Source organism: Schistocerca americana, chromosome 9 (assembly GCF_021461395.2).
Source record: "Schistocerca americana isolate TAMUIC-IGC-003095 chromosome 9, iqSchAmer2.1, whole genome shotgun sequence".
NCBI lineage: Eukaryota > Metazoa > Arthropoda > Insecta > Orthoptera > Acrididae > Schistocerca > Schistocerca americana.
The window spans coordinates 155,859,850-156,004,028 of NC_060127.1; the positions used below are offsets into that span (position 1 = coordinate 155,859,850).

Genomic DNA, 144,179 nt, shown 5'->3' on the forward strand with positions numbered 1-144,179 from the left:
AAGTAAAATGGTAAAGAGAGTGTTTGGTAAACAAAATACAGTATTCAAAAATAAACGTGTATTTAAGAGTGGAGGGATCTTGTATCTGATTTGGATTTCCTGTAAATCTGTAGTACTGATAATGAGTGTGAGATAATGAACCTGGCAAGCAGACACAGTTCCTCACAGATATATAGATGGCACAAGCTGAGATCACAATGGGCACACTCTGGCGGAGCCCTGCAATAAAATACATGTGACTGGTCAAACACTGCCACTTGCATTTTATTACTTCAGGCCACTTCTCTCTAAGTATACACAACTGACTGATCTTGTACACTTACAATAGCTTTGCTGTGTCTTTGGAATTTTTTCTAGCCAGTCATTCATTATACTTTAGTAGCTACTCAGAACTTTCGTTTGTGCTACTTGTCACTGCAACACTGTGTGCTAACTGAAACTGAACTTTATAAATGTGACAAAGTCATAGAAGAGGTGTGTGACCATTATAATCATAATGATGAAAATGGCTTTAAAACAGCTAGTTGGTCATGAAGTAATACTGACAGGATGTTTCTAGACCCATTTCTTATTTATTACATGTTTCATGCTCTGCTAATTTTCAGATGACCTTGTGACAAATTAGTAACAGAAATTTTTTTGTTCTACAATCTGGCAATTTTACACAAGTGTGTTAAAAGAGGGTTAGTAACTGGTGGTATATATATACAGCACTGTGCTTTCCTGACAGTCACTCAAATTATCTTTCAATTACTCTTGATATGACACTACCTTTTAGAAATTATGTGGATGATACTTATTGGAAAATTAACACATGAAACAACCTTATTTAGAAACTCCACAGTACTAACTGGAGAGCACCGGCAGATACACTTTGAACTTCTGTGCTTCCATGGCTGAAGCATGTGCTCTGGTGTAGCTGAATAACTCTTGCGTAAATAAGATAGACATTCAGCTCATTATAACTATGAGAATCATTTCTGGGTATTGTATAAGAACTACTCCACTGTAATAGCTTCCAACACTGCAGTACACAGTCCTTATCACAAAATAATGCATCAATTTCCCAGCCATGAAGATATACCCAGGTTGATAACAAATCAACTTTGATCCAGAAATGCACCTTCGAGATTGGCCCAACAGTGAGCTGATAGCAACTTCACAACTGATAGCAAACGGTGTGAACGGTGTGAAACCTGGGCTACGAATGTTTCATTTCAAGTGTGACATCTTATTGATGCTCTACAGAGACATCACCATCCATCCATCAACCTCTGGTTCAATAACGCAACTTGACATTAGCATATAACAATTGTTTGTTTGTTTAATGTGTTATTTGTATTCATGTCTTGTTTTTTCCATGTACTTCTTGTGTAGTGCTACACGAGTACGCTTTACAAATAAGCGAACAATTTTTCAAGTTACACAGTACAGAAATTTTATATGTATTTTCCAGCAAATTTAAAAGCCATTATATACACTATGTTATAATAATTATTACCTTTTCTGCCTTCATGTGTTCAATACCGCCTACTACCTGAAAATTTGTTCATCACAGTCATTTTCCTACATTGTTTGGAACTTCATATTTTGGCCATTTGATGTAAAACACCACCATAATAAATTCTGTATTAAGGTACATTGATAATTATTATTTAGGGTCTATCTACTCTCAACTTAATATTTTCAAAACAAAACTATTTAATGTCTTTAATACAAAATAATTAAAATGTTATTAATTTCACTTTAAAAAGTTGGCACAACTTCAGCTGAAGTTGAACCAGAACAATTGATTTATAACTGTATTTTTGTGATAATTACATAAATAAGACTACGTAAATCTGTAATTGTAATACATCAAGTTCTCAAACAAACTCATTGTTGTAAAAATATATGTAAAATTAGTAAATTGTAAGGTACTCCAAAGTCCAAGAATGCCATCTTTCTGAATAGCATGTGATTCAGTAAATAGATTCTACAATCTGAGGGGCAGATGTGTGACTTTTACTCATATATATATATATAGTCAACTTAGTGACACTGCTGAAGTTGGCATCAGTGTAACTTTTCATATACAAGTGGAGGAATATGATACGGATAATAAACCACAGGAAGTGTTAACAGTTCATTTACAAACAGTGTTGAGTATTTAAGACCCAGCTATTATGCAACGGGCAAGTAAAACTGTAAGTGCTTGTTTTCAGGTTTATCTGGAATTAAACAGTTCGAAGGGAGAAGAATGAGGCCTGTCAGAACCTCTACGATAATACGCAACATCAATTGGCAGGTGCTTTACGGTAGTGTGGAGTGGTTAAAAGTTTGTGTCGCCAATAGATCAGTTTCATCCAAGTGTGCGAGTTCTTCCTCAGCTATGAGCTGTGCCAATTTTAATTTAGTCATGACCTGCCTCCTAGGGGAGAACTTTTTCACTGTCGTGGCGTATGCCAGAAACAAACTGTCTATTTCATCAGTACCCGCTCTGCTTTCTAAATAAGTGATGACGGGAGCCTGCGGTTCTGTGGGAGCCGTCGCAGCCCTCATCTTGGCACCAGGTGGCACACAAACTTCTTCAGTCGATGCTGGCAGTTGCTCCTGGAAAGATAACCTGTCTGTTTCCAGTTTAGGTACAGTAGGTGCTTCAGTGCCGACGTCCAAATCGCATGTGATCAGTTCGTGTTGCGGGTGTGTCGGGGGGCACCCAGATCTTAGCGCCGACTCCTGTGCAGCCGCCTCTTCCTCCTCGTGTGCACTGTCTTCCGATTCTGCCCCCGTATCAGGTGACGGACTCCCAGGTTCGGGGCCAGTCACTTCTGCAGAACTTGACCCGAGAGGCACAAAGGGGCGAAAAATCTCCATTTTTTCAGACCATATCCACCGTTTAGTGCTAGAACCCTCTTCTGAGCTGATCCTCAAATATCTTGCGTAGGTATCGCGAAGATTTTTCCATTTTCGTTTCATCTGGTCACCTGAAAGTAAAAATGAGTGATGAATTAGGAAAAATTTTTGCCGAGTGTAAGTTACTAATTAGTGTTTTGTGCTAAATACCTTAATTTAAGGCACTGGTACAGTAAGCAGGTGAGTTACGTTTACATACTTTCTAGTAAAAAATGAAAAACAAATCAGAAATTGGAAAACTTTATTAATTGCTATTGTCTTATTTAGACTGACCAGATTAGGGCCTTAAGGTTCTTTTTTATATCTGATCGGGAGCACCACATATGGAAACATATCACAATACATTCACTATGGCATCAACAATAATGACTACAATAAAAACAACCATCACAGTCACTAATAATAATAATAATTAAAATATTAAGAGATACTACTACTGCTGCTGCTACTAATAGAAACAGTAGATCACATTACAAGCGGATGTACAATACTAGCAAATATAGAATACCCCAGAAGACATGACAATGTAGCAAAAATAACACATCAGCAACTTGCCATACAACATAAACTAATAAAACAACACGTTCCCACATGCAAGTATGCACCACAAAATGCACTCGAGAATGATGAATACAAATTATACTGGAACAGAACCATTATAACAGATAAAACAACACCACATTACAAACCTGACATCATACTCACCAATAAAAAGAAGAAATTAACACAACTAATCGAAATATCCATACCCAATACAACGAATATACAGAAGAAAACAGGAGAAAAAATTGAAAAATACATCCAACTGGCTGAGGAAATCAAGGACATGTGGCATCAGGATAAAGGTGACATTATACCAATTATACTATCAACTACACGAGTCATACCACACAATATCCACCAGTACACCAACGCAATACAGCTACACCCAAACGTATATATACAACCACAGAAATCTGTAGTTATTGATACATGTTCAATTACCCAAAAGTTCCTAAATGCAATGTAACATATACAGTACAGTTAAAAGGAAGTCCGTGTCACTTTCCATTTTTAACCAGACATAATGTCTGAGAAAGGAAAGAAATAATAATACTAATGGGTGTTAAAAATGATACACAATACATACAGTTTAGCATATTTGAGAACATATTTAGTATTACAGAAGTGGAAGGGATACAGAAAGAGGAGAAGATTGAAATGACCATGACAGTGGTTGATAGGAATGAACAGAAATTAAAGAAAGAACTTCGCCAATGTGGACGAGAGAAAAGTTATGGACGAGGGGGGGATTGATGATAGCGAGGTACAGTCTAGTATATGGAATAGATGGGTATTGTGGTAGAAGGTGGCCCATTAATTGTCTTTTGAAGTATGAAAGGAATTTAATTTCCCTGATATTTTGAGGAATATAGTCAAGGGAGGTTGTTAATGTATAATATGAATTTGTGTATCAGGAAGTCTTTTCTGGCAGTATTTGTCTGGAGAGTATCCCTTGTATAGCATTGAAATGTGGACAGCAAGCATTTCTGGCAAGAAGAGAATAGAAGCTTTTAAAAGGTGGTGTTACAGAAGAATATTACATATTAGATGGCCAGCTCAAATAACTAATGATAAATACTGAATTCAATTGGGAGTGAGTGGGGGAGGAGCGTTATGGCCCAACTCTGCTACTAGACGAGGATAGACTGAAGAACACATCTCCCAGTGGCAACTGGTGCTCATTTTCATTGATGGGGTTCTGGCAAAAGGTAATCAAACATTATACTGAAATTGCTCAAAACTGTGTGTTATATAACCTTCATCTTTGTCACTGTTATGGTTCAGTCCAAAGACTGGTTTGATGCAGCTCTCCATGCTACTCTATCCTGTGCAAGCTTCTTCATCTTTGTAACTACTGAAAATTATGTCCTCATGAATCTGTTTACTGCAGTCATCTTTTGGTTTTCCTCAATGATTCTTCCCTCCCCACATACACACACTTCCTTCAGTACTAGCTTTGAGATCTCTTGATGTCTCAGAATGTGTCCTACGAACCGAACTTTTTCTTCTAGTGAGGTTGTGCCACAAAATTTCTTTCCTCCCCAATTCTATTCAGTGCCTGCTCATTAGTTACATGATCTATCCCCTAATCTTCAGCATTCTCCTGTAGCATCAAGTTTCGAAAGCTTCTATTCTTTTCTTGCCTAAACTGTGTATTGTTCATGTTTCACTTCCATATATGGCTGCACTCCACACAAATACTTACAGAAATACTTACAGTAAAAATTTACTGACACTAAAATCTATATTCCATGTGAAATTTCTATTCTGAAACACTTTCCTTGCTGTTGCCAGTCTACATTTTATACCCTCTCTATTTTAGTCATTGTCACTTATTTTCCTTCCCAAATAGCAAAACTCTTGTGCTGTTTTATCTTGTTTCCTAGTCAAATTCACCCGGGACACCTGATTTAATTCAATTAACACCATTATCCTTTAAACTTCCTGGCAGATTAAAACTGTGTGCCAGACCGAGACTCGAACTCGGGACCTTTGCCTCTCGCGGGCAAGTGCTCTACCATCTGAGCTACCCAAGCATGACTTACTTCCCATCCTTACAGCTTTACTTCTGCCAGTACCTCATCTCCTACCTTCCAAACTTTACAGAGCTTCTGTAAAGTATGGAAGGTAGGAGGCAAGGCACTGGCAGAAGTAAAGCTGTGAGGACGGGGTGTGAGTCGTGCTTGGGTAGCTCAGATGTCAGAGCACTTGTCCGCGGAAGGCAAAGGTTGTGAGTTTGAGTCTTGGGCTGGCACACAGTTTTAATCTGCCAGGAAGTTTCATATCAGCGCACACTCTGCTGCAGAGTGAAAATCTCATTCTGGAACAATTATCCTCGCTTTGCTTTTGCCAACAGTCATCTTGTACCCTCCTTTCAATATTCTGTCTATTTCGTTCAACTGCTCTTCCCAGTTCTTTGCTGTCTCTGGCAGAATTACAATCTCATCATCACACCTCAAAGTTTTTATTTCTTCTCCCTGAACCAACATCGGGGACAGATAACATCTGTGTTCGCTCCCATATCATCTCAACCATTGCTTTCTTATCGTGCCCCTTGATCCTGATTCTTATAACTACCATCTGGCTTCTGTACAAGTTGTAACTAGCCTTTTTATCCCTGTATTTTACACCTGCTGCCTTTAGCATTTCAAAGAGTGTTCCAGTCAAAATGTCAAAAGCTTTCTCAATGTATACAAATGCTTTAAACACAGGTTTCCCTTTCCTTAAACTGTCTTCTAGAGAAGTTGTAAGGTGAGTGTTGCCTCATGTGTTCCTACATTTCTATAGAATCCAAACTGATCTTTCCCAGAGTCAGTTCCTACCAGTTTCTTTGTTCTTCTGTGAAAAACTCATGTTAGTATTTTGCAACCATGGCTTATTAAACTGATAATTCAGTAATTTTCACACCTGTCAGCTCCTGCTTTCTGTGGAATGATTTAGGTCTTTCATTGCTCTGTCAATGACTCACACAATAATTTAACGGGAGCAAATATTTTTTTAAAGTATACATTATGATAAAATCAACATATAGTAACTGCCACAAAAAGTAAGACACAGATTTTGTTTTACTTTCAATTCATTTACAAATGTTGTGCAATTCCTACTTTATTTACTGAAATGACATTTAATTTCCTGTGTGCAACATTTTTCATTTTCATACCTCTTTTAAGTAAATATTTCAATAACACCCCATTTTTATTAAACCTACCTCAGAAACTACAAAATTTCATATACCTATGTAGAAAAAAAAAATGGCAGGAAAGTACAAAACGATCTATGTAAATGTGAACTACTTTAATATGCCATAACATTTGAACCAATGATAATGACATCCTTTTGCAATTTTGGGAGATGATAATATGTGATTGGGAGATTGCGCACACACGCGCACACACACGCACACACACACACACACACACACACACACACACACACACACACACACACACACACACAACAAATTTTGGAAGTGCTCTCCGTCAGCAATTCTGCAATGTTCTGTGCAGTATATCTTTGCCAATGTTGCTTATTTCATATGTAGTGGCCTCATGGAGTTCTGCAGCTGTTCTTGGTCTATTCTTGCACACCTGGCTTTTAAGTTTCTCAAGAGAGAGAGAGAGAGAGAGAGAGAGAGAGAGAGAGAGAGAGAGAGAGACCTGGAAGGGGATATGTCAGGTGATTGGGGGTATTGGGGGAGGGGGTGGGCAGCACACAAATTCTTTGAGATTATTCGGTCACCAAAGGACACTGGCTACAAATTGCATGCAAGCATTAGACATGCGACACATTGCTCCGTCTTGTTGGAAATGACCTTCTGTAAGTTCTACATCATGCAGCTGTTCTACAAGCATGCTGAAGGTGCCCATATGAACTGTAGTATCTACAATCATACCAAATAAAATAAGGTCTACAGTCCCAGAAGTTGACATCGTGCACTACTCTCCAGCCTTTTCATCATGGAATGGTGTTTTGTGGATGATATGGGAGTTTACACTAACCCAGTATCTGCTGTAACCTGACAGATGGAATCATGTGTCAACCATAAACCAAGTTATGGAGAGGATGTGTGGACACTGAATAAGAAACCCCTGAAACCATCGATAGTAACACAGTCTTCTCTAATGATCTGTTTCTTGCTATGTGTGCTGTATATGTTCGCAATACCAAATTCTTCAAGGCTCTTCAACACATACCATACTAAATCCCTGTCTCCTGGCTGAATCAACCCTATGTTTTCTGTGGAGAGTTTTCCAAGCATCTCTGAACATTATCAATAACTTCTACACTCAGTGATGGTCTATGTTTACCACTGTCACCAGTTTGTATACCAGTTGCCTCAAGATTCATTCTAATTGAAATAATTGTTGCCTTTGTTGGAACATCATGCATATTGAATACTCTCTGGTGTGCCCATTGTGTTGTAGCCAACGGGTGTTTTCCAATATGTTTTTATAATAAAAATCCACTCTCGATAAGTGTTCTGCATGTCTCTGCCAGCTACAGATTGCCAACAAATCACTAATTTGCTTGTTATCATATCCAAACAACGACACACTTACAGACTTCACAAACTGCAACCAAAAACAGATGAAACCGTTTCACAAAGACAGTTCATATTAGGTTTTGTGATTTCTTCTGTACCCAGTTTTATCATGGAGATAATGCATGTTGTTGGCATGTTGGTTCTCTAAAGAAGAATGAAAAATGGTGTACTGCATTATAATTTGGTGCATTTTTAAAAAATTGTCACTGGTTATTCTCTTAATTTTAAAATAATTCCCTTTCAAATATCCTCAATATTTATGTGAGTTTCACAATTGCTCTAACGTTCTAGGTCTCATATTCGACAAAAGTGAATTTTTCAATACTTCGCTGGCCGGTGTGGCTGAGCGGTTCTAGGTGCTACAGTCTGGAACCGCGCGACCCCTCCGGTCGCAGGTTCGAATCCTGCCTCGGGCATGGATATGAGTGATGTCCTTAGGTTAGTTAGGTTTAAGTAGTTCTAAGTTCTAAGGGATGATGACCTCAGCAGTTAAGTTCATAGTGCTCAGAGCCATTTGAACCTTTTTTTTTTTTTTTTCAATATTTCAACACAACTCAGTTTCTTTAATGATGTCACATTCAAAGTCACTGAAAATTTCAACACAATAGTCGTTCCATGCTTCCTGCATCTTAAATTTAACCTTACACTTTACGCAAGTTTTTTACCACAGCACTGATTTATATTACACTGCAGAAATCAGCCGATCTGCATCAACCTCTGGTAAACTACTCATTTTAACAGAAAACTGAGACAACGGATTTCAAAAAATAGTATGAGAATTTTTAAAGAGATCCACTCACTGTCAGGTTCAAAGAGATGCTGAACTGAGCATGTGTGAATGCGTTGCTTGTTTTCTGTTCCCTAGACAGGAGTGTGTGACTTATAGGAACATGTTCATATCAAGGGACTATTCAGTGCTTTACTGTTTCTATACAAATACAAAATCAAATAGGGGTAATGCAGGAGTAGGTTTAATAATGAATAAAAAAATAGGAGTGCGGGTTAGCTACTACAAACAGCATAGTGAACGCATTATTGTGGCCAAGATAGACACAAAGCCCATGCCTACTACAGTAGTACAAGTTTATATGCCAACTAGCTCTGCAGATGATGAAGAAATAGATGAAATGTATGACGAGATAAAAGAAATCATTCAGGTAGTGAAGGGAGACGAAAATTTAATAGTCATGGGTGACTGGAATTCGTCAGTAGGAAAAGGGAGAGAAGGAAACATAGTAGGTGAATATGGATAGGGGGGAAGAAATGAAAGAGGAAGCCGCCTTGTAGAATTTTGCACAGAGCATGACTTAATCATAGCTAACACTTGGTTCAAGGATCATAAAAGAAGGTTGTATACCTGGAAGAACCCTGGAGATACTAAAAGGTATCAGATAGATTATATAATGGTAAGACAGAGATTTAGGAACCAGGTTTTAAATTGTAAGACATTTCCAGGGGCAGATGTGGATTCTGACCACAATCTATTGGTTATGAACTGCAGATTGAAACTGAAGAAACTGCAAAAAGGTGGGAATTTAAGGAGATGGGACCTGGATAAACTGAAAGAACCAGAGGTGGTAGAGAGTTTCAGGGAGAGCATAAGGGAACAATTGACAGGAATGGGGGAAAGAAATACAGTAGAAGAAGAATGGGTAGCTCTGAGGGATGAAGTAGTGAAAGCAGCAAAGGATCAAGTAGGTAAAAAGACGAGGGCTAATAGAAATCCTTGGGTAACAGAAGAAATATTGAATTTAATTGATGAAAGGAGAAAATATAAAAATGCAGTAAATGAAGCAGGCAAAAAGGAATACAAACGTCTCAAAAATGAGATCGACAGGAAGTGCAAAATGGCTAAGCAGGGATGGCTAGAGGACAAATTTAAGGATGTAGAGGCTTGTCTCATTAGGGGTAAGATAGATACTGCCTACAGGAAAATTAAAGAGACCTTTGGAGAGAAGAGAACCACTTGTATGAATATCAAGAACTCAGATGGCAACCCAGTTCTAAGGAAAGAAGGGAAGGCAGAAAGGTGGAAGGAGTATATAGAGGGTTTATACAAGGGCGATGTGCTTGAGGACAATATTATGGAAATGGAAGAGGATGTAGATGAAGATGAAATGGGAGATGAGATACTGTCTGAAGAGTTTGACAGAGCACTGAAAGACCTGAGTCGAAACAAGGCCCTGGGAGTAGACAACATTCCATTAGAACTACTGATGGCCTTGGGAGAGCCAGTCATGACAAAACTCTACCATCTGGTGAGCAAGATGTATGAGACAGGCGAAATACCCTCAGACTTCAAGAAGAATATACACTCCTGGAAATTGAAATAAGAACACCGTGAATTCATTGTCCCAGGAAGGGGAAACTTTATTGACACATTCCTGGGGTCAGATACATCACATGATCACACTGACAGAACCACAGGCACATAGACACAGGCAACAGAGCATGCACAATGTCGGCACTAGTACAGTGTATATCCACCTTTCGCAGCAATGCAGGCTGCTATTCTCCCATGGAGACGATCGTAGAGATGCTGGATGTAGTCCTGTGGAACGGCTTGCCATGCCATTTCCACCTGGCGCCTCAGTTGGACCAGCGTTCGTGCTGGACGTGCAGACCGCGTGAGACGACGCTTCATCCAGTCCCAAACATGCTCAATGGGGGACAGATCCGGAGATCTTGCTGGCCAGGGTAGTTGACTTACACCTTCTAGAGCACGTTGGGTGGCACGGGATACATGCGGACGTGCATTGTCCTGTTGGAACAGCATGTTCCCTTGCCGGTCTAGGAATGGTAGAACGATGGGTTCGATGATGGTTTGGATGTACCGTGCACTATTCAGTGTCCCCTCGACGATCACCAGTGGTGTACGGCCAGTGTAGGAGATCGCTCCCCACACCATGATGCCGGGTGTTGGCCCTGTGTGCCTCGGTCGTATGCAGTCCTGATTGTGGCGCTCACCTGCACGGCGCCAAACACGCATACGACCATCATTGGCACCAAGGCAGAAGCGACTCTCATCGCTGAAGACGACACGTCTCCATTCGTCCCTCCATTCACGCCTGTCGCGACACCACTGGAGGCGGGCTGCACGATGTTGGGGCGTGAGCGGAAGACGGCCTAACGGTGTGCGGGACCGTAGCCCAGCTTCATGGAGACGGTTGCGAATGGTCCTCGCCGATACCCCAGGAGCAACAGTGTCCCTAATTTGCTGGGAAGTGGCGGTGCGGTCCCCTACGGCACTGCGTAGGATCCTACAGTCTTGGCGTGCATCCGTGCGTCGCTGCGGTCCGGTCCCAGGTCGACGGGCACGTGCACCTTCCGCCGACCACTGGCGACAACATCGATGTACTGTGGAGACCTCACGCCCCACGTGTTGAGCAATTCGGCGGTACGTCCACCCGGCCTCCCGCATGCCCACTATACGCCCTCGCTCAAAGTCCGTCAACTGCACATACGGTTCACGTCCACGCTGTCGTGGCATGCTACCAGTGTTAAAGACTGCGATGGAGCTCCGTATGCCACGGCAAACTGGCTGACACTGACGGCGGCGGTGCACAAATGCTGCGCAGCTAGCGCCATTCGACGGCCTACACCGCGGTTCCTGGTGTGTCCGCTGTGCCGTGCGTGTGATCATTGCTTGTACAGCCCTCTCGCAGTGTCCGGAGCAAGTATGGTGGGTCTGACACACCGGTATCAATGTGTTCTTTTTTCCATTTCCAGGAGTGTAATAATCCCAATCCCAAAGAAAGCAGGTGTTGACAGATGTGAAATTTACCGAACTATCAGTTTAATAAGTCACTGCTGCAAAATACTAACGCGAATTATTTACAGATGAATGGAAAAACTGGTAGAAGCCGACCTCGGGGAAGATCAGTTTGGATTCCGTAGAAATGTTGGAACACGTGAGGCAATACTGACCTTACGACTTATCTTAGAAGAAAGATTAAGGAAAGGCAAACCTACGTTTCTAGCATTTGTAGACTTAGAGAAAGCTTTTGACAATGGTAACTGGAATACTCTCTTTCAAATTCTGAAGGTGGCAGGGGTAAAATACAGGGAGCGTAAGGCTATTTACAATTTGTACAGAAACCAGATGGCAGTTATAAGAGTCGAGGGGAATGAAAGGGAAGCAGTGGTTGGGAAGGGAGTGAGACAGGGTTGTAGACTCTCCCCAATGTTATTCAATCTGTATATTGAGCAAGCAGTGAAGGAAACAAAAGAAAAATTCGGAGTAGGTATTAAAATTCATGGAGAAGAAGTAAAAACTTTGAGGTTCGCCGATGACATTGTAATTCTGTCAGAGACAGCAAAGGACTTGGAAGAGCAGTTGAACGGAATGGATAGTGTCTTGAAAGTATATAAGATGAACATCAACAAAAGCAAAACGAGGACAATGGAATGTAGTCAAATTAAATCGGGTGATGCTGAGGGAATTAGATTAGGAAATGAGACACTTAAAGTAGTAAAGGAGTTTTGCTATTTAGGGAGTAAAATAACTGATGATGGTCGAAGTAGAGAGGATATAAAATGTAGACTGGCAATGGCAAGGAAATCGTTTATGAAGAAGAGAAATTTGCTAACGTCGAGTATAGATTTAAGTGTCAGGAAGTCGTTTCTGAAAGTATTTGTATGGAGTGTTGCCATGTATGGAAGTGAAACATGGACGATAACTAGTTTGGACAAGAAGAGAATAGAAGCTTTCGAAATGTGGTGCTACAGAAGAATGCTGAAGATAAGGTGGGTAGATCACGTAACTAATGAGGAGGTATTGAGTAGGATTGGGGAGACGAGAAGTTTGTGGCACAACTTGACTAGAAGAAGGGATCGGTTGGTAGGACATGTTTTGAGGCATCAAGGGATCACAAATTTAGCATTGGAGGGCAGCATGGAGGGTAAAAATCGTAGAGGGAGACCAAGAGATGAATACACTAAGCAGATTCAGAAGGATGTAGGTTGCAGTAGGTACTGGGAGATGAAGAAGCTTGCACAGGATAGAGTAGCATGGAGAGCTGCATCAAACCAGTCTCAGGACTGAAGACCACAACGACAACTGTTTCTATTTGATGCCGAATAGGAGCGACCAAAAGAGGACTGAAAACTAACAGAATCGAATGGAACCGGATACATATGAAATAGGTCTCAGACAGAGATGACAAAAGTCACAGGATAGCAATACGCACACATACAGATGGAGGTAGCATCTTGTACACGAAGTATAAATGGCAGCATATTGGCGGAGCTGTGATTTGTACTCTGGTGATTAGTGTGAAAAGGTTTCTGACACGAGTATGGCTGGATGATACGAATTAACAGACGTTGAATGCAGAATAGTAGTTGGGGCTAGGCACCTGGGAAATTCCATTTTGGAAACTATTGTGTCCAGACTAAGCGCCTGCAACTCTCGCTTCCCGCGAAGCAGACTGGTACAGTGGGCCCCGGAGCGAGTAGGGGTCTGCCTGGCCGGTCATACTGGAAAAACAGACGCTTCCCAGAGACCACAAGGAGGCGTCCACGGCACCGCAAGAGGTCGCTACAGCCGCGGACCTCTTTCCTTCCGCTTGACACGTGACTGCAAATAGAGCCAGCCATATCCGTGCGCCGAGCAGTATTTAGGCTGGCGCAGGAGAGGCAGTTCACGCCGAGCGAGCCCACTGGCGTCATCGTAGCCACCACGTCATCGTCCACTGCCACCAGCGTACCGGAGCCGTCCTCGCAGGGCCTCTACGCGCCGTCGGACTCAGGTGACGGCAACGTGGACTCCGCAGCGCTCTTCACGAGACGCCCAGGGCTTGGTTTGGTGAAGTTATATGGTTACTACAGACAGTTTATGGTTGGAAGAATCTCTGATTTAGTTATTGGTAGGTTTGGAGGATCAGTCGTACCTCACGAATATTGTTTTGTAAATTTTGCAGAAAGACTTAAGTTTAAATAAAAACGCTATAACTCACACTCTGAGATTTTCCTATCCGCGGACAGTGGATATATTAGAAACTGTTAGGGAATTCAATATCCCAAGGTCAACAGTGTGCTGGGTATACCAAACTTCAGGCATTACTCCTCGCCACCGACAATGCGCTGGCTGACAGCCTTCACTTAACCACCAAGAGCAGTGACGTTTGTTTACAGTTGTCAGTGCTAACAGACAAGCAACACTGTATGAAATAACCACAAAAATCAACGTGGGGCATACGTCGAACATATCTGTTCTGACACTGTGGCAAAAATCGGTGTTAATAGGCTATGGCTAACAACAGGACATCGACTGCAGTGCCTGGGCTTGCGAGCATATCCGTTGGATCCTAGGCGACTGGAAAACCGTGGCCTGGTCAGCCGAGTCACAATTTCAGTTAGTAAGAGCTGACAGCAGGGTTTGAGTGTGGCACAGACGCCATGGAGCCACGGACCAGAGTTGTCAACGAGGCACTGTGCGGTGGTAGCTCTGTAATGGTGTGGGCTGTGTTTGCATGGATTGGACTGCGTCTTTTGATCCAACTGAACAGATCATTGCCTGGAAATCGTTATGTTTGGATACTCATACCATTCGCAGCCAAACAATGATGAAATTTTTATGGATGACAATGCGCTTCATCACCGGGCCACAATTGTTCACGACTGGTTTGAAGAACATCCTGTGCAATTCGAGCAAATTATTTGGCCATTATAACGGATCTTTTACGTTGGGATAAATTTATTTTATGTTTTTGTTAGATGTTTTCGCTAAACAGCTGAATAAATTGTAATTAGGAATAATTTAATTGCTCAGAGTAGAAAAGATAATGTCAAAGAGATGTTCATTGGGCGAAAATTGTCATGTAACGTCATTGCGTTGTTCGGTTGTTAAAACAAGTTGTTTGTGCTCTGTTCTGCTGTTCGGTCGTGCTCGTATCTGAAAGGAATTAATTCGGGGACTACAATAAACTTTCACATAATAGTTACGATTCGATGTTCCGACAAAAGGGGTTACCGTCAGTGTTAATTTGAATTGTGGGCGACAGGAGTAGTTTTGACAGATACGTGAAAACGGACGTAACGAAAGTTGTTCGCATATCATCCTTGAACGTGACTTTTTATCTAATTCACGATTGCGGGCTCATTAAAAGCTATTATCTCATGATTAGGATCAATCCCTCTTTCCTCCTAGATAGTGATCATTCATTAACATTTACGTCATAAGAAAAAGGATTATTAATGAAAGTGATGTTAAATGACAATTACGTGTTATTCCGTTAGTGTGGGACCGACATAATATCTCTGAAATGACATTGATATACAATTTGTGTTAAATACTGAACTGAGATAGGAAGTAAATTGAAATTAGTGAACATTTGATACTGAGACTATAGAAGCAGAAGCGCTTAAGGTTTCTCTTCTCTAAAATGGCAAAATAGGTACGAACTTTAACTCAATAGTCGACATTATGTATTGCAAAGACATTAGCATTTCATACCTATTTTGACGACGCGCTGTTAAACAAAGGAACGTTGAGTCTCTGTACGAGTAATAAAATTAAATCTAAAAACATAATTAATAACGGCGAACTCCGCTTTAACAAACTGTATTGCGTGTCGTCATCGGGCAATAACTGCTCAGCCCCGGAGACTTGTGTGGTGAAATTAGAAGTCGGGCATATAAAACAAACTCAAAAATCCATTCAAGCTACAGTGGAGTCGGCACAACACGACGTGGGCAGTTATACCATCCAGATCACCCGACTTGAATCCCATTTAGGGACATATTAAAGAGGTCCGTTTGTGCACAAAATTCTGCACCGGCAACACTTTCATAATTATGGACGGCTATGTAGACAGCATGGCTCTATATTTCTGCAAGTAACTTCCAACTACTTGGTGAGTCTATGCTACATTCAGCTGCTGCACTACAATATGCAAAAAGAGGTCGCACACGATATTAGGAGGTACCCCATGGCTTGGTACATCAACGTATACTATATGCTGGAAGGCCATCATGCTCACCGAGCGAGGTGGCGCAGTAGCACACTGAACTCGCAATTACAAGAAAACAGCCCTCGGTCACTAATTTTTAATGAATTAACCGGGTTTCGACACTGCTAGGAGTGACAAAACAGTATATACAGTTCCACACAGTAAATGGAATGAGCCCATTAATTTTTTTTTTTTTAATTATGAATTTGGCCAGCTATGGACCGCATACAACTTAAGACTTATGGTGTTTCTTTTTCTTCCGTTCTTCCCAGTACTACTTCATTTTCTCGCCAACTGCTCGTCTCTGCTCATCTGTCCACACTCTCTTGGGTCGAGGTTTTGGCGCATCTTCTTCATAGTTTGCGTTTTCTATAAGTAGCCTAAAGTTATTCCTGTCACGTATTATTTCTTCTGTAACACCTATTTTGTTGGTGTCTTTCTTTACTGCTTCTATCCATCCTACAGTGTTTTTCAGCTTACTAACGTAATTAAAAATTTTCTTTGTAATCCGTGTTTCTTCCATTCTTTTTAAATGTCCATAAAATTTTAGCCGTCTCTTCCTCATTGTATCTGTGATCTTTTCTGTATTTTTATATAGATCTTCATTTCTCCTTTTAATCCACCTATTTTCCTTGTTTTTCTGAGGACCTAGAATTTTTCTTAATATTTTTCTCTCTCTTTTTTCTAGTTCTCTTAATTCGCCTTTTTTATTCAATGTTACGCACTCTGATCCATTTGTTGCTTGTGTCCTAATAACTGAATTATAATGATCAATCTTTGCTTGTATGGATATTGATTTCTTATTGTAGTAGTTTTGTGTTAATTTATATGCAAATTCCAACTTTTTTATTCTTTCTTTATTTGTTGTGTTATCCAGTCCATTGGCTTGGATCCACTCCCCCAGGTATTTGAATCTATCAACTCTTAATTTTTCCATACTTTGTTTTCATAAACTTTTCTGTATAGTGTTTGTGTTCTATATACTCGGTTTTTTCGTAGGATATTTTTAGCCCAGTCTTTTCAGCAATCTCGTGTAACATATCAAGCATAACTGTTGCGCCTGTTCGGTTTTCAGTTATCAATGCCATATCATCCGCAAAGGCTAAACATTTTACTTCAAATTTGTTCTTTCCTTGGTCCATGCTTATACCCTTTGTGCCTCTGTTTTTTAATGTGTTTTCCCATTAATAAATATAGACCTCAATCAGAAATCGGTAGCTGAGATAGATTATTCAACATTTCTAGGTGTATGAATTGATGAGGGGTTGAACTGGAAAAAACACACTGAGGATCTGCTGAAACGTTTGAGTTCAGCTACTTATGCTATTAGGGTCATTGCAAATTTTGGCGATATACATCTGAGTAAATTAGCTTACCACGCCTATTTTCATTCTCTGCTTTCGTATGGCATCACATTCTGGGGTAACTCATCATTGAGTAAAAGAGTGTTCATTGCACAAAAGCGTGTAATCAGAATAACTGCTCGAGCTCATCCAAGATCATCCTGCAGACACTTATTTAAAGAGCTATAAATCTTCACTGTAGCCTCACAATATATATATTCACCTATGAAATTTGTTATTAACAATCCGGACGAATTCAAAAGTAACAGCAGTGTACATGGCTACAACTCTAGGAGAAACGATGATCTTCACTACTCAAGGTTAAATCTAACTTTGGCTCAGAAGGGGGTAAATTATGCTGCCACAAAAGTCTTTGGTCACTTACCTAATAGCATCAAAAGTCTGACAGATAGCCATATAGCATTTAAAAGGAAATTAAAATAATTTATTAATGGCAACCCCCACATTAAAAAAAAATTGAGTGTCATGTAATATTTTGTCTAATGTAATATCTTGGATAGACACCTTTTATTAACCTGACACGTTCCACATCATTACCAAGTGTCGTATTCATGATCTATGGAACAAGTACTAATCTAATCTAGAATTGTATCATACGTTTTTACTCATAATCCTGTAACCATGTTATAGACCATTCTTTGGTTTAAATTTTGAGGAAGACACTGCTAGCAGTGTCGAAACCGGTTAATTCGTTAAAAATTAGTGACCGAGGGTTGTTTTCCTTTAATTGTAACTATTCACGGTCTCCGAACGTGCAGCAATGAAAAAAACATAAAAAAAATAATAATCACTGGACTCGCATTCAGAAGGACGACGGTTCAAACCAGCGTCCAGCCATCCTGATTTAGGTTTTCCATGATTTCCGTAAATCACTTCAGGCAAATGCTGGGATGGTTCCTTTGATTCCTTTGAAAGGGCACGGCCGATTTCCTTCCCCATCCCTCCCTAACCCGTGCTTGCGCTCCGTCTCTAATGACCTCGTTGTCGACGGGACGTTAAACATCAATACCCCCCCCCCTCCTCCTCCTCCTCCTCCTCCTCCTCCTCCTCCTCCATCATGCCCAGAAACAACAGTCAACTTGCCAACAATGTCCGGTACTTCTGATTATCCCAGAGCTACTGAGATCATTGAAACACAACTTTCCCATTTCCACGAACATTCGGAGGGAAGTTACGAACCACGGAAATAGTTCAGGCTTATATGGATCGCTCTGTAGTTTCCGGGAGGTGGGGAGGGTGACAGCTTTGGCAGTTCTGGCAAGGACGCAGCAATTCCTCCGTACCGAAATGGCTATACACTCTAAAATCAAGAGCGAGCAGCGCTTTTGGTCGGGGAAGTGCCCTCTTCCGGAAGAAACCTGCCACCGGCCTACAGGGGCACCCAAAATAAGTTGCCCGTTATCCGTCTTCCGCTGTAGACCAACGTGCAGTGATATACATGGTTTCTGTTCGGGGCGTCTTAGTTACCAGTGTCAGGCAGTTAACTCTGTATATTCACTGATATACTTCGGTATCCGGAAGTGATGGAAAAGCGCCCTGTATTGCAAGAAAATGTGCACAATACGAAGAAGAGGTGTTTGCGAAGTAACGAGCGTTCGATAGTCTCTATTGTTATTACAGCGTTTGTTAAGGAGGCCACACAAAAAGAACTGTCCCAATCAAAGGGCTGCAATTATGCAAACGCTAGCCTCCCACAATTGGACGCATAAGGAAGGAACGCGAAAATAAGGCGCATGGTTTACTGGAATCGCCACGTAGGAAAATTAATAATTTTTGGAGCAAACCCATCGTTATAGACAGTCTTACAATCACGTACAACCTTTGATGCTTATCGAATAGCAACATTTGAATGTATTCTGTCACTAAATCCTTATCTCGGTTACTACTCACCTGATTCTAAGACATATTGCGTAAAACATATACGCAATGGCTATTCTAAACACTCCTGAAATTTCCTTCGAAACATGTACACCGATTCTGGACTGCTAACAAGGGAACGTCCCCATCGCACCCCCCTCAGATTTAGTTATAAGTTGGCACAGTGGATAGGCCTTGAAAAACTGAACACAGATCAATCGAGAAAACAGGAAGAAGTTGTGTGGAACTATAAAAAAATAAGCAAAATATACAAACTGATTAGTCCGTGTGCAAGATATACTCCATCAAGGAGAGACACAATTGAGGAACACCGTGGTCACGTGGTTAGCGTGAGCAGCTACGGAACGAGAGGTCCTTGGTTCAAGTCTCCCCTCGATCGAAAAATTTTTCTTTGCAAAGTTGTGATCTGTCTGTTCGTTCATTGACGTCTCTGTTCACTGTAATAAGTTTGGTGTACGTGTTTTGCGACCGCATCGCAAAACCGTGCGATTAGTAGACGAAAGGACGCGCCTCTCCAATGGGAACCGAAAACATTTGATCGCAAGGTCATAGGTCAACCGATTCCTCCACAGGAAAACACGTCTGATATATTCTATACGACACTGGTGACGGCATGTGCATCACATGACAGGAATATGTTGTCGACCCACCTAACTTGTACACTTGGCGAATGGGTAAAAAGATTCATCTACGTTGCCCGATTTAGGGTTTCTTGTGGAGGTGATAATTACTCCCAAAAAGTGATGAAAACATCAGAGTTTGTCACATAAACTGCAAAAAATGAATCCAAAAGTCTCACAGTCGCACACTTTTCCCTGTGCTCTGTCAAAACATATCTTTTTAACTTTTTCAAATTTTTCCGTGTGTAGACCGCCAAATCCTGCATATGTCCAAGCAAATCTGAACATGCCCTGGAATTTTGGAGAGGGAAGTTGATTTATGTGTGAGTGCCTGAACTTTGATAATTGTCTGAAAATAAAAAATTAAAATTTTCGCTCGAAGGAAGCCTTGAACCAAGGACCTCCCGTTCCATAGCTGCTCACGCTAACCACGGGACCACGGCGCTCCTGAGTTCTGTTTCTCCTTGATGGAGCATATCTTACACATGGACTAATCAGTTTGTATATTTTGCTTATTTTTTCATAGTTCCACACAGCTTCTTCCTGTTTTCTCGATTGATCTGTGTTCAGTTTTTCAGGGTCTATCCACTGTGGCAACTTATAACTAAATCTGAGGGGGGGTGCGATGGGGAGGTTCCTTGTAAGTAAAAAAGCTTGACATACGAGGTGCGTTCACATATTAATTTTTATTTTTTTGTAAGAACTTTATTTGTTAATCTATAGCGATGTTATCCTCTTCAAAACATTCCCTATTACATACTATACACTTACGCCAGTGCTTTTTCCAATTCCCGAAACACTTTAGGAACTGCTTCCTAGGGATATCTGATCCATGCTTGTAAAACCACTGTCCTTTAAGGCATGCTTTGAAATGTTTATATCACTTGTATGCCCTTTGTTTACTCATAACAGACTCACTAAAAGCTATATTTAACATTTCTAAAAATTTCCTACACTTTATTCCATTTTTATAACAAAATTTAATACCGATTGTCTAATCTATTTTTATACAAAACAAATAATCGTCAATGCTACCAAAACACACGTAACATTTTTGACAGCTGACAACAGAGTAAATACCACTACGCATAACAACGTACACATGGTTTTCTGACATGTTTACGAAGACAGTGACAAAAAAGTAATGCAAATAGGACTAATACAACATGCACAATTATAAATTTCTGGTTACTTTTTAAACACTCTTCGTATTGCAAGAATTGTCAAGTTTCAATGCAGCCCTTCAAAGAAAACTACCGTTTACTAAAAACACAAGTAAGAACAGGCCTTAAATTCTACAGATTGACTGCATTATATGGGGTTCGTTTTACGAATAGCAATAGCGGAAAATACATTCACACGAACAGGCATTCGGTTCTATATTTGTACGCGTGGTAGAATCCTGACTTCCATTCTTATCTTAACATTATTTACTCTCTAATGTTGTGATTCGGAAGATGCTATCGTCTTTTGTATTCCTTATGGTCTTAACGCATTTGTCTAAATAATAAATGAAAAGCATCAGATTGCTTATGTTCTACAATAGCAAACTGGTGCTTTTCATTTATCATAACGTTTTTCTACCAAGAACCGACAGAAGACTCTGTTATCATTTGTCTAAAAATAAACGCAGTCGGGACGTATCTGTACATGGCGTTGCCACAGATTTAAAGCGCGCGCTGCGACACGGTCGGTTCTACGTTTGAAACAGCCTGTAGAAGCGTCTTCTGACGTAGCTGGATAGGCAGAGTGGGGACTCGCTCGCTCGCTTTTCAGTTTTGTCTCTGGTAGTTCACTAGTGCCATATCGCACCGTAAGGCCGGTATTACACTATCAAATTTCTTTGTCAAATATCTTTGCCCAATATCTTTGTCAAAGATATTTGATGGTATAATAGGGAACTTTGTCAAATGTCGTCCAATATTTGATCAAATCCAGGGCCTCGCACAAGGAATTCGCTTGTCTTCTGTTCACTGCAATGTGACATGTTGCCACATGGAGCGCTAGCATCGCTGCATTCTGTCGTCTGTAGTGTTTTTATAAACTTTGCCGGTAAATACAATTGGTGTGTGCCGACAACTACAAAATTAATAGAGATGTATGAAGCCGATGAGGCGCTTTACAACGTGAGGCACACTGAATACAAAAATAGATTACGAAGATTGGAGACCTGACCTGACCTGACCTAACCTAACCGTCTCCTGTAGCAAGGAATCGGAGTGTTACAGTGAGCCTGTCTTCTGCAGATGTAGCAGTTTTTAAGTGAATATTGTGCTCTGTGATACGAGGATACACTTCATTGAGCACATACAGAAATGTATGCACATCCATTCTTAAGTAATTGATGTACGACTTGACGTCCTCCACTATAAGCTCACGTAACAAGTTTTGTTGAATGCTTTTATCGTGTCGTCGTAAAACCCACGGCGTCAACCAGGTATGTTTCCTTCCCCTCCCCCCCCCCCCCCTTCTCTTCCGCATGTGCACACAGTGCAATTGTGGTACATGCAACTGCTGCGGTTAATAAGTTGTTGTTGTCAGCCATCTTGCACTTTGACGAAAAATATGATGACAGTGTAATACCCCTTATAGCGCTACGTCAAAGATCTTTGTCAAATATATTTGACGGAATATTTGATCGCATCTTTAATCAAATCTTTGACAAAGAAATTTGATAGTGCAATACCGACAGACTATACACGATTACATGTCCTAGCCGCCCGGCGAGCATGGTGAGCAGCGACGGGGCGGAAGAGGAGGGTTGAGGGCAAGAGGGAAAGAAAGAAAAAGTGTGTGTGTGTGTATGTGTGTGTGTGTGTGTGAGAGAGAGAGAGAGAGAGAGAGAGAGAGAGAGAGAGAGAGAGAGAGAAGAAAGAAAGAAAGAAAGAAAGAGAGAGAGAGAAAGAAAGAAAGAAAGAAAGAGAGAGAGAGAAAGAAAGAAAGAAAGAAAGAGAGAGAGAGAGAGAGAGAGAGAGAGAGAGAGAGAAAGAAAGAAAGAAAGAAAGACTGAATGAAAGAGACGGAGGGAAGGGATGTGGCCCGCTGTTCCTACGCTATGCTACGGCGAGGGGCGAGGCGGAGACAGCTTGGTCGCTTCACGGGCTGCTGGTTTCTGATCGGGGCTGTGGAGGCAGTACGGGCACAGAGTTGTCTGTGGTAGGAGCACAGACAAAGATATTTACTCTGTGGGTAGGAGCCACCTGACGCTTACCACTAGCGCTGGACGACGAATGGGGTGGAGAAAGGTAAACCGGTTCGGTACTGTGGAAGGACAAGCTAAGGGGTGATTCAAAGAGGGGTAGCGCCGTGGCGCAGCCCTTCTAACGACAGCTCACAACAGCATCGTGTCTCTGCAATGGTGCAGTGGAAACGGGGCGTGACTATCTCTGGTCTTCGTCGCTTTACTGCATCAAAGTTGTCATACCCTGATATAGTAGTGAAAAAAATATACCGAATAAAATTATATCCAACAATTTCTAGTTGGGACAGGCCTCTGTGGTCCTTAAGAACACTGCCCCTGAAGCATATAGGTATAGTCAATCTGGTTATGGAATGAACACTGGGGGATGAAAATTATAGAGGAAAACCAAAATTTTACTACATCAAGCAGGCTCAAGTGGATGTAGGTCGCAATAGTTATGTAGAGGTGATGAGTGTTGCACAGGACCGGAATGGTTGATAACGAAATAGTTGACCAATTAGCAAACACACTGACAGAGAAAAAATCAAAAGACGAAGCAGGAGTAGAGCGACATAAACGAAAAATTAAATTGGTAGGCGTGTTTCTACATATCAGGTTTGCTTCAAATAAACGCCAGTCATACACATTATTTACCTTTCAGATTGAACGTGGTGAGGAAATGTTCGTCAAGAACGCCTTTAAAGCGACAAAGACGCCATTATCATCACCTCACTTGAGTTTAAACGAGGTCGTGGAATTGGACTACGATAAACTGAATGTTCCTTCCAAGATATTGCAGAAAGGCAGGAATGTCCTGTAAAGAGGGAGAGAGAGAGAGAGAGAGGTACTGGTGTCCGTATAGCCGCGGCGCATCGTAACTGCAGTTGCTGCAGCAATTTGAGCAACAGTTGGTACCACAGGGACACAACGAACTGATACTGTAGAAGCAGGTTCTGCCTCGGTGCCAGTCATCGCCGTGTGTTGGTTAAAAAATCTGGGTCAATGAAGAAAAAAAAAAGGGACATAAATATTGTATTGACTAAATTTAATACACATACAAGTTTACCTTTACAATGTGCACTCAGATGATCTCAAATCACTTTTTACAATTATTCTGCCACACTATCACCGTACTTTTCACTTTTATGTACTTTATCAAGAAGTGCATTTTCGTTTGAAATTGTATCATAAAAGTCAGTACACGACACTCCATTGAAGTGTGTTTTGACAATGAGCAAGGCCCTCACTGTTTCAACTTTCATTCTGTTTTTTCATCTGAGCACACAGAGTTCACTAACGAAAACACACGTTCCACAGCAGCATTTGACCCAGGAAATGCCAGACAAAACACCAAATGAATCATGTTTTTCATGTTCATGTTTTTACTTTTGAAATAAGCAAATATTTTACACCACGTTGCAGTAACACTTTCTTTGTCTCCTTCACTTTTTATGAAGTTCTGCGCACATGAAAATTCATCGAACAGTTCGCCTTCATCAACAGGAAAATTTGGTACAATACTTTTACCAAAAACACAACAGTCTTGAATATCCTTCCACTGAAGCTGCTCCTTTTCAGTATTAACCCAGTAAAATACTTTAAAAGGTGTGAGAAATGGTAAACAGCATTTGTGTGTCCACATGTGAATTTAGGATTGAAAAGTTTTTTTAACAACTGCTGTAGTACAGTCCATTGACTTAAAGCTATGGTTATGCATTGTACTGTGGTATGCAAATGTACCTTCTTGTGTTGCCAATTGCCTATCCATTTTTAAGTTTACATAGTAGTCACCCACGCATTTATTTGCTCTTTTCGTTTGATCACTCATGCGATGTTTCTTCGTCTTAATGTGATTCACAATGTCAGACCGTCCACCATGACCAATAGCAAATTTTGATCTGCACAACGTACATTCTACAGTTTCTCGACTACCAGTGATAAAAGGAAACTCGCTTTTTACATATCTGTTAAAATTACACTTTCGTTTTGGCTTAATGAAACAGTGATTGCACAGTGCAAAACATTAACAGTGTGGTGACGAAAGCCAGAGAGGAAGTATCAGTGGTGTAGAGTATCTCTGGACCGAAAGGACGGATTCAGTGGACCGATTTAGAAGAATCTTTGTTGTTATTCGTAACGTATAGTGCGTTTAAACTTACTTGCGATTTTTGACAGTTCGGTACATGTTTTGGGTATGCTGAAAGTCATCACACGTTTCCTAGCATAAATAATTGCCAGTTAATAGCAAGTCAAACAAGCAGAAGCGTAAAATACTCTAGCCAAGCGGAATCATAAAAAAAGCGGGACATTTGTGCGTCCCCAAAAAAAATTTTCGGGACATTTTGGTAAAAAACAGGACTGTCCCGGTAAAAACGGGACGAATGGACACCCTATGCTACACACTAGAGATGGGTCGTTCGCGAACTAACGGGTCCAAGGGACCAGTTCACCAAGATGAACGGAACGAGCGAGGAACGAATTCTAAGGAACGGTCTTTCATAGTTCACTTCGGTGGCGGCTTTCTTCTTACAGCTTCCGGGGAAGGGAAACGGTCGGTCTCGTTCCAGCCTCGGTCCCGTTCCCTTCTGTTTCGGTCTCTGTCTCGCTCGGCCGGACTCCTCCTCCTTCGCGTGGCCGCTCATCGCAGTTCCACTGCCGACTGCTCATAGTTCAGTATAGAGTTTGTTCGTTTCGTTCGCTGCGCACGCCCATTCTAGATTTGTCTCAAACCTTTTTTGGAATCTGAACTTCTGGTTCTTTTCGTATTCCATTCAGCGTCCATGACCGGCAATTAAAATGTATTTTATACTTACGTAGCCGGCCAGTGTGACTGTGCGGTTCCAGGCGCTTCAGTCTGGAACCGCGTGACCGCTACAGTCGCAGGTTCGAATCCTGCCTCGGGCATGGATGTGTGTGATGTCCTTAGGTTAGTTAGGTTTAATTAGTTCTAAGTTCTAGATGACTGATGACCTCAGAAGTTAAGCCGCATAGTGCTCAGAGCCATTTGAACCATTTTTATACTTACGTAAATTACATAAAAATTACATGGTATGTAATACATACATCTTTTCAGCTTTCTTCACTATTTCGATAAACAGCACAAGAGAGGCAAGACACTTTTTTTTGTTATTAGACATGCAAAGGAAGTCGGTACGGCTCACACGAGTGGCCGTTTTCCGTCTTCCTGACATCCACTGTATAAGAACATGTTCATTGTTATGCAAGGAAGACAACTTAACAACCGAATGAAGTCGCGCTCCATAATCGAGTGTCTGGTGTCACATTTTGTAAAGATAACTTCCACAAAATTATTTCAATGGTACTGGGTGGCGCACGAAAAATCGGCCCCGAGTACTAAACTTCTCATTGTCGCCCACCAAACGTCATCTATTGTTCCGAAGCAGTTGTTTGCATTAGCTTATTTGTTATTTCTTCACTGCCCAATTATTAAACGTTTATCTATTCTGTTCGTAGAGGCCAACAAATCGTGGGTAATTCGCCATCCGCCAAATAACGCTACAGTTGGCTGAACGAGTTTTGCAGAATCACGAAAATTACAAGTGTGTGAGAGTTCGGTTATGAATCAAAACTCTGTACTCCAGGGGGAGGCAAGTGCCCCTCTTGACGCCTTCCATCTTCAGTCCCCACGCTGCTAATTTTCAAAATGGTTCAAATGGCTCTGAGCACTATGGGACTTAACATCTGAGATCATCAGTCCCCTAGAAGTTAGAATTACTTAAACCTAACTAACCTAAGGACAGCACACACATCCATGCCTGAGGCAGGATTCGAAGCTGCGACCGTAGCAGTCGCGAAGTTCCGGACTGAAGCGTCTAGAACCGCTCGGCCACAGGGGCCGGCTACTAATTTTCAAGTTTTCATAAGAACCATATACCAAGCACAAGTGAACGGTGAACGAGTAAAAATGAACGGTTCCCAGAAAAGGGCAATCACCAGTGAACCAGTTACCAAGGATGAACGCGTTTGGCCATCTCTACTCAACACACTCGATCTACACCTCCAGCTATGGTCTAGCGTGCCATTTCGAATACCAGCAGGAGCACTCCCGTGGTTATTCAACGCACCACGACTGCAGATTTGTACGTCAGTCTGGCTATTCGACCGGTTGTGCCGCCATTCATGAAAAGCATTCCACGAAGTGTTTTCCAGCAAGATAACGCTCGGTCATATACCGCTGTTGCTACCCAACATGCTCGGTCATCTAATGTGTCTACAGCACATACGGAACTTCATCTACATTTACATACATACTCCGCAATCCACAATGCGGTGCGTGGCGGAGGTTACCTTGTACCACAACTAGCATCCTCTCTCCCTGTTGCACTCTAAACAGAACGAGGGAAAAATGACTGCCTATATGCGTCTGTACGAGCCCTAATCTCTCTTGTCTTATCTTTGTGGACTTTCCGCGAAATGTAAGTTGGCTGCAGTAAAATTGTACTGCAGTCAGCCTCAATTGCTGGTTCTCTAAATTTCCTCAGTAGCGATTTACGAAAAGAACGCCTCCTTTCCTCCAGAGACTCCCACCCGAGTTCCTGAAGCATTTCCGTAGCACTCGCGTGATGATCAAACCTGCCAGTAACAAATCTAGCAGCCCGCCTCTGAATTCTTCTATGTCCTCCCTCAATCCGACCTAATAGGGATCCCAACGCTCGAGCAGTACTCAAGAATAGGTCGTATTAGTGTTTTATAAGCGGTCTCCTTTACCGATGAACCACATCTTCCCAAAATCCTACCAATGAACCGAAGACGACTATCCGCCTTCCCCACAACTGCCATTACATGCTTGTCCCACTTCATATCGCTCTGCAATGTTACGCCCAAATATTTAATCGACGTGACTGTGTCAAGCGCTACACTACTAATGGAGTGTTCAAACATTACGGGATTCTTTTTCCTATTCATCTGCATTAATTTACATTTATCGATATTTAGAGTAAGCTGCCATTCTTTACATCAATCACAAATCCTGTCCAAGTCATCTTGTATCCTTCTACAGTCACTCGACGACGACACTTTTTCGTACACCACAGCGTCATCAGGAAACAGCCGCACATTGCTATCCACCCTATCCAAAAGATCATTTATGTAGATAGAAAACAACAGCAGACCTACCACACTTCCCTGGGGCACTCCAGATGATACCCTCACCTTCGATGAACACTCACCATCGAGGACAACGTACTGGGTTCTATTACTTCAGAAGTCTTCGAGCCACTCACATGCTTGGGAACCAATCCCATATGCTCGTACCTTAGTTAGGAGTCTGCAGTGGGGCACCGAGTCAAACGTTTTCCGGAAGTCAAGGAATATGGCATCCGTCTGGTATCCTTCATCCATGGTTCGCAAGATATCACGAGAAAAAAGGGCGAGTTGCGTTTCGTAGGAGCGATGCTTTCTAAAGCCGTGCTGATGCATGTGGACAGCAACTTCTCTGTCTCAAGGAAATTCATTATATTCGAACTGAGAATATGTTCGAGAATCCTGCAACAAACCGATGTTAAGGGTATTGGTCTGTAATTTTGAGGATCCGTCCTTCTACCCTTCTTATATACCGGCGTCACCTACGCTTTTTTCCAGTTCGGACGAGAGCTCCAGAATCATCTACAAACAGTATTAACCGCTCCTGTACTGACCGATTAAGTGCAACAGGCATGCAACTCCTTTCCACAGACTGCCACCCGGCGGCTGTCCAGCACAAACCAACCACGTTTGCATGCTTGATTCAACATTCTAGCGGTTACACCGGTTATTAATGTACCATCATTTCCCACTTTCAATAGCTTATCTCACCCCTACATTAACCTATGATATTGCAATGCTAATCACTTAAATATGTTATCTAGAAAAATGCATTCCCAAAATTTCAGTTCTCTACGTTAATTATTTTTGATGTTGCAATTTCTTTCATCATTGTAGTAGTATTGAAGAAAGGATGCTTCTATTATACGAGGGCAGTTCAATAAGTAATCAAACACATTTTTTTTCTCGGCCAATTTTGGTTGAAAAAACCGGAAATTTCTTGTGGAATATTTTCAAACATTCCCGCTTCGTCTCGTATAGTTTCATTGACTTCCGACAGGTGGCAGCGCTGTACGGAGCTGTTAAAATGGCGTCTGTAACGGATGTGCGTTGCAAACAACGGGCAGTGATCGAGTTTCTTTTGGCGGAAAACCAGGGCATCTCAGATATTCATAGGCGCTTGGAGAATGTCTACGGTGATCTGGCAGTGGACAAAAGCACGGTGAGTCGTTGGGCAAAGCGTGTGTCATCATCGCCGCAAGGTCAAGCAAGACTGTCTGATCTCCCGCGTGCGGGCCGGCCGTGCACAGCTGTGACTCCTGCAATGGCGGAGCGTGCGAACACACTCGTTCGAGATGATCGACGGATCACCATCAAACAACTCAGTGCACATCTTGACATCTCTGTTGGTAGTCCTGTCACAATTGTTCACCAGTTGGGATATTCAAAGGTTTGTTCCCGCTGGGTCCCTCGTTGTCTAACCGAACACCATAAAGAGCAAAGGAGAACCATCTGTGCGGAATTGCTTGCTCGTTATGTGGCTGAGGGTGACAATTTCTTGTCAAAGATTGTTACAGGCGATGAAACATGGGTTCATCACTTCGAACCTGAAACAAAACGGCAATCAATGGAGTGGCGCCACACCCACTCCCCTACCAAGAAAAAGTTTAAAGCCATACCCTCAGCCGGTAAAGTCATGGTTACAGTCTTCTGGGACGCTGAAGGGGTTATTCTGTTCGATGTCCTTCCCCATGGTCAAATGATCAACTCTGAAGTGTATTGTGCTACTCTTCAGAAATTGAAGAAACGACTTCAGCGTGTTCGTAGGCACAAAAATCTGAACGAACTTCTCCTTCTTCATGACAACGCAAGACCTCACACAAGTCCTCGCACCCGAGAGCAGCTCACAAAACTTCATTGGACTGTTCTTCCTCATGCACCCTACAGCCCCGATCTCGTACCGTCGGATTTCCATATGTTTGGCCCAATGAAGGACGCAATCCGTGGGAGGCACTACGCGGATGATGAAGAAGTTATTGATGCAGTACGACGTTGGCTCCGACATCGACCAGTGGAATGGTACCGTGCAGGCATACAGGCCCTCATTTCAAGGTGTCGTAAGGCCGTAGCATTGAATGGAGATTACGTTGAAAAAAAGTGTTGTGTAGCTAAAAGATTGGGGAATAACCTGGTGTATTTCAATGCTGAATAAAACAACCCCTGTTTCAGAAAAAAAATGTGTTGCATTACTTATTGAGCTGCCCTCGTACATCTACCTCATACCGAATTCTTAACCACTGCAACGAAAGGGGCATTTGACGATAGGTCCCGACTCGTTACCCTAGGTCTTCCAATTCTGAATCGCCGAACTTGTGTAATCATCTATGCTTCGCTTGAAATCAATAATCTATGTAGCACGAAATTGCATGTGCTTAACGTAGATATCACAATCATGCACATCCCGTAAATTGTATCGTGCTTCCACGAAACGCACAAACACCAGTTTTTGTAACACGTGAGGCATGTCCTCCCTTGAATCCTCGTAATATCCGGTCATACTGCTGCGGACTTATCCGAAATTTATTTATTTATTTATTTTTTTTTTTACTGTGTTGCGGATGATCTTTCATGTTTAGTACCTGCTCCCTGGACAACAATTGTCCTTTAACCTGTTTCACTGAAGACGGGATTTGTGGCTCCATGTTCAACAAGGATGATGAGCTCATGTACATTGTCCGCACATTCGACCGTATACGACACCACAGATTCCACTGACTTATGTTGCAGAAACGCTAATGTTTCATCTACCACCTCTTTCTCACCCTGCGAAATTTCTTGAGTTCCTCTGACGAAAAGTCAATTTCAATTGGTTCAGTTGGCTCTGAGCACTATGGGACTTAACATCTTAGGTTATCAGTCCCCTAGACTTAAACACTACTTAAACCTAACCAACCTAAGGACATCACACACATCCATGCCCGAGGCAGGATTCGAACCTGTGACCGTAGCGGTGGCGCGGTTCCAGACTGAAGCGCCTAGAACCGCTCGGCCTCACCGTCCGGCTGATGAAAAGTCAACTTCGGCAACCGTTGTTATAGATAGAAAAGCAATATATGCTTTGTTTATCATTGCCATTGATCTGCTTTGTATGAACATCAGTAGCACTATAGCAGTTCAATTATGCTTCTAGGCTCATGCTGTGCTCACCATTGGATACCTCCAGACCTGCCCCTGTTGGTTAGCAGCCAATATTGTGATTTCGTGGTAGAGAATGTCTGAGACGTCTAATGCCGTAAACAGAATTCGTCTTCCGTGATCTCGCACTCAAGCTTTCGGGTTGGTTTCGGAAAGGGCTGTACTACTGGACAACATTATGTACAGAACAGCTCAACGAGAAGGTAACGAAGACCTTCATGTATTCTTGATAGATCTCAAGAAGGCATACGACTGTGTTCATTGGGAGACACTGGTGAATTGGCTTACAGAGTTTCGAATAACCTACAAACTCCTGCTCTTCTTCAAGCCTTGCAACGACAACTCGTCAGTTGCAAATTACGATTAGGCGTTTGGATGACTGGGCGCTGAAGAGTGGATTTGAGTTTTCCACCGAGAAGTCTGTATGTGTTCTTTTTAACCGTTCTCGTTCGATTTTCACCTTTCCTGAGTTGCGCTTGAGGGACACTATTCTTTCTTTTAAAGACACGGTGAGATTTCTGGGTCTCATTTTTGACTCGAGGCTCACGTGGTTACCTCATCTTAAAGACCTGAAACGGCGGTCGCTTCAGGCTTTAAGCATTTTAAAATGTCTTAGCCACAGTACATGGGGAGCTGACAGGACTTGTCTGCTCCAGTTTTACAGGGCGTTTGTGCGATCTCGGCTCGATTATGGGTGCACGGTGTATGGGTCTGCGAGGCCTTCGTACTTAAAGATTTTGGACGTTGTCCACCATGAAGGCTGCGGTTGGCCACTGGGGCATTCCGAACTAGCCCCATACCAAGCCTCTGTGCAGAGGCTGGTGAACCGCCACTTCATATGCGGCGACGGCTACTTACGGTACGCCAGGCGTATAAAACTTTGTCCACACCGTACACACCTGCATACCATACCGTTGCTCAGCCTCCTCTGGCACGGTTATTTCATAACCGGCAACGTGCGACGCAGCCCTATGGGATTCGCGCACAGGATTGCCTCGCTGCAATGTCTATGGCTGGTCTTCGTGTTTTACGTCGCGGTTGGAGCAGATCTCCACCTTGGCTCCTCCGGAGACCCAAACTTATTTTAGATTTGACTCGTTTTAAGAAGGATGGCACGCCAGATTTTACATTCCAGTCACTTTTTTTTAACATTTTAGATGTGCATCCCGGTTTCACTGTCGTTTACACTGATGGCTCCAAACAGGAGAATTTCCTTGGCTGTTCTGTGGTGTTCCCTGACCATGTTACCCGGATTCGCCTCCCTGCTGAATATACCGTTTTCGCAGCGGAGCTCCACGCGATCCTGACGGCACTGGAGCAGATGCATCGAGTTCGGGGCGATCGCTTTCTTCTCTGCTCCGATTCTCTAAGTGCCTTACAATCGCTGCAGAACCTGTACCCGACTGAAGAGATGGTCCAGCTGATACATAGCCAACTGTACTTGCTCCAACAGCGGGGTCAAGAGGTATCCTTCTGCTGGGTGCCTGGTCATGTCGGCATCTGGGGCAATGAACAGGCTGACCGGGCTGCCAAGGAGGCCTGCAGAGAGCAGGATGTGGTCCAGTGTCCTATCCCCTTGCAGTCAGTCATCGCTGCACTCCACAGGAAGTGCATGGAGTTGTGGGAGGACGAATGGCTGGCGGTGACGGCCAATAAACTGCGTTCGGTAAAGTCAACCACTCGGCCGTGGCGTTCCTCCTGCCGGTTGCTCAGGCGGGAAGAGGTGGCCCTCACACGTCTTCGGATCGGGCACTGTCCTCTGACGCATAGCTATTTATTACGGCGGGAGGATCCTCCGTTTTGTAATGCTTGTGGTGTGCACATCTCTGTCCGCCACATTTTAACAGACTGCATTTTATACCGTGATGCAAGGGCAGAAGCACAAGTTGATGGTGATCTGCCCTGTGTTTTAGCTAATGATGAGACGTGTGTGTCTAGGGTTTTTAAGTTTTGTGATGTGTCTGGACTCTGGCCTAAACTTTTAGGCTGGAGGTTTTAGTGTATTGCAGAGTGGCTGACACCTCCCTTTTTTTCCTTGCGGTCAGCCGGCCACTTCCATCTGCTACATTGTTTTAGCCCCCTCTCTCGTTTTCTTCCTGTGTTGTCCATGTTTTACTGCTGACGCCCTGCTTCATCCCACGCTTCGGTCTGGGTGAGCACATCTTTTCCGATGATTGTTTCCCGTGTTTTATGTAAATATTCTGAGTTTTTTTTTTCTTCTTGACACCCGTCTCACTATGATACTGAACGGGCGCTGAAGACCTTGTTGTCGTGCGCCCACAAAACCCCACTACTACTACTACTCTAAACTCGTCAGCCTAGTTACAAGCTCGTCTCACTGATTCTAAAGCGCCGGCCGCTGTGGTCGAGCGGTTCTAGGCGCTTCAGTCTGGAACCGCGCTGCTGCTCGGTCGCAGGTTCGAATCCTGCCTCGGGCATGGATGTGTGTGACGTCCTTAGGTTAGTTAGGTTATAGTAGTTCTAAGTTCTAGGGGACTGATGGCCTCAGATGTTAAGTCCCGTAGTGCTCAGAGTCATTTAAACCATTTGATTATAAAGCCAAAACTGGTGAATGAAGACTATCTTCAGGAGGACTCTTGCCTTTTACAAGTCGGAACCCGGTCCTACACATGGGTCTATAGTTTTAAATGACTGGGGGCGATTTTTTACAGAGGGGCCATAGTGTGATGCAGAAATAAAAGCGAGGACTCACGTATGGAATTCCGAAGTCCAGCTGTAAGAAACGATGATCGAGGCCGGAGAGCTATATGGTTGCGAAACTTTGTGTGATCGTAGAAAAAAATACTTCAATAATCTTCTCGTTTGTGAGCGAAAGACTTATGGGAGATCTCTGGTTCAGTACAAGATGAGATCACTGAGAAATGGAGGAGTCGGCACTAGAGATGGGTAGTTCGCGAACGAACGGGTGCAAAGGAACGGTTCACCGAGATGAACGAAAGAACCGAGGAACGAATTCCAAGGAACGATCGGTTCATAGTTCACTTCGGTCGCGGCGGTCTACTTATAGTTCCCAGGAACGAGGAACGATCGGTTCATAGTTCAATTCGGTCGCGGGAACGAGGAACGATCGGTTCATAGTCCACTAGTTCACTTCGGTCGCGCTGGTCACGTCGGCAGTTCTCGTTCCAGCCTCGGTCGCGTGCTCGTCTCGGTCTCGGTCTCCCTCGGCCGCACTCGTCGTTCTTCGCATGACCACCTGTCTCAGTTCCACTGCCGACTGCTCCTAGTTAGTTCAGTATCCAGTTGCTCGTTTCGTTCACTGCGCTCGCCCATTTTACATGTGTTCCTAGCTGTTCTTGCACTTGGGTCTGGCTATTCAACGTCCACGACCAGTATTCAAAAAGTATTTTATAGTTACGTAAATTATATAAAAATAACGTTGTATGTAATAGGTACGTCTTTTCAGGTAACAGAAGGGCATATCAGCTCACTTCATTATATCGATGAACAGCAAAAGACATACTTATAACAAGGCAAGTTTTTTTTGTTATTCGTATATTTTTTGGTTTCATCGACTTGATTTAGCAACTAACTTTCAACAATTTGCTTAATTTTTAGTGTAAGAAAATTCACATAAAACGATTTTCGTGTATCTTTCATATACAAAACATTACATTTAGGAAGGCTCTAATTATTATTAAGTTTGGTTATTTCCAATTTGCATTACCTGCTAGTTTAGTTTCTTTGAAAGAAAACAAAAGTGGGTTGTGGGTCATTTTGGCTCAGTAGCGGTGCCTCTCCATTTGAGAAGACATAGATTGCCATAAAATCGTATTTACTTATTACCTCAAAAACATTTGTTCAGAAGGAGCTTTCAAACCAGAAACTTTGTTACTGCGAACTTAATTATTATTATTTTCGCTGCATTAACTTTAATAATGCAACATAAAATCCTGATTTTTACTAAGCGTGTGACGCAAGTATGATGAGAAAACCACATTTTATTTTATGCTTCCATAAAGTCTCCTTCGCCTACGAACCCAGACAACGTAAAGTACATATAGGGTGTAAACGATTATTGTTTACAGCGTAGCATAGCTATGTAGTGGAAGACGAAATGAAGAATTTTATACAAGACACTTGTGGTTTATTAAGTTGGGAAAGAGCCACCAACGCGTCGCGTGAGATACTCATGTTCTCTTCTCCAGCTCTCTACATATCGTCATCGATTGTTTCGCCATTGTTGCTTGCATTAACTTGTTATTTCTTCACTGCGTAATTATTACACGTTTGTCTGTTGTATCTGCTCGTAAAGAGCAACACATCGTCCGTAACTGGCGAGCAGTCTGTACTCGGGGCCGGTTTTCCGTGCGCCACCCTATATTGTTTCCCTGCGATCAGCCACACAACGCTACAGTTGGCTAAACGAGAAGTTCTGACGCATCACAGAAATTACTCCTAAAAGTGTGTAAGAATTCTGTAATGAATACAAACTCTATACTCCAGGAGGGGAGGCAAGTGCCCCCTCTTGGTGCCCTCCATCCTTCAGTCACCTACACTACTAGTTTTCAGTTTTTCATAAGAACCATATACCAAGCACAAATGAACGGTGAACGAGTAAAAATGAACCGTTCCCAAAAAAGAACGATCACCAGTGAACTAGTTTCCAAGGATGAACGAGTTTGCCCATCTCTAGTCGGCACAAATGTGACGTGGATGAGATATACAACAGACCAAACGTTGTAAGCCTGACGATAAACGGCTTGCAGGGTAGGTGGGGGTAGAGCTTCGCGTGCGGTAAAAACACGCACCAAGTTTTTGAATTGACTGCTTTCGAGTCAAGAGTTGAGCAACAGGTTGCAGGTTTGTCTTATTGTAACTTATTGTTACATGAAAGTTCCAGAGTTGAGAAAATGAGGTCAAGGGGGCCCACCATGCATGGGGGCAAGAAGGAGGGGGGGGGGGGGGGGTGGCACTCCTCCCCCCCCCGTCCAGCATTCAGGGAAAGCAAAAAAAATAGTGTAGGAAAGGGTTTTTCTTTCAACGAAATTATTTAAAAATTTATATCAACTGGTATTTGGATCGGAACTATACTTTTTTTATAGCTATTTATATCCTGCCAAAATATTAAAAACTCACCATACCCCAGTCAAACCCCCCCCCCCCATTCCCTCCCACTGCCGACTATCGTACGGGCGCCCTTGAATGAGGTAATTGTTTTTTACTACTTACATATAAATTTTTTCCTATGTTTTACTGGAACAGTGTATACTGTAGGGTTTGAAAATTAAAATCAACGAAACACTCGTTGAAACTACCATATTTAAACTCAACTTTCGCGTGGAAATAATTCTTCTGGTTTGTCTCCAAAACTCAACAATGGCGCATTTGCCAGAAAATGGCAAAATGGGGCAAATCCCCGCAGCTCTAACAATTGTTGACAACTCTTCAATGATAGCCTCGCAAGATGATATTCAACACACACGGCGCGAGATTATCTCCACCTGAAGATGTAATTCCGCTGACTGAAATAAAGGTTTAGGCGAAAATTTCTGGGAAATCATTGAAATATGTGCTAACGTCGACACCCGTGGAATACGAATGCATGGGACAAGAAAAGCTTTCTACTGATAAGAAAGAGTGCCAAACAAAAGAACGCAGCATACGAACAAAACGACATGCGCTAGGTTTCATTGCACTAATGCCAAAAAAAGAAGTAAACAGATGAAACAGCCAGTTGATTATTCTCCAGAGTCAGATTCAGACTTCCCAAATAATGACAGTAGCTTAGCTATAGATATGGAAGTATCCACAGAAGAGCCTGGGAGTTCAAAGAAGTATCAGAGGACCTAACAAAGTACCGGTATACTATTTATAGATGCCTAGATAGATTATATTCAGTAATTAAACTATTCCAGCTATCTTTGTACAAGTATTTTTCACCACTATGCTGAAACTTACGATTACAAAAGCTTATTTCAAGTGTTTTCATTATGCAGTCTACCATCCTTATCCATATTTATCTCAAACGGGACGAATATCCGCACTGCGTGGGGCTTTACAAATTCTTCAACGCGTACTTTGCAGGTTTTCTTAGCAGGTACATCCGAAATCTACAACGACTGCAGAAAGGCATAAGCATTTCGTCAGCACTAACAGTACACCATGGAGGGTACATTGCTGGCAGCTCAAAATCAGTTCGTTAAGAATGTTGTACACTGCGGCAGTCAAATTTTCTTTTTCCTTCCTTCCCTGTCATCTGATTTCTCAAATCGTGGAGCTGTCGACAGGAAGAAAAGCCTTTTCTTATAGTACTATGAAAAATGTTACGTCCGCTTTAACTCACTGCGAAAAATTTATCTATGGATTCCTTGGCACACTTGAGGTTTGTTGTGAAGGTTATACAAGCTTTCAGCTCAAGAATATCAAATATCATGTCGAAAAATATGCGAGTACTTTTTAATTGTATCGTTTTTACTGTTTGACCACTGTAGAATCTCACTACGTAGAATGTTCTGACTAAGACATCTGGATTCTTGCCGGAGGCATTAGCCCTAAGTCTGCACACCACAGAACTGCTGAAGCGTCTTAACAAATCTCTGTTTGCAATGCGAATTTTGTCAGACATAGGGGATATAAAAATGAAAAAGCTGGCATACTATGCTTACTTTCATTCCATAATGTCATATGGGATTGTTTTTTGGGGTAATTCATCAAGCCAAGCTAAAGTTTTCCGGGCACAAAAACGTGCAGTAAGAGTTATATGTGGTGTGAACTCAAGAACATCCTGCAGAAGCTTGTTTAGGGAACTAACTACTGCTTCCCAATATATTTATTCCTTAATGAAATTTATCATTAAAAATATATCACTTTTTCAAACCAACAGTTCAATTCATGGAATCAAGACTAGAAATAAGAACAATCTTCACAAGGATTTAAAGTCACTTAGTCTTGTACAAAAAGGTATGCATTATTCAGGAACACACATTTTCAATAACTTGCCAGCAGCCATAAAAAACTTAACAACCAATGAAATTCAGTTTAAGAGAAGCCTAAAGAATTTATTGGTGGCCAATTCCTTCTACTCCATTGATGAATTTCTTAGTAAAACCAACTGATTTGTATATAAGTACAACATAACTTCTGCACAATTTCAGTGCAGTAATGTGTTCATTGAAAATTTGTGTGTGTGTGTGTGTGTGTGTGTGTGTGTGTTAGTATAATCTAACTTCTGCGCCATTTCAGGCAGTAATGTGTTCATTGTAAATAAGTATTACAGTAGTTGTATTACCTTACAAATAAATAAAAAACTTTTTTATTTTAAATTCAGTGCATTAATATTTGTAAAATGACTCTTAGTGTTCATTAAAAACTGACGATCATTCCACTTGGGACCAGTGGAATGGTACATTAGCTTATTTGTTTTAGTTGTAAATATTTGTCATGTATTGTTGTTTTTCTGACATGTTCCACATCCTGGAGGACTTCCTCACTACGGATCAATTGGAATGAAAGTAAATCTAATCTAATCTAATCTAATCTGCTACAGTGTTACGTTGTCCTGCTCTGACATTAGTTGGCGGTTGTGCTTCTCTCCATTTGAAACAGTTTCCCATACCACGAACGTGGGAATCACCACGATATGACCGTTTTCTACTTGGATCATCTTCATCTGACTGTATGTGCTAGGTTCCATCATATCATCATCATCATCATCATCATCATCATCATGTTGTTTGAATTCATCGCATTCAACCTCGTAATCTGGATCAGTATCAGTTAGCGTCGGCAGACGAAAATGTAAAGCGTGAACGTACCGGAGGATCATGCATTTGGGAAGACTGTACAATGTGTGCAATCTGATCGGATTATCAGCCGAATGGCATCGTCGTCACAGCCGAAATACGCCGAGAAAGCCTGTAATGACATACATCTACATCTACATGATTACTCTGCAATTCACATTTAAGTGCTTGGCAGAGGTTTCATCGAACCACAATCATACTATCTCCCTACCATTCCACTCCCGAACAGCGCGCAGGAAAAACGAACACCTAAACCTTTCTGTTCGAGCTCTGATTTCTCTTATTTTATTTTGATGATCATTCCTACCTACGTAGGTTGGGCTCAACAAAATATTTTCGCATTCGGAAGAGAAAGTTGGTGACAAACTTCGTAAATAGATTTGACTGCGACGAAAAACGTCTTTGCTTTAATGACTTCCATCCCAAATCGCGTATCATATCTGCCACACTCTCTCCCCTATTACGTTATAATACAAAACGAGCTGCCCTTTTTTGCACACTTTCGATGTCCTCCGTCAATCCCACCTGGTAAGGATCCCACACCGCGCAGCAATATTCTAACAGAGGACGAACGAGTGTGGTGTAAGCTGTCTCTTTAGTGGACTTGTTGCATCTTCTAAGTGTCCTGCCAACGAAACGCAACCTTTGGCTCTCTCCACAATATTATCTATGTGGTCTTTCCAACCGAAGTTGTTCGTAATTTTAACACCCAGGTACTTAGTTGAATTGACAGCCTTGAGAATTGTACTATTTATCAAGTAATCGAATTCCAACGGATTTCTTTTGGAACTCATGTGGATCACCTCACACTTTTCGTTATTTAGCGTCAACTGCCACCTGCCACACCATACAGCAATCTTTTGTAAATCGCTTTGCAACTGATACTGGTCTTCGGATGATCTTACTAGACGGTATATTACAGCATCATCTGCGAACAACCTAAAGAGAACTGCTCAGATTGTCACCCAGGTCATTTACATAGATCAGGAACAGCAGAGGTCCCAGGACGCTTCCCTGGGGATCACCTGATATCACTTCAGTTTTACTCGATGATTTGCCGTCTATTACTACGAACTGCGACCAACCTGATAGGAAATCACGAATCCAGTCGCACAACTGAGACTATACCCCATAGGCCCGCAGCTTGATTAGAAGTCGCTTGTGAGGAACGGTGTCAAAAGCTTTCCGGAAATCTAGAAATACGGAATCAACTTGAGATCCCCTGTCGATAGCGGCCATTACTTCGTGCGAATAAAGAGCTAGCTGCGTTGCACAAGAAGGATGTTTTCTGAAACCATGCTGATTGCGTATCAGTAGATCGTTCCCTTCGAGGTGATTCATACACACTGTGTAAGGGTTCGGATCCATTAGTATTGTAATGAATTACGGTTAGTTGGGATAAGTTCTTACTATTCGCAATTGGTTTAATATTTACAAGTCAAAATATACATAACTGTCGTTTTACACATGGCGCGCGGCCACGAGCGAACTAGAGCTGACCGGCCGCTAGTCCATTCCCACATTCTTCTCACCCTTGCCGTTCCGCGTGTACCGGTAGGTGTCCTTGGAGGGATGGGCTATTTGACCACTGTCGCTCAGGTAGGAATACCTCCAGAGAGGGCAACATTCTGGAGAGAGGCGGTCGAATGTAGCGACCGAATTGTATCACTATCGTCCAAAACTTCGTTCATAATTGCTTCCCAATACATTTCTAAGTTTTGTTTATTTACTCGCAGAACTCGCTGAGAGCAACCAGAATGTTCAGGCTTTTCTGAAGGTGAGGTTGGCCTGATAGGGGCTCCACACTATGCAATTTAATTGCAAGCTGCTACCAGTAATAATCATAATATACACTGTCGGAAAAAATTAGCACACCTGGAAAGACGACGTAGATTTTGATCCAATGACGGCATATGCCACCTGGGGAGGGGAGGGGGGGGGGAGGGTGAGAAGTAGACATACTGATAATCCATGTCACTCTGAACATGGCTGACGTTTGCAGCAACCGTATACACAAATTTGAAAAATATGTAAAAATCAGCCAACCGGTTGCATAAGTTTTCTATATACCTTGACCAGGTTTCGTCGCCTCTAAGGGTGACTTCACCACAAGGTAAGGTAATTACTTGAAGAACATATCGTCAAAGATGTACAGTGATTTAAGAGCTGAGTTGCTCAAGTCATACATTAAAATATAAAACAATGTTCTTCAAAAGGTCAAACATTAAAACATAAGTAACACCGGTGTGGTGTGAGGAGACTCAAGGTATATAGAAAGGTATATAAAAAACTTATGCAACGGTTGGCTGATTTTTACATATTTTTCAAAAAAAATTTCAGATAATCCATATGTTTTTGGATGGGGTCCGTCTTTAGCAAAACACAATTTTGTTTTTTATCCCAAACATGTTTCATTGCAGTTGCTTCATCATCAGTGGGCTTTTATTTTGTGGCTTTTTACCACATGGTGTGGTTTTCCTGGTGTGTTATGTTTTTACAGTGGCTGATTTCTTTCACAGTTTGCCATGTTTTCTGTTTCCCCTCATCTTCACTGTGACGTTTTATACAGGGTGAGTCACCTAACGTTACCGCTGGATATATTTCGTAAACCACATCAAATACTGACGAACCGATTCCACAGACCGAACGTGAGGAGAGGGGCTAGTGTAATTGATTAATACAAACCATACAAAAATGCACGGAAGTATGTTTTTTAACACAAACCTACGTTTTTTTAAATGGAACCCCGTTAGTTTTGTTAGCACATCTGAACATATAAACAAATACGTAATCAGTGCCGTTTGTTGCATTGTAAAATGTTAATTACATCCGGAGATATTGTAACCTAAAGTTGACGCTTGAAACCTCCGACGTTCAGTTGCGTGTTGTAACAAACGCGGGCCACGGTCGCCGAGCAGCATCTGCAGGGACATGTTTACGATGACGACCGTGTTTACGAGTGTGGCTGTAGTGCACTGTTATGGTTTGGTCTAGCTGTCGCAGTGTCCGCATGTAGCGCTTGTTGCTATTGTTATTCTGCATTCGCCTCCGCACGCAGACCAACTGTAGTACTGTGATAGTGTAGTGTTGTAGGAACTCTGACCATGGTGTATTCGAACTCTGAAAAGGCGGAGATGATACTCATCTATGGCGAGTGTCGACGAAATGCAGCTGAAGCCTGCAGGCTGTATGCAGAACGGTACCCGGACAGAGAGCATCCAACGTGCCGCACATTGCAAAACATCTACCGGCAACTGTATGCAACAGGTATGGTCGTAGCACGCAAACGGGTCCGTAACAGGCCCGTCACAGGAGAAGCGGGTGCAGTTGGTGTGTTAGCTGCTGTTGCCATGAACCCACACATGAGTACACGGGACATTGCGAGAGCCGGTGGACTGAGTCAAAGTAGTGTCATGCGCATACTGCATCGTCACTGCTTTCACCCGTTTCATGTGTCGCTACATCAGCAATTACATGGTGATGACTTTAATCATCGAGTGCAATGCTGTCAATGGGCATTAACAGAGAATGCGTTGCAGTTCTACCTGTTTACCGATGAAGCGGGTTTCACAAAACACGGGGCAGTGAATCTATGGAACATGCATTACTGGTCCGTGGACAATCCTCGCTGGCTCAGACAGGTAGAGCGACAGCGACCGTGGACTGTAAATGTATGGTGCGGAATCATTGGCGACCACCTCATTGGTCCTCACTTCATTGCAGGGGCCCAAACAGCTGCAACATACATCGCGTTTCTACAGAATGATCTGCCAACGTTGCTCGAAAATGTCCCACTGGAAACGCGTCGACGTATGTGGTATCAGCATGATGGTGCACCTGCACATTCCGGAATTAACACTAGGCTGACCCTTGACAGGATGTTCGACGGGCGTTTCATAGGACGTGGAGGACGCATAAATTGGCCAGCCCGTTCTCCTGATCTTACACCTCTGGACTTCTTTCTGTGGGGTACGTTAAAGGAGAATGTGTACCGTGATGTGCCTACAACCCCAGAGGATATGAAACAACGTATTGTGGCAGCCTGCGGCGACATTACATCAGATGTACTGCGGCGTGTACGACATTCATTACGCCAGAGATTGCAATTGTGTGCAGCAAATGATTGCCACCACATTGAACATCTATGGCCTGACATGTCTGGACACACTCTATTCCACTCCGTAATTGAAAACGGAAACCACGTGTGTACGTGTACCTCATCCCTCATGGTAATGTACATGTGCGTGAGTGAAAAAGACCAATAAAAAGGTGTTAGCATGTGGACGTAATGTGCTGTTCCAGTCTCTTCTGTACCTAAGGTCCATCACCGTTCCCTTTGGATCCCTACGTAATTCGGTGCTCTCCGATACACACGATCGAACAGCGGAGGAGTGGTGCTCAAGCGTCAACTTTAGGTTACAATATCTCCGGATGTAATAAACATTTTACAATGCAACAAACGGCACTGATTACGTATTTGTTTATATGTTCAGATGTGCTAACAAAACTAACGGGGTCCATTTAAAAAAACGTAGGTTTGTGTTAAAAAATTACTTCTGTTCATTTTTTTATGGTTTGTATTAACCAATTACACTAGCCCCTCTCCTCACGTTCGGTCTGTGGAATCGATTCGTCAGTATTTGATGTGGTTTACGAAATATATCCAGCGGTAATGTTAGGTGACTCACCATGTATAATGAGCTGCCGCTGTCACGGTTTCACTGTTTACCAGCTGTAAAACAAGATGGCTGGTAAACAGTTAAACAGTGGAAGCTCAATATACAAAACGCCACAGTGAAGAAGATAAGAAAAACAGAAAACATGACAAACTGTTGTGACGTCCCAGCGACGATCGTGTCGTAAAGACATTTAACACAAAAAAACTTGGAACGAGAAATAATATACGACGAAATAAATGTACACGAACCTTATGTGCTTCATCGACCGCATAGGCGGCAGAAAATATCCATGTTTTATTGTAAATATTAAATTTTAATCTTAGTAAAATTTGGTCTGGAGGTGAGGAAACGCAGATCAGGAAATCGCAAGTAATTACATTTTTACAAAAAATCGCGAAGTAAACAGTTTAATAATCTATAACTAACAAAACTGTATCGTTATAGATCCCACTGATGATGCCTTAAAACAGGAGAAGGCGAAACGCGTATGGGATAAATAAAATAACTAGCAGCAAAAAAGGCAGTTTGATTTGCAAAATAGGTATTTACATGCTTGCTGCGGAGGATGGCCACACAAACAAACTTGTTATTTTCATCAAGTGTTTGATGGAGGTGGACACAAAGCATGACATGGCTTTTCATCAGTTAATATTCGATGAAAGAAAGTGCTCCACACAACTCTTTTCATCTTTTCTATATTATCACACGTCTTCCCATAATATTTCTGTAATTCATCAATTACTTTGTCCGTTAGTCTTCCAGCACATTTTATTGTCTTGTCATCAGACAGTATCGGGAACAAAGCACTAATTTGTTTATTCGTAATGCCAACTTCTGGCACGTAGCAGTAGGCACAAAACAAAGCAATTCACAGCATTCTAGACTGTGTAGTTCCCAAGATATGACTGCTCAACTCTGGCGGTATATGCATACCGACGAAATTTGATAATCTCACGTCAACATTCATTCAAAATATTATTTGAAGGTCTCACAATTGTCTGATTTTAATGTATTATAAACCAAAATGTTCAGGAAAGTCCAAAGTATATTATGGAGTAGAAAACAGAAAAACTCAAACTAATTCCACATACAATGTCCCCTTAACAGTCTTATTTTTCGCGACAAATCCCTTAACTTGGCTCCAGAGCAATTCTGTTTGGTTCATATTGTAATGGTACAGTGACAAATGTAAAAATGCACAGCACTTGTATAGCCTCTGTATCAATGACAGTCCTCAGAAAACTTCAAAGCTGTAAATTTATGAAAAACATCAAGAACGACTTCCTCCTCGGCTCGCTTTAACCGCGTTCTACACACTTGTTTCATTACGGAGAACGAAGCAGCCTTGGCCATTTTCACACTACGTCGAATCAGAAATCAGAGCACAACAGTACAGAGACTTTGCCTGTCCGCAGATATTTGAAATAAAAACTATAAAGCTAAAGCGTGATTAAGAGAAACGTTGATGGCTGTTAACACATTAGAATATCTTAAAGTTTCATTTGACGTAACTTCGTAATGAGGTATCTAATACATAGGTAGGACCTACTCCCAAGAGCGTAACAACACCAGTGTACGTGTGCTACGACTTCTGACCAATCATCGGATTTGTGTTTGTTTACATCGCGTTTATTCTTATGATGAATACATAGAAAGAAGGATCCTTTATTGTATGATTATATGATAGCGGAACCAACACTGGTAGCAGTTACTTCTGTAAAATATCTGGGAGTATGCGCGCGGAACGATTTGAAGTGGAATGATCATATAAAATTAATTGTTGGTAAAGCGGGTACCAGGTTGAGATTCACTGGGAGAGTCCTTAGAAAATGAAGTCCATCAACAAAGGAGGTGGCTTACAAAACACTCGTTCGAGCTATGAGTATTGCTTATCAGTGTGGGATCCGTATCAGGTCGGGTTGACAGAGGAGATAGAGAAGATCCAAAGAAGAGCGGCGCGTTTCGCCACAGGGTTATTTGGTAAGCGTGATAGGGTTACGGAGATGTTTAGCAAACTCAAGTGGCAGACTCTGCAAGAGAGGCGCTCTGCATCGCGGTGTAGCTTGCTGTCCAGCTTTCGAGAGGGTGCGTTTCTGGATGAGGTATCAAATATATTTCTTCATCCTACTTACACCTCCGAGGAGATCACCAATGTAAAATTAGAGAGATTCGAGCGCGCACGGAGGCTTTCCGGCAGTCGTTCTTCCCGCGAACCATACGCGACTGGAACAGGAAAGGGAGGTAATGACAGTGGCACGTAAAGTGCCCTCCGCCACACACCGTTGGGTGGTTTGCGGAGTGTAAATGTAGATGTAGACGTAGAATCCTGCCTCGGGCATGGATGTGTGTGATGTCCTTAGGTTAGGTTAAAGTAGTTCTAGGGGACTGATGACCTCAGACGTTAAGTCCCATAGAGCTCAGAGCCATATCAACCATTTGGAAACAATACGTTCAAAAGACATTGTGGAGACTCTCCATTTACTTACGTAGCTTGCATTTATCGCCAATCTTTTGCCCAACGTAAAGTCCCGAGCGACTGGAAAAAAGCGCAGGTGACGCCTGTATATAAGAAGGGTAGAAGAACAGATCCACAAAATTACAGGCCAATATCAGTAACATCGGTTGGTTGCAGGATTCTCGAACATATTCTCAGTTCGAATATAATGAATTTCCTTGAGACAGAGAAGTTGCTGTCCATGCATCAACACGGCTTTAGAAAGCGTCGCTCCTGCGAAACACAACTCGCCCTTTTTTCACATGATATCTTGCGAGCCATGGATGAAGGGTATCAGACGGATGCCATATTCCTTGACTTCCGGAAAGCGTTTGACTCGGTGCCCCACTGCAGACTCCTAACGGGCATATGGGACTGGTTCCCAAGTATGTGAGTGGCACGAAGACTTCTTAAGTAATAGAACCCAGTACGTTGTCCTCGATGGTGAGTGTTCATCGGAGGTGAGGGTATCATCTGGAGTGCCCCAGGGAAGTGTGGTAGGTCCGCTGTTGTTTTCTATCTACATAAATGATCTTTTGGATACGGTGGATAGCAATGTGCGGCTGTTTGCTGATGATGCTGTGGTGTACGGGAAGGTGTCGTCGTTGAGTGACTGTAGGACGACACAAGATGACTTGGACAGGATTTGTGATTGGTGTAAAGAATGGCAGCTAACTCTAAATATAGATAAATGTAAATTAATGCAGATGAATAGGAAAAAGAATCCCGTAATGTTTGAATACTCCATTAGTAGAGTAGCGCTTGACACAGTCACGTCGATTAAATATTTGGGCGCAACATTGCAGAGCGATATGAAGTGGGACAAGCATGTAATGGCAGTTGTGGGGAAGGCGGATGTCGTCTTCGGTTCATTGGTAGAATTTTGGGAAGATGTGGTTCATCTGTAAAGGGGATCGCTTATAAAACACTAATACGACCTATTCTTGAGTACTGCTCGAGCGTTTGGGATCCCTATCAGGTCGGATTGAGGGAGGACATAGAAGCAATTCAGAGGCGGGCTGCTAGATTTGTTACTGGTAGGTTTGATTATCACGCGAGTGCTACGTAAATGCTTCAGGAGCTCGGGTGGGAGTCTCTGGAGGAAAGGAGGCGTTCTTTTCGTGAATCGCTACTGAGGAAATTTAGAGTACCAGCATTTGAAGCTGATGCAGTACAATTTTACTGCCGCCAACTTACATTTCGCGGAAAGACCACAAAGATAAGATAAGAGAGATTAGGGCTCGTACAGAGGCATATAGGCAGTCATTTTTCCCTCGTTGTGTTTGGGAGTGGAACAGGGAGAGAAGATGCTAGCTGTGGTACGAGGTACCCTCCGCCACGCACCGTATGGTGGATTGCCGAGTATGCATGTAGATGTAGATGTACATGTTTTCTACTCGTCTGTTGATAACTGAGTTTGGTTTTCGTAGCTTTCATTGTTCTACTTTGTGTGCTATGAGACACGACAGTCACATTGTGTAACCATTTTTGTCCTGTACGGTATGTAAATGTTAGAAACGCTGGCTAATTTGCTTACGTAGTAATAAAGGACAACAATTTACTCAAACTCAACGCAAAACCTGTTTGTTTACCTCATCTACACAACATACGTGAATGTGAAGCCCTTTTGTGCTCCCTATCCATAACAAACCAGACTGAAGCGCAGGTCGAATCTGTGAGACGCCTCGTAGCAACGGTGCTACAAACGTACACAGAAGCAAAGCAGGGTGGGTATGTTTTCAATTGAATATTGATTTCACGTGGGTCCTGCACGGAGCCGATCTTTCGCGAAGCGTGGCGTATAGGCCGTCCAGTGTGAAATTACAGGTTCGTTGCAGGGGCCGTATTTATCTCGTTAGCCCCGCTGCTCACCCACGCGCCATTTCACGTCCGGCGAGTGGGCGGCTACCTGTTTCACTCACCTCTGCAGTGGGCGTGAGAAGAAAACTGGGACATGGGTCATTACATCTACATCTACATCCATACTCCGCAAGCCACCTGACGGTATGTGGCGGAGGGTACCCTGAGTATCTCTATCGGTTCTCCCTTCTATTCCAGTCTAGTATTGTTCGTGGAAAGAAGGATTGTCGGTATGCCTCTGTGTGGGCTCTAATCTCTCTCATTTTATCCTCATAGTCTCTTCGCGAAATATACGTAAGAGGGAGCAATATACTGCTTGACTACTCGGTGAAGGTATGTTCTCGAAACTTCAACAAAAGCCCGTACCGAGCTACTGAGCGTCTCTCCTGCAGAGTCTTCCACTGGAGTTTATCTATCATCTCCGTAACGCTTTATATCTTCTATCAACCCTATCTGGTACGGATCCCACACTGCTGAGCTGTATTCAAGCAGTGGGCGAACAAGCGAACTGTAACCTACTTCCTTTGTTTTCGGATTGCATTTCCTTAAGATTCTTCCAATGAATCTCAGTCTGACATCTGCTTTACCGACGATCAACTTTATATGATCATTCCATTTTAAATCACTCCTAATGCGTACTCCCAGATAATTTATGGAATTAACTGCTTCCAGTTGCCGTCCTGCTATATTGTAGCTAAATGATAAGGGATCTTTATGTATTCGCAGCACATTACACTTGTCTACAATGAGATTCAATTGCCACTCCCTGCACCATGCGTCAATTCGTTGCAGATCCTCCTGCATTTCAGTACAATTTTCCATTGTTACAGCCTCTCGATATACCACAGCGTCATCCGCAAAAAGCCTCAGTGAACTTCCGGTGTCATCCACAAGGTCATTTTGTATATAGTGAATAGCAACGGTCCTATGACACTCCTCTGCGGCACACCTGAAATCACTCTTACTTCGGAAGACTTCTCTCCATTGAGAATGACATGCTGCGTTCTGTTATCTAGGAACTCTTCAATCCAATCACACAATTGGTCTGATAGTCCATATGCTCCTGCTTTGTTCATTAAACGACTGTGGGCAACTGTACCGAACGCCTTGCGGAAGTCAAGAAACACGGCATCTACCTGGGAACCCGTGTCTATGGCCCTCTGAGTCTCGTGGACGAATAGCGCGAGCTGGGTTTCACACGATCGTCTTTTTCGAAACCCGTGCTGATTCCTACAGAGCAGATTTCTAGTTTCCAGAAAAGTCGTTATACCTGAACATAATACGTGTTCCAAAATTCCGCAACTGATCGACGTTAGAGATATAGGTCTATAGTTCTGCACATCTGTTCGACGTCCCTTCGAAAACGGGGATGACCTGTGCCCTTTTCCAATCCTTTGGAACGCTACGCTCTTCTAGAGACCTACGGTACACCGCTGCAAAATGTGGGACAAGTTCCTTCGCGTACTCTGTGTAAAATCAAACTGGTATCCCATCAGGTCCAGCGGCCTTTCCTCTTTTGAGCGATTTTAATTGTTTCTCTATCCCTCTGTCGTCTATTTCGATATCTATCATTTTGTCATCTGTGCGACAATCTAGAGAAGGAACTACAGTGCAATCTTCCTCTGTGAAACAACTTTGGAAAAAGACATTTAGTATTTCGGCTTTCAGTCTGTCATCCTCTGTTTCAGTACCATTTTGGTCACAGAGTGTCTGGACATTTTGTTTTGATCCACCTACCGCTTTGACATAAGACCAAAATTTCTTAGGATTTTCTGCCAAGTCAGTACATTCATTGACGCCTCTTGCATAGCGGTCCTCACACTACATTTCGCTTCGCGTAATTTTTGTTTGTCTGCAATGCTTTGGCTATGTTTATGTTTGCTGTGAAGTTCCCTTTGCTTCCGCAGCAGTTTTCTAACTCGGTTGTTGTACCACGGTGGCTCTTTTCCATCTCTTACGATCTTGCTTGGCACATACTCATCTAACGCATATTGTACGATGGTTTTGAACTTTGTCCACTGATCCTCAACACTATCTGTACTTAAAACTTGTGTTGAGCCGTCAGGTACTCTGAAATCTGCTTTTTGTCACTTTTGCTAAAGAGAAAAATCTTCCTACCTTTTTTTAATATTTCTATTTACGGCTGAAATCATCTGTACATTCCTTAGTAAAGTAACATTCTCAAACAGTGTCGCCAACACCAATTTTGTGACATATAATGTAAATTATCCTTTTTTTCAAAAATGACATCAGTTTCTGTTTGTAGAGTCAAGTTTTCTTGTACACGTTACCCTCTGTATATAGAAATCGTTGGAGACACTGCACCTCGGTATTCTGATACGATTAATTTAATTATTCCGCGGGTGTGCCTGCTGAAAAACAATCGAATAATGTAGGTGAGCGCCTGCAAATTGACCATGCCGGGCAATGGGGTCCTGGGAACTATGAAATGCTGGCACAGTGCGGGAATGCTTCAAGTTCCTCTCTCTGGAAGGCCCACTCAGCCCGTGAGATCTAACCTGTTTGCTGTGCCGCTCTTCAGAGCTACAATAATTTTTTTATGGATTTTAGTTATCCTGGTGTATGATAAGTGGTCAGTTGTGTATTTGTTTTGAGAGAGTGGGGAAGTGATTTATGCAGTCACTAAACTCAGTCACTTTACCGTAAGCCAGATCATTATCAGCAAACATCCGCAGTTTGCGGTCCACCGTGTCCGCCAAATCGTTTATGTAAACAGATAACAACAGCGGTCCTGTTACACTTCCCTAGGGTCCTCCTGAGGATACCCTTGTCTCTGATCAACACTCGCCGTCGGGGACAACGCATTGGGTTCAATGATTTAAGAAATCTTCAAGCAACTCACGTATCTGTGAACTTATTCCATACTCTTGTTTTTTTTTGTAACAGACTACAATGAGGGAACCGTACCAAACGCGTTCCGGAAATCTAGAAATATGGCATCCACCTGTTGCGCTTCATCCATAATTTGCAGCATATTATGTGAGAAAAGGCCAAGCTGAGTTTCGCATCAGCGATGCTTTCTAAAACCATGCAGATCCGCGCACGTAAGGTTCTCAGTCTCAAGTAAGTCAGTTCTATTCGAACTGAGAATACAGGGTGCGTCAAAAGCACTTTGAAGCCTCATAGAAAATTTATTTGCCGTTCTACAATGTTAAATTTCTGGGAATGGAAAGCTTAAAGTACAACTGGAAAAATAAATGTACTTTGCAAATGTGATTAATGTTCAAACTGGTGGCCTTCAGCATCAATACATTTCTGAGTACGAGTCACCACTGATTCCGTACATCTTACCAAAGTGTCCAATGAGATTTCTGCACACACCGCCTGAATCTCGTTCCAAAGTTCGTCCTGGTTACGTGGTTTACGTTTGTACACCTCATCTTTTACTGTGCCCCATAAGAAGAAATCCAGCGGCGTGAGGTCTGGAGAGTGTGCAGGAAACTCGATTGGTCCCCTGCGTCCTATCCACTGGCCTGGCACATTGTGATCCAGGTATGCTCGTACGTCCCTATGATAGTGCGGTGGGGCGCCATCTTGTTGGAAATAAAACTCATTACCGTATAATGCACAAATGGCAGGGAATATGGAGTCAGCAAGCATTGTTAGGTACGTTTCTCCAGTAACAGTACCTTCAAAGTGGAAAGGCACAAAGAGTCCCCTTGCAGACAAACCACACCACACATTTACACCAGGCATATTCACAGCCTTTTCAACTGTAATGTGAGGATTATCTTCAGCCGAGTACACACAATTGTGCCTATTGACAGTTCCATTGAGTTTGAATTGGGCTTCATCCGACCAAATTCTGCTACCCATAAATCCCGGTTCACGTCTCACCATCTCCTGAACCCATTTACAAAATTCTACCCTTCGATCTGGATCCTGTCACTTAGCTGTTACTCCAGCCTTGGAATTTACACACGAAACTTGCCTTTCTTCAGAATGCGTAGCACACTACTAGCACTTGCATTACTCTCACGTGCCGCTTGCCTTGAATATTTTTGAGGCGAACGCTGAAACAGTTCCAAGACCACAGTTGTCGAATCATCACTTGTAGCTGTACGAGGTCGCCCTGATAGACCTTTATGCACATCACACACTGTTGCATGAATTTCGAATTTGTCTCGTAGACGTGTAATTGTTAACCTTGAAGGTGGTTCTGTATCATACTCACTCCTCCACTGTCTTCGAACCGCAGCTACATTCCCAAACTTCCAGCACCACTTAATTATCTGCTTCCGCACTTCAAAGCTCAAACGCGCCTCCGCCATGTTGCAGTTACTTCCTTGCCACTGCTGCCACCTGTTGAAGAAACGTCCGCAGCTCGTGGTTGTGCGGTAGCGTTCTCGCTTCCCACGCCCGGGTTCCCGGGTTCGATTCCCGGCGGGGTCAGGGATTTTCTCTGCCTCGTGATGACTGGGTGTTGTGTGATGTCCCTAGGTTAGTTAGGTTTCAGTAGTTCTAAGTTCTAGGGGCCGATGACCATAGATGTTACGTCCCATAGTGCTCAGAGCCATTTGAACCATTTTTGTTGAAGAAACGTAACATTACTTTCTCACAGAAATTAAATAACCTTGTAGAACGGGAAATAAATTGTCTATGACAGTTTAAAGTGTGTATACATTTTTTTGACGCAAGGATTGAGTCCGCTCTTTTACTGGAGTCAACTGCGCTTTTCCCAGGCGCTTGGGACTTTGTGCTGGGCGAGAGATTCACGATAAACGCAGGCTATGTAAGGGGCTCATGCCGTAAAACGGAATTGTGTTCCATCCGGACCTGGTGATTTATTTGCTTTCAGATCCTTCACTTCTCTATTCCATGGTTGCTTATTACTGTGTAGTCCATAAGGGTGTCTGTCCGATGGTCAAATGATGGTATGTTTGTACAATTCTCCCGCGTGAACGATTTCTTGAACATGAAATTTAAAACTTCGGTCTAATGCACAGGAGAACCTACAGATAAGAACAGGAATTTCGAAGAGGATATAAACAGTGATGGAATGACACCCGAAACGGAGTAAGTTTCTGGTCGAACCCATGGCCTTTCTTACGATATGTGTGTAAACGCAATGAGAGGATACAGGTCTGTTAACCACAGCAATATGACACCTGGTTAGGCACATTCGCCGGCCGGAGTGGCCGAGCGGTTCTAGGCGCTACAGTCTGGAACCGCGCGGCAGCTACGTTCGCAGGTTCGAATCCTGCCTCGTGCATGGATGTGTGTGATGTCCTTAGGTTTAAGTAGTTCTAGAAGTTCTAGGGGACTGATGACCTCAGAAGTGGTCCCATAATGCTCAGAGCCATTTGAACCATTTTTTTAGGCACATTCGTCCAAAAGGCTGTACCATAAATTTTCCTGTCACTGAGGGAGCTGATCATATTCAGCTCCTCGGCAACAACTTACCTGCAAATACAAAGCAACTGCAGCCCCTACTTCACGTCTTCTTTTAAGAGGAGGCAGAAGAGGCTTGATACCGAGAATCTGTACAGGCAGTTAGTGTTGACACACAGGCGAACTGTAGGTAACAGATTAGAATGGCCACAAAGCTGCGTATTCACTCGGTTCCCGTAGCATTCACATACAATCAGCTAGCACTCCAACGGCACGGAACATAGACAAATGATTAAAATTGGCCAAATAAACGTAATATGCAGCGTTATGCCGATGCAAGAACTCGGGGAAGTGTTAAAGGAGAAGAACCTACACTTACTATACAGGGTGGTCCATTGATAGTGACCGGGCCAAATATCTCACGAAATAAGCATCAAACGAAAAAAAACTACCAAGAACGAAACTCGTCTAGCTTGAAGGGGCAAACCAGATGGCGCTATGGTCGGCCCGCTAGATGGCGCTGCCATAGGTCAAACGGATATCAACTGCGTTTTTTTCAATTGGAACTTCCATTTTTTATTACATAGTCGTGTAGTACGTAAAGAAATATGAATGTTTTAGTTGGACCACTTTTTTCGCTTTGTGATAGATGGCGCTGTAATAGTCACAAATGTATAAGTACGTGGTATCACGTAACATTCCGCCAGTGCGACGGTATTTGCTTCGTGATACATTACCCGTGATAAAATGGACCGTTTACCAATTGCGGAAAAGGTCGATATCGTGTTGATGTATGGCTATTGTGATCAAAATGTCCAATGGGCGTGTGCTATGTATGCTCCTCGGTATCCTGGACGACATCATCCAAGTGACCGGGCCGTTCGCCGGATAGTTAATTTATTTAAGGAAATAGGAAGTGTTCAGCCATATGTGAAGTGTCACCCAGGACCTGCAACAAATGATGATGCCCAAGCAGGTGTTTTAGCTGCTGTCGCGGCTAATCCGCACATCAGTAGCAGACAAATTGCGCGAGACTCGGGAATCTCAAAAACGTCGGTGTTGAGAATGCTACATCAACATTGATTGCACCCTTACCATATTTATACGCACCAGGAATTGCATGGCGACGTCTTTGGACGTCGTGTACAGTTCTGCTACTGGGCACAAGAGAAATTAAGGCACGATGACAGATTTTTTGCACGCCTTCTATTTAGCGACGAAGCGTCATTCACCAACAGCGGTAACGTAAACCGGCATAATATGCACTATTGGGCAACGGATAATCCACGATGGCTGCGACGAGTGGAACATCAGCGACCTTGGCGGGTTAATGTATGGTGCGGCATTATGTGAGGAAGAATAATTGGCCCCCATTTTATCAATGGCAGTCTAAAAGGTGCAATGTATGCTGATTTCATACGTAATGTTCTACCGATGTTGCTACAAGATGCTTCACTGCATGACAGAATGGCGATGTACTTCCAACATGATGGATGTTTGGCACATAGCTCGCGTGCGGTTGAAGCGGTATTGAATAGCCTATTTCATGACAGGTGGATTGGCCGTCGAAGCTCCATACCGTGGCCCGCACGTTCACCGGATCTGACGACCCAGGATTTCTTTCTGTGGGGAAAGTTGAAGGATATTTGCTATCGTGATCCACCGACAACGCCTGACAACATGCGTCAGCGCATTGTCAATGCAAGTGCTAACATTACGGAAGGCGAACTACTCGCTGTCGAGAGGAATGTCGTTACACATATTACCAAATGCACTGAGGTTGACGGACATCATTTTGAGCATTTATTGTATTAATGTGGTATTTACAGGTAATCACGCTGTGACAGCATGCGTTGTCAGAAATGATAAGTTCACAAAGGTACATGTATCACATTGGAACAACCGAAATAAAATGTTCAAACGTACCTACGTTCTGTATTTTAATTTAAAAAACCTATCTTTTACCAACTGTTCGTCTAACATTGTGAGCCATATGTTTTAACTATTACAGCGCCATCTATCACAAAGCGAAAAAAGTGGTCCAACTAAAACATTCATATTTCTTTACGTACTACACGAATATGTAATAAAAAATGGGGGTTGCTATTGAAAAAAACTCAGTTGATATCCGTTTGACCTATGGCAGCGCCATCTAGCGGGCCAACCATAGGGCCATCTGGTTAGACCCTTCAAGCCAGACAAGTTTCGTTCTTTTTAGTTTGACTCTTATTTCGTGAGTTATTTGGCCCGGTCACGATCAATGGGGCACCCTGTATACACGGGAGACCTTTTTCAGAAACGGGCCAGCCACCCTGATTTAGGTTTTCCGTGATTTCCCTAAATCGCTTCGGGCAAATGCCGGGATGGTTCCTTTGAAAGGGCACGGCGGACTTACTTCCCCATCCTTCCCTAATCCAATGAGACCGATGACTTTCGCAGTTTGGTCTCCTCCCCCAAATCAATCAACCAACCAACCAAAACTGGGGCATTACTCTATGTTTCAGTACCGGCATAGATCATAAAATGAAGTCATCTTCCAATGGCCGCTATTGTGGTGCCAGATAAAAACAATAGGAAAGGTGCAACTGTGTGACAAACACGGGGTGATACTAGAAATAATGACTGCCTTACGGAAACTTTACATAACTGATCGGTATTTTCAATACAGTCAGGGAATACAACCACAAGTGGAAAACTTTAAAAACAGCAACAATACCGGATCGGCACGACAGACATTTTCGTTGTTGTTGTGGTCTTCAGTCCTGAGACTCGTTTGATGCAGCTCTCCATGCTACTCTATCCTGTGCAAGCTTCTTCATCTCCCAGTATCTACTGCAACCTACATCCCTCTGAATCTGCTTAGTGTATTCATCTCTTGGTCGCCCTCTACCTTTTTTACCCTCCACGCTGCCCTCCAATACTAAATTGGTGATCCCTTGATGCCTCAGAACATGTCCTGCCAACCGATCCCTTCTTCTAGTCAAGTTGAGCCACAAACTCCTCTTCTCCCGAAATCTGTTCAATACCTCCTCATAAGTTATGTGATCTACCCATCTAATCTTCAGCATTCTTCTGTAGCACCGCATTTCGAAGCCTTCTATTCTCTTCTTGTCCAAAGTATTTATCGTCCATGTTTCACTTCCATACATGGCCACACCCCATACAAGTACTTTCAAAAACGATTTCCTGACACTTAAATCTATATTCGATGTTAACAAATTTCTCTTCTTCAGAAACGCTTTCCTTGCCGTTGCCAGTCTACATTTTATATCCTCTCTACTTCGACCATCATCAGTTATTTTGCTCCCCAAATAGCAAAACTCCTTTACTACTTTTTTAAGTGTCTCATTTCCTAATCTAATTCCCTCAGCGTCACCCGACTTAATTCGACTACATTCCATTATCATCGTTTTTCTTTTGTTGATGTTCATCCAATATCCTCCTTTCAAGACACTATCCATTCCGTTCAGCTGCTCCTCCAGGTCCTTTGCTGTCTCTGACAGAATTACAATGTCATCAGCGAACCTCAAAGTTTTTATTTCTTCTCCACGGATTTTAATAGCTACTCCAAACTTTTCTTTTGTTTCCTTCGCTGATTGCTCAATATACAGATTGAATAACATCGGGGAGAGTCTACAACCCTGCCTCACTCCCTTCCCAACCACTGCTTCCGTTTCATGTCCCTCGAGTCTTATAACTGCCATCTCCTTTCTGTACAAATTGTAAATAGCCTTTCGCTCCCTGTATTTTACCCCTGCCACCTTCAGAATTTGAAAGAGTATTCCAGACAACATTGTCAAAAGCTTTCTCTAAGTCTACAAATGCTAGAAACGTAGGTTTGCCTTTCCTTAATCTAGCTTCTAAGATAAGTCGTAGGGTCAGTATTGCCTCACGTGTTCCAATCTTTCTACGGAATCCAAACTGATTTTCCCCGAGGTCGGCTTCTACTAGTTTTTCCATTTGTCTGTAATGAATTCGCGTTAGCATTTTGCAGCCGTGACTCATTAAACTGATAGTTCGGTAATTTTCACATCTGTCAAAACTTGCTTTCTTTGAGGCTTGTAAGTTTCTTGCAGCTCCCAGATCACCTGCTCACCATCTTGTTGCCCATCCACCTCTGGACCGCCTTTTTTCCCGCCGTCCCCGGGCTACGTTGCCGTTTGGGATCCGTGTGCAACGTGTACTAGACTCCCTCGGTGTGGAGTCTGTACAACCCCAAATCCAAGGTTTTAACCGCCTGCCACCCTGGTTGCTTAAGAGGCCCGGAGTGATTTTAGATTTATTGCAGTACAAGAGAGATTGCACTCCTGCCAGCGTTTTTAATGCAGCATTTTCTGCCATTTCATCTGAGCACCACGACTATGTAGCTGTTTTTACGGATGGGTCGAAACAAGGGGATTCTGTTGGTTGCTCAGTTGTTTTTCCATATCGTGTCTTCAAGGTCCGACAGCCTCAGACTTTTACTGTCTTTGATGCAGAATTGTTTGCGATCTTGCGGGCACTGGAGCACATGAGACATTCTTCCTCTCGTAAATTTCTTGTCTGTTCCGAGTCAGTGCCCTTCACTCATTGCAACGTTTGTATCCGGCAGACAAAATTGTCCAGACCATCCAGGATGCCCTCCTCCGACTACAGCGACTGGGGAAGGTTGTAGCTTTCTGCTGGGTTCCGGGGCATGTCGGCATTGCTGGGAATGAGAGGGCAGATCTCGCAGCCAAGGAGGCGTGTCTCGCCCCACAAGTATCTGTGTGCTATCCCCTTGCACGCACTCACCACGCTGTTGAGCTCACGGGTGATGCGTCGGTGGGAGGATGAGTGGCTGGAAGTGACTGACAATAAGCTCCGTATAGTCAAGCCCACAACGCGTGTGTGGTGTACTTCCTTTCAGCCCCATCGACGGGACGAGGTTCTCCTCACTCGGCTTCGAATAGGCCACAGCCCTATGACGCACGGCTTCCTGCTCCGGCGAGAGGACCCTCCAATTTGTGGTGCTTGCGGCGTCCAGGTCACTGTGAGCCACGTTTTATTGGATTGCGTTTTATTTTCTGACCAGCGGGTCGCGGATGACTTGCCAGCGGACCTGCCATCTCTTTTAGGCAACACTCGGACGAATGTGGCTAAAGTTTTAAAGTTCTGTGCCCTGTCAAATGTTTTTACAAAGATTTTAGGGAGAGGATTTTAATTTGCTCACTGTGTGACAAGCTCGCCCATATTTTATGTAAGTGGCCAGCCAAAAACAATTTCCTGTGACATTCTTGTTGCTATGTTTCCCCTTTCCTTAGGTTTTACTTTCTTAGGTAGCATTTTCATTCTTTTCCTGCTTTGTTTGAGTGTGTGCTTTAGTTTTCTTAGGCCTGTCCACATTCGTTCCTTTTAATGTGTGTCAGGGCGCTGATGACCTCGATGTTGAGCGCCCAAAAGCCCCAACACACCACCACCACCACCACATCTTTGGGATTGGAATTATTATATTCTTCTTGAAGTCTGAGGGTATTTCGCCTGTCTCATACATCTTGTTCACCAGATGGTAGAGTTTTGTCAGGACTGGCTCTCCCAAGGCTATCAGTAGTTCTAGATATGCGATGGACTTAAAACAAGTGACCACAATCTCATTTGTTTCACGGCTATAGAGTGAGATAGTGACCTACAAGTCAGACGCTTAGATCCGGCACTAACAGCTATACAATCTATGCGTCTCTAGCCCGAGCGACTTTTCAACTTATCCAAGGCGAATTGGGATCTTTTAAAGGCAGTGTTAGAGACACCACCACTAGAAGGAGGCGGATCTGAAGTTGATGCCAAAGCCGACGAATCGGTGTGAGCGTTTCAGACGCACAAGACAGTGCGATGGCAGAATCTGATAGCGAATCAAAAGGGATTGAAATTCCCTCTAGTCTCGCCCTACAGTCCCTAAGACGTAGAGCAAGGCAGGCGAGAAAACCGCGAAGTCCTTTGGAGAACAGAAAGACAAAGAATTTCTATCGAAGAGTGAAATAAGATTAAAAAGAACTATTACACCAAACAACAGTGGAAAAATGCGAGGCATTTGTGAAGGACCAAAGGGTAACACATTTGGGATTTTCCATATAAAGTTGCCACAAACAAGGCTCGATCACTCACCGTATTCTCAACCCCGGGGCCGCCCGATGCCACATGATATCTTGCGAACCATGGATGAAGGCTATCAGACGGATGCTATATTCCTTGACTTCCGGAAAGCGTTTGACTCGGTGCCCCATTGCAGACTCCTAACGCAGGTAGGAGCATATGGGATTGGTTCCCAAGTATGTGAGTGGCTCGAAGACTTCTGAAGTAATAGAATCCAGTACGTTGTCCTCGATGGTGAGTGTTCATCGGAGGTGAGGGTATCATCTGGAGTGCCCCAGGGAAGTGTGGTAGGTCCGCTGTTGTTTTCTATCTACATAAATGATATTTTCGGTAGGGTGGATAACAATGTGCGGCTGTTTACTGATGATGCTGTGGTGTACGGAAAGGTGTCGTCGTTGAGTGACTGTAGGAGGATACAAGATGACTTTGACAGGATTTGTGATTGGTGTAAAGAATGGCAGCTAACTCTAAATATAGATAAATGTAAATTAATGCAGATGAATAGGAAAAAGAATCCCGTAATGTTTGAATACTCCATTAGTAGTGTAGCGCTTGACACAGTCACGTCGATTAAATATTTGGGCGTAACATTGCAGAGCGATATGAAGTGGGACAAGCATGTAATGGGAGTTGTGGGGAAGGCAGATAGTCGTCTTCGGTTCATCGGTAGAATCTTCGGAAGATGTGGTTCATCTGTAAAGGAGACCGCTTATAAAACACTAATACGACCTATTCTTGAGTACTGCTCGAGCGTTTGGGATCCCTATCAGGTCGGATTGAGGGAGGACATAGAAGCAATTCAGAGGCGGGCTGCTAGATTTGTTACTGGTAGGTTTGATCATCACGCGAGTGTTACGGAAATGCTTCAGGAGGTCGGGTGGGTGTCTCTGGAGGAAAGGAGGCGTTCTTTTCGTGAATCGCTACTGAGGAAATTTAGAGAAGCAGAATTTGAGGCCGACTGCAGTACAATTTTACTGCCGCCAGCTTACACGCGCGGAAAGACCACCAAGATAAGATTAGGGCTCGTACAGAGGCTTATAGGCAGTCATTTTTCCCTCGTTCTGTTTGGGAGTGGAACAGGGAGACAAGATGCTAGTTGTGGTACGAGGTACCCTCCGCCACGCACCGTATGGTGGATTGTGGAGTATGTATGTAGATGTAGACTGCCAGATCTGAAAGCAGTACTACTCTGTTGCTGGAAGACTGAATACCATCAGCATCTTCGCTCTGAATTACTAGAGCAGAATGTAAATAATAATGTTGTGACTATTTGCCTAGTGCCTGACAGAACTGTGGCGGGACTGGTACCCAGAATTTGGAAAATCTCGAATATCATCATACTAAAAAGAAAGGGGTGGGAAGACTATAATCCAAGAGAATCGAAATCTTACAGGCTGCTTTGTTTGGGAAATACTCTAGCGAAAGGAAAGGAAAAGCTCCTGTGTTATTGCCTCACAGACAAGATACAACCATAAACAGAAAAATTTAAAAACAGAATCAATTCCGGGTAAACACCAAACAATGCCTATGTAGGTATAGGTTCCCTGCAGTACATAACAGGAAAGGGAAATCCACCCAGGATGCGATAAATCACGCACTTCATATTGCAAACACCTCAGACGACTAGTACGTCATAGGCTTAATGACATACAGCTGGCGTGTTTGATAATTTTTGGTAAAAGAAAACTGCTGTATGAAGAGGCGTGGTACTGCACTTTGGCACATTTAAGACCAAATATCATGTCTTACATTTCCTCGAACATATGTTTCATACAACGAACTCTTCATCAGAAATATGTGCGCTACAAAATGTACATATTTTTTAAAAATTGATTTTTTTTTTAATTTTTGACGCCCTATCTCAAACACTCGTGCGGGGGTGGGGGAGGGGCTGCTACAAAATTTTTCTCTCGCTTTGGAAATATCTAGATCCAGGACTGCGTCCCGCTAATATTCCACCCGTGTGTACCAAGCCTAGACTCTAGGTGTCAAGAGTCAGCTTCGATTTTCTAAACGCTACGGTGTTCGCGGAACGGTTTCTACCACATCAGTGTGGGAAACTACAGGCAGGAACCCGAGCGCAAAGCACTCAGCGCAGGTAGGCGGATTAGTCTGTTTACAATGGACGCGACGCCACGTCACAACATTCCACAACGGGTTCCAGACGGCAGCATCCACACCTACCGCCAACGGGGTACCTTACTGGATGAATGCCGGACATTTGCCACGCCGGACATTTGCCCCCTCGCCAGGTAGCTTGAGTAGCGATCCCTCAGGTAAGGGACGCTCTTCCTCGTACTACTTCTGTCCGCTTTCAAAACCGCCGTCTCCACATCTTACTCGATACAACCAGTACGTAAGGGACCTTCTTCTTCGACATCTTGGCCAAATACAGAGCTTCTTTTCCGAAATCGAAATATTTATAACTTTTCGGAAGCGAAAGCAATACCGATGATTATGCCAGTATACAATTAGCTCTGCCAAGTATAAGTATAGATCCCTCTGTCTGTACGGTAGCTTCCTTTCACGCTTACTGATTGCGATAGAAACAGTCCATCGCCATGGGAGCAACAAGAAAGGAACGATGTAAAGAGAATGCGAATGTACGCTAATCATTCCTTTTTGATCACTGCAATTGTGCCCACTTTAATTACTATAACTGCATGCGCAAAAGACAATAAGGAAAGAAGAAATGAGTACGTGAATGACTGAAAAGAAGAACGACATAGTCCATATTAATTTACTCTCTAAAATGCGATATCCCTTGCGGCGAAACATTAGTTAATTAAGTGTAGCGGGACAATGTTCAAAACATGACTGAAAATACGTTCACTAAATAGAGATAAGAACATCTATGATTGACAAGCCATCTAAAGTTGACGTACAATTTTAAAATGTTACAAATAAGGAAATGATGTAATACAGAATGCTATGCTTGTAACGTACATCGTTATTCTACATTGTTTAGCTCTGGTATTTACAGGGTCACAGAGAAGTCATCCTAGGTTTTGGAGGGAAAAGCGGTAATTGTAATGATCTCTACTACAACAGAAACAAGAAGCACAACGTAAGGAAAAATAATGTAATGTGTGTTCCAGCTCACAAGCGACATTGAAGCAGATAGTTGCTGTGTCTTAGTATGGGCAGAGGTTATATTCGACAACCGGAATAAATTAGTAACTGGCTCCTTTTACCGATCCCCGGTCTCAGATCAAACCGTTGCTGAACAGTTCAAAGAAAACTTGAGTCTCACAAATAGATACCCTACTCATACAATTATAGTTGGCAGTGTTTCAATCTACCTTCTGTATGTTGACAAAAATACATTTTCAGACCCTATTGTAGATAGAAAACAACTTCCGTAATTGTTCTAAATGCTTTTTTTAAATTATTTTTAACAATTAGTTCACGAGGCCATTCAAATTGTAAATAGTTACGAAAACACATTTGACCTCTTAGCCACAAATAATCCTGAGCATCACGATGGATACAGGGATTAGTGAACACACAGTCGTAGCGAGGCTCAATTCCGTAACAAAGAAATCCACCAGAACTAAACGCGAAATATATCTATTTATAAAAGCAACTAAAAATTCGGTTGACGTATTTCTAAGAGACAGTCTCCAATCCCTCCAAACTATGTAAGTGAAGACCATATGTGTCTTCAGTTCAAAGAAATAGTATCAACAGCACTCGAGAGATTCTTACCAAATAAATTAATAAGAAATGGAACTGACCCCCCCCCCCCCCCTCCCATGGTACACAAAACACGACAGAAAGCAGGTGCAGGAGCACCGAAAAAGGCAAGTATAATTTAGACGAACGCAAAATCTGCAAGATTGGCGAAGTTTTACTGAGGCTCGAAATTTGGTGCGCATTTCAATGAGAGATGGATTTAATAGTTTCCACAACGAAACTCTCTTGACCTGTGGTCGAAAATCCAAAGAGATTCTGGTTCTATGATAAGTAAACAAGCGGAAAGGCTCAGTAAGCGTTGAGGAGGAGGAGGGGGAGACAAGGGACCCAACCCTTCGGAGCAGGTAAACTCGTGGCAAATGTCCGCACACCACAGGATTCTCTTTTGAAAGTAAATTTTAACCTTTAATCGACGGCGACGTCCTCTGCTAACGCCTCAAATTAACGCTCGCATTGTCTACTCTTGTTACAATAGTAGTTCTTTTTGTATCACTGACCTTCATATTCTTTGCTTCCTTTTAGTGACATATTGGAAGGCGAATTCTTTAGGTTTTATGACACGGACAAAGGAAAAACCTACACTTCGCTAAATAAGACATATGAAACGTTCTCCAAACGGTTTTGTTAATGAAATTTGTTTCAGCATCGAAATAATGAACTCTTACACGGTAGCGTCCAATGCGAATGTTTTACAGTTCCGACGACCAGTGTTCTAACAACGGTACGAGGAAAAGTTCTTGAGCGCCACGCGAAAACGGTCGTGAGGGGAATGATGTTTACGTATCGCCCAGAAAAGGCTGCCAACTTTTAGCCTTGCCTGCGCCGTGCGTACAGTTGATCAGCGGCTATGGCATACATTACGATGAAGAAGACACGAGATTTAGTGAAAACGTATTATATAGACCCTAATTTTCAAACACTCCTTACATTATTTATTTCTCATTGGCACAAATAACGCGAGAGGTCGCCATGGTACCAGACCGCCGAGGTTGTTGGCAGTCGTAAACAAAAGACAATCGGCACGAACGTTACCAATATGTGACGATCGCAGCTTCGCATTACTCTGGTGTCAACCATTGTCACGTTCTCAATGGCGCCGGAATAGCGGCAAATTATAGTTTAGTTTAAATATCTGGTCAGAGTGAAAAATAAAAGAAAATTATCTGGAAGGTGCCGGAACGGCGTTTCCACGAAATCAAGCACTGGTTAAAGGAAAAGAAAGACTCATTTTCCTAACGAAATGCTACTAGCTCTCCTAAACGAAGTAGAACTTCAAATACGTAATATGTGTGAAGTACCAGAACGGTGGGTGCCCAGCGCACTACCCGCTTGTGGCACGAAAACGCTCACCCACCTCTTTCCAAGTCGCTCTAGATAGCACGCGGAGGCGTTATCAGCAGGCCTGCACGTCCGCCTGGTTTGACGCCACTTTTTTTTTTTAATCTATGGTTAATCCAAGGACGAGTTCTGACGACCGTGGAGGAGCTAAAACATCGCCTTGTTGGAATGTTAAACGAATTAAGAAAGATCTGTGAGGGTCTAATTGACGCATGGTGCAGGGAATGGCATCTGAATCTCAATGTAGACAAGTGCAATTTGCTACGAATACACAGAAAGCAAGATATTTTATCATTTAGCTACGATATAGCAGGTCAGCAACTGGAAGCAGTTAATTCCATAAATTATCTAGGAGTAGGCATTAGGGGAGATTTAAAATGGAATGACCATATAAAATTAATCGTCGGTAAAGCAGATGCCAGACAGATTCACAGGAAGAATACTAACGAAATGCAGTCCGAAAACAAAGGAAGTAGGTTACAGTACACTTGTTTGCCCACTGCCTGAATACTGCTCACCAGTGTGGGATCCGTACCAGATAGGGTTGATAGAAGACATAGAGAACACCCAATGGAGAGCAGCGCGCTTCGTTACAGGATAATTTACTAATCGCGAAAGCGTTACGGAGATGATGGATAAACTCCAGTGGAAGACTCTGCAAGAGAGACGCTCAGTAGCTCGATACGGGCTTTTGTTGAAGTTTCGATAACATACCTTCACCGAGGAGTGAAGCAGTATATTGCTCCCTCCTACGTATATCTCGCGAAGAGACTATGAGGATAAAATCAGAGAGATTAGAGCCCACACAGAGGCATACCGACAATCTTTCTTTCCACGAACAATACGAGAATGGAATAGGAGGGAGAACCGATAGAGGTACTCAAGGTACCCTCCGCCACACACCGTCAGGTGGCTTGCGGAGTATGGATGGACCGGGTGATCAAGAAGTCAGTATAAATTTGAAAACTGAATAAATATGTAATAATGTAGATAGAGAGGTACAAATTGACACACATGCTTGAAATGCCATTAGAACCAAAAAAATACAAAAGGTCAAAAAACGTCCGACAGTTGGCGCTTCATCTGATCAGAATAGCAATAATTAGCATAACAAAGTAAGACAAAGCAAAGATGACGTTCTTTACAGGATGTGCTCAATAGGTCCACCATCATTCCTCAACAATAGCTGTAGTCGAGGAATAATGTTGTGAACAGCACTGTAAAGCATGTCCGGAGTTATGGTGAGGCATTGGCGTCGGATGTTGTCTTTCCGCATCCCCAGAGATGTAGGTCGATCACGATACACTTGCGACTTCAGGTGACCCCAAAGCCAACAATCGCACAGACTGACGTCTGGGGACCTGGGAGACCAAGCATGACCAATGTGGCGGCTGAGCACACGATCATCACCAAACGACGCGCGCAAGAGATCTTTCACGCGTCTAGCAATATGGGGTGGAGCGCCATCCTGCATAAACATCGTACGTTCCAGCAGGTGTTTATCAGCCAGCCTGGGGATGATGCAATTCTGTAACATATCGGCGTACCTCTCACCCGTCACGGTAGCAATTACAAAACCAGAATCTCGCATTTCCTCGATAAGAAAAGGCCCGATAACGGTAGATGTGGTAAATCCAACCCATACCGTAACTTTCTCGTCGTGCAATGGAGTTTCCACGACAGTTCTAGGATTTTCAGTAGCCCAAATTCTGCAGTTGTGGGCGTTGACAGGCCCTCGGAGCGTGAATGGGGCTTCGTCTGTCCTCAACACGTTAATCAATCAATCGTCAATTTCCGACATCTTTTGAAACGCCCACACCGCAAATGCCCTCCGCTTCACTAAATCGCCAGCAAACAGTTCATGATGCCGATGGATTTTGTACGGATAGCATCGGAGGGTACGCCTAAGCGCCAACCAAACAGTAGTGTATGGAATGCCGGTGCGACGTGCGACTGCACGAGCGCTGACTTCCCCGTGCATAGACGAACCCGCTACAGTCTCCATTTCTTCCTGAACTGTCTCAGCAGCATTACGCCTTGTGCTCGGTCGGCCACCACGGGGTCTATCGTCTAAACATCCCGTGACTTCGAACTTCGAAATCATTCTCGCCACAGTTGCATTTGTCAACGGACCTTTACCCGTTCGAATCCCCTTCGATAGGATCGTAACGCAGAGCTAGCACATTCCCCATTCTGATAATACAGCTTCACTAAAAGCGCCTTTTCAGGTAATGTCAATATGCTGCGACTGCGGGCGCATCTGATTCTCTCCCTCAGTACAGCTCCTTTTATACAAGATTGTCATGCGCAGTCACTGACGTTTTTCTGTCCAGCGCCATCTGTCGGACATTTTGTGAACTTTGTTTTTTTTGGTTCTAATAAAACCCCATGTCATTCCAAGCATGTGTGTCAATTTGTACCTCTCTATCTACATTATTCCGTGGTTTATTAAGTTTTCAAATTTATACTGACTTTTTGATCACCCGGTAGATGTAGATGTAGATCGTGGACTTCCCGTCCTCCCAGCTTCTTAGAGAGTGAAATTTTCTTTTTGGAATTCTCTGTACCACCTGAATAGTTTTACGATGTGGACGCACATCACCAAGTGCAAGAGTCATTTCTTCAAAGGACTGGTCAATGTTTAGACCATGCGCGAAGTTGTACAGCAAAAACTGCCCGAATCTCACTTCGTGACCTCGATCCCTCAGCAAGCCCTGCTATGGAACGACAGCCCCACAGACGTGGTACAGCGGCTACTGCACCGCATGTATGAAGTAACAGTCAGCCTCCTGCGACTTATAGTTGTGGCGTATTGCAAATTTTTCCTAGTACCCTTTATTACTTATGTAACAATCATTAATTACACAGGCCAACGAAAAATTTTTTTTAAAAAACTTTTTTTCATAATTCATTTGGACGAAAACACAATTACGGTACTTCCTGGCAGATTAAAACTGTGTGCCGGACCGAGACTCGAACTCGGGACCTATGCCTTTCGCGGGCAAGTGCTCTACCAACTTAGCTACCCAAGCACGACTCACAGCTTTACTTCTGCCAGTATCTCGTCTCCTACCTTCCAAACTTAACAGAAGCTCTCCTGCGAACCTTGCAGAACTAGCACTCCTGAAAGAAAGGATATGCGGAGACATGGCTTAGCCACAGCCTGGGGGATGTTTCCAGAATGAGATTCTCACTCTGCACCGGAATGTGTGCTGATATGAAACTTCCTGGCAGATTAAAACTGTGTGCCGGACCGAGAGGTCTCGAGTTCTCGGTCCGGCACACAGTTTTAATCTGCCAGGAAGTTTCATATCAGCGCACACTCCGCTTGCAGAGTGAAAATCTCATTCTAAAATTACGATATCTTAAATGATCCAGGGACCGTAGAAATTTGCAAAAGGACTGGGAGTTCAAGAAGAAAACATAAAAACTTCGAGGTTCGCCGATGACATTGTAATTCTGTCAGGTAAGGCTAATGATTCGAAGAGCAGTTAAACAAACGGACAGCATCTTGAAATGAGGTTATGGGGTAAATATCAATAAAAGAAAACCAAGGGTAATGGAATGTAGTCGAATTAAATCATGCTAGGATGAGGGAATTCAGGTTAGGAATTAGAACGCTTAAAGAAGTAGATTAGTTTTGCTATTTGGACAGCAAAGTGACTGATGAAGGTCGAGGTAGGGAAGAGAGAAAATGCCGTCAGGCAATAGCAAGAAAAGCACTTCTGGAAATGATATTTTTTAACATACAATATAAATTTAAATGTTTAGGAAGTCTTCACTGAAGGTATTTTTCTGGAGTGTAGCCTTGTATGGAAGTTTCACGGACGATAGTCAATTCAGACAAGAAGAGAATAGAGGGTTTTGAAATGTCGTGCTATAGTAGAATGCGGAAGGTAAGATCGTTTGCTCGAATAGCAAATAAGGTACTGAATCGAACGGGGGAGAAAATAAATTTATGAAACAACTTGGCTATAAGAAGGGTTCAGTTGATAAGACACAGTGTGAAGTATCGAGGAATTGCCAGTTCGGTTATGGAAGGGAGGAAGTACATCTTGTAGATGGTTCAAATGGCTCTGAGCACTATGGGACTTAACTACTGTGGTCATCAGTTCCCTAGAACTTAGAACTACTTAAACCTAACTAACCTAAGGACATCACACACATCCATGCCCGAGGTAGGATTCGAACCTGCTACCGTAGCAGTCGCGCGGTTCCGGACTGCGCGCCTAGAACCGCTAGACCACCGCGGCCGGCCATCTTGTAGAGGCAGACCTTGAGATGAATACAGTAAACACGGTCAAGTGGATGTAGATTACGTTTGTTACGCAGAGATGAAGAGGTTTGCACGGGATAGTCTGGCATGGAGAGCTGAGTCAAACCTGTCTTCGGTCTGAAGACAACAACGAATGGTTCAAGATAGGTGGACGGCTTATCTGAGTAACTGAATCGCCCTGTAGGACTGTACAAGAACTGTTACGGTTCGTTTGCAGCTATATATTTACAGCTGAGGAAAATAACATTTCTTTCTCAAAATTACCCGTACATATGCCCGAGAAGTCCTCGTGCCTGCAAAACAGTTCTGTATATTGAAGTATTAACGTTTACAAACTCTACAACCGGCGTATATTTACATACAGCGTGGTTCTCACGTTTGAAAACCCTCGAAGCGACTTATGACAAGTGATTTAATATAAAACACAGCGGGTCTCAAACGTCATGAAATACCCCAAAAATGGGTGAGAAATGGTGAACATGTGACGTCACCAGATGATGCACCTCCCCGCACGTGCAGTCATTGGGCGTGAAGAGATGATTGATCGGCGCAGTACTTGCATTCGAGCAAACGGATCAAAATTCGAACCTTTTTGAAATTTGATCTATTCTAAAAGTAGAATTATATATGTCGGCAGTATCTGTTCCCGAAAGAACAGTTCCCGTTAATGACCATGCAGCTTTGCTGGAATGAAATGATAATTAAATGGACACCTTTGCTGCAACCAGGCGTTTATATAATTCATTGGGGACATGTTGAAAATGTGTGCCCCGGCCGGGATTCGAACCCGGGATCTCCTGCTTACATGGCACGTCCGCCCCGAGCAGATGCAACGAGCTGGCACGAACAAAATGAGATAAAAAAAAGATGGTTAGAGGGTTAGCAGGGACTCTGTAATAAAAAACAACAGAGTTAATCGAGCAACAACGAACTTAAACGGGTGTCTTAGACATCAGCCCCAAGCAGATGCAACGAGCGAAAGCGAACAAACATGAGATATTTTTTTTAAAAAAGAAAAAAGGATGGGTGGAGCGTCTGCCATGTAAGCAGGAGATCCCGGGTTCGAGTCCCGGTCGGGGCACACATTTCCATCTGTCCCCGTCGATTTGTATCAACGCCCGTAAGCAGCTGAAAATATCAGTATAATTCTAATAAAGTAAAAGTTGCTCTTATTTTGTGTTTTTCCCCCTTTCCCCCCTTTTTTGTTTACAGATACAATTTTGTAAAGAAAACGTAGGTCATTTACTGCTAACGACGCAATTCGGAAGCTTACACTTTTAATTGTGACGTAGTAGGTAGATTTTTGTTGTACTGTACTTTGCAGTAAACCAGCAGAGACCAGGAGACTGGTAAATCAAATAGTAAGTCTTACCTAAATGTAAACACACAACTGCTAAACGCAATGAATGAAATACTGCCTGACTGCCGGACTCAACACACTAACCGTGAGCCCTATGCGCTAAGATTGTGCATCTGGACCCAGAACTACACCGATAGGAATATTTGACTTGGGTCGGAGCGACAGACAGATCCAACCGCTGCACATACGGCGAGGTAAGCCATGTGGTGACGTCATATGTTCAACATTTGTCATTGTCTTGTGTACATAGTTCCGCGTAGTCAGCGCGTGCACAACTTTCCCACTAGAGCGCGCCTCGCTAAGCACAAGAGCACAGGCACAGCGCTCGTGCGTCTCCGCACTACGAGATAGCGCTGCCTTAGAGACGGACCAAACTCTGCTTCCGCCGATCCGCGTATTAATATGTAACGCAGCCAATGAGATTGCTGCTAACGTAGAACCTTTTCTCCTCGCGGATCACACTCGCGGAGTGATACCTGAACGCGCGAGGTATTATAATGAGTGTACAGACCTCCGATTAGTCAGTCTGCATTAGTCTGTACCAGTCTGCGCCTAATAAGATTACCATATTCCTGTACATAGCCATGAAGACAAATGTATAGACACTTTGTCAAGTATCAGAGATATGTGAGAATAAGATTAACACACCAATACCAAAGGAAGTTCAGACTGTCAATTGTAAACAGCATCCAGAATCGAGTTGCGTAATGTCTATGTCTTTTATTATTTTAATAAATGTGTGTGAAAATTAATCAAGTTCTGTTCAAAGTTGGTCACCGTCAATCTGCTACTCTAAGCGTGCAAGTGGCATTTCTATCGTCTGACCTAACGGCAGAAAGATAAACACGCCACGATAAAGACCACGAGACATGTTGCTGACACTCGCCTAATTCGTTAGAGCGACAAGTCAAATAACCTGATGGTGTGTGTACCGAAGGTCTTACAGTACGCACACCACACACTGACTTGCGGTGTTTCTCAACATTTGCGACCCCCATATGTCTTATACAGGGTGCAGCACATAAAACCGCCAAAACATGAACACACAATGACATGTATGTAACTGACGCTCCTCCTCTGACAAGTTTGAATGAAACTCGACCACGCCCGCATCTCGTGGTCGTGCGGTAGCGTTCTCGCTTCCCACGCCCGGGTTCCCGGGTTCGATTCCCGGCGGGGTCAGGGATTTTCTCTGCCTCGTAATGGCTGGGTGTTGTGTGCTGTCCTTAGGTTAGTTAGGTTTCAGTAGTTCTAAGTTCTAGGGGACTGATGACCATAGATGCTAAGTCCCATAGTGCTCAGAGCCATTTGAACCAAACTCGACCACGATTCCCAAATACAAGTCACTGTTCACTGTCGTCTCAAAGAATATGGCTCCCACAACGCGTGTGGCGGAAATGGCACACCAATCTTCTCGTCATGCAAGGGTACCTGGTGGATCGTATGTGAATTTTCTGTCGACCAGTACGTTTGTTTTGGGAATGTATGTACCCAGACAGGTAGAACGACGCTTCGTCACTAATGATGAGCGTTAGTGGACCCAAGACACTACTGGCGACATTCCTCAACAGTCATTAACAGGTCAGGCTGCAGTTCTTGCACAAAGCTTATACGGTACAGTCTTCAGTCCCCTTAAAACACGTCTGCAACTTTTCTCACTCGCATGAACCTGTTGACCCAATCTTTTAGTTGACCTACGAGGACTTCCTGTCATTATCTCCTGCAACCTGCCTCTTTAATTCAGGTGAGCAGACAGATGAGGGCATTTTGAACTGATCCTGTACGCCGCCATTTTGCGATCAATTCCTGTATGGCACTTCTTGCTAACACAGAACATCCGAGAAGTGTCTCCTGAAACAAATTCTTTGTTTTCACAAAAGATCCAGTGCGAATGAACGCTTCAACAATGGCAACACCCTCGGGTAACGAATATGACATTCTCTCTCTCTCTCTCTCTCTCTCTCTCTCACACACACACACACAGACACACACAATTTCACACAATGAGGCTTTTTTCTCAACTGGTTTCGACAAGTTTTACTATTCGGATGGCGTTTCTCGTTTTCCATCATTACTGACGCGAGCGCACCACTGAAACATTGTTGCATAAGATTGGTCGGTTTACGTGACGCACTCTGTATTAACCCATTAGCGCCGTGTGTTGCCATATGGCAACGTTTGTAACACTTTTTTTTAAAATCGTTGATTCCACGACATCAACGAAGCGAGAGTGTTGGCAGCATTGGATTCCGTTCCGCAAGACTGTAAAGATCACTACAATACAACAGTTTTAACAATACATTTAAATTCTGCGGCGTAAGCAGTGTTCGAAATCATTGTTTGCTGAATGACGAAGAAAAAATGGAGTACAAGTTCAATTAAGCATGTTTTACACAGTAACTTACGATATATAATTTGGTTTTTTAGTATGGTTGTGCTTTTAAATACTCAACTATATATTCTTCGGAGGTTACTGCTTGCTGTGAAATAAATTACGTTCATTTAGGCCGTTTGAACGTCCGTGTTGCCATATGGAAACGCTAGGCGCTTGTACTCAGTAAAAGGACGAATTTTCTCTTTTTTGCTTTAGAAGAGGTTTCTCGCTTGCTGAGGCGCTGGAGATTCTTTATAACGACGATATTGAAGGTGATGTGTTTGTTGAGCCCCCAGATCCAAACAGAGAACACTGATGGATTATTGTATGTGCGGTGGCTGGACAACTCAGTTGTCACAATGATCTGTTCTTCATGTGGTGCACAAGAAGTTGGCCAAGTCAAGAGATTCTCGCAACAAAAAAAGCGAAATATAATGATTCCCAGACCAAAACTGGTAGCCAAATATAATACATATATGGGAGGTACTGATCAGATGGATCAGAATCTAGCATGCTATCGCACTGCAATAAGAAGCAAGAAATGGTACTGGTGTCTCTTTACATGGATGTTAGATGTCTCCATACAAAACAGTTGGATTCTGTATAATAAGGCAAGAAACCAAACTATTTCTCAGCTTGATTTCAAGAGAGAAGTAGCAACAGTGTACTTGCAAAGACACCAAGCTTTACTTAAAGGAGCCGGGAGACCATCTGCATCAAGGGCATGTTCAGACAGCCGCATATCAGATTCAATTAGGTTTGATAAGACTGACCACCTCGTCCAGCACACAGAAGGAAAGAAGAAGAAGAAGTGGGCACACAAGGACTGTAAATCTATTGTGAGACCAATGTGTTCAAAGTGTATGTGGGATTGTGTATTGACTGTTTTATTCCGTTTCATATAAAATAATGCCGAGTTCAAGGTTTGATTTTCGATTATTAATTGTACTGTGTTATAAAGTATCAATTGTATGATGAAGACTGAATAATAAATTTGCACAAAACTTGTATATGTAATAAGAAATTTCGATAACCTACTTATTTTAGTTGAAGTTGTAATCCATATAAATTTAGGTGGTGAAAGCGCCTAGCGTTGCCATATGGCAACATCAAATATCTCGCTAATGGCGGTAATGACTTTCGTCGAAACAACTCTGTTGAGTAATTTATGCCTTTTACAGACATAATAACGCAATTTTTTTTAAAAATCATGAAAAATTAATTCCGGCGCTATCTATATCGGAATCCCGCTCCAGCTACTGCCGGGTCTGGGTGCTGACGAGTCCTCTCCATTTGGCTCGGTCCTCCCACCACTTTTCTTCCTCCACTTGCTGCCGGGCCACACCTCTCCTTTCTCACTCCAATTTTCCACCGTGTTCTTGGGCGCCCTCTAGGCCTTTTCCCATCCATCTTTAGTTCTTCCATAATTTTGGGGAGTCTCTGCCCATGCATCCTCTTAACATGCCCATACCATCTTAATCTCTTTCTTTCAACTTCTTCTCTCATACTTTCTTGTTTAATTCCGGCGCTAATGGGTTAAATTGTCACAGCGTCATCTGCTTAGCTTCGGCGGTTTTTAAACGTTAATGAGAATCAACCAGCACAAGAACTATGAATCCAGCATATCAATTTGTGCCTTACAGAGAAAAGTACGAGGGTCATTCTATATTTATGAGATGAATTGGTCTGGAGAGAAAAAAGCGTTTATTTTTACAAATCAATGCTATTACTACTTTTCGACATAATCCCCTTAAACATCTATACACTCGTTCCATCAAGCTACACGCTTTTTCATTCCGGCTGCAAAGAACTGTTTATCTTTATGTTTGATCGAATTTCCCACAAACTTTTTCACCTCCCCGTTGTCCTGGAACCTCTTCCCATGTAATGCCTCCTTCAGTGCACCACACAAATGGAAATCACTAGGTGCTAAATCAGGACTGTAAGGGGGGATGAGGCAGTGTCTCCCAGTCCATTTTGTCGATGGTTTCACGGGTTAGTTGAGCAATATGAGGACATGCGTTGCCCTGCTGGAGGATTACACCTCTCCTCTGAGATCCATGTCGTCTCTTTCTCATGGCTGGCTTCACCATGTTTAAAAGCAAATCCGAGTAGACATAATCACAAAACACTGGACCCTCAGCATTCCAAAACACCGTCACCATGACTTTTCCTGCTGATGCTTGGGTTTTGAATTTTTGCTTGACAGGTGAGTTGGTGTGTTTGTCTTTTTGGTTCTGGCTCATAATAGTGAACCCAAGTTTCATCACCAGTTAAAATTCTGTTGAGGAAGTGCTCACCTTCTCTTTCATAACGTTCCGTTAGGTCTGTGCACACTCTCAAGCTTGTTTCCTTCTGCAGCCGCGTCAACCCCTTTGGTAACCATCTTCCACATGTTTTGCGGTTCTTTAGCTTGTTACAGATAATGTTCTAACTTGAACCTTATCAACCATCATTTCCACAGACACGCCGCGGTCGGCACGAATAATGTCATCAATTCGACTTTCAAGTGAGGGAGTTGAAACTGCAACTGGTCGGCCAGAACGGTGTTCGTGTCACTGAGTCACTACCATTTTTGAACTGCTCTACCCAGTTGTAGAAATTTGCACGATTCATACAGTCTTCACCATAAACTTTACACATTCTAAGGTATATATCCACTGGTTTCTCGCCTTTAACAATTAAAAAACGAATAATAGAGCGTTGTTCAACTAATGTGGACGTTTCAAGCGGACTCGCCATCTTGAAACGTATTTAATTATTGAATGATTCTCGTACATTCCTGCTGTGCCGAACTACGATACATCGTACATTCATCAGAAAACACCACTCTTGAAAGGGAAAAGGCATTTGGAAATTCCCCATCAAAGCACAGTAGGCTCCTTGCCCCTTCTCGTCAGATAATTCCTTTACAAACATAGGTCCAAATACATTTTCAAATCTTTTTTTAATGTGGTCATCTCACACACACTAAGGTGCTTGAGAGTGAGCTGCTCTCGCAAAGTAACGGATTTCTTGGAGACTCCTCATTTCATATGAAATAGAGACAGCGGCAAATATTTCCTCTCGCTTCCCCCCTCCCCTCCCCCATCCCCGCAACACGTCCTGCCTTCGACATTGCCTGAAACGAAAGTTCTTTTTTTCCCCATCAAATAGATATACTTCATGAGCTGCAGTCGGATCAAAGTGGTATCTAAATGCACTCATTTCTACGAAGGGGGGATACTGGAAGTTCTCGGACATCCTTCACACAAATATATTATGCAGCAGGGTACATCGCACCAATATTATAGGTTTTTTGTTCTTATTCCATTCGCGTACTGAGCGAGGGAAGGATATCTACACTCCTGGAAATGGAAAAAAAAACACATTGACACCGGTGTGTCAGACCCACCATACTTGCTCCGGACACTGCGAGAGGGCTGTACAAGCAATGATCACACGCACGGCACAGCGGACACACCAGGAACCGCGGTGTTGGCCGTCGAATGGCGCTAGCTGCGCAGCATTTGTGCACCGCCGCCGTCAGTGTCAGCTAGTTTGCCGTGGCATACGGAGCTCCATCGCAGTCTTTAACACTGGTAGCATGCCGCGACGGCGTGGACGTGAACCGTATGTGCAGTTGACGGACTTTGAGCGAGGGCGTATAGTGGGCATGCGGGAGGCCGGGTGGGCGTACCGCCGAATTGCTCAACACGTGGGGCGTGAGGTCTCCACAGTACATCGATGTTGTCGCCAGTGGTCGGCGGAAGGTGCACGTGCCCGTCGACCTGGGACCGGACCGCAGCGACGCACGGATGCACGCCAAGACCGTAGGATCCTACGCAGTGCCGTAGGGGACCGCACCGCCACTTCCCAGCAAATTAGGGACACTGTTGCTCCTGGGGTATCGGCGAGGACCATTCGCAACCGTCTCCATGAAGCTGGGCTACGGTCCCGCACACCGTTAGGCCGTCTTCCGCTCACGCCCCAACTTCGTGCAGCCCGCCTCCAGTGGTGTCGCGACAAGCGTGAATGGAGGGACGAATGGAGACGTGTCGTCTTCAGCGATGAGAGTCGCTTCTGCCTTGGTGCCAATGATGGTCGTATGCGTGTTTGGCGCCGTGCAGGTGAGCGCCACAATCAGGACTGCATACTACCGAGGCACACAGGGCCAACACCCGGCATCATGGTGTGGGGAGCGATCTCCTACACTGGCCGTACACCACTGGTGATCGTCGAGGGGACACTGAATAGTGCACGGTACATCCAAACCGTCATCGAACCCATCGTTCTACCATTCCTAGACCGGCAAGGGAACTTGCTGTTTCAACAGGACAATGCACGTCCGCATGTATCCCGTGCCACCCAACGTGCTCTAGAAGGTGTAAGTCAACTACCCTGGCCAGCAAGATCTCCGGATCTGTCCCCCATTGAGCATGTTTGGGACTGGATGAAGCGTCGTCTCACGCGGTCTGCACGTCCAGCACGAACGCTGGTCCAACTGAGGCGCCAGGTGGAAATGGCATGGCAAGCCGTTCCACAGGACTACATCCAGCATCTCTACGATCGTCTCCATGGGAGAATAGCAGCCTGCATTGCTGCGAAAGGTGGATATACACTGTACTAGTGCCGACATTGTGCATGCTCTGTTGCCTGTGTCTATGTGCCTGTGGTTCTGTCAGTGTGATCATGTGATGTATCTGACCCCAGGAATGTGTCAATAAAGTTTCCCCTTCCTGGGACAATGAATTCATGGTGTTCTTATTTCAATTTCCAGGAGTGTATATGTGTCTGGGCGTGTCCAACTCCCACTCATCCTCATGATCTCTACGCGAGATATAAGTTGGTGAAAGCATAACGACCGCACAGTTTCTATATTTGCCTAACTGCATTTTCCGATAACTACTCTTCCAAGGATTCTCGACTAGTCGTATTACACTTGCATGTGCGGTTATATTTGTAAGAAGTAGACTCTGGCGTGAGCCGTGTCTTTCTAAAATGTGATACTGTCTTTCTAAAATGAAGCACCTAGACGACATGGTAGGATAAAATGTAGTTCCGCTCATGTACACGCTATCAGCGGATAAGTAAATGGCCCGGGTTGCCATTCGCTATGACACACGGCAACCACGTAGAATTAGTGCTGTTCGTGTATAATGTTTCCTGGCCTATTACAGTTCAATTCATTTATCTTGGCGGCTCGCGCATGCCCGCCCAGACGCGGGAGATTGCTGCGTTGCCAGTTGCACGCGCCAAGAGAAGCAGCGCCATAGTATAGTAGTTCGCAAACTTACGTTTAGGGGGGAGCGCGCAGTTTATGAAGTAAAGCCACCACGGCCGCATTAACCCTTTCGCTGCTTCAGACACGTCCTCCCAGCATCCCGCGCTGTGCGCGATTTTGTCATCACTGCACTGCACGCCTGTGCAGACACACGTGGTGTTCCGACTGCTTTGACACACTTATCATTCGATTTCACAAAAACTATTTGGCCCAAAAATTTGATTTTTACGTATCTTCTTGACTGATACCTTCCCCCCCATAAATGACTTAATTTTGTTTCGACGTTCAACGCAATTATTGTGCAGCATTAAATGTAGTAAACCTCTACGAAATTTTGAAGAGTTTGCAGAGGTAAAAGTCCACAGCGTATACTTTCCGTATGGTCGTTTTTAGTTGCCACTAGAAATTCCAAAAAAATATAGTCAAACGAATAAAATTCATGAAGTAAGAGACTTCGATATTGTTTTTAAATAAAGAAAATATCAAGGATCGAACAAGATTGGAACTCGGAATCTTTTGCTTAGCAGCTAAAAACCTTAACCGTTTCGCTAACGCAGCTCGTCGTTCAATAGAATTCCTGGAGTACTTTAAAGAATCAGGCAAAATACCGACACTGTTGGTATGATTATGAATTGCTACGTTTCGTCGAAGTACAATAGGAAATTGCGAAAAAGCGGTTAGTGAGAATGAATTTCCTTGCTATCGCCTGAATTAGGAGGCTTAATGCTTTTTTCGTTTAATTAATTAATAGAATATGAAACAGTTGGTATAAAGAATGCTTTTTCCAAACTTTCATTTATAGAAAGTCTGCTATCAAGACATTGCTTTTGTTCAGTTACTATATTTATGACTGAACGTTTCTAAAACTGAAGACACACGTCCGTGCTCTGCACTGCAGTCAGCTCTGGCAACGTCGTTCTCTGTTCATTGGCTGACTGTGTTTTGTGACGTCAAATGCGCAGAACGAACTTAAACTCGGCCGCCGTCATAAATGACGCGCACTTTAGGATAGATAAGAGGGGCGAACAGCGTCAGAAATTGAGTGATCGCTGTGAAGAATACGGAGATGCCGCGTACTCGCATGAGATAGCGTTTATCAGTACCTCAGAGTTTGAACAAGGCCTCATTGTGGATTTAGTCGACTGCTCACACCTGTGTACGAGAAGGGTGACAGACGTGCAGAACTAGCGCCCAATATCTTTGACATCTACACTGTGTGATCTAAAGTATCTGACAACTGGCTGAATATGACTTACAAGTTCGTGGCGCCCTCCATCGGTAATACTGGAATTCAGTATGGTGTTGGCCCACCCTTAGCTTCCACTCTCACAGGCATACGTTCAATCAGGCGCTGGAAAGTTTCCTGGGGAAAGGCAGCCCATTCTCCACAGAGCACTACACTGAAGATAGGTATCGATGTTGGTCGGTGAGGCCTGGCACGAGGTGTTCCAAAGCGTACCAAAGGTGTTCTATAGGATTCAGGTCAGGACTCTGTGCAGGCCAGTCCATTACAGAGATGTTATGGTCGTGTAACCACTCCGCCACAGGCCCTGAATTACGAACAAGTGCTCGACTGTGATGAAAGATGCAATCGTCACTCCCGAATTGCTCTTCAACAGTGTGAAGCAAGCGGGCGCGCTTAAAACATCAATGAAGGCCTGCGCTGTGATAGTGCTACGCAAAACAACAAGCGGTGCAAGCCGCCTCCATGAAAAACACGACCACACCATAACACCACCGCCTCCGAATTTTACTGTTGGCACTACACACGATGGCAGATGACGTTCACCGGGAATTCGCGATACCAACACACTGCCGCCGGATCGCCACATTGTGTACCGTGATTCGTCACTCAAAGTTTTTCCACTCTTCAGTCGTCCAATGTTTACGCTCTTTACACCAAGCGAGGCGCCCTGTGGCATTTACCGGCGTGATATGCGGCTTATGAGCAGCCGCTTGACCTTGAAATTCGGGTTTTCTCACTTCTTGCCTAAATGTCGTAGTACTTGCAGTGGATCCTGATGCAGTTTAGAATTCCTGTGTGATGGTCTGGATAGATATGTGCCTGTTACACATTACGATGCACGAGAGATATTGTTTAAACTTGGCACGCTTTTCTCGTTGTTTCTGCAACAATATTCTGACCCGTTTTGTGTATCAAGGAGGATCAGCTCCGTAGTCTTTTTTTTTTGTATAAATATCTCAATTTCTGTCGATACCGACTCTTTAAATCTAACCCACATCTTGTCAACACTTGCAATTAGGAACTAACGCCTTCTTATCACGTCTGCCTTGCGAGATGGAGTCCTCGCAACATTGTCATCCTACTGTCCCATGCGTAGGTGCCGTCAACACCACAACACAAACGGCTGCGTTTGGAGTGGTGCAATGACCCGGTGGCCTGGACTGTCGATGAGTGACATCGCGTTGTCTTCAGCAACGAATCGCGGCTCTGCAGTAACCTGGATGACCAATGCTGCAGAGCATGGAGGCGACATAGGGAGAGGATGCATCCTTCCAATAATTTGGAGACGACGTTGAGGCAACTAGCACGCCATAATGGCACATCGCGGACATCCTGAGCCCTCATGTGTTTCCGCCTGAGCGACAGTGCCGTTGTGCCATTTTTCAACAGGATAATTTTCGTCCACTCTGAAACGTGTGCATGACGTAGGGGTAACTCCCGTGACCAGCCAGATCCCCGGGAGTCCCCCCAACTGAACACATGTGAGACAACTCAGACATGAAATCCTTCCCCAGTGCCATTGTTCACGATGTGAAGGACCAGTTATAAAAGTTGCGGGCCAGCTTGCCTCTAGCAGTGTCGTGCTGATAAGTGGGCTCCTGCTGTTAAATTCTTTATCCATTTGCCTCGATCCTACACTGAAGAGCCAAAGAAACTGGTACATCTGCCTAACATCGTGTAGCGCCGCCGCGAGTACGAAGTGCCGCAACACGACGTGGCACGGACTCGACTAATGTCTGGAGCAGAGCTGGAGGAAACTGACACCACGAACCCCGCAGGGCTGTCCGGAAATCCGTAAGAGGGGGTGGAGATCTCTTCTGAACAGCATATTGCAAGGCAGCCTACATATGCTCAATAATGAAACTTCCTGGCAGATTAAAACTGTGTGCCGGACCGAGACTCGAACTCGCAGGAGAGCTTCTGTAACGTTAGGAAGGTAGGAGACGAGCTACTGGCGCATTTAAAGCTGTGAGGACGGGGCGTGAGTCGTGCTTGGGTAGCTCAGTTGGTAGAGCACTTGCCCGCGAATGGCAAAGGTCCCGAGTTCGAGTCTCGGTCCGGTACACAGTTTTAATCTGCCAGGAAGTTTCATATCAGCGCACACTCCGCTGCAGAGTGAATATCTCATTCTGCCATGCTCAATAATGTTCATGTATCGGGAGTTTCGTGCCCAGAGGAAGTGTATGGACTCAGAAGAGTGTTCCTGCAGCCACTCTAGCAATTATGGGCGTGTGGGGTGTCGCATTGTCCTGCTGGAATTGCCCAAGTCCGTCTGAACGCACAATGGACATGAATGGGTGAAGGTGATCAGACAGGATTCTTACGTACGTGTCGCCTGTCAAGAGTCGTATCTAAACGTATCATGGGTCCCATATCACTCCAACTGCAGACGCCCCACACCGTTACAGAGCTTCCACCAGCTGGAACAGCTCCCAGCTGACATGCAGGGTCAATGGATTCATGAAGTTTTCTCCATTCCCGTACTCGTCCATCCGCTCTATACAATTTGCAACGAAACTTGTCCGACCAAACAACACGTTTCTAGTCATCAACAGTCCAGTGTAGGTGCTGACGGCCCCAGGCAAAGCATGAAGCTTTGTGTCGTGTAGTTTGACTCGGTACCCCACTGCAGACTCCTAACTAAGGTACGAGCATATGCGATTGGTTCCCAAGCATGTGAGTGGCTCGAAGATTTCTTAAGTAATAGAACCCAATACGTTGTCCTCGATGGTGAGTGTTCATCGGAGGTGAGGGTATCATCTGGAGTGCCCCAGGGAAATGTGGTAGGTCCGCTGTTGTTTTCAATCTACATAAATGATCTTTTGGATAGGGTGGATAGCAATGTGCGGCTTTTTGCTGATGATGCTGTGGTGTACGGGAAGGTGTCGTCGTTGAGTGACTGTAGAAGGATACATGTTGACTTCGACAGGATTTGTGATTGGTGTAAAGAATGGCAGCTAACTCTAAATATAGATAAATGTAAATTAATGCAGATGAATACGAAAAAGAATCCCGTAATGTTTGAATACTCCATTAGTAGAGTAGCGCTTGACACAGTCACGTCGATTAAATATTTGGGCGCAACATTGCAGAGCGATATGAAGTGGGATAAGCATGTAATGGCAGTTGTGGGGAAGGCGGATGTCGTCTTCGGTTCATTGGTAGAATTTTGGGAAGATGTGGTTCATCTGTAAAGGGGATCGCTTATAAAACACTAATACGACCTATTCTTGAGTACTGCTCGAGCGTTTGGGATCCCTATCAGGTCGGATTGAGGGAGGACATAGAAGCAATTCAGAGGCGGGCTGCTAGATTTGTTACTGGTAGGTTTGATCATCACGCGAGTGTTACGGAAATGCTTCAGGAACTCGGGTGGGAGTCTCTAGAGGAAACGAGGCGTTCTTTTCGTGAATCGCTACTGAGGAAATTTAGAGAATCAGCATTTGAGGCTGACTGCAGTACAATTTTACTGCCGCCAACTTACATTTCGCGGAAAGACCACAAAGACAAGAGAGATTAGGGCTCGTACAGACGCATATAGGCAGTCATTTTTCTCTCGTTCTGTTTGGGAGTGGAACAGGGAGAGAAGATGCTAGTTGTGGCACGAGTTACCCTCCGCCACGCACCGTATGGTGGATTGCGGAGTATCTATGTAGATGTAGTCATCAAGGGTACACGGGCGGGTCTTCGGCTCCGAAATACCATATCGATGATGTTTCGTTGAATGGTTCGCACGATGACCCATGTTGGTCACCCAGCATTGAAATCTGCAGCAATTTGCGGAAAGGTTGCACTTTTGTCATGTTGAACGAGTCTCTTTAATTGTCTTTGGTCCTGTTCTTGCAGGATTCTTTTTTTTTCTTCTTCGGGCGCAGCGATGTCAGATTTCTGATATTCACGATACACTTGTGAAATGGTCGTACGGGAAAATCCCCACTTCATCGCTACGTCGGAGACGCTGTGTCCCATCTCTCGTGCGCCTGCTGTAACACCACGTTGAAACTCAAATCTTGATAACCTGTCATTGTAGCCTATCTAACAGCTGCGCCAATTGTTTTATACAGGATGTTACAAAAAGGTACGGCCAAACTTTCAGGAAACATTCCTCACACACAGATAAAGAACAGATGTTATGTGGACATGTGTCCGGAAACGCTCAATTTCCGTGTTAGAGCTCATTTTAGTTTCGTCAGTATGTACTGTACTTCCTCGATTCACCGCCAGTTGGCCCAATTGAAGGAAGGTAATGTTGACTTCGGTGCTTGTGTTGACATGCGACCCGTTGCTCTACAGTATTAGTATCAAGCACATCAGTACGTGGCATCAACAGGTTAGTGTTCATCACGAACGTGGTTTTGCAGTCAGTGCAATGTTTACAAATGCGGAGTTGGCAGATGCCCATTTGACGTATGGATTAGCACGGGGCAATAGCCGTGGTGCGGTACGTTTGTATCGAGACAGATTTCCAGAACGAAGGTGTCCTTACAGGAAGACGTTCGAAGCAATTGGTCGGCGTCTTAGGGAGCACGGAACATTCCAGCCTATGACTCGCGACTGGAGAAGACCTAGAACGACGAGGACACCTGCAATGGACGAGGCAATTCTTCGTGCAGTTGACGATAACCCTAATGTCAGCGTCAGAGAAGTTGCTGCTGTACAAGGTAATGTTGACCACGTCTCTGTATGGAGAGCGCTACGGGAGAACCAGTTGTTTCCGTACCATGTACAGCGTGTGCAGGCACTATCAGCAGCTGATTGGCCTCCACGGGTACACTTCTGCGAATGGTTCATGCAACAATGTGTCAATCCTCATTTCAGTGGAAATGTTCTCTTTACGGATGAGGCTTCATTCCGACGTGATCAAATTGTAAATTTTCACAATCAACATGTGTGGGCTGACGAGACCCCGCACGCAATTGTGCAATCACTTCATCAACACAGATTTTCTGTGAACGTTTGGGCAGGCATTGTGGGTGATGTCTTGATTGGGCCCTATGTTCTTCCACCTACGCTCAATGGAGCACGTTACCATGATTTCATACGGGATACTCTATCTGTGCTGCTAGAACATGTGCCTTTACAAGTACGACACAACATGTGGTTCATGCACGATGGATCTCCTGCACATTTCAGTCGAAATGTTCGTACGCTTCTCAACAACAGATTCGGTGACCGATGGATTGGTAGAGGCGGACAAATTCCATGGCCTCCATGCTCTCCTGACCTCAACCCTCTTGAATTTCATTTATGGGGGCATTTAAAAGCTCTTGTCTACGCAACTCCGGTACCAAATGCAGAGACTCTTCGTGCTCGTATTGTGGACGGCTGTGATACAATACGCCATTCTCCAGGGCTGCATCAGCGCATCAGGGATTCCATGCGACGGAGGGTGGATGCATGTATCCTCGCTAACGGAGTACATTTTGAACATTTCCTGTAACAAAGTGTTTGAAGTCACGCTGGTACGTTCTGTTGCTGTGTGTTTCCATTCCATGATTAATGTGATTTGAAGAGAAGTAATAAAATGAGCTCTAACTTGGAAAGTAAGCGTTTCCGGACACATATCCACTAAACATTTTCTTTCTTTGTTTGTGAGGAATGTTTCCTGAAAGTTTGGTCGTACCTTTTTGTAACACCCTCTATATGCGTTTCCTACCGCAGCGCCGTATTCTGCCTATTTACGTATCTCTGTATTTGAATACGCATGTCTGTTTCTTTGGCGCTTTAGTGTATAAACTCTAAAATAACATCACTTGTGAAGTCTGCCCAAAAAAATTCCGGAACGTTCGTCATTTCGCGCGAATGGTGGGTTGGAGCGAAATGCGGTTGTCATTCCAGCTCACGCCTGTGTTTGGTGTGTTAACTGTCGGAAGTTTCATTGTTGTCTGTTAGTTATTGTTCAGTGCTGTATTGAGTAGAACGTTGTGTCGCCGAGTTCGCGATTTTCGAGATGGCATAGAGTTAGAGGAGCAACGCGTCTGCATTACATTTTAGTGAAACTCGAGAAAACCTTTACAACAACACACACCAAATGATGCAGGAAGCCTACGGTGAAGAGTGGTTAAGCAGTGCTCGGTGGTACGAATGGTTTACACGGCTTAAAAATGGTTGGACGGAAGTTATAGATGACCTTCATTCACGACGCCCTTCGAAGTATACCGACGACGCTCTCATCTACATGTACATCTACATCTACCTACATACTCCGCAATCCACCATACGGTGCGTGGCGGAAGGTACCTTGTACCACAACTAGCATCTTCCCTCCCTCTTCCACTCCCAAAGAGAACGAGGGAAAAATGACTGCCTATATGCCTCTGTACGAGCCCTAATCTCTCTTATCTTTGTGGTCTTTCCTCGAAATGTAAGTTGGCGGCAGTAAAATTGTACTGCAGTCAGCCTCAAATGCTGGTTCTCTAAATTTCCTCAGTAGCGATTCACGAAAAGAACGTCTCCTTTCCTCTAGAGACTCCCACCCGAGTTCCTGAAGCTTTTCCGTAACACTCGCGTGATGATCAAACCTACCAGTAACAAATGTAGCAGCCCGCCTCTGAATTGCTTCTATGTCCTCCCTCAATCCGACCTGATAGGAATCCCAAACGCTCGATCAGTCGTCAAGAATAGGTCGTATTAGTGGTTTATAAGCGGTCTCCTTCACAGATGAACCACATCTTCCCAAAATTCTACCAATGAACCGAAGACGACTATCCGCCTTCCCCACAACTGCCATTATATGCTTGTCCCACTTCATATCGGTCTGCACTGTTACGCCCAAATATTTAATCGACGTGACTGTATCAAGCGCTACACTACTAATGGAGTATTGTAACATTACGGGATTCTTTTTCCTATTCATCTGCATTAATTTACATTTATCTATATTTAGAGTTAGCTGCAATTCTTTACACCAATCACAAGTCATCTTGTGTCCTCCTACATCTACATCTACATCTACATCTACATCCATACTCCGCAAGCCACCTAACGGTGTGTGGCGGAGGGTACCTTGAGTACCTCTATCGGTTCTCCCTTCTATTCCAGTCTCGTATTGTTCGTGGAAAGAAGGATTGTCGGTATGCCTCTGTGTGGGCTCTAATCTCTCTGATTTATCCTCATGGTCTCTTCGCGAGATATACGTAGGAGGGAGCAATATACTGCTTGACTCTTCGGTGAAGGTATGTTCTCGAAACTTTGACAAAAGCCCGTACCGACCTACTGAGCGTCTCTCCTGCAGAGTCTTCCACTGGAGTCTATCTATCATCTCCGTAACGCTTTCGCGATTACTAAATGATCCTGTAACGAAGCGCGCTGGTCTCCGTTGGATCTTCTCTATATCTTCTATCAACCCTATCTGGTACGGATCCCACACTGCTGAGCAGTATTCAAGCAGTGGGCGAACAAGCGTACAGTCACTCAACGACGACACCTTCCCGTACACCACAGCATCATCAGCAAAAAGCCGCACATTGCTATCCACCCTACCCAAAAGATCATTTATGTAGATAGAAAACAACAGCGGACCTACCACACTTCCCTGGGGCACTCCAGATGATACCCTCACCTCCGATGAACACTCATCATCGAGGACAACATACTGGGTTCTGTTACTTAAGAAAGTCAACGAAATGTTCCACAGGGACCAACTGTTAATCGATGGTACTATCGGGAGGCGTTGCGACGCCTGCGAGAAATTTGAGAAGGAAACGGCCTCAAATGTGACGAGACAATCATGGATCCTGCATTACGATAACGCACCCGCACATTCATCCCAGTTGACGCGTGACTATTCCACTTAACACGAAATCACGCCGCTGCCTCATCCTCTGTACTCTCCAGACCTGCCTCCTGCGGTCTTTTTTTATTTCCAAAGTTGAAAACCCCCGTTGAAAGGACGAAGATTTGCAATGATAAACGAGATAAGACAAGATTCGCAGACGGCGCTTTCGTGCTATACAGCAAGAGTAGTACCAAAACTGCTTCCGGAAGTGGAAACGGCAGTGGGAACGGTGTGTCAATTGTAGAGGAGAGTATTTCGGAGGTCAGGCACAATAAGTAGAAGATAGGCGCTGAAAATTTTTGTGGACGAGGTTACGGAAGTTTTTGAACAAACCTCGTACCGTATCACTATGGTGTCTCCCTTTGTTTCCCCTCCCTTTTGGGCGCTTTACTTTTTTAGTTACGCAGTATATACACTACTGGCCGTTAAAATTGCTACACCACGAAGATGACGTGCTACAGACGCAAAATTTAAACGACAGGAAGAAGATGCTGTGATATGCAAATGATTAGCTTTTCAGAGCATTCACACAAGGTTGGCGCCGGTGGCGACACCTACAACGTGCTGACATGAGGAAAATTCCCAACTGATTTCTCATACACAAACAGCAGTTCACCGGCGTTGCCTGTTGAAACGTTGTTGTGATGCCTCATGTAAGGAGCCGAAATGCGTACCATCACGTTTCTGCCTTTGATAAAGCTCGGATTGTAGCCTATCGCGATTGCGGTTTATCGCATCCCGACATTGCTGCTCGCGTTGGTCGAGATCCAATGACTGTTAGCAGAATATGGAATCTGTGGATTCAGGAGAGTAATAGGGAAAGCGGTGCTGGATCCCAACGGCCTCGTATCACTAGCAGTCGAGATGACAGGCATCTTATACGCATGACTGTTAACGGATCGTGCAGCCACGTCTCGATCCCTGAGTCAACAGATGGGGACGTTTGCAAGACAACAACCATCTGCACGAACAGTTCCACGACGTTTGCAGCAGCATGGACTATCAGCTCGGAGACCATGGCTGCCGTTACCCTTGACGCTGCACCACAGACAGGAGCGCCTGCGATGGTGTACTAGACGACGAACCTGGGTGCACGAATGGCAAAACGTCATTTTTTCGGATGAATCCAGGTTCTGTTTACAGCATCATGAAGGTCGCATCCGTGTTTGGCGACATCGTGGTGAATGCACATTGGAGTATCACCCGGCGTGATGGTATGGGGTGCCATTGGTTACACGTCTCGGTCACCTCTTGTTCGCATTGACGGCACTTTGAACATTGGACGTTACATTTCAGATGTGTTACGACCCGTGGCTCTACCCTTCATTTGACCGCTGCGAAACCTTACATTTCAGCAGGATAATGCACGACCGCATGTTGCAGGTCCTGTACGAGCCTTTCCGGATACAGAAAGTGTTCGACTGCTGCCCTGGCCAGCACATTCTCCAGATCTCTCACCAACTGAAAACGTCTGGTCAATGGTGGCCGAGCAACTGGCTCGTCACAATACGCCAGTCACTACTCTTGATGAACTGTGGTATCGTGTTGAAGCTGCATGGGCAGCTGTACCTGTACATGCCATCCAAGCTCTGTGACTCAATGCCCAGGAGTATCAAGGCCGTTATTACGGCCAGAGGTGGTTGTTCTGGGTACTGATTTCTCAGGATCTATGCACCTGTAATTACATGTCAGTTCTAGTATACTATATTAGTCGAATGAATACCCGTTTATCATCTGCATTTCTTCTTGGTGTAGTAATTTTAATGGCCAGTAGTGTATATACAGGGTGGGCAGAAGTCCGCTATCCCTGTTTGACATCTAATGTTATGTAGCTTGTTAGCTATGGTACTTCTTATCCGTTGCTGGAACTAACGTTTGCATATTTTCGCAACTGAGTTTTAATTTGTAGTCGTGGCAATAGTGAGCGTTCATACATACGCTATTGAGGAACACTCAGTGACCTGTGTCTGGATGCACGAACGACGGCAAACGGAGCAGACAATGAGAGAGTGTGGGAGAATTACAGGTAAGGTATCGAAGTGCTCTACAGCGAAAAGCAGCATTCTGGATTGGTATAGGCGTGCGTCTGCTTTTGGCAGTGTTAAAGAAGACCGCAGAGTGGATACAAGAAGACAGGAGCAGAAACATGTGCCGGAATCTCTGCTTCTATTGAACGATCTCCTACGAAGTCGACACGTGGACGAGCTTCGAAACTCGGTATACCGAGGACACCAATGAAAAAAAAAGAATGATCACATGAAAAAAAAAGGCCTTACGGTCGGACCTCTTTGACGTTTGTGAGTGAGTTATCGAGTAAAGACCGAAATGAGCGCGTTTTAGCATACCGAGATTAGTTTACAAAAACAGACAATGTCTGATGGGATACCGCAATCACTAGTTATATAATGTCACTTATAACCCGTCCTGATTGCAAGAATGTTTATTCACATGACCGGTTTCGCTTCCTCTAGAACCACCTTCAGATCTGAAACGACAATGATACTAATTTACTATTTCACAAATGCAAAGCTTTTTCATCCTCTCCGATCAACATCAAATGTACCAGAACGTACATGCAATTTCGGTTACGTGAGTAACCCGTCCACACACAGCAACCTTCACATGCTGTGTCACATAAAATTGGTTGGCAGAATGCACGTCATTTATATTAATTATAAAAGTATTCCCGACAGGTGGCGTCTGGTACATTTGTTACATTACATATGCACAAACTGTATTACGTAGATGTTTACTTTTATCTCTAAAAATACTTAGTTAAAATCTGTTGTTGTCAAGGTTAAAATCTCTACTTGTCAAAATTAAAATACACAAAATTATCATTTTTGTACGATCGAAAACAAAGGGCGATTTCTGTATCCATGGCGCTGGTGTAGACTTGTTTTCCTCCATGATCTGCTTGCGTGGTTCCCGCCGTTTCGGTGTTGTGTCGCGAGCCGTTCAGTCGTCCGATGTCCATCGCCGAAGGTACGAGGGCCGTCAAGGCATTTTTCAATCTTATCTCTGTGCATCTGTAATGTAACAAATGTACCAGAGGCCACCTGTAGGGAATAGTTTTATGTTTTTGTTGTTGTGGTCTTCAGTCCGAAGACTGGTCTGATGCAGCTCTCCATGCTACTCTATCCTGTGCAAGCTTCTTCATCTCCCAGTACCTACTGCATCCTTTTGAATCTGATTAGTGTATTCATTTCTTGGTCTCCCTCTACGATTTTTATCCTCCACGCTGCCCTCTAATACTAAATTGGTGATCCCTCGATGTCTCAGAACATGTCCTACCAACCGATCCCTTCTTCTAGTCAAGCTGTGCCACAAGCTCCTCTTCTCCCCAATTCTATTCAATACCTCCTCATTAGTTATGTGATCTACCCATCTAATCTTCAGCATTCTTCTGTAGCACCACAATCCGAAAGCTTCTATTCTCTTCTTGTCCAAACTATTTATCGTCCACGTTTCACTTCCATACATGGCTACACTCCATACAAATACTTTCAGAAGCGACTTCTTGACATTTAAATCTATACTCTATGTTAACAAATTTTTCTTCTTCAGAAACTCTTTCCTTGCCATTGCCAGTCTACATTTTATATCCTCTATACTTCGACCATCATCAGGTATTTTGCTACCCAAATAGTAAAACTCCTTTACTACTTTAAGTGTCTCATTTCCTAATCTAATTCCCTCAGCATCACCCGACTTAATTCGACTACATTCCATTATCCTCGTTTTGCTTTTGTTGATGTTCATCTTATACCCTCCTTTCAAGACACAGGCCATTCCGTTCAACTGCTCTTGCAAGTCCTTTGCTGTCTCTGACAGAATTGCAATGTCATCAGCGAACCTCAAAAGTTTTTATTTCTTCTTCATGGATTTTAATATCTACTCCGAACTTTTCTTTTGTTTCCTTTACTGCTTGCTCAATATACAGATTGAATAACATCGGGGAGAGACTACAACCCTAATTAGTATAAATGACGTGCGTTCTGGCAACCAATTCAATGTGACGCAGCATGTGAAGGCTGCTGTGTGTGGACGGTTTACTCTTGTAATCGAAATTGCAGGTACGTTCTGGTATATTTGATGTCGATCAGATAGGAGGAAAAAGGTTTGCATCTGTGAAATAGTAAATTAGTATTATTGTCGTTTCAGATCTGGTTCAAATGGCTCTGAGCACTATGGGACTCAACTGCTGAGGTCATTAGTCCCCTAGAACTTAGAACTAGTTAAACCTAACTAACCTAAGGACATCACACACATCCATGCCCGAGGCAGGATTCGAACCTGCGACCGTAGCGGTCTTGCGGTTCCAGACTGCAGCGCCTTTAACCGCACGGCCACTTCGGCCGGCTTTCAGATCTGAAGATGGTTCTAGAGGAAGCGAAACCGGTCATGTGAATAAACATTTTTGCAATCAAGACGGATTATAAGTAACATTGAGATTTGTTTAGTCCATTACTGAATGCAGTGAACCGTGCCAAAGGTATGTTTTCAGATGAATGTGCCGTTTATCGCAACATGCGTACTTGAAATACTGTCGTTTGGGGCAACAGAGAATCATCACACATCCGAGTTAGAAATGAACTTGTCTCACGTAATAAAATGGGCAGGGGTGACGTCACAACCGCTGCTTGGACTCCACTTTTTTTGAACGAACGGAATGGCGCAAATTATTACACTTGTCACAAACATGGTTAATACATAAACTTGACGAAAGGGGCTTCCCTTAACGCATATGGTTGTAGCAGGACGGAGCGCTTCCAACAATACTCTTGCTATAAGCAAGTTTCTAAGTGAACTCTTTCCCCGACGGTGGATGAGTCGTGGTTCGTAAGTTTATTCCTCAGATGGCCACCAAGAACTCTTAAGCTCGCCACACCTGTAAATTCTTCTTGGGAAGTCATAAGGGCGCACCCATTTGTACATCGTCGTGCAACAAATGAAGAACTGCACAATGCTGGTGAGGATGAATTTCGCACTATGACACAAGCCCGAAAATATGTTAAGAAAAACATCTACATTTACATCCATATTCCTCAAGCCACCTGACGTTGTGTGGCGGAGGGTACCTTGAGTGCCTCTATCGGTTCTCCCTTCTATTCCAGTCTCGTATTGTTCGTGGAAAGAAGGATTGTCGGTATGCCTCTGTGTGGGCTCTAATCTCTCTGGTTTTTTCCTCATGGCCTCTTCGCGAGATATACGTAGGAGTGAGCAGTATACTGCTTGACTCCTCGGTGAAGGCATGTTCTCGAAACTAACAAAAGCCCGTACCGAGCTACTGAGCGTCTCTCCTGCAGAGTCTTCCACTGGAGTTTATCTATCATCTCCGTAACGCTTTCGCGATTACTAAATGATCCTGTAACGAAGCGCGCTGCTCTCCGTTGGATCTTCTCTATCTCTTCTATCAACCTTATCTGGTACGGATCCCATACTGGTGAGCAGTATTCAAGCAGTGGGCGAACAAGCGTACTGTAACCTACTTCCTTTGTTTTCGGATTGCATTTCCTTAGGATTCTTCCAATGAACGATGATCAACTTTATATGCTCATTCCATTTTAAATCACTCCTAATGCGTACTCCCAGATAATTTATGGAATGAACTGCTTCCAGTTGCTGACCTGCTATATTGTTGCTAAATGATTAAAGATCTTTCTTTCTGTGTATTCGCAGCACATTACACTCGTCTCCATTGAGATTCAATTGCCATTCCCTGCACCATGCGCTGCAGATCCTCCTGCATTTCAGTACAATTTTCCACTGTTAAAACCTCTCGATATACCACAGTATCATCTGCAGAAAGCCTCAGTGAACTTCCGATGTCATCCACAAGGTCATTTATGTATATTGTCAATAGCAACGGTCCTACGACACTCCCCTGCGGCACACCTGAAATCACTCTTACTTCGGAAGACTTCTCTCCATTGAGAATGGCATGCTGCGTTCTGTTATCTAGGAACTCTTCAATCCAACCACACAATTGGTCTGATAGTCCATCGTCTGATAGTTCATTAAACGACTGTGGGGAACTGTATCGTTCACATTGCGGAAGTCAAGAAACATGGCGTCTACCTTGGAACCCGTGTTTATGGCCCTCTTGAGTCTGGGTTTCACACGATCGTCTTTTTCGAAACCCATGCTGGTTCCTACAGAGTAGATTTCTAGTTTCCAGAAAAGTCATTATACTCTAACATAATACATGGAGGCGTGTACAAATGCATTTAGTAGGTTTTTCTCTAGCACATAAATGTATGTTTTAAAATGCTTGTACAACACATACCGTCTTGTTTCAGTCCCCAGCAGTGAACATTTAGCATACTACCGCTGAAGGAAACGTCTCTTACTTGGTTCAAATGGCTCTGAGCACTATGGGACTTAACATCTATGGTCATCAGTCCCCTAGAACTTAGAACTACTTAAACCTAACTAACCTAAGCACAGCACACAACACCCAGTCATCTGGAGGCAGAGAAAATCCCTGACCCCGCCGGGAATCGAACCCGGGAACCCGGGCGCCGGAAGCGAGAACGCTACCGCACGACCACGAGCTGCGGACGCGTCTGTTACTATTATCACGAAAGTCACCTGTTACACTGGTGCTTCCTTAGTGCTCTTACTATACGGCGTCTTTCTGTAAGCTTGGCGAACCTCTCACAGCCTGCCTTTCATCTTTCTGTGCTGGACTATGCGAAGTGGCGTGAAGCTGACGATGTGTCCCATTAACGGTAAGGGAATTAATGTTCTTCGTACATGGAGGACTGGCCTTCATGTGACAATGACTTACTCCGCAAACATACAAGCAGAGAACGGTTTAGTGAACACTTCCCAACAGTCTAGGTCCAGCCTCTACAGCAAATCAGAGTGAGCGGTTTGTGTTTCAAGAACTGCCATGATGCGCCGTGAGTGGAAGCTATATTGCTCGCACATAGCAGCAAACAGCGACATACCCTCAGACTTCAAGAAGAATATAATAATTCCAATCCCAAAGAAAGCAGGTGTTGACAGATGTGAAAATTACCGAACTATCAGTTTAATAAGTCACAGCTGCAAAATACTAACGCGAATTCTGTACAGACGAATGGAAAAACTGGTAGAAGCGGACCACGGGGAACATAAGTTTGGATTCCGTAGAAATATTGGAACACGTGAGGCAATACTGACCTTACGACTTACCTTAGAAGAAAGATTAAGGAAAGGCAAACCTACGTTTATAGCATTTGTAGACTTACAGAAAGCTTTTGAAAATGTTGACTGGGTCCGCAGCTCGTGGTCGTGCGGTAGCGTTCTCGCTTCCCACGCCCGGGTTCCCGGGTTCGATTCCCGGCGGGGTCAGTGATTTTCTCTGCCTCGTGATGACTGGGTGTTGTGTGCTGTCCTTAGGTTAGTTAGGTTTAAGTAGTTCTACGTTCTAGGGGACTGATGACCCTAGATGTTAAGTCCCATAGTGCTCAGAGCCATTTGAAACATTTTTTGAATGTTGACTGGAATACTCTCTTTCAAATTCTGAAGATGGCAGGGGTAAAATACAGGGAGCGAAGGGCTATTTACAATTTGTACAGAAAGCAGATGGCAGTTATACTAGTCGAGGGACTAGGGGCGTATTACGCTCTTTAGTTGTAGGAAACTGCTGTCCACCAGTGTAGTAGTGCATTGTCTCTGTTTACTAATGGAGCGATACAGCTGGAGTGAGTACACTGATATGGTTGGTGCGTACTACATAGCGCACCACAACGGACGAGCTGCACAGCGGGTTTATCAACAACAATATCCTAATCGCCGTATCCCGCATCATACGACCTTTGATGCGATGTATCGTCTGCGTCAGACCAGGTCATTTAGCAGATACTTGGACAGGGATGCCTTCACACGGTAAGAACGCTGCAATTTGAGGAAGCTGTCTTGTAGCATGTGGAGCGGGATCCTTCAATCAGCACTCGTGCAATTGCACGTCACATGGGGACGAATCAGACGAACGTAAAAACAGTCCTTCGAGAGCAATTTCACTTACAGCTTGTCCACAACCTGGAACCAGTTGATTATCCACCCAGAGCACAGTTTTCGCAGTGGTACCTGGAACAGTGTGAAATGCATCCTACATTTCCATCCTCTGTGTAGTTTACCGATAAAGCAACGTTCGGGCGTGATGGAGTCTTCAACATGCACAATTCGCATGTTTGGAGTGAGGATAACCCACATGCCACAGTTACTAGCGCTCATCAAGTGCGGTTCTTCGTTAATGTGTGGGTCGGTGTTGTTGGAGACTTTAATTGGGACGTATCTACCTACCTAGTTGTTGTCTCTTGGTCATAAAAAAATGGAAAATTGTTTGTTGGTTTAATTAATTTGCCGCCAGAGAAATCTTCCTCTACCGGGTGAAATACTCCTCATACGAAAAAGTGACATTAGGGGAAAATATTTGTTTTGATGTCCCCTACAACCTCCCAGAGTTTGTCGATTTAAATACTTTTAACCCTGTATATGTAGCTTAAGGGGAGGTTTACTATCTTTTGGTACAAAAAATCGATTTTTTAAAATTGCATTTTGGGTCCAGAAGTGTTAGAACCCATCCCTGAAACTGTTTTTCCGAACACGGAACGGAAATGTTTGTTATGCGCAATTGAACAAAAAAAAAAAGGTTCAAATGGCTATAAGCACTATGGGACTTGATATCTGAGGTCATGGATCACCTAGACTTAGAACTACTTAAACCTTACTAACCTAAGGACATCACACACATCCATGCTCGAGGCAAGATTCGAATCTGCAACCGTAGCAGCAGCACGGTTCCGGACTGGTTGAACAAAAAAATGCACCTGCCTGAAATCGGCCTTTTTCACGCGCCAGTTTCTTTCTTTCGGAGACCGAGTTATTGTACCGGTGCTTGGGAGGAAACACACAAAATTCAAATGAAAGTTTGAACGCGTGTGTTTGGAAGTTATCCCCCAAGTATTTGCATTCTGGCGCGGATACTGGGGAGATTGCGACTTTCCTGGCAGTGAGCAGTTTCAACGAATGGTATTCTGCAATTCTGAACGATGGAAGTCACCCTCGGACTCAATTCGACGGAGTTCGCCAAGCATTCGGACGGCCACCGGATTGAAGCGGCCAAAAACCGCTAGTCACCGGCCGTACGAGCGGCTCTGGAGCAGCGCAGAATGGCGCAGATCGAGCAGAACGCCCTCTATGAGGAAGAGGAAGGACTAGTTCATGGATCCGGAATTGTAGATTGAACGTAAGTTGCATAATATTGCATTTATATGTAGTCAAAACTTTAAACGCTTTTTTTCTCGAAATGACGTTTTTTTATCGCGCGGTATGGTAACTTCAAATCTACTGAACGGATTGGCATGGTTCTTTGTTTCCGACGAAACTAACTAAATTGTCTAGGAGTTGTACCACTTTTATTCCGATCCATCAACTATAAATATTTTTACTTGGCCGACGAAGTCGAATAATCGTTGACAAAAACACTATTTTTTAAAATGGCCGCCTTTTTGTTTCCATTGGCCTAAATAACTTCAGCGAGGTACAACTCCTAAAGAATCTTATATACTTCGCTAACGTCAACTCAATTTTGATTTCAGACGAGCTGGCTGACCTGTGACATACCGCGCTTGAAGGTCTACACCGAAATTTTTTTTCGTTCCGACGGCACTCCCGCCTTTGCTCTTCGACATTTCCGGTCGAAAAAATTCCAGTTTGTAGAGGAAATATCAATAAACATTCCCACCCAATTTGATATCTATAACACATCCGGAACCAGCCTCTTGTAAGGCTCTTGGATGCCATTTCGGCATTTGCGTGTGAATTTCGCCGTGTCGTCTTCTCTTACAAATTATTAGACCCTACAAGGCCAACAACAATCATTTCCACCCCAAAAATGTGAACCCAAAACCCTCTGATCAAGATAAGCAGTGCTAACCACTAACCGCGGATTAACCTGCGGATTAAAACTTATTTACACACTCACATGGTTCGTTCCTTAGAACAATAATTTGAAGATCCTTAAGGATGAGATATGTGAAAAATCCCTTTTATGCTTACGTTCCTTGCTCTGACCCTAAATGTAGTAGCTATCTGAGATTATCCTCCAAAGTGTGAAAATAATTTTTTTCATTTATAAGTTAATTCAAAAATCATACTACAACATTTGTATACTTACGTTTAAAAAATAATTTATGCACAGTTGTAACTGAGGACAACACACTGTCTCGGAATCTGGCAGAAAACCCAAAGAGATTCTGGTCATACATACAGCACACCAGTGGCAAGACAATATCAATACACTAACTGCGCGATAACTACGGTGAAGTCACTGATGGCAGTGCCACTTAAGCAGAGTTATTACACACGGTTTTCCTGAACTCCACAAAAGAGGACGAAGTACATATTCCTGAATTCCAATCAAGAACTGCCAAGATGAGAAGTAGGTATCCTCAGTGTAGCAAAGCAGCTTAAATCACTTCGTAAAGCTATGGCCTCCGGACTAGACTGTATACCAGTCAGGTTCCTTTCTGAGTATGCTGATACAATAGCTCCGTATTTAGCAGTTATATACAACCGCTTACTCACGGAAAGTTCCGTACCTAAAGACTGCAAAATTGCTCCAGGAATACCCAAATAGGGAAATGGGAGTAATCCGCTGAATTACAGGCCATATTACTAGCGTCTATTTGCAATAGGGTTTCGAAACATAAACTGTGTTCGAACGTTATGAATTACCTCGAAGAAAACGATTTATTGACACACAGTACGGATTCAGAAAACATCGTTCTTGTGAAACGCAACTAGGTGTTTATACTCATGAAGTAATGAGTGCTATCGACTGGGGATATCAAGTTGATTCCATATTTTTAAATTTCTAGTAGTCTTTCGACACTGTTCCTCACAAGCGTCTGGTAACCAAACTGCGCTCCTATAGAATAACGCCGGAGTTGTGCGGCTGGATTCGTGATTTCCTGTCAAAGGTCGCAGTTCGTAGTAATAGACGGAAAGTCATCGAGTAAAATACAAGTAATATCCGGCGTTCCCCGAGGATTAGGCCCTCTATTGTTCCTTATCTATATTAACGACATAGGAGACAAATCTGAGTAGCCCTCTTAGATTATTTGCAGATGATGCTGTCATTTACCGTCTTTTAAAGATGACCAAAACGAGTTGCAAAATGATTTAGGTAAGATATCTATAGTGCGAAAAGTGGCACCTGACCCTGAATAGAGAAAAAAATGTGAAGTTATTCACACGAGTACTAAAATAAATCCGCTAGTTTGGATAACGCGATAGGTCACACAAATCTGAAGGCTGTAAATTCAACTAAATACTTAGGGACTGCAATTACAAATAACCTAAATCGAAACGATCACGTAGATAATGTTGTGGGTAGAGCAAACAAAACACTGCGATTCATTGTCACAACACTTAGAAGATGCAACAGGCCTACTAAAGAGACTGCTTACATCAAGCTTGTCCGCCCTATTCTGGAGTATTGCTGTGCTGTGTGGGATCCGCATCAGGCGGGACTGACGGTTGACATCGAAAAAGTTCAAAGGAGGGCGGCTCCGTTTTGCATTATCGCGAAGTAGGGGAGATAGTGCGACAGACAAGAAACGTGAATTGGAGTGGCAATCATTAAAACAAAGGCGTTTTTCGTTGTGACAGAATCTTCTCATGAAATTTTAATCACCAGTTTTCTCCTCCGATTGCGAAAACAATCTGTTGGCACCCACCTACATAGGGAGAAATGATCATCAGAGAAATCAGAGCTCGCACAGAAGAATTTTAAGTGCAATTTTTTGCTGTGCGCCGTTCGAGAGTGGAACAGTAAAGAGACAGCTTGAAGGTGATTCACTGAACCCTCTGCCAGGCACTTTATTGTGAATAGCGGAGTAATCACGTAGACTACTGTCAAGAGCTCCATTATTTTTAAACTAAAATCAGGATATTTTCAAAATAAATCGCGAAAAAAAGCGGATAGATAGATAACTCGTGATATTGTCTAGTTCCAATCACTTTTGATCTAAAACTCTGCCTGGGCATCGCTGCGTGATTTATGTAAAAATCTAGTGTCCTTTCTATTCTCGTTCAGTGAAGTTTGCTTGGCTAAGGTGGGGAGGTAGAGGGGCGGGCAGTTGCTCCCTCCCCTCCCCCTACACCTTTGTCTACGCTCATGGTGTTCTGTTCTGACGGGCAACGAATGTTGAGTGAAAAGAGGTTTCAAGCTTTTCCGCGCTAATGTTTTAGTTATATGTTCACCTGAAGATGTGGCTTCTAGTGCCACGAAATCTGTAGTGATCCAACAGTAAAGGACTAAATACAGCTGAAGCGGTTTATTAATACCCAAGACCACCAGAATGTTTATTTGAAGTGTAGCACATTTGGTAAACGTCACACTACGTAACTGTACAATCCAGATTCCCACCCCGCCAGTTACTCAACAGGAAATACTACGAAAATGTTTCCCAATGACTGCCACCCATCAACAGGCCTATGTTCGACAACCCCAGCTCCATGCATTGGACAGTGGTATAGATGTAAATGCTAATACTCTAAAGGAACAGTAAACTATCTCTCATTCGATAACGATACGCAAACAGTCCACTTGGTACACGCCAACTGAACACATAATGAACCGCCAACGAATTTTCAGGAGGAAAACAAAAATCTAGGGCTGGAAAGGTTTAATTTCTCGAGAAACATCATGTAATGCCACGCACCGCAACACCCTTATGTCAAGGGTCAAAGCAGACGGGTGTAATCGGACGCTTCCTTGATCCGCAAGATATATGGGTACTGTCCAGAGATTATCTATTTTGAAGTCATATATCTTGTACTCACTATTCCGACTTCCCAGCTGACGGGCGACTGTCTTCCAAAGTTGTTGCTTCTTCTGCAGTTTCCTAAAATCTCTGTGATTCTTGTCGTATAGTTCAGGATGTCTGTACACCAGTTCGATCAGCTTCTCTGTAGACATCGTGGACAGACTGCACAGTGTGCTACCCCGACGCGACATCTGTAACAAAGCGCTTTGAGATGCGGGCTACCCCGCAGTCGGCAGCGAACTGGCATCAGCGCCCCCCACTTGGACGTTGCACGATCGAAGCGAAAGCGAAATCTTCCGCCTGCGAGCAGCGAATCGCCGCCTATTCGCCCTGGCTAGCGCGGAAAGATTCGCTCGGCGGATGTTCGCTTTTAACAACCTGTGGCACGCTGTAGCCTGCGAAGATTGCTCCTGCTGTTCGTTACGTTAAAAAAAAAAAAAAAAAACACGTTTACTCGTTGTGAAACCTAGTAAAGCAGTTTTACATTGGCATATACAAGAAATGCTCCTGACATCAATATGCGAAAAATAGCACATTATTTGTATTTTGAATGCAGCTTTTTTCGGATGGTAGCGTCCCCTAAGCTTTAGGTACTTCTCGAAAATCATATTGCAACACCATCTGATCAGCTGCGTAGCTGCTTTGAAAAACCAACAATACTTTTACCAGCTTCCATTATCGCAAACCTTCATTAGGCACTGGAAATTTTGGAATTACAGAATTTGTGTGTGTAGATATGTGGGCTCAATCACACTCCACATAACGCCAAGTGCTACTTGACTGCTTGAAAAAAAAATAAATAAAAAAGAGACTGAACATCCGAACCTAATATTGTTGACAATATCCACAGCGGGGACATATAAAAATGAGAGCAGTAATCGAAAAGTATTTTTTTTTTAATTTCATTTTTACTGTTTACTGCTGGAAACGAGACAACCATCAAGACTTAATATGGGACAATTAAATCTTACGTACCACTATACAACGATTTTTTACATATATTAATTTACAAATGTTAGTGTTTGGTATGTCAGAGATTCATATGGGCTTCTTACAGGTAAAGTGCTTTTAAACTAATTTCGAGATTGTGACTCATTAGTGTTTTGATATTTGAAGAGGCAAATACTTTGTTGTAAGGCTTTCCCCCAATGTATTTTGGTGTGAAGCATACCGTATATAGAAGATCCCAAAACGATGTGGTTAAGATCTCCGTCGACTTCTAGAAGTTCGCTACAAAAAGCAGTTAGTAATAGCAAAGCCTATTCATGTGTTTTGGCAAATATCTTCGCAAAATTCGGCATAACTGCTCTACTTTTACCTCGTTCGCATTCTCTTTTCCGGAGAACAAATGCAAATTAGCGCAAAATAAAAAAAATATTGCGATCTAATAGAATTCGCTTATTTAACTTCGCACAAAACATCGTTAAAACATAAGGAGTAATTCCCCTTATCCAGTGTCGTCAGTGCGGTAATTAAAAAAGTTGACGCATCCGACTTATGAGTATTGTGTATCCGAACGTTGTTCAGATTGTATGTATCAAATTATGATGCTCTGATTTCGATTTTGGTGTATACAGCGATGGAAAAGCCTGACGATCTGTGATCCAAAACTGTTAGAAATAGTAAAGTTTTTTTTTCATTCATAACAGCTCATGGTGGTACAGTATGATTTCTGTATTTTGAATCTGTCACTGATTTTTGGTTGATTTTATATTGTGCCCCATTTCTTGCAATATATATAGTGTGTGTTCCATTGATAACATCCACACAGTTCATATTGTTTACAGATATATAAATAGAAAAAAGAAATACTGTAAATACAAATAATATGAGCAGTTAGGAATGAGAGATATTTTGAAATATCAGTTTTTGAAGTGACAGATATTGGACTTTTACAAAAAAGAACAATCATTCCATGTTTGTACTGATCACCTAGTGGTAAAATAATAGACACCTTTTTAATAACGTAACTGATGTTCTAGACGAAGTTTCAATGTCCAAGAAGAAGACAATCGTATGTGGAGGCATAAATGTTGACGCAAATAGGGATGAAACTGGGTAGCAGTCTCATAAACACTCTTCAAAGTTTTGGCATGTCATAGTTGATCAAAGGTGCAACAAGGGTAACCTGTAACAAAGAAGCAGTAATCAAGAATGGTAGTTCAAATATAGAGAGTGAATATTGTAATTTACCTATAATGGTAATATCTTTACTTGCTTTGACCTTGTCATTTAGCATTTGGACAAGACAAACATCTCCTCTTGTTTGCAAATATTTGCCACAATTCGTCTGTACCTGTTCATAAAAGCTCTCTCTCTATCACCACCTTCCCCACATGAACGTTGAACCACATATAGCTATTTTTGCTCCTACTTCTCCACTGTTTGCTTCATCTGGCCCCTCTCAGTCCAACAAGCCACCTTCCTCAAAGTTGACCTCCACCTCAAAGATCACATCAGTACCACGAACCATATGAAACCCAGCAACCACCAGTAATACTTCCCCTTCAAAAGCTACCAGCCATTCCATACCAAAGAGTCCATTCCATACAGTTCAGCCACTCACGGCTATCACTCCTGTATCGACGAACGGTCCCTTCTCAGATACACCGAGCATCTCACTGAGGCCTTCACAGACCAAAATTGCCCTCCCTACCTCTCTCCAGTCACTTACCATTTCCCATATTTGAACATCTGGCTACAAAGGAGGTCTCCCCTTTTGACTCAGTACCATCCAGGACCAGAACAAGTGAATTACATTCTCTGCCAGGGTCCAAATACCCCTTATCATTCACTTAAATTAAGAATATCCTACCCGCTATCATTCCTACCCTCCCATGTTGGTATTCCACCACCCACTGAACCTGTGCAATATCCTTGTCAATACCTACACAACTTTTCTTCAAACCACGTGCCTGATGCCTCATACCACTGCAGTCCTCGATGGTGAGTGTTCATCGGAGGTGAGGGTATCATCTGGAGTGCCCCAGGGAAGTGTGGTAGGTCCGCTGTTGTTTTTTATCTACATAAATGATCTTTTGGATAGGGTGGATAGCAATGCGCAGCTGTTTGCTGATGATGCTGTGGTGTACGGAAAGGTGTTGTCTTTGAGTGACTGTAGGAGGATACAAGATGACTTGGACAGGATTTGTGATTGGTGTAAAGAATGGCAGCTAACTCTAAATATAGATAAATGTAAATTAATGCAGATGAATAGGAAAAAGAATCCCATAATGTTTGAATACTCCATTAGTAGAGTATCGCTTGACACGTGCACGTCGATTAAATATTTGGGCGTAACATTGCAGAGCGATATGAAGTGGGACAAGCATGTAATGGCAGTTGTGGGGAAGGCAGATAGTCGTCTTCGGTTCATTGGTAGAATTTTGGGAAGATGTGGTTCATCTGTAAAGGAGACCGCTTATAAAACACTAATACAAGCTATTCTTGAGTGCTGCTCGAGCATTTGGGATCCCTATCAGGTCGGATTGAGGGAGGACATAGAAGCAATTCAGAGGTGCGCTGCTAGATTTGTTACTGGTAGGTTTGATCATCACGCAAGTGTTACGGAAATGCTTCAGGAACTCGGGTGGGAGTCTCTAGAGGAAAGGAGGCGTTCTTTTCGTGAATCTCTACTGAGGAAATTTAGAGAACCAGAATTTGAGGCTGACTGCAGTACAATTTTACTGCCGCCAACTTACATTTCGCGGAAAGACCACGAAGATAAGATAAGAGAGATTAGGGCTCTTACAGAGGCATATAGGCAGTCATTTTTCCCTCGTTCTGTTTGGGAGTGGAACAGGGAGAGAAGATGCTAGTTGTGGTACCCTCCGCCACACTCCGTATGGTGGATTGCGGAGTATGTATGTAGATGTAGATACAGCCATAGCTGGATGCGAGACCTGCCCCTACACCCACCCACCATCACCCACCCTAGTCCGGTCACAGGCATCAACAAACCTCTCAAATGCAGGGCTACCTGTGAAACCAGTCATGTGATTTACAAACTAAGCTGCAAGCACCGTGCTGCTTTCTATATCGGCATGACAACCAATGAGCTGTTTGTCCACATGAATGGCCACTGATAAACTGTGGCCAAGAGACAGCTGGGCCACCCAGTGGCCAAACCTGCTGCCCGACACAACATGCTGCCCATACTCCAGTAAGTGTTCGCAGCTTGTGCCATCTGGATCCTTCCTACCGACATCAACTTTTCTCACTAGCACAGGTGGGAACTCTCCCAGCAATATATCCTACATTCCCATAACCCCCCTCGCCTCAGCCTTCGCTAATCCCTGTCCTTCAGTGAGCTATCCACTTCCCTGCTCCTACTCCGGCCCAACGTAGCCTTACATTCCACAAATGTTTCCATTAGTCATTTCCCCTCCTCTAATTCCCTCCTTTTCTGCCCCCCCCCCCCCCCGCCCCAATCAAATCCATTCACTACACCTATCGGTGCCTACCTGGTTCTCATCACATCCCTGCATGCTCCCACAAGCAGTGTTATAACTTCCTCCACCTCTACCCAGCTAACCCTCCCCCTCCCCTTCTCAGCACCCTCCTCATTCCCACCATCCACACATTCTCCCATCGGCCACAGTTGCTTTACACAGTCCGGCCTCAGGGGCCGTAGACATTGGTCGTGTGTGTGTGTTTTCTTTCGGTCGAAAGCTCAAATGTACAGCAGTCTTCTTGTTGTGCCTATTTGCGACTCAGTGTCATCACCTCTATACGGTGAATAGCAATCTGCCCTTTTCATAATATTGTAATTATTCCATCCTGGATTTTCTATTGGTTGATTTAGACTAATCGCCTACCTTCTCAGTGAAGCTCAGTTCAGTTTCTGTACTAGAAGTACACAGTCAAACATAGCAGAGTTTACAAAAGCAGCACTTGATGCACAGTTTACAAAAGCAGCACTTGATGCACCAGACAAGGATGAATGTGTCAACAGGTATGTTTTTAGATATATAAAATGCCTTTGGTACTGCTGCCCATAAAATTCTGCTAAAAAAAAAAGAAAAAAGTCTTGGGTATTAGGAGTAAGGGGGCGTGCTAATGACTAGTTTCAATTATATTTGAAAAACAGGATACAAAGGGTAGATGTCACACAGGCTTCAAAGCAAAAAAAATTAGTGAAACAATGATCAGACCCCAGATATATTAGCATATGAGTCCCTTAGTGCAGTATCTTGGGACCAATATTGCTTCTGATATACAGGGTGATCAAAACATCAGTATAAAATTGAAAACTTAATAATCCACAGAATAATGTAGATAGAGAGGTAAAAGTTGACACGCCTGCTTGGAATGACATAGGGTTTTATTAGAACCAAAACAAAACAAACAAAGTTCACAAGATGTCAGACAGATGGCGCTGGACAGCAAAACTGCTACCATGACAGGTGAGAGGAACACTGATATGTTACAGAGTCGCATCATCCCCAGGCTGGCTGATAAACACCTGCTGGAACGTACGATGTTTGTGCAGGATGGCGCTCCACCCCATATTGCTAGACGCGTGAAAGATCTCTTGCGCGCGTCGTTTGGTGATGATCGTGTGCTCAGCCGCCACATTGGTCATGCTTGGCCTCCCAGGTCCCCAGAACTCAGTCCGTGCGATTATTGGCTTTGGGGTTACTGAAAGTCGCAAGTGTATCGTGAACGACCGACATCTCTAGGGATGCTGAAAGACAACATCCGACGCCAATGCCTCACCATAACTCCGGACATGCTTTACAGTGCTGTGCACAACATTATTCCTCGACTACAGCTATTGTTGAGGAATGATGGTGGACATATTGAGCATTTCCTGTAAAGAGGATCATCTGTGCTTTGTCTTACTTTGTTATGCTAATTATTGCTATTCTGATCAGATGAAGCGCCATCTGTCGGACATTTTTTGAACGTTTGTATTTTTTGGTTCTAATAAAACCCTATGTCATTCCAAGCATGTGTGTCAATTTTTACCTCTCTATCTACATTATTCTGTGGATTATTAAGTTTTCAAATTTATACTGACTTTTTGATCACCCGGTACATCAATGAATTTCCAGACAGTGTTTGATATGGGCAAAAATTCTTTTTCCTGATGACAGCAACATTGTAAACACGGAGCTCTTACAAAGCATTGACATGTTCCACATCCACGAGGATCTTCTCAGCACGGATCTATGGAACAAAAAACTAATCTAATCTAATCAAAAGAGAGGACGCCTACTTGTCGACACAGAATTTGTTCAAATTTATGGTACGTGTTGTGCGTGGTGAGACAAGAAAGTGCCCCAAGTGGAAACTCCAAATGGCCAAGCATTTAGGAAATAAATGGAATTTTGATATGGATCTATCACCATGTGCACCTTATCAATTGCCCCTGTGACAGTGTCTTTAGGAAGTGGTGTTTGGATCAACAATAAGAGATCGGATTCGCATTGAAAAGGTCGCAGGTGTGACGCCGCCTGGTGGCAAATATTTTTATGCTCCATGGCAATGCGTACTCAACTGACATCACAATTAACATCATCATATACAGACATATGATGAAATGCGGGACAGCGAACATTTACAAAGGGATTGTAGTTTACGTGTACACAGGAACATCAATTTACATACATGATGTTCCCGTGTATGTGTTAACTACAAACCCTTTTTAAATGTTTGCAGTCCCACATTTTGTCCTATACCTATACTTCTTTGTGCTTATATAAATAAATAAAATAACCTATATGATGATGTTAACTGTGATGTCAGTAGTGTATGCATTGTTGAGGAGCACAAAAATATATGCCCCCTGGCAGAGTTGAACCTGCAACCTTTTCATTGCAAATCCGATCTGATCGTGCTGAGCCAAACACTGCTTCCTAAACACGGTGTCATAGGGAGAATTGATAAGGTGTGCACGCTGATAGGTCCATATCAAAATTCCTTTTATTTCCTAAATGCTTGACCATCTGGAGTTTCCACTTGGAACACTTTCTTGCCTCACTACACCCTATATGTAACGTGAATTTGGACGAATTCGGCGATGATGAGTAGGCATCCTCTCCTTTTTAGTAAAGAAAGCCAGTGAAACCCCAAAGGTTGTATATGGTTTGTCATCATGCAACACATTTACAATGAACATAAACAAAGCAGACATGCTTAAAGAGTGAAAACAATTCTGTAAAATTAGACAAGAGAGAAAATTTCATAGCTTGTATAACAAACAGAAATTTTTATGAATTGATATTGACTGTCACCTGAAGAGGAATAAACATACAAACACACTAACAAGCAAAGAATACATCATCAGCATGCTGTTATGCCCTTAGAGTTCTGCCATCCGTATGTAACAGATAATTGGTGTATAGTAATATACTATTGCTACATACACTCGATCGTTAGCTGTGGATTTATTTTTTGGTGATCCCGTACACAAAGACATGGGCACAGTACTCAAACTACAGAAAAGGCTGTTAGAATAATTACTAAAAATAGTAACTGAGCTCCCTCTAAAGAACTGTTTAAAAAGCTGGGGATTCTAACTTCATGATCTGATTATATCTACCAAACTGTCGTGCACATCAAGAGTAAAATAGCAAGTACCTTACTAACACCAGTGGGCTATACATCATCATCCAACAGGAGCCAGACTAAACTTACATTTACGAAGAGTAACCAATCGAAGATCACCAAACAGTGATTCTTCTACAAGGGAATAAAATTACAGAAGAAATTGCCCAAGGAGCTTAAAGAGACAAGTTGGTGAAACCATATCTCTAAAATAATTCATACTGTAAAGTAAAGCATCTCTCTTTTTTTTTTTTGGCTGGGGAGGGGGGTTTACAAAGGTTAGGGGATGCTTATAAATTAAAATATTTAATAGTAAACTGTCGCATTTGATGAACGTTACTGTTCTTTTAAAATGTATACTTTAGCTTTGTGTGATACCTCACAATAGTTATATTTCTTAATATGTAAATTGTACATTACTCATGACAACATCGATTGCATGTAAATGCTTAAAGATGGATAAATAAATAAAAATATATAAATATTAAAAAATACTATGTAGAGAATTTTGCACCTGAATTTTCTTGTACACATTTCACCCCAGCTTTAACAATGTCATTAAGAAGCCTTGAATTTTAGGTATTGAAAGAGGTCTTCATAGATGTGTCGTCTGATGCACATGTCAAACACAGCTATTTCACAGTAAATATTACAGATGTACATGCGCACCAGATATTTTCTATTTGTTATCTTATCGTCTAATGTATTTACCAAATATTTTATAGATATAACTTCTAATACTCTTGTTTGATCTGTAAACATATCTGTCTGGTATTCCTTTTCTTTATTAGTGAATGCCATGAACATTTTCTTTATTAGATTCATGATGAAGTGATTCTTGGTGTTCATATGTGATCTACTAAACCACTTAACAAGGGCAGAAGCAATGCTTTTTGCAGATGGTACAAGCTTACCAAATGTTCAAGTGAAGTTGATTAAAAAAAAAAAAAAAATTACAGATGGTCACTGTACCAGTAGGTGAGGTAGGGAAATGGTTAAGGGACATACGTTTAGTTGTCAGTGAGAAGAAGTCCGTCCCTGGTAGCTGAGTGGTCAGTGTGACAGAATGTCACTCCTAAGGGCCCGGATTCGATTCCCAGCTGGGTCGGAGATTTTCTCCGCTCAGGGAACGGGTGTTGTGTTATCCTAATCATCATCATTTCATCCCCATCGACGTGCAAGTCGCCAAAGTGGCGTCAAATTGAAAGACTTGCACCTGGTGAACGGTCTACCCGACGGGAGGCCCTACTCACACGACATTTTTAGTGAGAAGAAAACCACGTGGATGACATCCAAGCTCATAAAAGTGCAGTAAAGTTAGGAATTTAATTCATGAACAAATGTCTTGTGCAAAATTTTTAGATCTGTGGTTAAGATGGGAGAAGCATGTAGAGTTGGTAAATTAAGAACTTTGTAAATAATGTTTTATATTAAGAAAGCTCAGAGACCACAGCAGTACTGAAACAGTGCTACGTGCCTGTTACTCATATATATGTAGCCTGCTAAGGTATGGAATAATATTCTGGGGTAATACAAGTGTCCCAAAAAATTCTTTCAGGCTGCAAAAGGGAGTCATATGGATAATCAAAAGTGTTGTACATAGGGAGCTGCATAGGGAAATATTTAAGAAATTAAAAATCATGACTCTTTCTGCTTCATAAATGTATTATGAATCTGTATCCTTTCTAAAATTGCATCAAAATTCTCTACACTAAACACAGAACTTCGTAGCTATGAAGCCAGGATTAGGTATGATTTTCATAGAGATACTCATACAAAAAAAAAAAAAATTTACCGTAGCTTCCAAAAATTCCGTTCAGTGCTCTGCCTAAAACAATCAAAGAAGTAGAAAAATGCATACTTTTGCCTAAAGAGGAATTAAGGAAGATGATGTTAACACAAAGTTTCTGTAGCAATGCTGAATATTTTAAGTGCCAACATAGGTATAGTTTGTTTAATAGGATTATTCCGATAAGCTATTTCTCCTGTTGCTCAAACTGAAACTCAGTCTGTAATTTAATAAATGAAATATTTGTATTCTTTTAAATATTTGAAGCTACAAATTGTAAACTCTCTCTCTCTCTCTCCCCTCCCTCTCGCTCGCTCCCTCCCTCCCTTGAAATTCAGCGTTATTTGTTGAGATAAATGGACTTCTTTTATGTGTTTCCTGGATTTTTCTACATTTACTTACATTATTCCAGCAGCATATAGCATTCATTTGCACTGACTTCAATATTGTTTATAAAGATCTGTACCAGAAGTAGATGAAGTACAGGTCCCTCTGATATATCATGCTTAAAGACCCTGATTTCAGATCTGAACCCAGACTCGGTAGTCACGCACTAGCTTCTGTTGCAAAGCATATGATTTTATCCATAGCACTGCATGTCCATGTATGGCTTTCATGTTTTTCATTTAGAGTTGTGTGGATGATCGTATCAAAAGAATTTTGGCCAACCCAGAAACATAGCAAATACTGAGTTTGATTTGTCTAATGCTTCTGTAACAGACACTGTTGGGGTGGAGGTAGCAGTTTCTGTATATTTATGTTTTTGGAAGCCGTATTGCACTGGAATCAATGTGCTGTGTTTCTCTAGGAAGTTGACCAATTTACTATGCATAAGCATCTCTAGTATTTTTGGAAAATTAAATATTAAAGTGACTGGCCTGTAGTTATGTGGGCCAACTTCATCATTTTTCTTGTGTATCGGCACTACTTTGCTTGTTTTTAATTTTTCTGGAGTTACTTCTTCTCTGAATGAGCAGACTACTATATCCCAAAGAGGTTCAGTTCTATATCTGCATCCATACTCTGCAAACCACCATGAAATACATGGCATAGGATACTTCTCGTTCTACCAGTTAATTGACATATTTTCTCTTTCATTCACATATGGAATTGCAGGAAGAATGATTGCTTAAAGGTCTCTGTGCCTGCTTTAATTAGACTGATCTTGACTTTGTGATACTTATAGAAGCTATACATATTGGGTTATAGTATATTCCTAGATACATCACTTTAAGTTAATTATTGAAACTTTCTAAGTAAGATTTCATGGCATAGTTTACATCTGTCTTCAAGCATTTACCAGTTCAGTTCTTTCTCTGTGACACTCTCCCATTGGTCAAACAAACCTGTTACCATTCATAAGGAAGGAAGGAGGGAAGATTAGAGTTTAATGCCCTGTCAACAGTGAGGTTGTTAGAGACAAGATGGGGGCCATTCGTACTGCCCTTCTCTCTTACTCACATCCTTTATTAGATAATTTGATATTTCATCATCTCCTGCAGGCTCTTTGGATTTTCAAGAAAGTGTAAAGAATTCTTGGTTAATTTTCTGTGTCAAATTTAGATAAAAATCCCAATCTTTTACCGACTGCCTCTCTCATCGTTGTCAGGGGTAAGTCTGACTGTCATGAAACTGGCAAGGCCCAGAGGATGACATCTGATTGGCTAGATTATGTCACAGAGATTGCGACTGCTGAGGTGGTGCACCCTACCTCCATATGGTTCATTTCTGCTCACTGTTCACCATCGCTTGTAGTGCCACCCTTTGTTACAGGTAGTACTGTGTTACAGGTACTGTGTGAAGTTTTATCTGTGATATTTCTTTACTGATTGCATGCTACCACGCATTGTGATGTGCATAGCCAATGTCTACTGAAGTTGTTATCATGTACTGTAATTTCTACTGATTCACTAGTCACACAGTTCCTGTAGTTCAAAGCGTGAGCCAGAATTCTCATATGTTCAAACATAATCTTATGTTTATTTATAGACTGTTTTTGACCCCTCTGATTTTTCATTTTCTGTTCTTAAGATGATGTTGATATCCAACACAGTTATTGGAAACTGTTTGTATAGACTGCACTACATGGCTGCCATACTCGAATATTGTAAATGCCCAGTACTCTCAGGCTGAGATTATGTTTAACAATTTTCAATATTTCTTTAATTTTTCTGGATGGCCAGAAGACTGGTCTGATTTCTTGCCATTTTAAGACTCTTCCTATCTTATTTGTTGTTGCACTGCAGAATGGAATCCATGCTGTGTGTTGGTTTGTTTATTTACTTTATTTAGTCCCTGTAGTGCGATGTACAAGGTGATACTAGACTTATCTCTAGTCATTACTACAAGGGACAGTTTTCAAGGTTATATATGACTCTAACTGTTGTACTTTACAAAAGTTACAGATCTATACATTTATGGTAGTTCAGGTATTCACTTACTGGATAGAAACTGTGGTACTGTAGATATTCTCTAACAGATCTTTCAAAAGCATTGACAACTAGCATACATTTTATATCATTTGGCACCATGTTGAATGGTTGTATTCCCATATAGCATCAAATAGAATTATTTTTGTTTGGTTCTCCTGCCTTAGTTGAATGGCATCACTTCTCGATTTCCTCGACAGAGTTGGCATAATATCGCAGACCGAATACTTGTTACTTCGAAACACTGACACCAGATGGTAAATTTCAGAGTTGAAGTGGTTCTTGTCCAATAGTTCTAGTCTGAGTATTTGGGTGTTCGGCATAGCTCTCTTCTGAGTTGAGAGAAACTGTGCCCACTGAGATATAAATCCATAATAATATCATTCATTAGTTTTAGATGTACAGAATGGCCCAGCTATCCATCTGCTTTCAGTCTGACAAACACACCTAAGAAAGGAAGCTTCTCATCCTACTCTGTCTTTGCTGTAAGTCTGATTTTTGGATGTATACTACTCATATGGCTGATGAACTGCTGTGCATCACTTCCACAGGACCATATTGATAATGTATCATCAAAATATCTCAAGAAGTAGGTTGCGTGGATGGATAGGACCAGGGGGTACTGCTCAGCACTTGTTATTTGAAAATCTCCACCAAAAAATTAGCTACGGTTGATGACAGTGATGAATCCATGGCTGTTTCTCTGGTATCTCAGCTTCGTGACTTTGAAAGCCTGCCAGAAAGCAAGAAACTCGACCTTGGGCACTAGGCCATCTTATAAGTTCTTCTGTACAATGACATGGGATACTGTCAAAGGTCCTCAAGAAACTGGTATACAGGAGAATTGTTAATCAGCTGAACAGCCATTACATTCTCCGCCAATGTCAGTTTGGTTTCCGGTGAGGCCTATAAATCGATGACACTATTTTCTCTTTCACTGAACATATTCTCAAATCTCTTAACAGAAAATTGGCACCAATTGGAATCCTATGTGACCTATCCAAAGCTTTTGACTGTGTCAACCATGAAATTCTGCTAAATAAAGCATATTTCTGTGGGTTAAGTGGAATAATGGGAACATGGATTAAATCCTACCTTACAAATAGGAAACAAAGGATAATAATTACTGGCAATAGTGGAATTACAGCTTTATCCAGGTGGGGCACAGTCAACACTGGAGTGACTCAAGGCTCGGTACTGGACCCTTACTGTTTCTTATATTTATAAATGACCTCCCACATTGCACCACGTCAGTGAGCAAGTTCCCCCTATTTATTGATGATACTTCTCTTCTACTTGACAAAGCAACAGGGAACGACCATGAACATCTGCGAACAATGCATTTGATGACATTCTGAAATGGTTTAACTGTAATGGACTCTAAAGTATAAAAAAAATCTCATTATGTACAGTTTCACATGCCACATAAAGAATCAGGGGTTATAAATATAGAATGTAATGGACAACAAATAAAGCAAGTCAACACAGCTGGGTGTGTACATAGACTGCAAGCTAAATTGGTCCAAACATATCCTAGATCTAGAAAAAAGGCTACATTCTGCAACATTTGCCTTCGGCATAATTGCATCAATCACACATAAGGATGCCATAATAGCTGCTTATTTTGGATATTTCTATGCACTTTTGGCTTACAGAATCATCTTTTGGGGCAATCAGCCCTTGGCAAAAAAGTTTTTATTGCTCAGAAGAGAGCTATACGTATCATGAGTGGTGTGCAACCAAGGCACTCATGCAGGAATCTGTTTAGGGAATGACAGTTATTTACAATGATATCTCAGTACATATACTCCCTTGTATGTTTCATTAATAAAAAACCACTCTCTTCAAAACAAATAATGAATATCATAGTCACAACACAAGGTCGAAAGAGGACTTTCATAGTAACCAGTCAAACTATACCCTTGTACTGAAAGGAGTAAATTATACAGGCATCAAAATTTGCAATGCTCTACCCGGTGTCATCAAAAGTCTTGCACCTGAAACACCAAAGTTCAAGAACAAGCTGAAGGAATGGCTAATACAAAAGTCATTCTATTAAATTAGTGAATTTTCTAGTACATAGGGGCAAGTTTTCATTATACAGCCAAGTTAGCTGTGCAATGTAAGCATAGTAGTAGTAGTAGTAGTAGTAGTAGTAGTTTATTCATCCAGAGACAATTTACATTGCATGGATTTCGTCAAAAAATACATAGTATATATATACACACACATATAGGGTGCACAATACTATACAAAATACAGATGTGCATAGTAGACTACATAACATCAGACCACATTGAAATAGCATGTACAACTTTGATTATTTACATTGATGTATGAGAAAGACTTTTTACATGGAATACACAGTTGATATTTGGATATAACACATACAATTCTAGCAACTGGAATCACTCAATAGAGGAAAGTCCACTGGACCTGACGGGATACCAATTCGATTCTACACAGAGTACGCGAAAGAACTTGCCCCCTTCTAACAGCCGTGTACCGCAAGTCTCTAGAGGAACGGAGGGTTCCAAATGATTGGAAAAGAGCACAGGTAGTCCCAGTCTTCAAGAAGGGTCATCGAGCAGTTGCGCAAAACTATAGACCTATATCTCTGACGTCGACCTGTTGTAGAATTTTAGAACATGTTTTTTGCTCGAGTATCATGTCGTTTCTGGAAACCCAGAATCTACTATGTAGGAATCAACATGGATTCCGGAAACAGCGATCGTGTGAGACCCAACTCGCTTTATTTGTTCATGAGACCCAGAAAATATTAGATACAGGCTCCCAGGTAGATGCTATTTTTCTTGACTTCCGGAAGGCGTTCGATACAGTTCCGCACTGTCGCCTGATAAACAAAGTAAGAGCCTACGGAATATCAGACCAGCTGTGTGGCTGGATTGAAGAGTTTTTAGCAAACAGAACACAGCATGTTGTTATCAATGGAGAGACGTCTACAGACGTTAAAGTAACCTCTGGCGTGCCACAGGGGAGTGTTATGGGACCATTGCTTTTCACAATATATATAAATGACCTAGTAGATAGTGTCGGAAGTTCCATGCGGCTTTTCGCGGATGATGCTGTAGTATACAGAGAAGTTGCAGCATTAGAAAATTGTAGCGAAATGCAGGAAGATCTGCAGCGGATAGGCACTTGGTGCAGGGAGTGGCAACTGTCCCTTAACATAGACAAATGTAATGTATTGCGAATACATAGAAAGAAGGATCCTTTATAGTATGATTATATGATTGCGGAACAAACACTGGTAGCAGTTACTTCTGTAAAATATCTGGGAGTATGCGTGCGGAACGATTTGAAGTGGAACGATCATATAAAATTAATTGTTGGTAAGGCGGGTACCAGGTTGATATTCATTGGGAGAGTGCTTAGAAAATGTAGTCCATCAACAAAGGAGGTGGCTTACGAAACTCTCGTTCGACCTATACTTGAGTATTGCTCTTCAATGTGGGATCCGTACCAGATCGGTTTGACGGAGGAGATAGAGAAGATCCAAAGAAGAGCGGCGCGTTTCGTCACAGGGTTATTTGGTAACCGTGATAGCGTTACGGAGATGTTTAATAAACTCAAGTGGCAGACTCTGCAAGAGAGGCGCTCTGCATCGCGGTGTAGATTGCTGTCCAGGTTTCGAGAGGGTGCGTTTCTGGATGAGGTATCGAATATATTGCTTACCGCTACTTATACCTCCCGAGGAGATCACGAATGTAAAATTAGAGAGATTAGAGCGCGCACGGAGGCTTTCAGACAGTCGTTCTTCCCGCGAACCATACGCGACTGGAACAGGAAAGGGAGGTAATGACAGTGGCACGTAAAATGCCCTCCGCCACACACCTTTGGGTGGCTTGCGGAGTATAAATGTAGATGTAGATGTAGATATTATTTATTTAGATCATATCAACAGTCAGATAAAAATTACTGTTGGCACAGAGTACATAAATATAATTGTTTAGTATGAAGCTATTCCATGTATTCTTTTACACTATAATAGCAGTTGGTCATTAAAAATTTGAATACTGCTTCTTCAAATGAAGACAATTGTTTTATTTCTTTTATCTTTACTGGTAGTTTGTTATACAATCTGCTTCCTTGTATGTTTGTTTGTTTCTGCGCCAAAGCCTTGTTAACTCTTTTCATATGAATGTCATTGCACTTTCTTGTGTTGTAAGTATGTAGATCCGAGTTGGATTGGAAATTGTTAATATTTCGTTTTACATTAATTACGCTTTTCTGTATATAGAGGCACAGTAGGGGTAGAATATTCAGCTGTTTAAATAATTGCTTTGAAGGAGTTAGCCTTGAACTATTGGTAATTATTCTAACAGCTCGTTTTTGTAGAGTGAAGATGGTTTTGAGATTTTTCTTACTATGACCCCAGAAGATGAGGCCATAGGTAATAGCAGAATGTATATAAGCAAAGTAAACAGCTCTGCTACATTCCCTACTACATACAAAGCTAATAACGCGTAAAGCAAAGCAAGCAGAGCTTAACTTATGCGAGAGATACAGGATATGGGATTTCCAGTCTAAATTTTCATCTATATGTACACCTAAGATTTTTATGGTAGCAACTCTCACAATTTCTTTATTTTGTATTCTGAGATCTAGATCAGAGTGTGACTTTGCATTCCTGTAATGGATATAATTAGTTTTAGAGATATTTATGGTTAATTTGTTCACTTCAAACCAATTTTGCAAATATTCTATAACTCTGGTTGCAGATGTTGGCAATACCCGGTTTATGTCAGTTACTACAATGTTTGTGTCATCCGCAAACAGGGTTATATGAGTACCATTTACTGGAATCTTGATATCATTTATGTAAAGAAGAAATAGGAGAGGTCCTAGAACACTCCCCTGCGGTACCCCTATTGGCACAGTCTGAATATCCGATCTGTAAACAATACTTTGGTTTTTACTGTTTGCTGTTGCAATTTCTACTACCTGTTTCCTGTTATGGAGATATGACTGAAACCATTTTTTAGCTACTCCTCGTATACCGACATATTCTAATTTTTCTAGCAGGATATCATGTTGGACAGTATCGAATGCCTTTGAGTGGTCCAAATTTATTCCTATTGTACTGTTGTTCTTATCTAGCCCCGTTACAATATTTTCAATGAATTGGGTGATGGCTGACTCTGTACTCATTCCTTTGCGAAAGCCGTGTTGGTTTACAGACAATAGATTGAATTTCTCAAGGTAATTTGTAATTCTGTTTTTCATGACTGTCTCTATTACTTTTGAAAATACCGATAATAAAGCTATTGGTCTATAGTTTCCCACTTCATGTATATTGCCCTTCTTATACAATGGTTTTACTTTTGCAATTTTTAATCGTTGTGGAATGAAACTATTTGTTGCTGTAATGTTATATTGTTGCTCAAATACTTTGATATTGTTAATCTGAATGTGTACACGTAGGTGTTGATTCTGATGTATGTAATATGTTTTTATTTCTTATAGTGTACCATGTTGTTACAATGAGTTTTGTCATGAATTAACCATATTGTATGCTGCTGTATTGTTAACTCTGTAAAAATACTGACTCGTTCCATATCCTTGCAACTCCATCGCTGTCAGGATCAATGGGACTCACAATAAAATAAAATAAAAAATAATAATAATAAAATAATAATAGTGGAGTATTTACTTTGCTGTTTTGTTGAATCTCAGTCACAGTAGTCAGTAATTTTTATCTAAGAAATCCATCATAAAGACTTTGTAGCCATATCTTGGATTATAGTCTCTGAATGATTTTATTAGTTGTTGTTTTGTTACTGGTTCCAGCAATTTTGAATTAAATAGTTGCTCAAGTGCTCTGGGATACGTCACCCTGCCCCACCACCCCCGATGACTTTTTACTTTAAATTTGGTTCCTTTTTAAATTATGTCTGATATCTACCGAATTGTTGTGTTAGCAATTTTTGCTCCGTGTGTAACTGTGGTGTTCTAGTTTTCATTCACTTAATATTTCTGTTATTTGCATTCTTTCTACTAAGTCTTTCAGTGTTAATTATGTCCCATGCTGTTAGGCTTTTATGTTTTGATTTATTATGGCTCTGCTTATTTAAATGCCCTTTGCTTCTCTTATTAGTTGTCTGTACTTCTGCCAATCTATTACTGTGTCTCCCTATTCTTAGTTTGTCTGAAATCCTTCAGCCTAGTTCAGAGTTCAGTTATTTCTTTGATAATCCGTTCCCTATGGTGCCTGCTTTTTTTCTGACAAGCCATTCTGAGGAAAGTCATATCACACTTCTCATTTGTGCCTTCTGCTTGCACTGTTTCAGTTCAGCTTCCTTTTTACATGGAATTCCATGAGTGCAGTGTCACAAGTTCAATCTTTATAGTAAGGCTCATTTGGAAGCATTGTGTTAACAAATATGAAACGAAAAATATTAGCCACTAATGGCTCACCATGTGCATCAGGAGAGTGACAGAAAATGAGAGTCCGGGAGGTGCAGAGATCAACCATCTATTTGATGTATTTATTACACTTCACAAAATTGACATCAATGAAGTTCAAGAAATTTTCAAAACAAACCATTAATTTATACCATGAACACTAAAGAAAAAAAGCTACACACCACAGTGATCACAAAAGTTCACACCTTCTAGACTGATCACTAATATTTTGGGATATACAAACTGTGCAGGATGTTCAGCTAGGTATGCACTCTTAAAGAATGTGTATAGAACCATGGTGGTGTACTGGGTTAAAGAGAACTGATGGAATGTGATGGTATTCAACAAAATACGAAACTGTCACAGAGCTTATCATGATACTGGCTGTCCTTTAAGACGTAGCTGCATAGAGTGGTAATATGTTTTACACGTACAGAAAAAACAAATGCCCAGAGGCTGAATTTGTACAATGGTTCCATGTGATATTAACTGCAAATCACATACTTTTCAGGAGGAATAGTTTTCTCCAAAGAAGTATGATTTTTATACGTAGTCCAGGAATCAAGCAAAAGCAAGATATTCCGTCAAGCTATTCCCAAAACAGTGCTCAGACCATAGTTGTAATTCTCTTACACCCATTTTCCCACTCTTGTTTGCTGTGACGTAAATATTCCCTACTGCTTTTCTGACTAGCACAGGTGGGAGCTCTCCCTGCAATATTCCTATGTTCCTCCTTGCCTCAACCTTTGTTAGCCATAGTCCTTACCCATCTAGCCCCTTCCCTGTTCCCATTCCAGTACTACTCAGACCTCTATTCCACCAATGCACCCAAGTCTTTTTACTTCTCTCCTTTTCTGCTATCCCTGTCCCCCCCCCTCCCCAGCCCTCCATCTAACATCTTGACTGCACCTAACTGCCCTACCCTCTCTCCACCTCATCTCGGCCTGTATGCTTCTACAAGCAGCACTTTACCGCCCCCTACTTCTACTCCGCTATCCCTCCCCCTCCCTGCCCTGGCCATGCCGAAAGCTCACTTTTTGACCGTCTGTTTGCTGTTGAGCTTCCACTCTTGCAGGCATATGTTCAACCAGGTGTAGGGAGGTTTCTCGGGGAACGGCAGCCCATTCTTCACGGAGTGCTGCACTGAGGCTCTGAGGAGAGGTATCAATGTTGGTCAGTGAGGCCCGACACGAAGTGGGCATCTCTGCTATATGATTAGTAGCAGTGATCCTTTTCATAATACTGTTACATTCCATCCTGAATTTTCCATTGTTTTATTTATGAAATTATGATATTCTTACACAGTAGACTAAAATCATATTAGGAAAATCATTATAACCACCTTAACAGCACAAGAAACAAAGATAATTTTATGCTTCAGCTTCCATAGTACATCTGTATTTACATTATGTGATCAAAAGTAACCGGTGACCTGGCTGAATATGACTTACAAGTTTGTGGTGCCCTCCCTCGGTAATGCTGGAATTCAATGTGGTGTTGGCCCACCCTTAGCCTTCTCTAGATTGTCACACAGATGACAAAATGGTAGATATCGAAATAGATGACATAGGGATAGAAAAACAACTAAAATCGCTCAGAAGAGAAAAGGCCACTGGACCTGGTGGGATACCAGTTCGATTTTACACAGAGTACGCGAAGGAACTTACCCCCTTTCTTGCAGTGGTGTACAGTAGGTCTCTAGAAGAGCATAGCGTTCCAAAGGATTGGAAAAGGCCATGGGTCATCCCCATTTTTGAGAACGGACATAGAACAGATGTGCAGAACTATAGACCTGTATCTCTAACGTCGATCAGTTGTAGAATTTTGGAACACATATTATGTTCGAGTATAATGACTTTTCTGTAGACTAGAAATCTACTCTGTAGGAATCAGCACGGGTTTCGAAAAAGACGATCGTGTGAAACACAGCTCGTGCTATTCGTCCACGAGACCTAGAGGGCCATGGACATGGGTTCCCAGGTAGATGCCGTTTTTGTTGACTTTCGCAAGGCGTTTGATACAGTTCCCCACAGTCGTTTTATGAACAAAGTAAGAGCATATGGACTATCAGACCAATTGTGTGATTGGATTGAAGAGTTCCTAGACAACAGAATGCAGCATGTCATTCTCAATGGAGAGAAGTCTTCTGAAGAAAGAGTGATTTCAGGTGTGCCACAGGGAAGTGTCGTAGGACTGTTGCAATTCACAATATACTTAAATGACCTTGTGGATAACATCAGAAGTTCACTGAGGCTTTTTGCGGATGATGCTGTAGTATATCAAGAAGTTATAACAATGGAAAATTGTACTGAAATGCTGGAGGATCTGCAATGAATTGAGGCATGATGCAGGGAATGGCAATTGAATTTCAATGTAGACAAGTGTAATGTGCTGTGAATACATAGAAAGAAAGATCCTTTATCATTTAGCTACAATATAGCAGGTCAGCAACCGGAAGCAGGTAATTCCATAAATTATCTGGGAGTAGGCATTAGGAGTGATTTAAAATGGAATGATCATATAAAGTTGATCCTTGGTAAAGCAGATGCCAGACTGAGATTCTTTGGAAGAATCCTAAGGAAATGCAATCTGAAAACAAAGGAAGTAGGTTACAGTACACTTGTTCGCCCACTGCTTGAATTTTGCTCACCAGTGTGGGATCCGTACCAGATAGGGTTGATAGAAGAAATAGAAAAGATCCAACGGAGAGCAGCACGCATCATTACAGGATCATTTAGTAATTGCAAAAGCATTACAGAGATGATAGATAAACTCCAGTGAAAGACTCTGCAGAAGAGACGCTCAGTAGCTCGGTACGGGCTTTTGTTGAAGTTTCGAGAACATACCTTCACCGGGGAGTCAAGCAGTATATTGCTCCCTCTTATTTATCCTCATGGTCTCACGAAGAGACCATGAGGATAAAATGAGAGAGATTAGAGCCCACACAGAGGCATACCAACAATCTTTCTATGACAGCTTCCACTCTCGCAGGCATATGTTCGGTCAGGTGTTGGGAGGTTTCTTGGGGAACGGCAGCCCATTCTTCATGGAGTGCTGCACTGAGTCACTGAGGAGAGGTACCAATGTTGGTCAGTGAGGCCTGACATGAAGTGGGCATTCCAAAATATCCAAAAGGTTTTCTGTAGGCTGCAGGTAGGGACTCTGTGCAGGTCAGTCCATTATAAGGATGTTATTGTCATGTAACCACTCTGCCACAGGCCGTGAATTATGAACTGGTGCTCAATTGTGTTGAAAAATGCAATTGCCATCCCCAAATTGCTCGAATTGCTCCTCAACAGTGAGAAGAAAGAGGGTGCTTAAAATATCAATGTAGGCCTGTGCTGTGATAGTGCCACGCAAAACAACAAGGGGTGCAAGCCCCCTCCATGAAAAACATGACCACACCATAACACCACCGCCTCCGAATTTTACTATTGGCATTACGCACACTGGCAGATGATGTTCACTAGGCATTTGTGATACCCACACCCTACCATCGGATTGCCACATTGTGTACTGTGATTCATCACTCCTCACAACATTTTTCCACTGTTCAGTCATCCAGTGTTTACACTCCTGACACTAAACGAGGTGTCCCTTGGCATTTACCGGCATGATGTGGCTTATGAGCAGCTGCTCGACCATGAAATGTAAGTTTTTCACCTCCCGGCTAACTGTTATAGTGTCTGCCTATTACGCATTATGACCCTTTTCAACTGTTGGCGGTCTCTGTCAGTCAACAGATGAGGTCGGCCTGTACGCTTTTGTACTGTACATGTTCCTTCCCGTTTCCACTTCACTATCGTATCAGAAACAGTGGACCTAGGGATTTTTAGGATTGTGGAAATCTCAAGTGCAGACGTACGACACAAGTGACACCCAATCACCAGACAATGTTCAAGGTTGTGAGCTCCGCGGAGCACCCCATTCTGCTATCTCACGATGTCTAATGACTACTGAGGTTGCTCATATGGAGTACCTGGCAGTAGGAGGCAGCATGGTGCACTTAATATGAAATATGTATGTATTTGGGGGTATCCGATACTTTTGATCACATAGTGTACATGTATACAGGGGTGGACAAAAATATGGAAATGTCAAAATCACAACATATAACAATGGCAAGTATGGTGTTGGAGAAAACTGATGGCTTTCAAAACAGCTTCAATTTATATTGAAATGGATAAAGACAGGTTCTGTATAGTTTCCAAGGGAATCTTATACTATTTTTCCTGCAAAATAGTCTCAAGTTCAGGTAACGATCATGGAAGTGGATAGTGACTGCAATCACACACCTTCCAAAGTAGCTCACAGTGACTCGTTGATATTGAGATCTGGTGACTGTGGTGTCAGGGGAGATGCGATAATTCACCCTTGAGCTCACAAAATCAGCCCTGGTCAATGCGAGCTGTGTGAACAGGGGTTCTGTCTTCTTGGAACGTAGCGTCACCATTAAGGAATAAACATTGTACTGTGGGGTAGACCTGATCAGCCAAAATGTCGCATAATCCTTGACAGTAATGTGACCTTGCAGAGTACGCAAAGAGCTCAAGGAATAAAATGATAAGCGCCCAAATCATCACTGAACCCTTGGGACATAAACTTGGCCAGAAGTAATAAACAGTGTGAAACAAGATTCATCTGACAGGTGGCTTTCTTTGATTGCTCACTAATCCAGGTTTTATATCTTTGACACCACTTATTACTGTTATGCTCATTTGTATCACTGATGAGTGGTTTTGGGATGCCAACTCACCCAGCAATTTCCTGCTTATGGAGCTCCCTTTATGTTGTTTTTGCGCTGACAGGATTCACAAATGTGACATTCAGTTCTGCAGCAACTTTTGCAGCTGTCCTCTTATTTTTCACCATAATTCTCTGCAGTAAGACTGTCACGATCACTTGGCTCACACTTTCCTCCACATTGTGACTTAGCAGATGCTGTTCTTCTGCTTTCTCTGTATGCAGTGTAAATCTATGATGTGGTACGATGTGAAACACCAAACAGTTTGGCTATCTTGGTTATGTAAGCATTCACCGTGCAAGCATCAACTGTTTGCCCACATTGGAATTCATTTAGCCCCAATGTGATGGACTCATAGCTACACAGAACATTGTTCTGATCACCACTGATACTTGCAATGTATTGAGGTCATTGTGCAGGTGTCGTTCGTGGTCAAATTGACAGTGCGACCTGGTAGCATGTGCGTTTATGTTCGAGCATGCATTTCTCATTTTGTTTCCATATTTTTTTCGGCCACCGTACCTGAGCGAACACCACGCTGGCTTGCCGTGCCGGGAGGCCGGGGTTCAATTCCCAGATGGGTTGGAGATTTTCTTCGCTAAGGGACTGGGTGTTTATGTCGTCTTCATCGTCATCATTTCATCCTCATCTAGCCACCAGGGGCCCCTTACCACCCAACATTTTGTTTCATTTCCAAACCCTGTGTATTGAAAGCTTATGATAGTGCATGGTGGAGGGCGCTTCATACCAAAATTAGCTATTTTCTGTACTATTCCAATCACATATTGGGCGAGGAAAAAATGACTGTCTGTAGATGTACATGCCTGCATGCTTCCTGGTCTCATCATATTCTCATTACTCATGTGCCTCAGGCTTCTGTCCATCATCAGTTGGTGTAATACATATTTAAATCTGCATTAGCACACCATTAACACATAATTGCATTTTGTGTGCTGTATCTCCCATTTGCAAAATAAGTTTGTTCAATTACTATATGTTGTGAGTTGCTTATTTACAATTTATGCAACTTGATAAATGTAGTTGCTAAATAAATTGTTATTTGCATCTACATCTACATCTGTACTCTGCAAGCGACCATGAGGTGCATGGCAGAGGTTATGTCCCATTGTACCAGTTATTAGGGTTTCCTCCTATTTGATTCACATATGAAGTGCAGGAAGAACGGTTGTTTGAATGCCTCTGTGCATGCAGAATTATTCTTATCTTATCCTCACAATCCCCATGTGAGTGATACGTGGGGAGGGGGTTGTGGTACACTACTGGCCATTAAAATTGCTACACCACGAAGATGATGTGCTACAGACATGAAATTTAACCGACAGAAAGAAGATGCTGTGATATGCAAAAACTTAGCTTTTCAGAGCATTCACACAAGGTTGGCGCCTGTGGCGACACCTACAACTTGTTGACATGAGGAAAGTTTCCAACCAATTTCTCAAACACAAACAGCAGGTGCGCGGCATTGCCTGGTGAAACGTTGTGATGCCTCGTGTAAGGAGGAGGAATGCGTACCATCACATTTTTGACTTTGATAAAGGTCGGATTGTCGCCTATCGCGATTGCAATTTATCGTATCGCGACATTGCTGCTCGCGTTGGTCGAGATCCAATGACTGTTAGCAGAATATGGAATTTGTGGGTTCAGGAGGGTTTTACAGAACCCCGTGCTGGATCCCAATGGCCTCGTATCACCAGCAGTCGAGATGACAGGCATCTTATCCGCATGGCTGTAATGGATCGTGCAGCCTCGTCTCAATCCCTGAGTCAACAGATGGGGACGTGTGCAAGACAATAACCATCTGCACGAACGGTTCAATGACGTTTGCAGCAGCATGGACTATCAGCTCGGAGACCGTTGCTGCGGTTACCCTTGACGCTGCATCACAGACAGGAGCGCCTGTGATGGTGTACTCGACAACGAACCTCGGTGCATGAATGGCAAAACGTCATTTTTTGGGATGAATTCAGGTTCTGTTTACAGCATTATGATGGTCGCATCCGTGTTTGGCGACATCTTGGTGAACGCACATTGGAAGCGTGTATTTGTCATTGCGATACTGGTGTATCACCCGGCGCGATGGTATGGGGTGCCATTGGTTACACGTCTTGTTCGCATTGACGGCACTTTGAACAGTGGACGTTAGATTTCAGATGTGTTACAACCTGTGGCTCTACCCTCCATTCAATCCCTGCGAAACCCTACATTTCAGCAGGATAATGCTCGACCGCATGTTGCAGGTCCTGTACGGGCCTTTCTGCATACAGAAAATGTTCAACTGCTGCCCTGGCCAGCACATTCTGCAGATCTCTCACCAATTGAAAACTTCTGATCAATGGTGGCCGAGCAACTGGCTCGTCACAATACGCCAGTCACTACTCTTGATGAACTGTGGTATCATGTTGCAGCTGCATGGGCATCTGTACCTGTACACACCATCCAAGCTCTGACTCAATGCCCAGGCATATCAAGGCCATTATTATGGCCAGAGGTGGTTTTTCTGGGTACTGATTTCTCAGGATCTATGCATCCCAATTGCGTGAAAATGTAATCACATGTCAGTTCTAGTATAATATATTTGTCCAACAAATACCCATTTATCATCTGCATTTCTTCTTGGTGTAGCAATTTTAATGGCCAGTAGTGTATATCCCTAGAGTATTCATTTAAAGGTAGTTCTTTAAACTTTGTTAATGTACTTTCTAGGGATAGTTTATGTCTGTCTTCAAGAGTCTTTCACTTAAGCTCTTTCAGTATCTATGTGACAGACTATCATGGATTAAACAAACATGTGACCATTCATGCTCTCCTTCTCTATATACATTCAATATCCCCTGTGAGTCCTATTTGGTATGGGTAACACACACTTGAGCAATATTCTAGAACTGGTCACATGAGTGATTTGTAAGCAATCTCTTTTGTAGACTGATTGCATTTCCCCAGTATTCTACCAATAAAGGGAAGTCTACCAGCTGCCTTACCTATGACTGAACCTATGTGATCATTCCATTTCATATCCCTACAAAGTGTTACACCCAGGTATTTGTATGTGAAGTGCAAAAATTTTATATTTCTGAATGTTTAGAGCAAGTTGTCAGTCTCTGCACCACGTTGAAATCTTATCAAGATCTGATTGAATATTTGTGCAGCTTCTCTCAAATAGTGCTCCATTATAGATAACTGCATCAACTGCAAAAAACCTAATTTTACTATTAATATTGTCTGCAAGATCATTAATATATAACATGAACAGCGATGGCCCCAATACACGTCCCTGAGGCATACCTGAAGTTACTTCTACATCTGATGATGCCTCTCCATCCAAGATAACATGCTGTGTCCTCCCTACCAAAAAGTTCTCACCAGTTTCACTTGATACCCCTTATGATTGTACTTTTGACAATAAGTGTAGGTGTGGTACTGAGTCAAATGCTTTTTGAAAATCAGGAAACCCTGCATCTACCTGATTATCTTGATCCAAAACTTTCAGTAGATCATGTGAGAAAAGTGAAAGTTGGGTTTCACATAATTGAAATTATTTTACATAGGGTAACTGTCGCATACAAAATGCATTTGATGTGTTAGTGATATAATATTGAAGATTTAAATGTATATTATAACAATGGAAGATAGTAGCTGGTCGCTGTGTTTCTTTAGGTAACTCTAGAATTGGTCACTGCAGTGACTAAAACACTTCTGTCCACAAAACAGTATAGATTTAGGAAGCATCACTTGTGCGAAATTCTGTTTGCCCTTTCTTCACATGGTTTTATATGAACAGTGAATGAAGAGCAGCAGATGGATTCCATTTTTCAAGGTTCTGGAAAACATTTGATATGGTGCCCTGCTGCAGACACTTTATGAAGGTCTGACCACATGGAATAGGTTCTCAGATGTGTGAGTGGCTTGAAGGCTTGTTAAGTAACAGAAGCTAGTATGTTGTCCTGGGCAGTGAATTTTCATAAGAGACAAGGCTCAGGATGGCCAAAGAAAGTGTGATAGAAGCAGTCTTGTTGTCTGTATACATAAACAGTCTGATGGACAAAGTGAGTGAGCAGCAATCTGTGATGGTGATATAGTAAATGGAAAAGTGTCATCATTGAGCGACTGTAGGAAAATACAGAATAAATTAGACATCTATTTGGTGTAATGAATAGTGTCTTGTTCTAAATGTAGAAAAACGCAAGTTAATATGGATGAGTAGGAAATACTATCCTGTAATGTTTGAATACAGTATTACTGCGTGTGCTGCTTGACACAGTCACATTAATGAAATATCTAGGTGTGACACCGCAAAATGATACGAATATGAAAGTCAAAAGTAAGGAAGACAAATGTTTGAACTTCGATTTATTGGGAGAATTCTCGATAAGTGTAGCTCATCTGTAAAGGAGACCACATATACAAAGAACGTACAGCCTATTATTGAGTACTGCGTGGGTGTTTGGAATCCCCACCAGGTTGTGTTAAAGAAAGACACCGAACAAATTCAGAGGAATCCTGCTAGATTTGTATCTAGTAGGTTCAGTCGACATGTGAGTGTTACAGAATCCCTAGTGGGAAGACAACATTCTTTTAATGAAAAACTATTGAGCAAGGTTAGAGAAAGAAACTTTGTGGCTGGCTGCAGAATGATTTTATTTGCCACCAATGTGTATCTTACATAAGGGTAGTGAAGACAAGATAAGAGAAATTAGGCCTTGTATGGAGGCATGTAGACAGTTGTTTTCCCCTCACTCCATTTGCAAGTGGAATAGGAAAGGGAATGAGTAGTAATGGTTCAAGGTACTTTCGGCATAGCTTACCGAGATTTTGTAGGAAAGTTCTGATACAATGTAAATACTTTAGGATTAAAGGAGACCACTCACTGAAAAGCAGAAGTGTTGAGTCATCACCGGGCACATATAAAAAGATAACAAACTTGTAATTCTTTTGGAGTAACCCTTTCTTGAGCTAGAGTGCAAATACAAACAGATAACACATATGCACATACAGGCGCATGCATACATACACCTTTGGCCTCTCCGCAGTGCTGGCTGTTTCTTTTTGTGTGTGCCTGCTGATGTCTCAGTGCTTCTGCTTTTTGGTGAGTGGTCTCCTTTACTGCAAATATAGAATTAGCTACGTAAATTCTTTTCGAGTGTATTGAAATTTCTCATGACAATTAACAACAAATCAAAGTCCTATTAAAAATTTTACATGTTTGCCCCATTTCACATCACTTCTTGGTATTGCCGCTAGATATTTATGGTATATGATATGATGTGCTCCATTATACTGGAATGTGAAGACACCAGTTATACTGAAATGAATAGGATAGCTCGTAAGTAACAAGAATATAAACTGCATCAAACCAAGAGTTGATCACCAAAATAACAATGAGATATGTTATAAATTAATAGGCAAGAAACAAATTCAGCATGAATGCAGGTGTAGCTTAGTATTTTATGGACTATGAGATGCTACAGACTATAAGATGTGCCTTAATTTTTAAGCTTTTTTTTTTAAATAACATTTTTACCATTTTTATTATTAGATAGCAAGCACAGAATAAAAAATAAACTTAGTTTACAAAACTGAACTGACCGTTAAAATCCCTGAAAATCATCATCTTCAAATTTTGGCCATTTTGCATTCAGTCCTCTATTTCCACAAAAAGTCTTTCTCATTTTTTTCAATTATTCCTTACTAGCCCATCAATCACAAATGGTTTTTTCTGTTGTTGGAGGCTGAAATACTGCTCAGCTGCTATGTTTACAGGTTCTTCCACGTACGTTATTACTTTCAATTTATAGCCCGCATCATATGAATACCTTTCTTTTTTCTATTAAAAAACTAGCTACTAACAAAAATATTATACTGTTACCAATAACAAAAATCACTTTCAGTTCTATTTCACTGGCACCTTAGACTGCAATGATGCATCATGGGCTAGATGGTATTCTGGGTTTGTGATGATGGGATGAGAGGGAGACAGTGTTAGCAAGCTCGTGAATGTTCACAACTCACGTTTGTCGCATTGGTGAACTGCTGCTGTCTGTTGAATCCAGTGTTGTCAGATAGACCTTGGTTTCCTGTGACATCGAATACGTGGCCATATTTAAGCTTGGCAGGAATTTTAAATCAAACATATCACATTTTTATATTAATTTTGAGTATAAAGTGCGCCTGAATTTTGGAGGCAATTTTTCAAAGGAAAAGGTGCATCTTATAGTCTGTAAAATATTGTAATTGAAAATGTAACTGAACTGGGTAGATAAAAAATTATACTCACCAAGCAATGGCAGGATATCATACATATACAGAAAAATTATACTCACCAAGCAATGGCAGGATATCATACATATACAGGTATTTAAATCATTTTAATGATATCAATATAATGGAAGGAAACATTCCACGTGGGAAAAATTATATATAAAAAACAAAGATGAGGTGACTTACCGAACAAAAGCGCTGGCAGGTCGATAGACACACAAACAAACACAAACATACACACAAAATTCAAGCTTTCGCAACAAACTGTTGCCTCATCTGTGTGTTGCCTCATCTGTATGTGTGGATGGATATGTGCGTGTGTGCGAGTGTATACCTGTCCTTTTTTCCCCCTAAGGTAAGTCTTTCCGCTCCCGGGATTGGAATGACTCCTTACCCTCTCCCTTAAAACCCACTTCCTTTCGTCTTCCCCTCTCCTTCCCTCTTTCCTGATGAGGCAACAGTTTGTTGCGAAAGCTTGAATTTTGTGTGTATGTTTGTGTTTGTTTGTGTGTCTATTGACCTGCCAGCGCTTTTGTTCGGTAAGTCACCTCATCTTTGTTTTTTATATATAATCTTTAAATCATTTAAATTTTAAAATTAAATACCATTATATGTGTGTTCTCCTACCACCACTTAGTGAGTAGATTTTTTTATCTATCCAATTACACTACATTTTCAAAATTGATTTTTTTTATAGGTATTATTTGAGTAGCTACTTTCCATAATTGGACTATAGTAGTGTTATGTTTTTATTGCTAATATTTGTATTGCTATGGTAGTGCATTTACCTATTCATTTGTTACCAAATTGTGTTCCATAAAACTCATTATGAATGAGAACCTTCAGTCAAAATTAACAGTCGGAATCAGCTATTGCAGGCTACTTCTGTAAAGTATGCCTATACCAATGGCATCATACTGAGAATGACAGGAATTAATTCTAAGTTACTTGAAGGGTGTACTTGTATATAAGGAGAAAAAAGTCCACTCTTTCTCCTCTTAAACTACTTAGATGCTGTTTTGATCATGTACCAGTATATCAAACAAAGAATAAGTCCAAATGTTATGTTAAACTGGTGGCTAATAAGGTATTCTACAGGTTGAGTGAGAAGTCCCTGCAACTCCTATTATCAAATGCTAATTGATTTGATTTGTTTTAGAGCATGTCCTTACTTATATATTAAGTGTCTATGCTATAAACACATTTTCATATTCCTACTTGTTCTTCTTTATTATTTATGTTGTTAGTGTGCAAAGTGCATCTTCAACAGCATTGTGCAATTCTTTTTTTGTTGCACGATAATGTGCAGACACCTGCGCCTTAATGGTTCCCGATAATGAGTTGTCAGGTGTGATAAGGTTGGGACTTCTTGGTGACCATTTCAAAGGAACTGTTGTTCTTGGTGAACCGTGACCTATCCACTATACTGGAAAGTGTTCGTTTAGAACTTACACACAGCAAGAGCGTACTGAGGAGGCACTCCGTCTTGCTGCAACCGTATGCATTCTGTGAGGCCCCTTTCCTCAATCTGTGGTCTCAACCATGTTTAGCACATGTGATGTCATCACTGCCCGTATCGTTACGTGAGGTGGGTTCCTTCCTAACTTGACTGTGTAATGAGGACTCTGTTTGGCCCAAATGGCAGTATTTCTAGTATGTGAGCTGCAATAAATTGCACATTCATCTGAAAACAAAATCTTTGCATGGTTCACTGCATTTGGAAATTGTGTTAAGAAAACAATGAGTGCTAGAAGATGCTCATTCCGGTGTGTACCTGATAACTCATTTACAAACATCAATCAAAGAGGTCTGACCTTAAGGTCTTTTTTTATGTTACATCACATTGTTGTCCTGAGTATACCGAGTTCTGAAGCATATTTACATGTTAACTTCATAGGAGAATTTTTAATCAAAGCAGAGGCTCTGGCACATGTTGCTTCTTTTGTCTTTTCCTTTCCACTACGCGGCTGGTCTTTAACACTGCAGAAAGTGGAAGTACATATTTTCCAATCTGCTAGTGTTGTCTTTTGTGGTATAGCTGTAGTAAGTCTTTCTTGAATGCTCCCACAATCTGTCTCATTGTCTGCTGTGTATGTTGCCCTTCGTGCACCCACACACCTGTCACTAACAGCTTCTCAGTCGTGTAACTATGACTGCTCACACGTGTCAGGCTACAAATTAAAACTCAAGTGCTACTGCAAAAACATGAATTCGAGCAATTGGTTCCAATAACTAATAAGAAGTAACATAGCTAGCAACCTGCATAATATTATTTGATACTAAATAAGGGTTAGAGGAATAAGGGAATTTCTAGCCCACACTGTACATCTGCATCCATACTTTGCAAAGCACTGTGATGTACATGAGAGAAGGTGCCATCAGTTATACCAGTTATTAGAGCATTTTTTCATTTCATTGATGTAAGGAGCTCAGGGAGAATGCTTGCTAACATTCCTCCGTGCATTCTTGTGTAATCTTGTGTTAGTGGTCCTTACAGAATTGATACATATGGGGTTGTAGTATAGATCCACCACTTACATTTTATTCTTGAAACTTAATAAGTAGGCCTTCATGGTATAGTTTCTGTTTGTCTTCAAGCTTTTGCCAGTGCAGTTCATTCAGCACCTCTTTGATCTACTAAAGAGACTGCCTACACTATGCTTGTCCATCCTCTTTTGGAGTGCTGCTTCATAGTCTGAGGTCCTTACCAGATAGGATTAATGGAGTATATCGGGAAAGTTCAAAGAAGAGCAGCACGTTTTGTATTATCGCAAAATAGGGGAGAAAGTGTCACTGACATGATACAGGATTTGGGGTGGACACCACTAAAAAAGGCATTTTTCGTTGCTGCAAAATCTTCTCACGAAATTTCAGTCACCAACTTTCTCCTCAAAATGTGGAAATATTTTGTTGACACTAACCTACATAAGGAGAAATGTTCATCATAATAAAATAAGGGTAACCAGAGATCGCACAGAAAGATATAGGTGTTCATTTTTTCCATGCGCTGTTCGAGATTAGAATAATAGAGAATTATTGTGCCAAGGCACCTAAGTATGCTTAAGAGAGTATCCATGTAGATGTAGATGCAGATTCTCTGTCATGGCTTAAACAAATCTGTGATCATTCCTGTTGCCCTTCTGGACTCGCATTCGGGAGGACGACGGTTCAATCCCGCGTCTGGCCATCCTGATTTAGGTTTTCCGTGATTTCCCTAAATCACTCCAGGCAAATGCCGGGATGGTTCCTCTGAAAGGGCACGGCCGACTTCCTTCCCGAACCTTCCCTAATCCGATGAGACCGATGACCTCACTGTCTGGTCTCCTTCCCCGAAACCAACCAACCAACCTGTTGCCCTTCTTTCTACACATTCATTATCTCCTGGTAGTACTATCTGGTGCAGGCTCACACATGTGAGTTTTTTTTTTAGGACAGGACACATGAGAGTTTTATAACCGATCTCTTTTGTCAGCTGATGGCGTTTCCTTATTATTCTACCTGCCTTTCTGAAGACTGAGCTTGTATGATCGTTCCATTTCATATCCCTACAAACTGCTCCACTCAGGTTTTTAAATGAGTCAGGTTATTACAGTTGTGATTCATTGATATGATACTACATACAGCCATAGGATACTAATTTAGTGTTTAAGTGAAGGGCATAATTTTACATTCCTGAACATTTAAAGCAAGTTGCCAGTCTTTGCACCACATTGACAGCTTATCGAGATCTGAGTGAATACTTGTGCAGCCTTTTTCACACAGTACTTCGTTAAACAAACTGCATCATCTGCAAAAAGTTTGAGATTACTATTTTTTTTGTCTGCAACATCATTAATTTATGACATGAATAGAAAGGGTCTCAACACACTTCCCTTAGATACACCTGATGTTACTTTTATATCTGTCAGTGACCCTCCATACAAGATAATATGGTATGTCCTCCCTATCAAGAAATCCTCAGTCCAGTTACAAGTTCACTTGGTACTCCATATGATTGTTTTTTCAATAATAAACTTGTGTGTAAATTTCCTTTATTTCATGTAAAACTTATGTGTCTCATTGAGTCAAATGTTTTTTCGAAGTCCAGAAATACTGTACCTTGATTATATTTGAATGCCTGGAGAGTTTGAGTATTTCCAATTTTCCATCTGATGTCTACTGGCAGACTGTCATAGACTTCTGCATTGGAATGTGTAACTCCTTTCTGAATCACAGATAGGATATGAAAATTATTTTTGCTTCTCATTTGTGGTTGTGAAATGCATAGATCATCTTAAATCAGCTCCTTGTTATTGAACATCAGTACCATTAGGGAGTATCTCTACTGGTACATAAATGTAAGGATACTTAGGTTCTTACAGAGGCTTCTGTCAGCAGTTTGGTTATCAAATTTATACAACATTCTTACTGCACGCATCTGTAGAATAATCCCATTTTTTATTAGAACTACTTTGCCCCAGAAGATTGTAACATAGGACAGTATGTGTAAAAGTATGCAAAATATGCTACATATCTGGTCAGTGGAACACCAAAAAGAGAGAGATTTCTTAGTGCAATGCAGATAGAACTGACATTTTTGTTAGCAAGTGGTGAATGTTTGTCATAAATGTTTGATGTATCTTGTAATCTCTCCCCTCCTTCTTTCTTCCATATATTGTCAGCATTAAACAATGCCCCATTCAAGTAATTAATAAGCAAAGTCTTTTATGAAGATTCTGAGAGGAGCATAGATTACAATAAACTTTCAAGTTTACTTAGCTTGTCATGTTGAGATGGATCCAGTTCTTCATGTCTAGGGGTCTGATTCTTAAAGCTGAAAATCTAACATCAGGTACTCATGATTGGTTTGAACTAAATAAGTTGGAAAATTGTCACTACAGAACTTTTTTTAAAGCAAATGTATTTTCCACTGATTTTCTCACAGAGTATTTGATTTTTCACATTAACAGAGCCAAAACCATGTTGTTCACACCTTACACAAAAATATGCCTGATTGCATCAGAGGCAAGCTTACAACTCTCTCACCCTGTGGAAATAACAATTCTCCAAAGGGTTTACAAATTTTCTTAACAAATGAATTCCTACTAGTTTTATTTACATTATTAATTTCGAATGTTATATCATAAATGAATCCAGAAATAAATATAGTAAACAATACAGGATTGCGTAATTAATAATAGAAATTTTAAGTGTGCAAATAATTCATAATTTCAAATGTTTCTAAAAAATAATTTTAACTGTACATTCAGAACTAGTATTTGTTGATTATAACATTGAAACTAAAATATTTTATAAGATAATTCCTTTTCATAAATTTTAGCTTGAAATATGACATACTGTGTTTAAAATTATATGAAAGTTTTTAGAAAAGCAACTGTCCAAAATTTGAAAAATAATACTGGTATTGACAATTACTGTTGAGGAAAAGTAATGCTAGAGGAGGATGTCCCATTACAATCTCCTGTCTTCTTTTTCTTCAGATATCGTTTCCTTGCTGAAGGTTGGCAGCCATCTTGGAGTACAAAATAGCAGTGCCTGTATTATTAGGAAGTATGATAAGATGTTCATACTTCTTAAAAACACAGGCACTGTTATTTCATATTTCTTCAGTCATACCATTCTCTTGACATGTAATAAAGATGTCCTTCGTGGATGGGAATATATGTAACATATGAGTACAGGTTATGATGATGACATGTTGGAGTTTGAGTCTGGCCATGATTCATGCGTGGATAGCTGCAGCGGTTAAGGTAACCTCTGGCATAAAGTGGGAAATGGGTCTGAGTCCCAGTCTGGCACAAATTTTCATTGTCATTGTTCCATTATGCAGCCAATGGTGATTCTTATTAACATTTGTAAATACATTTCCTGTACATTTTGGTGTACTCTGCTCTATTCTCAACTCTATGTGCAGTTTCTAAAATCTTGGAGATTCTGTGACTGTGACACTCTTTTCTGGCCATTTCCATATTTCCCCTCTGGTCTTTCTTTCAATGATGACTGTATGATGCTGCACTGTCTGTTATGAAAGATGTGCCCAAAATACATTGTCTTCCTGCATTTGATGTTGATTATGAATTCAAGATTTTTATCAACACAGTAAAGGACCTCATCATTAGCCACATGACCTGTCTCTCCTTCACTTATTGTGTTTGCTGGATACCATAAAAATGAAGAATGTTCTGGTGACAAACAGACCCGAACTATTTGAAACAGTTAACGCAGAACAGGGAATCAGCTATCATAAAGCGGTTATGGCATTGATGATTTCAGCCGTAAATAGAAATATTAAAAAAAGGTAGTAAGATTTTTCTGTTTAGCAAAAGTGACAAAAAGCGGATTACAGAGTACCTGACGGCTCAACACAAAAGTTTTGTCTCAAGTACAGATAGTGTTGAGGATCAGTGGACAAAGTTCAAAACCATCGTACAATATGCGTTAGATGAGTATGTGACAAGCAACATCGTAAGAGATGGAAAAGAGCCACCGTGGTACAACAACCGAGTTAGAAAACTGCTGGGGAAGCAAAGGGAACTTCACAGCAAACATAAACATAGTCAAAGCCTTGCAGACAAACAAAAATTACACGAAGCGAAATGTAGTGTGAGGAGGGCTATGAGAGAGGTGTTAAATGAATTCGAAAGTAAAGTTCTATGTACTGACTTGGCAGAAAATCCTAAGAAATTCTGGTATGTCAAAGCGGTAGGTGGATCAAAACAAAATGTCCAGACACTCTGTGACCAAAATGGTACTGAAACAGAGGATGACAGACTAAAGGCCGAAATACTAAATGTCTTTTTCCAAAGCTGTTTCACAGAGGAAGACTGCACTGTAGTTCCTTCTCTAGATTGTTGCACAGATGACAAAATGGTAGATATCGAAATAGACGACAGAGGGATAGAGAAACAATTAAAATCGCTTAAAAGAGGAAAGGCCGCTGGACCTGATGGGATACCAGTTCTATTTTACACAGAGTAAGCGAAGGAACTTGCCCACCTTCTTGCAGCGGTGTACCCTAGGTCTCTAGAAGAGCGTAGCGTTCCAAAGGATTGGAAAAGGGCACAGGTCATCCCCGTTTTCAAGAAGGGACGTCGAGCAGATGTGCAGAACTATAGACCTATATCTGTAACGTCGATCAGTTGTAGAATTTTGGAACACATATTATGTTCGAGTATAATGACTTTCCTGGGCACTAGAAGTCTACTCTGTAGGAATCAGCACGGGTTTTGAAAAAGACGGTCGTGTGAAACCCAGCTCGTGCTATTCGTCCACGAGACTCAGAGGGCCATAGACACGGGTTCACAGGTAGATGCCGTGTTTCTTGACTTCCGCAAGGCATTCGATACAGTTCTCCACAGTCGTTTAATGAACAAAGTAAGAGCATATGGACTATCAGACCAATTGTGTGATTGGATTGAGGAGTTCCTAGATAACAGAATGCAGCATGTCATTCTCAATGGAGAGAAGTCTTCTGAAGTAAGAGTGATTTCAGGTGTGCCACAGGGGAGTGTCATGGGACCGTTGCTGTTCACAATATACATAAATGACCTAGTGGATGACATCGGAAGTTCACTGAGGCTTTTTGCAGATGATGCTGTGGTGTATCGAGAGGTTGTAACAATGGAAAATTGTACTGAAATGCAGGAGGATCTGCAGCGAATTGACGCATGGTGCAGGGAATGGCAATTGAATCTCAATGTAGACAAGTGTAATGTGCTGCGAATACGTAGAAAGATAGACCCCTTATCATTTAGCTACAAAATAGCAGGTCAGCAACTGGAAGCAGTTAATTCCATAAATTATCTGGGAGTATGCTTTAGGAGTGATTTAAAATGGAATGATCATATAAAGTTGATCGTTGGTAAAGCAGATGCCAGACAGATTCATTGGAAGAATCCTAAGGAAATGCAATCTGAAAACAAAGGAAGTAGGTTACAGTACGCTTGTTTGCCCACTGCTTAAATACTGCTCAGCGGTGTGGTATCCATACCAGATAGGGTTGATAGAAGAGATAGAGAAGATCCAATGGAGAGCAGCACACTTCATTACAGGATCATTTAGTAATCCCGAAAGCGTTACGGAGATGATAGATAAACTCCAGTGGAAGACTTTGCAGGAGAGACGCTCAGTAGCTCGGTACGGGCTTTTGTTAAAGTTTCGAGAACATACCTTCACCGAAGAGTCCAGCAGTATATTGCTCCCTCCTACGTATATCTCATGAAGAGACCATGAGGATAAAATCAGAGAGATTAGAGCCCACACAGAAGCATACAGACAGTCCTTCTTTCCATGAACAATACGAGACTGGAATAGAAGGGAGAACCGATAGAGGTACTCAGGGTACCCTCCGCCACACACCGTCAGGTGGCTTGCGGAGTATGGATGTAGATGTTGATTGAGTCAAGTGTATGTAGAATGCTGCAGTACATTCACTGCTGAAATGCCTTCACCCTTTTAATGTATGAGATTTTAATTGTTCTGTAGCAGAATAAACTGATTTAAAAGTGTACATTATGTGACATTGAATTGCAGTTCGCAAACATAAATAATACAATCTATTAATGTCAGTGTAGAGGGTTCGAAACTAGAACATTAAGTTACTATTGATGTAAAAAGAAAAATAATTTCCACACAAAATTGAAAAGATGAATCCATGTTTTCATTGAATGGTATCTTATTTGGAGTTCTTACAGAAAGGTTCATTTATTTTAACAACTAACCAAACAACATGATACTCTACATTTTTGTGAAATGAAATAGCTATAAATTATTTTTAAACTGTGTTCTACCAAAAGACTCTTTCTCTGCAATAGATTGTGCACCATTTTGAAACTTTCTGGAAGATTAAAGCTGCACACTGGATGGTGACTGGAGCCTAGTACTCTACCTTTTATGTGCAATGCTGTTGCAGATATAGCTATCCATGCACAATACACAAACTGCAGCAACAAGAGTACTGCTCACATGTGCCGAGGCTCCTCCCAGTCAGACAGATGGTTTTAATCTGTAAGGGAGCTTCAAAACAAAGCATACTTTTATATAGGCACAAAGATTCATTCCAAAAACAAAGATAAGATGTGGCTAAGCAATTTCTCTGAGGCGTCATTCGTTTACAGGATTGCTAATCTGACAAGGCCTGTCAAAGATCTTATACTTCTGTGTTTATTCCCCTATTGTGCAAATCTCTGTGAAGTGCATGGAATAGGGTTGCTTCCCACTGATTAGTTATTTGGGATTCTTCGTATTCCTTTCAGCTATGGAATACAGGAGAAAATGACTCCTTAAACTTCTCTGTGCATGCTATAATTAGTCTAACCTCATCTTTGCAATCACTATGGGGGAGCCTCACAAAACATTTGATTTCTCATTTATGATTCATTTTATTAAAATTTATTGTTCAATCTACAATTTTCAGACTACTGATGATAACATTAGGTTTGATTTTTATACAAATATTTTCTTTGAAAGAATATTCATGATTTATGATACCAGTACCTATAAGCCAAGTGGATGTGACATTTTCAATGAGCAAACAGCTACTTATAAGTAATTTAGCTCATTTAAAGGTCCTCATTTTCTTCTTTTCAACAAACATTTTAGTCTTTCCAAAAACTTTATATTTCAAAAGTTATTCACATTCTAGAATGTTCCAGTCTAACTAGTGATTGTTTCCAAAATTCAGTATTGTAGTTTTGTAGCCCAGATTTTTCTGATTCCAAAAATATCTACTTTGATTAGAATAGACTTTAGGCGTGGCAAAATTGGTTGTACAACAAAAATCAAAAGACCCTGGAAGATCTCAAAGATGCCAGGAAAGCAATACGAACAGTCCGTAATCAACACAAAGACAAAAAATTGCAAGACATAGAAAATGATTTCAAGAAAAACAATTCCCAAAATTTCTACAGAGAATTGAAACAAAAATTAACAAAGTACTCTCCTCCATCACTCCAATTCAAAAATGAACATGGGGAAATTGCCCATACCAACATCGAAAACTGTGAAATTCTTGCAAAATACTTTTCTAAATTACTGAATTGTGAAAAGCCTGTAGAAAAATTTGAGTTCCATCATACACAACGAAACCCAGACTCAAAGCCACCAAGTTTACACGAGATTAAAGAGATAATTCAGTCACTGAAAAATAACAAAGCATCAGGAGAAGACCAAATCATCGCAGAATTATGGAAAAATGCAGGAGAAAATCTTATTGCAAAACTCAAAGAAATTATACATGAAATCTGCAAAACTGAAAAAATTCCCACAGATTGGAAGACTGCAATCATACATCCTCTGTACAAAAAAGGAAGTGAAACAGACCCTAATAACTATCATGGAATCCCTTTATTGTCAATAACATACAAAACTGTGTCTAAAGCCCTACTAAACCGTGCAGAACCTCAGCTGGATTAAAAACTAGGAATACCAAGGTGGGTTCAGAAAAGGTCGATCATGCGTAGAACAAATCCTTAACTTGAAAAACTCAATGAAATATTTACGGAGACCAAATCTAAAGTAAAATTTATGGGAGAATTGAGCACAGAATTTGAAATAGACACAGGAGTACGACAAGGGGATGTACTGTCCCCAGTGCTCTTCTATTGTGCTCTTGAAAACGTTGTTAGAGAATGGAGAAAAGCGGGTGCACCAGCACACAGACTGGGACCAAGACAAAAGGGCATAGAGTTAGACTGTTTAGCATTTGCTGATGACATGGCACTGATCGCCCAAGACATTACCGATGCACAGAAACAGCTAGAATTATTACAAGAGCAGGCAGCTAAAATACGATTACAAATTTCATTTGAAAAAACAAAATTTATGACTGACATCAAAGATGCACCTTCTGATCTCAAAATTGCTAATAACTACATCTCTTGAGTAAAAGGATTTAAATATTTAGGTGAATGGATTGCAAAAAATTGTAATGAAAAGAAATCTGTCAGATCAAGAGTCCAGAAAACGGAGACGGCGTTTCAGTTAACAAAAAACATTGACAACAAAAAGAGTCTCTCGTGGAACAGCAAAATACGACACTATACAACAGTAATTAAACCCGAAGCTCTCTATGCATCTGAGACACTAAACCTTCAACACAGAACACTAAAAGAGGAATTAGAAGTGAAAGAATGTAAAATAATGAGGAAAATCCTAGGACCAAGAACTAAAGATGGTGTGCATTATCCAAAACCCAATGCAGAAATATATAAAAATATCTCCAAAATAACAGACATAATGCACATGAGAAGAATCCAATTCATGGGGCACTTAGAAAGAATGGACTCAAACAGGTTAACACACAGAATCCATACATTTTTAAAGAACAAAACTACAAGACTGAACTGGTACAAACAGATGAAAAAAGACCTGAGAGAATTAGGGTCTCAAAATCTACATGATAGAAATGAAATCAGAAAAATCACAAACACACTGGGTTTTGAGGAAGAAGATAGAAAAACTAACCGACATACGTGGTCTACGTAATGAAAGCTAGCCCATTCATTGTTTATGAAGGAATACTGGGCGAAAAGGAAGGGCAACAAATGTTGATTATGCGTGGTCCTAAGTGATCCATCCGTGAAGAAGAAGAAGAAGAAGAAGGAGAAGGAGGAGGAGGAGGAGGAGGACAAGAAGAAGAAGACTGTTAGTTTGTTAATTATTCAATTTGGAAAATTTCACTTTCTCAAAACTTTTTGATGGGCTTAAAGCTGAAATAGAAATCATCCTCATAAAGAAGTACATATTATTTTGCTATTTTCTAATTAGCCAGCTCATAGCTAAACAGACCTGCTCTTTTATCTGTTGTATTTTTGTGTTCTGTAGTTTTGCTATTTTTTTATATTAATAATAAAAATTTAGTAGCACTATAGATTAGATTAGGTTTACTTTCATTCCAATTGGTCCATAGTGAAGAGATCCTTCAGGATGTAGAACATGCCAGAAAAACAGTAATACATGACAATTTTTTTAAAATGAACGCTATAGGAAAGGATCGTTTTACAACACTTATTTACAAAGATCGCATTAATGCACTGAATTTTAAATTAAAAAGAAATGTTATTTTTATTTATAAGGTAATAAACATATAGTAGAACTACTACAATACTTATTTACAATGAGCACATTACTGCACTGAAATGCTGCAGAAGTTAGAGTGTACTTTATATATATAGACACACACACACACACACACACAAAGAAAAAAATCAGTTAGCTCTACTGAGAAATTCATCAATGGAGTAAAAAGAGTTGGCCACCAATAAAGCCTTTAGACTTCCCTTAAATTGAATTTCATTGGTTGTTAAGCTTTTTGTGGCTGCTGGCAATTATTGAAAGTATGTGTCACTGAATAATGCACATCTTGTGAAGATTATTCTTATTTCTACTATTGATTCCATGTACTGAGCTGTTGGTTTGAAAAAGTGATTTTTTTTATTGACAAATTTCATTAAGGAAGAAATATATTGGGAAGCAGTAGTTAGTATTCCTAGTTCCCTAAACAGGCCTCTGCAGTATGTTCTTGAGTTCACACCACATATAGCTCTTATTGCACATTTTTGTGCCTGGGAACTTTAGCTAGTCTTGATGAGTTACCCCAAAAAATAATCCCATATGACATTATGGAGTGAAAGTAAGCATAGTATGCCAGATTTTTAATTTTCATGTCCCCTATCTCTGACAGAATTCACACTGCAAATAGAGATTTGTTTAGATGCTTCAGCAGTTCTGTGGTGTGCTCCTCCCAGTTGAATTTATTATCAAACTGTAATCCCAAGAATTTAACACTGTCCACTTCTCCTATCTGCTTTTCATCATATGTTAGCCATACACTCGTGGGATACCCCTTACAAGTTCTGAACTGCATGTAGTGTGTTTTTTCAAAGTTTAGTGACAAAGAATTGGCTAGGAACCAGTGAGTAATGTACAGAAATATTTTATTAGCTAATCTTTCGTCACAGCTGCAAAATACTAACGCGAATTCCTTACAGACGAATGGAAAAACTGGTAGAAGCGGACTTCGGGGAAGATCAGTTTGTATTCTGTAGAAATGTTGGAACACGTGAGGCAATACTAACCTTACGACTTATCTTAGGAGAAAGATTAAGAAAAGGCAAACCTACATTTCTAGCATTTGTAGACTTAGAGAAAGCTTTTGACAACGTTAACTGGAATACTCTCTTTCAAATTCTGAAGGTGGCAGGGGTAAAATACAGGGAGCGTAAGGCTATTTACAATTTGTACAGAAACCAGATGGCAGTTATAAGAGTCGAGGGGCATGAAAGGGAAGCAGTGGTTGGGAAGGGAGTGAGACAGGGTTGTAGCCTCTCCCCGATGTTATTCGATCTGTATATTGAGCAAGCAGTGAAGGAAACAAAAGAAAAATTCGGAGTAGGTATTAAAATCCATGGAGAAGAAATAAAAACTTTGAGGTTCGCCGATGACATTGTAATTCTGTCAGAGACAGCAAAGGACTTGGAAGAGCAGTTGAACGGAATGGACGGTGTCTTGAAAGGAGGATATAAGATGAACATCAACAAAAGCAAAACGAGGATAATGGAATGTAGTCAAATTAAATCGGTTGATGCTGAGGGGATTAGATTAGGAAATGAGACACTTAAAGTAGTAAGGGAGTTTTGCTATTTGGGGAGTAAAATAACTGATGATGGTCGAAGTAGAGAGGATATAAAATGTAGACTGGCAATGGCAAGGAAATCGTTTCTGAAGAAGAGAAATTTGTTAACATCGAGTATAGATTTAAGTGTCAGGAAGTCGTTTCTGAAAGTATTTGTATGGAGTGTAGCCATGTATGGAAGTGAAACATGGACGATAAATAGTTTGGACAAGAAGAGAATAGAAGCTTTCGAAATGTGGTGCTACAGAAGAATGCTGAAGATAAGGTGGGTAGATCACATAACTAATGAGGAGGTATTGAATAGGATTGGGGAGAAGAGAAGTTTGTGGCACAACTTGACTAGAAGAAGGGATCGGTTGGTAGGACATGTTTTGAGGCATCAAGGGATCACAAATTTAGCATTGGAGGGCAGCGTGGAGGGTAAAAATCGTAGAGGGAGACCAAGAGATCAATAAACTAAGCAGATTCAGAAGGATGTAGGTTGCAGTAGGTACTGGGAGATGAAGAAGCTTGCACAGGATAGAGTAGCATGGAGAGCTGCATCAAACCAGTCTGACTGAAGACCACAACAACAACAACAACATCTTTCTGAGACTACACTTGATTTGCTATTTATGCAATGTTTGTATCATTGGCAAACAAAAAAAAACTTGGCATATGGTAATGTTACTGATGGAAGGTCATTGATATACACAAGAAAAGGTAAGGGCCCTAAGATGGAACCTTGTGGGTTCCCACATGTAATCAGTTCCCAGCTCGATGATGCCTGATGGCTTAATATGTGTCTCTTTCCTAATAACACCCTTTGTTTCCTGCCAGAGATATAAGATTTGAACCATTTTGCAGCATTTCCTGTTACACCATTAAATTTAATTTACTTAAAAGGGTATTGTGATTTACACAGTCAAATGCCTTTGACAGATTACAAAATATACCAGTTGCCTGCAGTTTTTTGTCTAATGAATTAAGTACATTTTCCAAACTGCGACCTTGACAGTATGTTATTTGTGATAAGATGGTTATAAAGCCAATTGTACATTACCTTTTCTAAAATTTTTGAGAATGTTGGCAAAAGTGAAATTGGATGGGAATTTGACACTATTTATCTCCCTTCTTAAACAATGGCTTAACTTCAGCATATTTCAACCATTTAGGAAATAGTCCACTGATAAACAATTGGTTACACATATAGCTTAATATGTTACTTAACTCAGAATCACATTCTTTGATTAACTTCATTGATATTTCATCATACCCACTAGATGTTTTAGATTTTAAAGATTTTATGATGGACATTACTTCTGCTGGGGTAGTGAGGGTCAAATTCATGTTATGGAGGTTACTTGAAATGCCTGGTCTGAGAATCACATTCTTTAATTAACTTCATTGATATTTCATCATACCCATTAGATGTTTTAGATTTTAAAGATTTTATGATGGACATTACTTCTGCTGGGGTAGTGAGGGTCAAAATCATATTATGGAGGTTACTTGAAATGCCTGGTCTGAGGTATCCTATGGCAGCATCTACAGAACCAAACAGCCCCACCTTTTAGTAACAGTTATAAAATGTTTGTTAAAAGGTTCTGCAACACTATACACATCTGTCACGTATGTATCATTTACTCTTAATGCTATTTGCCCCTCTTCATGTCTGGTTCTACTGGTCTCCTCCTTCACTGTATCCCTTATTGTGTTTAT

At 42.1% G+C, this 144,179-nt stretch overlaps 1 protein-coding gene across 1 annotated transcript; it reads right to left on the reverse strand.

Moving 5' to 3' along the window:
- Positions 1 to 1,859: 1,859 nt before the first annotated feature.
- Positions 1,860 to 99,853, reverse strand: LOC124551204 (transcription factor Adf-1-like). The gene is made up of 2 exons (XM_047126195.1): positions 99,647 to 99,853; positions 1,860 to 2,966 (listed from the first exon to the last, which is right to left on the reverse strand). Exons 1-2 carry the CDS (start codon positions 99,819 to 99,821, stop codon positions 2,293 to 2,295), a joined length of 849 nt encoding a protein of 282 aa, XP_046982151.1. The 5' UTR covers positions 99,822 to 99,853; the 3' UTR covers positions 1,860 to 2,292.
- Positions 99,854 to 144,179: the final 44,326 nt, after the last annotated feature.

Excerpts from the sequence above, each read along its gene's own strand:
- LOC124551204 (XM_047126195.1), bottom strand. The coding sequence starts at position 99,821 with ATGTCGCGTCGGGGTAGCACACTGTGCAGTCTGTCCACGATGTCTACA. Across the intron at positions 2,967-99,646 it reads TCAGCTGGGAAGTCGGAATA|GTGACCAGATGAAACGAAAA; the intron begins GTGAGTACAAGA and ends TTTTACTTTCAG.